Source organism: Puccinia triticina, chromosome 7A, assembly GCF_026914185.1.
Source record: "Puccinia triticina chromosome 7A, complete sequence".
NCBI lineage: Eukaryota > Fungi > Basidiomycota > Pucciniomycetes > Pucciniales > Pucciniaceae > Puccinia > Puccinia triticina.
In genome coordinates this window covers 3960932-4085509 of record NC_070564.1, presented here as the reverse complement: position 1 = coordinate 4085509, position 124578 = coordinate 3960932, and the positions used below count along the sequence as shown (strand labels likewise).

Here is a 124578-nt window from a genome sequence, read left to right as displayed (position 1 = left end):
AATCTGTCGCACGAGCTGGATTGGGCAAGACATCTAAAACAGAGCTTGGTTCCCGGGGATTGAATTAAATACTGTACTGTTTTTCAATACATTCACATGATACAGCTCAGAATAGAGATGGACATTGGGTACCCGTGGCGGGTACCTGGTACCCTCCATACCCGCCAGGCACCCGCCAGGCGGTGTCAAGTACGGGTCCGGGTGCCTGATTTTCCAGACAAAGGTGGTCAGACCCGGGTACCCGCCTTGCACACCCGCCTCAAGCCCCCTGGGGGCCCTGGGGCCTTGGGTGCCCCCCCGGAGTACATACATATATCCGTCCGAGCCGGGCGTCACATCTCATATCCAACATTCCACTCACCTCACAATGGCCCCAACCCGCAAGCGAAAAAAACATAACAGCTCAGTTTTATCATCCGTCCCATCCTCTCCAACTCGATCCCATCCACAAACATCCACTCAGGAAAAGACCTCCCCCGCTGACAACTGTGAAACTCCCACACCAACCCCGCGGCCTACCAGTGACATTGAGGAGCTAAGTCAGTAATTTGCTGTTATTGATCGATTGACTGGTTCCTTCCCATCTCTGACTTTTACTTCTTTTTTTTATATATTCAGGAAAGGCAATCACCGTTGCTGAAAAAGCAATTAGCTCGAGCTATAAAACGTATATGAAACCGGAGCTATCCCAGCAACTGGACAAGCATGGCCGCCGGATGATTGCTTATCCATGCAAAGCGTAAGCCTTTCTCTATGTTTGTTTGTGACTGACTAGCTGATATCCGGCCGATTGATCAGATGTGGAATCAGAATCAATCGCCCAACGTCCGACTTGTCTTGTAGTAACTTGATCAAACATGCTGCCAATTGTCTTCGCAAACAAAACAAAAATCATACACTCTCAAGTCTCGGATTCAAGGGAACTGGCCATATTGAACCCAAAGAGGTAAGTAGTTTATGTTTTAGTAACTATAAAATGAAGATAACTGACTATATTTTCTTTTTATAGGTTCCACAGCTCTGTGCTGTGTGGTGTGCCGAGGCTGCCAGACCCTTTTCAGCTCTAGTCGATGGCAGCCATCGGGCTATCCTCCATCCAGTCGTTGTCAAGAATTTACTGTCAAGCCGCACGGTTTTGAGGGATATTCATGTGCTATACACTGCTGTTCAACAGAATTACAAGTCTGTTCTTACTGTCAGTATTTCTTTTTCTTAAATACATAATTTTCTTATAGTTGACACAAGAATAACCTTGCATTTTTATATCTTAGTCGCACACAGGGGCATTATACTTGGGAGTGGACGCGTGGCAGTCACCAAATGGTTTTGACATCCTTGGTGTTGTCTTGTACCGATTGGACGATCTCAGCTCGGTTGATATAAAGCTAGAGGCTATGCCTCTTGGCTTTGTTCGGCTCTCCCATCAGCACACTGGTGAGTACTTAGCAGAGACTGTCCGCCTGGTAGTGGAAAAGTTTGGTATTCAGGATAAGGTAATTGCTTTTCTGTTATTTTTTCTTCTTTTTTGTTCAATCGCAAGCTGATCAACAACCAATTTTGACCTCAGATATGCGGCATAGTCAGCGACAATGCGGCAAACAATTGAGTGATGGTGAAGGAGCTTAAAAAGCAAAAGTGGCCTCGCTTTAACGGGGAACCGCAGTGGGTACGTTGTTTTGCCCATGTGCTGAACTTAATTGCCGGAGGGATACTCCGACCGCTTGGAACTCAGAAGGGAGCAAAGAAATCAAATAGCCAAGGACCATCGGCTCCGACTCGGGATGATTCAACCGACTCGGAATCAGGTACTGATGACGCAGTGGAGCAAATAAGACCGTAAGTCCAACCTGCAGTCTTATGGATATTGTTTCAAGGCACTTATATGAGCTTTTATCTCATATATCTCATACTAGTTTCACCATTGAGAGAGATGCAGTCTCAGACAATGAAGAATCAAACTCAAGCGAGGACAAGCATCAGAGTGATTCTGACAGTGAATCACTCAATCTGGCAAATATCAAACAGGCTAGCAACGAAGAAACCTCCGACCGCTACACAACTGATTGTTGCAAAGAAAGCTTGGCAAAAGTGAGAGGCATAGCTTTCAATTGCATCATTGGAGTCTAACTGATTGTTTTGGCTTTCAATTTTTCTAGTTTTGTGCGATTGCAAAAAAGCTTAGGTATTCCCCCAACTCAAAGGCGCTTTTCATTGAGATATGTGGCGAAAGGGACTGCGCCACCCCTCATACCATTGAAAGGGATGTTTGTACCCGATGGAATTCAACCTACACCCAACTCGCCAGCATCATCAGATGCAAAGATGCAATGTAAGTCTTTCACAATCTCCTGTTCACAATATTGATGGTCAGACTGAATTTCTCTCCGCTCCCCTCAAGTATTGAGTGGCAGAGTCATAAGTGACATGGAGTCAAGCGTAGGTACTACTTGGATCAGTGTGATTTCAAATTGGCACAAGACATGGCCGATGTTCTGAAAATATTCTATGAGATAGCACTTCAATTATTGGTTGCCGGCTCAGCTCGATTAGCAAATATTGTGGTCTTTATTGATCAAATCACCAAGCACTTGTCATCGGCAATTACTAGTTCGACTTATCCGCCTGCCTTACGCAATGCCTGTAGACTTAGACTTAAAATTACAAACAAGTATTACAGCTTAACGGATGCCTCACCGCTTTATAGGATTGCTATTAGTAGGTTTTATTCTTCCTTCAGTATGTGTCCATCAAATTTCCCTTGAACTAACCCATTCAATTCAGTCCTTCACCCATTGTTCAGGGATGAATATTTCAAGCTAGCTAACTGGGAACCGGCGTGGATAGACGAAGCAATTTGACTGACCAGGGAGATGTGGGTATCATTTTACAAGCCTTTACCGATTTCTACAACACCGTCATTGTCATTTTCAAACAACAAGGTTTGTAATTTCTTTAATCAAGCCGACAGTTTCCCATTTTTCTTCTTACTAACATCCATGATTGATCTGAAATATCATCAGCCCAAGACAACTATGCTAGCTGGCCTTGGAACTGCTGCCGCTGTCCGAGGCAGCCGCAGCTCATCGGACGCATTGGATGTCTGGCTTGCGGAGGGGCTAGTCTTGTCAGGCGACGGACCAGTAAATCCACTTAAATGGTGGATCGACCAAAAGCGATCTGGAAATACTCACGGGGGCCTGGTGCAAATGGCACTGGATGTGCTAAGCTGTCCAGGTACGTTCAACATTTCAAGGTATCTATTGCTACCAGCACTGACCAATCCGAGTTTACAGCCACATCAGTTGACGTCGAGAGGGCCTTCTCCCTTGGACGCAATTATGTGTCGGCAAAGAGACACCGACTGTCAGCTCGATCATTAAGCAGGGGGATGGCCGTTGCGTTCTATTCCAAGAACGGATTGATCAAGGAAGGGCTCTTGGCTGATTGGAAGAGCGGGATTCAGATGGAGAAAAAGTTAAGTTCAAAGGAGAAGGGAAAATCAAAGCCTAAAGGCCAGAAACAGGTGATTCATCTAGATGATGAATAGGTAATTTTTATTATATATATATATATTTATGCTAGCAATCAACTCTAAAGCAGCTATGAGTAAATATGGAGGGCAAGTACCCGCGGGTACACCGCCTGGAGACCGCCGGTACCCGCCAAGGCGGGTACAGGTACGGGTCCGGGTGTCTGATTTAAGCAAAGCTGTCACCCGGTACCCGTACCCTTCACGGGTACCCGGGTCCCAATGTCAATCTTTAGCTCAGAATGACCTTCAAAACCAAAATTTTGAAGGAGCATGGAAAGAGAAGGGTTGGATTCTCAGGGATGAGTGGAGAAGGAAGGATTTGTTGAGTTGAGACAACAGGGAAGGATGCCCATTGGTGGGGTTTGGTGGATTGAGCATTAGGGAATCAGGGGAAGTAAGTCCATCAAAGAAGGACAGAGGATGTGATCTAGCACAGTGTTGGAGCGGGCTAAGAGTGTTGGAGCACTTGGAGACTTGCTTAGAGTATTGGGAACAAGAGGATTAGGATTAGGATTAGGATCAAAAAGTGATGGAAGATCTGAAAGAAAAGATATGGTTCAGACAAGGTCAATGCCACCCCATCATCTGAGTTTGGGCTGAAATAAGACTTCAGGTTATGACATCTTGCAGAGATGGATCACACACCCATGCGCACTGCAGTTTCTGTTGCAGGAGTGCTGATTTCCTTAATTGGGGGTTCCTGAAATGTGACCTGCACCATGTTTGAAACCCCCTAATAAAGTTGGGCTTGGTATCTGGAAGTCTAACGGAGGAAATGAAGCTGGGAGCTTTCTTGAGGGGGAGAGCTATATGCCCCAGCTGTGACGTACACTTCCAGGACACGGGCTTCTGCAAAATAACCAAGACTTTCTCAAGTTATAAACGGAAGCTTACATATTTTGCTCTGGGAGGGACAATTTGCTTTGGAGTTGAGGGGGGTTTCACTCCTGTATCAGACCCTTGTGTAATTTGTCTGAGGAGTCAGGTTGACAGGGCCAGATGAGGATGTTGGATTTCCATTTCTTCCTTCTGCCTCTTCTCCTCTCAACAGTCCTTGTGTGCCATTCCATCTTGTCTTATGCTTGTCTCCACCTGTGTTGTCCCATAAGTTGTGGTCATACTAGCTTGTCTTAACAGCCTTGTGACATCAATCCCTGACTGTACTTGCCTGATTAGTTTTCCATTTATGTTTGACGCTATCGTGCGCGCGCTCTGCCTTTGATTGCCCGAATGTCACCAATCTCTCCCCAAGTTCCATCTGTTTCCATTCCCTTCTATGAATATTCATTTTCACTCACACCCACAAACTGATGCATTGTACTTAGTCTATATATACATAGCTTAGCACATAGCAATCAACTCATTGGTTCTTCTTCTTCATTATCTGCGCCTCCTATCAGAGCCGATCCAGTGAGCTCTTATCCCCTCACTGTCCCTTCTCAAGCCTAAAGGCTCATCTCAGTGATTTCTTTGTGCGGCGGTCTTCACTTGAAATCCCTTCACAATTAACAGTCAAACTCCGCTCCAACTTTCTTCTTCAACCTCTTCCCATCATGTCATCAGAATTGGTCATCCGCGAAACAAAGATCCTCCTCACCAACAAGAACTATGCGCTTTGGCTTCTTCCGATCAAGGCAAAGCTTCACAAACTCAAATATCTGAACGTTGTCAAAAATACCGTTGCCATTCCTGACCTCGAAAAAGACAAGGACAACTTCAAGCTGTACGTCATATACAACGAGGACGCCTACGCCAAGATCATCCAGCTACTCAGTCAGGAAGTTCTCGCCTATGTCAGCTCATCTTTACCCAACACCAACAAGTTCAACGGCCAAAATTTGTGGTCGCTTCTCAAGTCCAAGTATGCCGGCGACGACCTCACTGCTAAGACCACTGCTCTCAAACAGTTCCTTGCAGTTGATTACGACAATTTTCTCTTGTTTATGCCATTGATCCAATCGGCCAATCAAAAGATTAATCTGTCTTGACTTGTACTTGATGATCAAGTTCAAACCATCCTCATGCTCAACAAGTTGCCTCAAGAATTCCACTCCTTCAAGACCAATATTTCAATGAATTTTGAAACGATCCCCTTCAATCAGGTCCTGAAGAAGCTTGAAGACTACGCCACTCAAAATCAATTGAATTTGAAAACGTCAATTGGATCTGCTCCTCAAACCTCTCTTCACACTCAAGCATCCGGTCTGATCTGTCCGCACTGCAAGAAACCCGGCCATTGCCCAACCAACTGCTGGGTCAAATTCCCCAAAACGGCTCCCGGCCCAAAGACTGAGTCAGCCCATTTGACTATTGACCAACCTCAAGAGGCCAAACCAAAAGGCAACTTCACTTGGTTCTGCACCCCCGATGGCGGCCGCTACAACATTACCAATGTTAAGTTTGAGAACGTCAGCTACTTCTGATTGCATTCCCTCAATCTCGACTTGCCCTATCCCTTTTTTCTCTCTTGACCACCTCTTCAACTCCGACCTCAATCAACTTGGCCATCTTGGTTCCCTCGATGCTCCTAGATCAATCTTGCCTTCATTCCTTTCCCCTCCTTTTCTCTACATCTTCTCCTCAAAATATCAACTATTGACTTGACGACTCCTTGATCGGCTACCCTTCCTCTTCCATCCTCTCATCACCTCAGTCCTCAGTTTGATAACTCTGCAACTTAGACTTTTTTGGTCCCAGGTTCATTTGGCATCAGGAACGGGGGGTGTTGGATTTACATTTCTTCCTTCTGCCTCTTCTCCTCTCAACAGTCCTTGTGTGCCATTCCATCTTGTCTTATGCTTGTCTCCACCTGTGTTGTCCCATAGGTTGTGGTCATACTAGCTTCTCTTAACAGCCTTGTGACATTGATCCCTGACTGTACTTGCCTGATGAGTTTTCCATTTATGTTTGAAGCTCTTGTGCGCGCGCTCTGCCTTTGATTGCCCAAATGTCACCGATCTCTCCCCAAGTTCCATCTGTTTCTATTCCCTTCTATGAATATTCATTTTCACTCACACCCACAAACTGATGCATTGTACTTAGTCTATATATACATACCTGCTTTTTCCCTGGAGCAAATAGCAGTAGCGCTGCTGAAAAAGCGCTGGTTCCGCTGCGAAAAAGCGCAGCGCAGCGGTTGAGAAGCTCTTCCCCGCTGTGAAAAGTGTAGCAGCGGGGTCACGCTGCGCTACGCAGCTGGTGAGAAAGTAGTACCAGGACGCGCCCACTCCCACGCACTCCTTGAACCCCTCGGCCCAGCAATCCTCTCCAGAATTTTTTGATGTTTTACTCGCGTTAATAGTTTGTCATACATTAACCGCAGGATAACAAGATGGAGAGGGGCAAATGGCCCCCTTTGGCTAATATATTGTCCAATATCTGCCCCTCTGCGCGGGCAGATATTGTAACGGACGTCAAAAAAAGAACTTACTAGGTGTGCAATATCGTAGCACACTTCCGTGACGGTTGAAGGTAACGGTAAAAAGTGAAAAATTGTTAAGATATTGGTACATTACCAATAACTGTACCATACGTACCCATTTTTGTTGAGGACAACTCTTGAGAAGCCTCCCAAAAATATTTGAAATTCATTCAGAGGGCGGGTTGCGACCCCAAAGGTTTTTCAAAGTATATCTGGCTGCAAAGTTTTAAGATTTGATCCGGCCATATCCGCTTTCTGAACCAATCTCTTCCGGATAAAAACCTTATAATTCAAACATTCAAAAAAAAATTGATGTTTTTCACGAAAACTTGGAAAAAGCTTGAACAATTCTCAAAAGTTAAGCGAGGGGCGCGACCTCAAGGATTTTTCAAAAGAAAACCCTCACTTCAAAGGTGATTTGGCGAAAAAGCTTAAAAGTGCATCTGCCTTGTAGAACATCTCCGACGGAGCCGCTGTTGCGCAAACTGAGTCCAACCTTGGCGGCCTGGAAGGCATTTTTGTCCTCCAGCGGAGCCGCCAAAATTGGTGGGGGTGGATCCAAGCCTGATCGGCTGCTCCCTTTGGCTGGCAATGTGAGATACACCCTTGCCCGCATCAAACGTCCGTAATATTGACAACTGTGACACATCAGTGACAGCTTGGGACATCCGCTTACAGGCTGCTAAGGGCCAGCCCCTATGCCGGCCTGCGTACACCACAGGAGCAATCGAGAGAAGTCAGGAAGCTGCCCAAACAGTTGCAGGAATCACGCGTCCTGGCAACCACTAGGACTGCAGGGGAAAGTTGTGGTTGTCTTGATGGCCGCAAGACAGATTTCAGACGGAATGTATTCACTGACGTCCTCATCAACCGCAATGTTTGCGGGATCTGGGGTTTCTGGGACGTCAAAGTCCCTTTGACGGAAGATTTTGTGTTGAGAGGACAATTAGGGTGTTCAAAATTGATTTTTGAATCTCATTTTACATAAAATCATAAGATTTATCAAAGTTTTGAGAGGTGCTTGAAATGAAGAGAACCCTCAACATTCACCCCATCAAAAGTTTGAACATGTAGATCTTATGATTTTATGTAAAAATTGGTTTGAAAATCAATTTTGAAAACCACAAATGGCCTCAACCCAGCCGTTCTTGGGATACCTGGGTTATCCTGACGCTTTCACCAGCATCCGGAGGACATGCACTGAAGCCATGCGGTCAATAGGACGCTTGGGTTGCAAGGACAGCCTGCCCAAGCGTCCAAACAACGTTTTGAGGATCCACTCGTTGATAGGATGCCAGGGTCCCTGGGACGGCTTGACAAAACGTCAAAAAGACGTTTTCATTAACCAAAACTTTTTCATGACAGCAAGGTCCCCCAACTTGAGCGTTGCTGGAACGGGATGGTCTGACCAACCAGTCCCGGACGCTCAGGTTGCAGAAGCTTTTTTTTTTTGCTTTCCTGCGCCCCTGCAAAGATGCTTTGCCAAGTGAGCGTTCAAGAAGACAATTTGATTCTTTTTTCTTTTTACCTTTGATGTTTTTTTTTTGTGGAACTGTGGAAATAAACTGGGTTCCTTTGGTATTAATAGGACGGTTCACGTAGGGATTTTTTAACCCTGCTGATGTTATAAATCAGCAAGCTTTCCCAGCCAAATTGGCTGGGACCGTGGGATAAACTTTATTCTGGTCTTGCTGATTTCGGCCCTACGTGAGCCGTCCTAATATTGTGATTCCGTGTTGAAGGTATAGCCAATTTTGCATAGTGCAACTGGCAAGAAGATCTACTGAATACGCTGCTTGGGAAGGTTGGCCTGTGGGTTTGAGCCCGCGGCAGTCCCTTTTGCCAAGCGGCACCTGCAAGATTGACCATTGCCAATGTTGTGGGCTCAATCCCTCGACGCGCTTCTGGAGCGCAGAGGGAAAGGTGTCAACTCAACGTTGCTTGTGTGATTGGCCAACAAATGTGGAGAACCCTTGCTGGTCAAACAACGTCAGTGCATCCGCCCCTCTCTGCCAGGATTCCGTTGTGGCAACCAAAACCACACCAACCATTTCTTTTGTGGTAATTTCTGACAGCGTCAAAACTTTGTCCCCTGCGGAGGAAATCAACTTTTGGGGGACGAGGAGGCAGGTTGTCAACAGAACGTTGACCTGCGCCGGTGGTGTAGGCCTGCGTGGTCAACAAAGGTCCGCCGACTGCAGGGAGGGACTCAGGTCCCAGGATGCTCCCCACTCAACCATAGCTAGCTAGCCGCCGGGGCGGAGGCACTTTGATAAGTCAGTGCCTCACTGGCGCCAATGGTAAAAGCGCTGCGCTACAGATAGCGCAGCGCAGCGCAAAGCGTAGCGTAGCGCTTTTAGGCCCGGATGCGCTGCGCCAATTTATAGCGTTTTTGGGTTACGCTTGCGCTTTTTGGTGCAAGCTTGTAGCTTTTCTCTTTTTTTAGCCGCTATTTATAGCCAAAAAATAGCGCAAAAGCACTACGCTTCCGCTATAAATAGCGCGCTACGCTATTTTATAGCGCTTTTGAGGCGCTTTTTTTGGAGGGGGGGGAAAGTAGTGTTTTTTGTTTCAACTAGAGTTTAAAGCGGCTACGCCGCTGCGGGGGTACAAGTTCAACCCACCATTTGAATTCTAAGCCAAGCAGAAGAAGGCCAACTCCACCCAACAACACACTCCAAGTTTTTAGTACTTTTATTTGAATCAAAAACCTTGGTCTCCAGCAGCCTAATAAAAAAGGCCCACAAAAACAAGAAATGAGTGATGTTATACAATTTACGGCTGAAGGACTTTGTTACTTGATGAGATTTTCAACTGTTGTTCAGAAATCTCAGCAAATAGAAAACTTTCTCAACACTACAATGATTGCTTTTTTACTTCTGCTACAATCAGCACCATGCACAAAATCATGACCAAATTGTTCAAGAACAAATCTTTGTGGCTGATGGTTGCAATAGTTAGTATTAGCTCACTGTAGACTCTGTTGGAGGGATGCTGGCTAGAACCAAGCGCAACCCCTCTGTGCCAAATTTGGACTGCTGATAAGGTGGAATAGAACTGGAGTGTTGTTGATAAACTGCAGAGAGATGATCAGTGCTAATGTGAAAAAGGATAAAATAGATTGGAATATTTTGGTTACCTAAGATCTACTTGCAATCCTCCAAGTTTGAGAGGTGAAAAAGTTCTTGTGGCAGAAGACTCAGAAGAGAAAGGGGATGTTGCTCTTGACTACTCTAATTCTAAATTCAACCAATGCACTCAACATCTTCCGCCTTGCGCTCTCACATGTGACCTTTGTGCGCAAAATTTTGTAAGGAGGTGTGATCTGACCACGGGAATCCGGAGAAGGTGTCCAGTCAAACAGCGTTACCACCTGCAGAACAATAGACTTTGATCCTCCCGATGTCTGGCTCAAATCCCATGGCCAGGTCTTCTGTGGTTACTCGACATTGAATCACATGTCCCCTTTTCGAGACGGCCTCCTCATCAAGACCAGTGGGGTCAATCCAGCGCCAGAGGCAATTTGGATCTGAGCAGCAATGATATCAATCACATTGATTGTATGTTCTACCTGAAGTCGTTGGTTGATTTTGATAAAGTGGTGTTGGCCTTGTTGTTCAACAAGGGATTCACCCAGGTGTGAGCGTTTTGGATGAGCGCGAGTCACTGGAGGAGCCAGGCGCGGACGTCAAGGACGGCGGCATCTGAGTGGTCGTTGTCGAGGAGACGCAGGGGATCGGGAAGGGCAAGGGGCCAAACGGCTGGGTTGGCCTGGAGTAGACTCTCCGCAGAGCTCTTGGCAAGTTGCTTGAGCGCATAGTGCCCCTCCACCACGCCCCGTAACAGCTCCTCCAGCTGTGGCACCAGCGCCGGTGGTCGTCCCGCGCAAGGACAGCAGGTCTGGCAGGAGGACATGTCAAACGGTGGCCCCCAAAAAAGAGATTGACACATTTTGGAAGATCTTTGACTCCCCCCCGTCCCCTCCATCCGACCACATGCAGGACGCTGTTGCTCCTCCGTCTAGCTTGGCAATCAGGGCCTGCAGACACATGGGCACATGGTTCAAGCTCCATTTACTGTCACCCCAGGACTCCTCCTCCACGGACCCACATTCTTGACCCAGCCGGTGTAGAACATGGGCAGGTGGAAGAGGGCCAGCCAATGTGACTCGACAGTGATGGAGGGCAGGGCAAGGAAGTAGTTGTTGGCCCGTGAGCAGTGGGCTTTGGCTGAGGAGGAGGATGGGCTCATGGGGGCGTCAAAGAGCAGCCTGGAGATTGTGTTGAGCTGGCGGAGGGCGGGCATGCAATGGATTGAGCTGGGCACACAGGCCGCAACGAGGGAGATGATTTATTTGATAATTGATGAGCTCTGTGGGTCTACTTCACCACGGCCTCTTTTTCCATCCCGGCCTGTTAGTTGTCCAAGGGATCAAGCCCGGGCAAACATTCTTCGCGTGCGCAGACGCGCATGGACCAGCGACTTGCGCTGGGAGAGCCTGTTCTTGATTTCCCAGGCACCCACTTTGTCCAAAGTCAGGTTGATGATCCCAACAATCTCAAGAAGGGTTCGGCCTTCCTGTACGACCATGAGCGCATTGAGAAAGCGGCCCACAAGCTCAAACTTGTGCTGGTAGTTCAAGTTGTTGTAGATGTCAAACCAGCTCCGGCAGGGTAAGCTGAACAGAGCGCGAAGGATGAGGAGCGCCTGTTTTTGGATGGCCGGGCTGGAGAAGTACGAATAGAGGCCTGGATTGCATGGAGTCAAAGGTGCATTGAAAATTGTGTGAGACATGTCGGACTCCTCGAGTCAAAAGGACAATGTTTCCATCGCAATATTGGGAGGCGTCAGTACCATGACAAAGGGGCGGAGAAGTTTCGACATCAGTAGATCATACAGCTTACATGTAGTGGGAAATCGCCAGAACAAGTCGTCCTCATCCTCCGAAAACAATTGTGGCAGGGTTTCAGTGGAGTATTCTGGAAAGCAACAGGTTTTCCTGGAGCCTTGAGTTTGACATAAATAGGGGGGAGCAAACTCGTGCTTCCCCCACAGATTGTCGTCCCCAGTTGCAGTTGCGCTTGTTGATGCTTTCTTGTCCTTGATCATCTCCCCTATCTGCAGTTGCAGGTAGCCGGCGGTGTCAAGCCAAAACAAATTTAACCCCCTGTTGCAGTTGCGCATGTTGGAAAATATTTTACCAGCACTTTGCACTTGCAAGTGTCAATTAAACTGTATTTTATCCTTCCCCTGCTGCACCTGCACAGGCCGAAGTACCAAATTTCCAGTACTGCTTCTTGGCGGGTTCATTACTTTATTTATCTCAAATTTTTGTTTCCAAGTTTCTTCCCCCTGTCTGCCCCTTGCACTTGCAACAGGCCACAGAGGTTGACGCCGGCCCCTTTTTGTCTGCGGTTCGCGGACTGGGGGGTCAGTCCAAGGCATATTTTATGTTGGGGGACTTAAAATTAAATTTTTCACAGCAATGAATCGCCAATGTTCTTGCCTGAAAAATAAGGGATTTGTGGGATTTTCAGAAAGAGGGAGGGGGAACCCATGATCCCAATTTCCACAAAAGTGTGGATTTAATACACTTAGATGTTAGATTTTTTATTAGAGAGAAAAAGAATTTTGAGGGGAAAAACCTATGGAAGATAAATTCTAGTGGCCAATCATATAAAGGAACTATTTTGATGTTCCAGGATTCTTCTTACTTGCGGCTGATTCAAATTTGGGGTTCTTAACCGCCCCATCAATCAGTTCATGACAGTCCTTGAAGTTGCCTCCCATCCTGAAATTTTTGCGCAGACACATCTGGCTGCTGATGCAGCACTCAATTGTTCAGACTGAAAGACTAGACAGACCTGATGAGCACCCTGTTGCTGCGCCCAATAGGGTCATCATCTTTGGCGGCTGTAGAAAAATGATCAGAGGAGAAACAGATCACGCTGAAGTGAAGAACAGATTAAGGGTGACAGAATGAGGAAAGGGTGAGGGATAGTGACACTGCAAAAAAAACTGTGTCAACTGTGAGGAGTTGACATGCGGCAACTCTGAGGAAGCTTGTGGTGTTACACCAGCCTTACTCAAGGTTTGACTCAACCCAAGCTTCAATGCACAGTCACTGTGCACCTTGCACAGTGACTGTGCCAACAAAGGCACTTCTGCATTCATGTGGAGTTACAATGGCAGCTTGGCTTGAATATCCTGCATGTCAACTGCAAGCAGTTGACCAAGTTATTTTTGCAGTGTGAGTGATCACACCACTGTGGGATGGATGCATTGGATGGGAGGAGCCAAGGGGTATATGTATACCCGCTTGGTAGCCTGTAGCACCTCAAAGCGCATCACAGCTTTGGCACGCTTGTGCTATTGTAGCAAAATAGTGCATGTAGCGCACTCATAGCGGCAAAAAGCGTTTTCAAGCTGCGCTGCGCTATTTTAGCGCAAAAGCGCACACTGCAAAAAAAACTTGGTCAACTGCTTTCAGTTGACATGCAGAGAACTCAAGCCAAGCTGCCATTGTAACTCCACCTGAATGTTAAGGTTGTGTGGTGTTATGTTCTCTTTTCCTTTGTTTCTCTGCTTCAAAACTGTCATGTACATTTCACTGCTTGTGACATTTCCTCTTTGTAGTCACCTGGGGCAGCAGACGTGGAAGGCTCTTTCCTCATCCTTCCACGACCATCATCATCTCTCTGCTGTTCCAGGTGAGTGTCTTTTTGTTTCTCTTTTCTCTTTTCTTTTTCATTGTTTTCTGTTTCCTTTTCTGATGCAATGATCATCCTTCCACGACCATCATCATCTCTCTGCTGTTCCAGTTTATCATTGCAACAGGTTATGAGCGCCATTTGCCGCTAAAGCCGCAGCATCTAAACCAACGTGGAGGATCCGTACGCTTCTCGATAAAGCTTCCGTCTCATGACCTCACCGTCACTTTCGTCAAAATCAGAACCCAAACCACAAGCAACCTTGTCTTCCAAACAACCCGCCCCAACGATGTCTTCTAAAGCCGACCCAGAGACCTGGACGCATCCAGCTCTCAAAACCACCACCATCGAACGCCTAAAACCCCCCGGCCCAGGATCCAACAACAACAAGTGGACCTGGTTCATGCGGGCTCACCTTAACACAACCAACGTCATGTACGTTATTGACGACAAGGTCGCAAAGGCCAGGGCGAACCCGAACTGGTCTCGTGACAACAAAGCAGCCTTTGGGGCTATCTCCAGTACGATCCATGCCGCGCATGTTCGAAAGGTCCGCCACATCACCTCAGACGCCCGAGCCCTCTGGCAAGCTCTCAAAGAGGCCCATCAAGACTCGTCTGCTGGGGGTATTACATACTTTCTTCAAAAACTCACGACTGCCCGGATGACGGGTGACGACCTGCTCGCTCACCTGGAGGATATGGCGAAGACCTTTGAGAGCCTCTCCTCTCTGATCACCGCCGATGCTCCGCTCACTTTGGACGATATTTACTCATTGTCAATCCTCACGTCTCTTCCGTCAGACTGGCTAGCCTGCGTTTCGGCAATGATGAACGATCCATGAGTCCCCCCCGTCAAGATCCTGGATGCTCTCAAAGCGGAGCATCTCCGCCGGAAGACCAGGAACGAGGAGCAAACCATGGTCGAGTCGGTTGCATGCGCTTCGCTCTCCAACCAATCTCAACCCAGGGGCTCTCGACCTCCGCTCGACCACTCGCTCTACTGTTCTTTCTGCAAGAGGTCTGGGCACAACCTCGAGGTCTGCGAGAACGCCGCCAGGATCCTGGCGGACCACGACCGCAGGAACTCCAACTCTTCTCGGCGCCCTGACAACCCCAGCCGATCCAGCAGACCGTCTGGGAATTGATATCGGTCAAAACCGCAAGCCAAAGCCGGCCATACGACCGTGGTGGATCTCGGAGGTGGCGAGGACCAAGAAGACTCAGACTACTCCGGATCAAACGACGATACACCGGACACCCATCACGCCCGAGCTGGCAACGCCGTTGCAGTGACCAAACACTCGGCGAACGCAGTCTCAGCAACAACCCGGGACGCCAACCTTGACTCAGGTTGTTCCAATTGCATGACTCCCTACTCGTCGGGAGTCTTTAACGTCAAACCAGACAGCACTCTCGTCAGGCTCGCCAATCATTCCACTGTAGAAGCGTCTCATCGCGGCACAGCCTCGCTTCCTCTCAGCACTCCTGTCACGGTCCCCACTCTTGTGGTTCCCGACCTCCACAAACCGCTGCTTTCCATCGCGGCTATGTGCGACTCGGGTCTCACTTGCGTCTTTGAAAAAGACCACTGCAACATCTTCAAAACAAACTCTCTTGTCGTGAACGGCAACCCAGTTGGACAGGGCTATCGCAAAGGTGGTCTTTACTACCTGCCCTCCAACGAGGTAAAGTCGCTCTCCACATCTATCCAAAGTCTGTCTTCTGTTGACAGATCCCTTCTGGGCTTCCACCGTCGTCTCTCTCACATAGGCCTGCGGCCACTCAAACGACTCCTGAAGATTCTTGACATCAAACCGACAATCATGAATGAGACAGATGTCCAGCGCTGCACAGTCTGTGTGCAGTCGAAAATGCACCGATCACCTTTCAAGTCTTGATCCAACTATCGCTCCGACAGCCCCGGTAAGCTCATACACTCGGATGTGGGCTCTTTTGAGGTAGTATCCAGAGAGGGCTACAAATACTTTGTTACTTTTGTCAATGATTTCTCTAAACATGTCTCTCTCTTCCCGATGAAATCTAAATCAAACGTTTTCAATTGCTTTAAAATTTTCCGTGCCCATTTTGAGCGAGATGGCTCCCACGAAATCCTGAGTTTGCGATCTGATAACGGGGGAGAGTACATGTCGACAGAATTCTCTTCCTACCTCAGTCTAGCGGGCATCAATCACGATCCGGGGCCGCCGCATTCCCCAGAGCTCAACAGTGTGGCTGAAAGGACGAATCGCACTCTTGGTAACCTGATTCGCTGTTCTCTCCAAGACGCCGGCCTTCCGAAATTCTTCTGGGCAGATGCATTGCGGCATATCTCCTTCACACTCAACTCCTTTCCTTGCTATACCCCAGCAGGTTTCAAGGCACCAAACGAGATTCTCGGCAAACCGTTAGTCAACCTCTCCACGCTCCATCCTTTTGGGTGCCTAGTGTGGTACAAAGTCCCCGAGGCCAACAGACAGAAGCTTGATGCAAAGGGCCGCCCCTCAATGCTCCTTTCATACCTAGGTGATGGCAACGGGTACTGGCTCTGGGAACTGGAAAAGAAGTCCGTCATCAAATCTCGTGACGTCCTGTTTGTTGATGGAACCTTCACATACGGTTCTGAGCTAACGCGCCAGCCTTCCCCAGTAGAAGTGGAGCTGCCATGGCCGCCCCATCTCTTAGTCTCACCTCCCGCCATTGAGAAACTTCCTCAGCCGGATCCAAAACCTGTGCCATCCATTCTTGATCTCCCACCTCTCAACATTCCACTTCAGCCGCAATTCGACCGCCGCCTAACAGCGTCTATCCACGCCAACGGAAATCAACCGGTCTCTCCGACTCCGCCGTCTCCACCGCCTTCTCCCTCTTCTCCCAAATCTCCTACTCCCACCCCTCCTCCCTCTCCCGCCTCCCCCAAGTCCCCTACTCCTGCCCCACCTCCCTCTCCCTCTTCTCCCAAGTCTCCTACTCCCGCTCCCCCTCCGTCTCCCAACTCTCCCGCATCTCCTCCCCCCGTCCCATCTTCCGCCTCCCCACTCCCCTCGAAATCTCTCCCACCTCGTCCTCAGTCGCCACCAACTCGACGCTCTGGTCGTCAACGTCGGGCCCCCGACCGCTACGGTTCCTGGGCCAAATCAGCCTCCGCAATCGACGAGGTAGACACCCCTACGACTTGGAAGCAACTCCTACGATCTCCGCACAAATCCCGCTGGTTAAAGTCTGCTAAAAAAGAATTCCTATCTCTTCTGGGGATGAAAACATGGCGCCTCGTTCCTCGTCCCCTCAAAAGAAAAATTATCAAGTCGAAATGGGTATTCAAAATCAAACGTCGACCCGACAATTCCATTCAAAAGCTCAAGGCCAGACTCGTCGCTATGGGGTACACTCAAGTCCAAGGCGTCGATTACGAACAGGTTTTCGCGCCTACTCTTCGTCTCGAGACCCTTTGTCTTATCCTCAGTCTCCTGGCCATAAAGAACTGGAAAGGGCGTCAAGTTGACTTCAAGACCGCATTCCTCAACGGCCGGCTAGAAGAACCAGTCTATATGGAACAGCCCCCCGGTTTCAAGGACCCCCTCCATCCGGATTGGGTCTGTGAGGTCCATAGGTCAATCTATGGACTCAAACAGTCGCCGCGCAAGTGGAACATAGAGCTACACAACAGGCTTGTGCAGGCAGGTCTCACGCAATCACGATACAACCCCACGCTGTACTTCAAGATCATCGACACTACTCTTGTTGGCGCGGTAACGGTTCATGTAGATGACTTGGCAATTGTGGGGGAACCTTCCTTTGTCGACCCCCTAATCGAAAACCTTGGCAGTCGCTTCAAAATCGGAGCCGATGAAGACCTTCATCATTTCCTTTCCATGAAGATTGACAGGGACGTCGACCGCAGTCTAATCTATCTCTCTCAGGCCCACTACATATCCGATTTGCAGCAACGCTTCCTTGCGGGTCCGAATATTTCCGTGAAAACACCAACCGACTCATCCTTCAAGGACCTTGTGCCTTGAAAACCAGGAGAACAGGCCTCATCAGGACCTTAACCGCAGCTTATCGGCGCGCTACTCTGGGCTTCCCAGTGTACTCGTCCCGACATTGCTTTCGCGGTAAACCGCCTATCCCAATTTCTCTGAGATCCATCTGAAGCGCACTGGCGAGCGGCTATTCGAATCCTCAATTACCTTATCTCCACCCAAAATCTCCACCTTCGTCTGGGCGGATCTTTAACGTGCGCCGGCTATTCCGACTCAGACTGGGCAGAGGATTGTCACGACAGGAGGTCCACGTCTGCGTACACCTACAGGCTTGGCGACGGGGCTATATCTTGGAAATCTCGGAAGCAAGCTACGGTCTCGCTCTCTAGCACGGAGGCCGAATACAAAGCCCTCTCGGATTCGTGCAAGGAGGGCTTGTGGCTTCGCTACATCCTGACGGAGCTCAAGCTTCGACCCCAAACCGCGATTCCTTTACACGTGGACAACGCTGGTGCCAAAGCCCTGGCAAAGAATCCAGAGCATCATGCGCGGACGAAACACATTGACGCACGATATCATTTCTCCCGCGAATGTGTCAAACAAGGGAAAATCTCAGTCCTTCATGTCTCGACAAAGGACATGCTTGCCAACATGCTCACCAAACCGCTTGGCCGTACTCTCCTGGAGGAACACCGTACACGTTTTGGAGTAGTCTAGTTCTTTCTTTCTTTCTTTCCATTTGTGTTCTTCCTCTCATTTCCTTCTCTCTCTTCTTTCTGTGTTCTTTCTTTTCTTTCTTCCAGGGTTCTCAGCAAGGGGGGGTGTTAAGGTTGTGTGGTGTTATGTTCTCTTTTCCTTTGTTTCTCTGCTTCAAACCTGTCATGTACATTTCACTGCTTGTGACATTTCCTCTTTGTAGTCACCTGGGGCAGCAGACGTGGAAGGCTCTTTCCTCATCCTTCCACGACCATCATCATCTCTCTGCTGTTCCAGGTGAGTGTCTTTTTGTTTCTCTTTTCTCTTTTCTTTTTCATTGTTTTCTGTTTCCTTTTCTGATGCAATGATCATCCTTCCACGACCATCATCATCTCTCTGCTGTTCCAGTTTATCATTGCAACACTGAATGCACAAGTGTCTTTGTTGGCACAGTCACTGTGCAAGGTGCACAGTGACTGTGCATTAAAGCTTGGGTTGAGTCAAACCTTGAGTAAGGCTGGTGTAACACCACAAGCTTCCTCAGAGTTACCGCATGTCAACTGCTCACAGTTGACACAGTTTTCTTTGCAGTGGCAGCGTTTTCCGATGCGCTTGCGCTATTCCCCCTTGGAGAAAAGCGCATGTGCGCTATATTTAGCTTTAGCGCAGCGGGTTACCCGCTGCGCTAAAGCTTTTTGGGTCAGTCACGTAGCGGGTGCCCGCTGCGCTACGCTATAATGGGCGCTTTTTGTAGCGCAGCGTAGCCTTTCACCGTTCAGTGGCGCAACGGCTACACCGCTCGCATCCGCTGCCGCCTGTGCGCTCTTAAGCTCCATACATGCATAATCTATATGGGGAGGGGCCGATTTCCAGGGACCTGTCTTAACTCCTTGGGAGGCGAGAGGCGCTGCACCCCGGTAGCCAACTTAAGCTTGAAGTTCGCGAGGGGCGCTTCACGTCAAGCAGGCTGGAGCCTCGAGACCGCCCTCCAAAGGTGTACGTGGTACAGTAAAAGTTCGGAAGAGATCTGCACAGAATGGCGACGCCAACTTTCGCCTCTCAAAATTCGACTTCTTTTTCCGACATACAGGTACACTATTGTACTTTCATACATGTGCAAGGAAAGGTCCAGCCTATTGTCAATAAATGTGCACATGTAAATACTCATGATCTGAAGTTCTTACATATGCATGTGTCCATGTGTCTTTTGAGTGGCAATGGCGGTTTCTGTGTCAAAGTCCACCAAAGTCGGCCACCAGGTTTGAAGATCGGAATCGGGTTTCCGGTGCGTAATCGTTCTTTTTTTCATAACGTTGTGAAGTAAAGTTCTGAGCTTTGTTCGTCAAGAACAACCATAGAACATCCAGCCAGCGCATATCACCGTTCCCCATTTCCGATTACCCCGCAATAGACTATCATCAGCTTTTGATAAGTCAGGAAAGATCGTCAAAAGGAATCCGTATTCCACCCACTCATTAAAAGTGATATTTTTGTGATAATAATTTCTTCGTGGATCGGTTAACCCTTTCTACTTGGATATTACTGAAATTCACGATGGCCAGCCAGAAAGAGGGAAATAGTAACATGGTTTCGGGCTCAGAAGGACTGGTAGATTGCCTCGACACAGGAACTTCACCGTTGACGGAGGCCGCCAGCAATTTAACTGCGCTAGAAAAGCGGGCCATCCTTAAGTTGGATCTCTTGTCAGTTGAAAGAAAGACTTCCACTGTGCATGTTTGATCCACCATGTCCCACACATTTGCACGGGTCTCCAGAGATTCATCAGGCCTTTTTTTTGACGGTTGCTTTCTTGTTCCCTGGTCCAGGGTCATTCCTATCTTGGGCCTATTTGTGTTATTAAGCGCTTTGGATCAGTCAAATATTGGTATGCATCGTCCCGATTTCTTTTCTTGATCTCCAACCTTTTGGACCCGAATGCAGGCAATTTGCAATAAAATTATATCAACTGAAATCCATTATGTCCTAATCAAATTGGAAACATTGAATATTTAGGCAATGTCCGGATCCTTGGTGTGCAACAAACTTTTTTTTGATTATCAGGCCGGTGGTAGATTTGATTAGCGTAATGATATTTTCGTTAATTGTAAAAACTTTTCAGGACTGCAAAAGGATCTACGTATGACCGATTATGATTTCTCGATGGCATTGACCGTGACACTCATGTAAGATTTTTCTTGTACACGTTCTTTGGTAAAAAATCTTAATGGAGTCTGATATCTTTCTCTCCGTTGCCTTAAAAGACCTTACATAGTTCAGTTTTTATTTCAACGTATTAAAGGGGTTCTGTCTTACTTGTTTCTACATTAAATTGCAGCTTGTCGAGCTTCCATCTACTCTATTGGTTTGTGTCTCATCAAGTCTGGGCCTACTATCGCGTATTTCTCTTTTCCTTGAGTTTTAGCCCAATCTTGACGTCTGGATTTTTTCATTGCCGTATAGGTGCGTAAGATTGGCGCTGGAATACAAATCCCACTAGTTGTTACAGTTTGGGGACTGGTAACTTGTTTGCAAGGTTTGGTGACTAGGTGAGCAGGAGACTGTGAAATGACCCCTGCAATCTTCCACTGCTGGATGTTTATTTACCCACAGCAATTATGTTTACGGTAATCAGTTATCAGGGACTTCTGGCTACTAGGTCGGTCACCATCGTGATTCAGCTTCGGAAATTTACTTCGTGATATGAGGCAACTACTCATGAACAAAATACAACGTCGAAAGATGGCCCAAATAACTGATTTCCTTTTCCTTCTCATGATCGTCTTGCAATCAATGCTAGGTTCTTTCTGGGTCTGGCTGAGGGTGAGCTCGATTCTTAATAATGAAAGTTTCAGACTTGATATCCTAATCAGTTTTCTTACGCTTTGAAAGGAGCAATGGGACCAGCCACCATACTTTACATGTCAAGCTTTTACACCAGGTGGGTAAACAAGCCCCGGTGGTTTCTCTGGCTGAGTAGTGAAATCGAGTAATATTTTTTGACCAATAAATTATTTTTGGAGCCACAGAGCCGAGCTACAATTTCGGATTGCCCTGTTCCTTAGCACACTCTGTGTAGCTTCAGCAATCTCTGGATTGCTAACTTATGAGATCATCAAGTTGGATGGACATTGGGGGCATCCAGGATGGGCTTGGGTCTTTCTGGTATGACTCTTCAAGCTGGTCTCACTCAAATTCCTGAATATCGTACGGAGCAGAAATACTGATTAAACCTCCACAAATCGGCCTATAAAAATCTTCTTGTACTAACTTGCGCACATAGATCGAGGGCTTTATCACCGCAATTTTTGGCCTGACCGGATTTTATTTTCTTCCATCAAGCATTGAGAAAGCAAGACTTTTAACAAACGAAGAAAAAGTGTGAGTATTTCATTTGTCTCTTCCGATCGATTCGTACACAGTTCTCTTGCAGATGAGCTAAATGACCTAATCTTTTGGTATCAATTAACTTTTGAGCTTTCTTGTCTCGAGACTCAAGGGGGTCGGGAAGCCCAGTATCGCTTCAGTCACGTCTATCCAAAAATTTTCGCCCAAGTCTACCAAATTCCAGATCAGGGCAGCCTTCAAAAGCCCACACGTGATCCTCATGAGCTTGGCACAATTTGCATCTACATCCAACATCTTTAGCCTGGGTTATTTTACACCTACCGGTCAGTGTACTTTCTTCTTCATGTTTTTCTTCAACCAAAAAATACACTCAAACTTGCTTATTACCCTTGGTCTACCAAAATGCGTTTGAATCCGCGCAGTTGTAATGAGAGTCAGCTTCTTCTTACTCCATTATCTTGATCTGATGCTTAACTAACTTAAGGCGTGTCCTTGACAGTTTGGCTACTCTCCCAGAGCCACTCAGCTATTGACAGGTATTCGAACTCGTCGAAATATCCTCACTTATTCCTCAAGTTCAAGCTGGCCTGATTTTTTTTCTGCATCATCATCAAAATTCCAGTCCCACCCTTTGTTGTGGCTTTCATTTACATCCTAGGACTATCTTACTTGTCAGACCGCTATCAATCTCGGGGACTTGCAGGGGGGACCAGCGCAGGTCTTGCATTGATTGGTTTCTCGATGTTTTACGGGTCAAGCTACGATAGAGTGAGGTATGCTTCCTTGTTCCTATCGATCCCTGGCGCCTTTGGTGTCATGCCGAGCTTGGCAGCTTGGACGGCAGATAATAGCGAGCCACACGTTAGAAAAGCGAGTGCACTCGCCTGGGGTGGCATGGTGGCAAACGTAGGTGGATTGTTCAGCGTTTGGGTGAGTCGGTTATGTCTGTCCTCTTCCAGACGACGAAATCGTTCAACCGCGAAATCTTCCAATTTACTTCAACTTTCTGGTGCCATTTAGATCTTCACCCTGGGGCAACCGCCACGATATCCCCTTCCGACTGAAATCAATATATTTCTGTAAGCCAGCTGTACCATTATTCACACGCTCCGTCTCTTGAGATCCAACTAATTCATCAGGGTCGTGTTCGACACACAGTGCGGTGGTTATCATAACTTGCTGCGTATTGAACGTAATGTGGCTCCGGCACGCCCAGAAGAATAAATCTGAAAAAAGAAACGAAATCCTACAAAAGTTCAGTCGTTCTGATTCAGATGAAATTGTCAAGGAAGAGCTACAGAACTACCCGACCGAGCGAGACCTAACATCTGCACAAGCTTGGGACCATCTGGGGGACAAACATCCAGATTTCAAATACATTTATTGATCCCTGTTGATTTGAATCAATGTGCAGAAAAATCCATGTTTCCTTTTTCTTGAACACTTCTCTCTGCTAGAAAACACCGTGGAACTTCTGACCTCACCAATAATTTCAATTTCCTTCTGCCCTTTTCTAGCTATTTCTAATCACTCTTGTGAACCACCTCTACCCAAAACCAATTCAGGTATCAAACTAGATGTTTTCATTCTCAATGTTCCTAGTTTCTCCTTTTTCCTTTTTTTACCACTGTGCAGTATAATTCTATCATTTCTTATCCCCTCTTTGTCAATCTTTCCATCTGTTATTATATGGACTGCTTCACTACAAAATAATTGACCAACTGCTACTAGTTGAAAGGGGGAAACTTTACAGAATCTTGTGCTGTTCCTTGCCCATTTCTCAAAGGATTTTTAGGCCAAACATCAATGCACAATAACAAAAAGATGGATATGTGACCAAATTTATTTACAATAGCAGTTATGCTGCAGTATCCCATATGTCAACTAGTGGTGGTTGAGCAGGATCTTCTACAAGTAAAAGAAGCTTCTGTTTTATGTGCTATAGTAAGATCAATCCACTTTTCCTTTCAACATAGTAAAATTTTTGTTTAATTTTATACTCACAGTGGAGGACTTCCCGTTGGCTAAAATGCTTAATCTAGAGGGACAGGCTAAACTTTACTGGCTGGTGAAAGTTGATTGAGATCAAGTTTTCACCAGCAATCAGAGTTTATTGGACCCCTCTAAATGAAGCCTTTTAGGCAATGGGAAGTCCCCCAGTTGTTCAACAGAGTCATCATGAAAAAATTGAAACATACTTGGTTTCCCTCAGGGATGGAAAAAGTTAAAACTGCTTTGTGTTTCTTGTGCTAACCAGGGCAAGACAAATATGGGCACTGAGGTTGTTCCCATTTAGTAATGGCAGGATGTACAATGAGAAAGTGGTCTTAAGCTACCATAAAGAAAGTTGATAGGGGAGTTCAATTTGGTAGAAAATCACTGCTGATTTTGTTTGCTAATGCACCTTTCATTAAGGTTTATTTGTGTTAAATTGCTTCCAAAGGGGATGTGCCTATCAAAATCTTGTTGTGTTCTCAGGATAAGCAAAAGCTGCGGGTAATCAGTTTTGACAACTTATTTTGTAGTCCGCTGTGGTGACGTAATCTGGCCCAGGGGTCCATAGTCTCTGGGAGAGGGTCTTGGGAGTCCATTGCAGTGGAGTGCAAGGGCTTGCGCATGGAATTGGGGGCCTGGGGATTGGAGAATTTGGAAGCAGAGCGCATGGCTTATGCCAGAAATGTTGAGGCGCGTGGAGCTCAAAGTCAGGGCTAGACTTGAACCAGGCAGTCTGATGTTAACTTAAAACAAGTCCCCCACTTCGGAGGGCCCTGGTACAGCCTGGGCTGGGGCAAAGAGCGACCTCCAAAGGAGATAATTGGGACTAATGTCTGTTGATATTACTCAGGTGAAAAGAATTGTGTGTTGTGGGATTTGAACCCACAACCTTCTACATTCATGAGAGCTGCTCCTATACCACTGAGCTAAACACAGAGTTGGTCTTACTGGTGATTCTTGGAAATTTTATCATATAGCTTGGCCACTCAAATGGAGCTTGAAGCATATATTCCAACAATCCAACAATGTCCACATTTTGGCCTGAGAGATTCCCATCTTCCAATGAGGTTTGGCTTGTGAGTTTTTGCCTTTCCAATTTTGAACCGGTTCCTAAACGGCCCCGCGCACGCCCTTTGGACCCTGATAATTGTCTCATCCTTCCCTATCTTTTTGCACAACACATTACTCATTGATTATTCACTCACACCAACTCAATCATTGACTACCAAAAACTACTCAAAGACAATCAACGGTGGGTAGTTACGGTACGGTTATTGGTAACGTACCAATATTGTAACAGTTTTTCTCTTGTTACCGTTACCATTAAATGTAACGGAAGTGCGTTACAATATTGCACACCCAGGATGTTTGACATTTGACATCTGTTACAATATCTGCCTGCACAGAGGGGCAGATATTGGACTACATATGATCCAGAGGGGGGCATTTTGCCCTCTTTATCTTCTTGTTAACTGGTGGTTAAGATGTTACGCTACTAGTAACGCAAGTAACACCAAAAAAATCAGGCCTGTTACAATACCGGCCCAGGGTTACAACTGGTTGTTGCTAGTAGCGCTAATGCCTGAGCGCAGTAACGACAAGTGTTACGCTACGCAGATAATGGCGGTTATCATAGCATATTGTAACTACCCACCACTGAGACAATCTTTTTTAGACCTCTTGGATCAAATTGAAGATCAATCTCAACCGCCGTCGACTCTAAGCACTCAGGAGGAGCTAGATCTAGTATCCGGGCAGGTAGTTACTTTATGCTCTTATCAACCTTATCAAAGATTGTATATATTAACTTTCCTTTTGATTATTACTTCAGGCTAGCTTGTTGTGATAATTCTGTGTGTTTGTTGCTGTTGTCTGTTGTCCTTGTTCAAGATTTTTATTTTCTCAGGTTCTTTCTTTGAGGTATTTCTTTTACAATTCTTTAACTAAGGATGGCTATCGGGCGGGCTCGGGCTGTCCGCTGGCCGGCCCCCTTCAGCCCGTGAAGTGAGTGGACAGGCCGGGCCGGGTTAATTCAGCTAAATATGCAGCCCGGCCCAAACACGTTTACTAAATGGGCGCCCGCGGGCTTTCAGCTTGCGGGCCGCCCACGGACAGCCTGCGGGCCACCCACTTGGCAACCTACTATTTTGCCAGTCTGCATGTTTATTACTTCACTTTTAACAACAAAAGAAATATATTTAGGGGGTTACTAAACGTACCCGGTTTTTCCGCGTTTGTACCCGGTTTTTGTGTACCCCCTTTTCCGCGTGCGTACCCGGTTTTTTTCTACTCATTTCTACGCAACGCAAATAGGCTTAAAATTCATCTAAAATCCTGAAAAGAATTATGATATATTCAAAATTCCAAAAAAGCAACTTTAAATGATTTAATTAATTTTTTGCATACCCCCTTTTGCCAAGTGTGTACTAAGGGAATATCTTTTTTGTTACATGTACCAGGGTTCCAAGAAATTGAGCGAACATTTAAACATGCATTAGAAGCTTCCTTTGAAATTTTTGAGAGAAAAAAATAGGTACGTGGCGGGTACGTGGTGTGCTTAGTAGAAAAATGACTGCTACATGTATAACTTTTTTGTTACACATTTAAAGAGTCTAAAAATTTCAAAAATGTTTCTATGGTGTATATTCTGTGCGCCATTAAATTTATAGCAATGGGGTAAATACCAAAAATGAGATATAGGGGGGCCGGGCAGCCTTGATAGGAACAATCTGGCTAATTATTGAATATCTTTTTTGATAAATTTCCCAGAAGTCTAAGAACTGCAGGGGTTATAGAATGATGCATATTTTCTGCGCTCTGAAACTTTTGGCAATATTGGTACCTCAGAACATCAGATATAAGGGGTGCACAGTAAGGCAATATGACTACCACATACCCCTTATATTTCATGTTCTGAGGTACCAATATCGCCAAAAGTTTCAGAGCGCAGAGAATATGCATCATGATGTAACCCCTTAAGTCCTTAGACTTCTGGGAAATTTATCAAAAAAAAAAATTCAATAATTAGGCAGATTGTTCCTATCAAGGCTGCCCGGCCCGCCTATATCTCATGTTTGGTGTTTACCCCATTGCTATAAATTTAATGGCGCACAGAATATACACCATAGAAACATTTTTGAAATTTTTAGACTCTTTAAATGTGTAACAAAAAAGTTATACATGTAGCAGTCATTTTTCTACAAAGCACACCATGTACCCGCCACGTACCTATTTTTTTCTCTCAAAAATTTCAAAGGAAGCTTCTAATGCATGTTTAAATGTTCCCTCAATTTTTTGGAACCCTGGTACATGTAACAAAAAAGATATTCCCTTAGTACACACTGGGGACAAGGGGGTATGCAAAAAATTAATTAAATCTTTTAAAGTTGCTATTTTGGAATTTTGAATGGGTCATAATTATTTTCAGGATTTTAGATGAATTTTGAGCCTATTTGCGTCGCGTAGAAATGAATAGAAAAAAACCGGGTACGTACGCGGAAAAGGGGGTACACAAAAACCGGGTACAAACGCGGAAATACCCGGGTACTTTTAGTAACCCCCTATATTTATAGGGGAAATTAGGATGAAGATCTAGCCGTGGCCCTGGCTCCTTTGATCCATTCTTGAGTGCACAGCAATGTGTCAACTGTCTCGTCATTATGGCGCATTTGATATCCCTTTAGCAATTTCTTGTGATTCGCTCAAACTGTCGGCGGGGGCTGGTGTCTGTGGGGCTGAAGCCTCAGTTCTAGGTGGCTGCCGATGAGTTTCCCGCTGCGTAGTTGAAGGAGTTTTGGGTTCCAATCTCTCGACGACGCGGATATTGTCAGTATCACCTTCTTCCTCGGATGAATCAGCGTGGGCCCGTGTTGTCCGCTTCGCCATTGGGAGTTAGTGAGAGGGGGACTGGTTGATGGCTGGTTGGCGGTACTGGTAGGCAGTCACTGCAGCCAATTCCAATACCAAGAACACGGAGGACCCGGAGACGGTCTGAACTGCATCCCCTGTTCCCCGACCGGGGGCATCCCACTGGCGCCCGTTTACTAAACGGGTCGGACGGGCCGGGCCGATTTAAATAATTCTCTGAATTGTGTGTCTGAGCCCGGCCCAGGCCTGCGCGGGTTTGGGCGGCCCGTTGGACGGCCCGCCCGATAGCCATCTTTATCTTTAACTAATAGTCAGCAGATGAAGAGGTTTAACTATTAATTTTATTTCTCAAGTTTATTTACTTTTATTGAGTTCTTAATAAAATAATGTTTCAATAAAGTACTTGTCTATCATTTTCACACTGTGCATATTGAACTGACCACGGAAAACAGTATGGCTTTTAAATTCAATCACACAGGAACCAGGGTCTCCAAGCTCTGGGTAAGATGCCTTGGCCACTCCAACTCCTGAAGCCAATCCGCATCATGAGGACAGAGAAATGGAGCCAAGATGTTCAGCTATCTTGACCCTTTGGGGCTCCAGCAGAGGTTACCTATTTTTTTCTGTGTGAAGGGTGAAAGGAAAAAAAGGCATAAAAAGCCAAGAAAGCCCCAATATCTCAGGCAAGAAGTATGAAATAAGTCATAAGTCCCTCCTTTGGGATTGCATTGCTCCCCCAAGTAGGGACTTAGCTAAGTTAGAGGCTGAGGCGGGACTGGGGGAAGCTGTGGCAGCCAATGTGGTTTGGTATTCCAAATCTGTTTCAAACATCAAATTACATAAATTCATTGTTCAATGCATGAGAAGGAGGCATATTCTTGGATGTATTGTTGCAAATTAGATTCTCCAGGTCATTAATTAACCAACAATGCAACTATTAAATTATGTTTAGCGTAATTGGCGTTAACTTAGCAGTTTTTGAGGCCGCTAAGCCACACTAGATTGTAGCTTAAAATATATTACACTGAGAGCTAACAGGTATTTGAGAAAAAAGTGTAATTTTAGCTGCAAATTACAGCTAATTTAGCTGTAATAGGTAGCTAATTAGCTGTAATTTAGTGTTAGCGTGATTTAGCAGCTTTGTATTACAGCTAAAACTAACAGCCAAAATCATTAGCAGCCAACTACTACGCTACAGAATTAGTGCCACTAATGTAATTAGCATAGTAGTTGTCTCACAATTGAAACATGGAAGGTATTTGAATGTCTAATCAGCCACAATTTTTTAGACTTCTCTTTGGATAGTCAAGATTCTTTAAAGGGAAACCTGTGTGGGTTTTTACTGACAAAAACCACAGAAAAAGAAGGATATGCAATCAGAGGGATCCTTGGGATAAGAGGTCTGGATATATGATGACCTGTGATCAAAAGAGAAGAGCAAAAGCAAACAGGGAGAGAAAACAGTCAAGAGACAGAGATGTGTAGCTCAAAGATATTCAAGGGTCAGTGAAAAAGGGTACTAACTTTCAATATCCTTGGCGCCTGTGACGTAAGTTTTACTGGGAGTATACTGGCCTTTGGTAGGTGATCCTGGGTTATCTGGGGGTGTGGTTCTGGGTGTCTGAAGTCTGTGGATCCTCCTGCTGTGTGGGGGATCCTGACTTGAAAATTTTAAACATTGGCTGACATAATCACATATGTACATGTGGTTGGGGAGCTGGGTTTCACTGTGCAGCAGAATTCCATGTCACACCAGAAACAACAGAAAACCATGAAGGAATGGAGCTATTGAAATGTAGTCAGTGAAGAATAGGGTTGGAATTGCATGAGAAAACAGAATCTGATGTAAATAAAGCCTAAATATTGATCTTAACAAGTTATGAGACAATTCATGTAGAAATAACTAGGATACCCTGCATACTGTTCATCAAGGGGATTGATTCCTTTTGATTACAAGTATGCACCTGTAATTGAGAGGGTTTTTTCCTCCCAATGACCGGTGTGGTAGATGGAAAAGTGAAAAATCAAAAGTTTTTTCTCATACATATATTTACTCACCTTAGGCCTCAAGATACCACCAAAAGGACCTCAGAAATGGATTCTACGGCCAAATTTACCCCTAGTCACCACTGGAAGCGTCCCTGGAACCCCGCTGGACTGGAAGTTACACCCTCTTGGACCCTCATGGACACCGCCAGCCCCAGTCATCAACCTTTCACAACCCCCAAGTCACCTTTCCCAGGTATACACATACTCATCCCCAGCCAAACACATACTATTTTCTATCCCTCTTATCTGCACTGCATATGCAGGGGACCAACCCCATTTCTTCTGTATTTGACATGTCCCTGCTTCATTTATGCACCCCTTGCAGCTGCATGCAGTCTTCTGACCCAATTTCTGCACTCCTTACATTATTCTGACACCACTCATGCACCCCTTGCATGAAAGAACCCTGTATTTGACAGTTCTCCACCTTTTTTATGCACTCCTTGCATTAGTATGACCTAGGGATGGCGTTTGGGAACCCGGCACCGCCTGGCGGGTGTGGCGGGTGCCTGTCAGGTACCTTCCAAGCGGTGCCGGGTGTGGTACCGGGTCCCTGGTTTTTGGGGTAAGGGCAGCAGGTACCCGGGTACCGCCTGCCCGCACCCGCCCCAAGCCCCCTATTTTTCCCGGGGTTCAGGGGAATCCATTGGGTGTAAGGCAAATCTTAGGCGGCCACCATCCACCGCTTTCATCAAACCCCGCCAAAACCATTGATCATGGCCTCCAACCGCAAGCAAAGAAGACCCAACACATCAGCATCATACCCCTCATCTTCCCAGAATAACAATGACAACAATAGCGTTCAAACGACTAGCAGAGACAACCTTGTCACTCTGGGTAGTACCCAGCCTCCATCAGGAAGAACCAGGGATGAAAGCGACAAGGAGGAGCTATGTGACTCTATTCCGTTAACCATATATTTTTCCGGCATAATGATTCCGAATTTTCTATTCAGTAAGGGCACAGAGGATCCCCGCAAACGGCCAGATTTTAAGCTATAAATCATACTTGGTCCCCGAGCTCTCCAAGCAGCTTGATAAGAATAACCAAAGAGTGATCGCTTATCCTTGCAAAATGTGAGTTCAATTGATCTTTTTTTAATTCCATGATCAATAAATTAAATCCCTGACCCTTGCCGACCCCCAAACTCAGATGTGGAACCAAGATAAACCGTCCAACCTTGGACTTGTCTTGCAGCAATTTAATCAAGCATGCGGCAACCTGCCTCCAAAAACAGAGCAAACAGAAATCAAATGTGAATCTTGCCCATGTTGGAATCAAGGGAACTGGGGACATTGATCCCAAGGAGGTGAGTAAAAGGCTTCAATATATGATTGATCAAGCTAACTAACTAGGCTTACCAAAAAAAAAACACATAGGTTCCTCAACTTTGTGTGGTATGGTGTGCCGAGGCCGCCAGACCCTTTTCAGCACTAGTCAACGCAAGCCACAAGGCCATTCTTCCTCCAACTGTTGTCAAGAATCTACCAGCGAGACGAGTGGTTTCAGAAGATATCCACAGGCTCTACTCAGCTATACAACAGAACTATAAGTTGGTTTTGGAGGTTCGTACACCTTTATTTTTGTTGCTTTTTTTCCGCTCAATTCATCCGCTGATTGCATTTTTATTGTTTTATCAGGCACACAAAGGTGCACTGTACTTAGGAGTAGATGCCTGGCAGTCTCCCAATGGGTTTGACATCCTTGGGATCATCATCTACCGATTAGCAGGCAATCTATTGGGTGAACCAAAGCTAGAGGCCATGCCTCTAGACTTTGTTCGCCTCTCTCGAAGCCACACAGGTCATTATCTTGCTGAGACCGTCCACATCGTTGTGGAGAAATTTGGTATTCAACAGAAGGTTAGCCAGGGTTTTTTGTTTGCTTGTTAGTCTGTCGCTGATTGAGGAACAAGAACCTTTAGCTATGTGGGATTGTCAGCAACAACGCAACAAACAACAATGTCATGGTAAAAGAGCTGAAGAAACAGCAGTGGCCCCGCTTCAAAGGGGAGCCACAGTGGGCACGCTGTTTCATACACATACTCAAATTGATTGTACAAGGAATTCTACGACCCTTTGGCACTCAGAAGCAAACAGGGACCAAAAAAAACAGAAAAAACAACTCGGGATGACTCAGATTATTCTGAATCCAGCAACAATGACATGGAGGGAAACATTAATTTGTAAGTCCAACTCTCAGTTCACCCCTATTTTATTTCCAGACACTGATTTATCTCATCTTTACTAGCTTCCAAGCCAAAGAAGATGCCACCTACTGTAGTGACAATGATGATGAAAGCGAAGCTGGGTTGTATGACCCAAAAGAACCAGATGAGTTTGAGCTGCTTGGTATGGATGATATTGATCACCCTAGCAACAAAGAGGAAGATGATCAATATACAACTAAAGGTTGCAGAAACAGTTTGGCAAAGGTTTGCAATTACATACAATTTCTCTGACATATACTGTAGTTGATCATCCTTTCTTTTGGTAGTTTTGTGCGATTGCTAAAAAATTGAAATACTTGCCAAACTCAAAAGCTGAATTTGTTGATATATGCCGTGAAAATGGATGTGATACTCCTCACAATGTTGAGCGGGACGTACAAACCCGATGGAATTCAACTCTTGTCCAAATTAACAGTATTATCTGATGTGAGGCCGCTATGTAAGTTTTTATTACAGCTAGCCCAGAAGAGCTTGCGACTTTGGCCGCAAACTCTGAGAGTTTGTGCCGCAGCAGCAAGAGTTTTCCGCAGCTGTTGACAGCCGTGCGCACGGACCGTGCTTGGGGGATCCCGGGGGAGCCCGCAGGAAGGCTGCTTACCACCGATCCACATCCAGCCTGCCACCACCAACCCACTGCCGTCAAATCACCACCACCATCAAATCCATACATCTCCCCTCCACCGCAAATCTACCCCAGCAGCCAAGGATCATTGAAACAATCTCATCCGGCCATTGGAACAATCCAAAACAGGTGAGTTGGTTACCATCAGTGTTATAGAGAGCACGCAAGACTAACTCTTATGCCGATATTGATTACTTCCGTTCCTCTTGGCAGGAATCAATTGAGATGGGACTGGTGCGGTTTATTGGTTCAATCCGGTGGGAAGTTATGAGCAAGAAAGATGCAGGGCCGCCGGGGCGGCACAAAGTCTAGTCCAGCCGTTTTTGGACAACCAGGTGAGAAGTGTTTCACAAGGGGGAGGCTATAGACTCCTATATATATGCAATCATGTGATATCTCTTGAGAAATTGACTGCTTGTCTTGTACTCTGCAAATTCTTTTTAAAAACCTGGGTCAGGTTGGAGGCAAAAATATGACTCGTGATCCGTCCGGCCCAGCTCCTCCACCCGAGCCGGTCTACGCCCAAGGCAAATCTCACCCTCCCCCTCAATCACAATTGCCGTTGGAAAAGGTCGAAGCCTTGGTCACAGACGCGTTCACTTGCGCGGCTGAGAGACATATTGAAGTCGGTGACGGCTTGGAGATCTTTGTTGTTGAGCCCGGAAAAGGCGTCCGTGTGATCCGTAAGGAACTCAAGAGAGATTATTTTCTTTGGGCTCTAACTTGTATTTCTCATCTTTTCTAGCCCCGATATCTTTTGACTCAAAATGAGAATCAATTATCCTTGTGATTGAGTCTTCTTGGCTCACAAATCCTTTGATAGCTGTGATAGCTGTTGGCCGAGGCTCTAATTCAAGCCACCATATGTCATTCACTGTTTAACTAGCGGCTGGAGTGCACATAATTTGAAATTATAGCTTGTAAATCCGATTGTGATGTAGATGGGTTCTTCAATTTATACACACATAAAACATGCCTACACCTTGTAAACTACTCCAATCAACCAGCTGGAAGAATGACCGTGTACATCATTTTTTGTGCATGCAGGATGGTTACGCACCCAGACCATTACTCTTGTGCATTGATACTCACCAGTATGATCCCCATATTCCCCATGGATGTTTAAGGACATCGAGGTTCAGCTTTCCAACTATCTACAGTTTTAAACTGGTTTGCCGAGCTGGGAGATATACATTGATTTCGGCGAGGGGTTTTCCATCGAGGGCCGCCCAAATAACGGCGAATTTGAATCCGGCGCTATACTTCACATACATTGTGCCTGAAGGAGCAAAAAAGGAAACCAGAAAAAAAGAGAACTCATATCAGCTTGGGGTTGCAGAAAATGACAAGCAAACAAACCATTTAGAAAAAATCTACTCGTGATTCGACGACGGTCGGCGTTGGTGATTCGACGACGGTTGGCGGTGGTGATTCAACAACGGTCGGCGGTGGTGATTTGACGACGATTGGCGGTGGTGATTTGACAACGGTTGGCGGTGGGTTGGTGGTGGCAGGCTGATGTGGATCGGTGGCAGGCAGCCTTCCTGCGGGATCCCCCAAGCACGGTCCGCGCGCACGGCTGTCAACAGCTGCGGAAAACTCTTGCCGCTGCGGCACAAACTCTCAGAGTTTGCGGCCAAAGTCGCAAGCTCTTCTGGGCTAGCTGTACTATTTCTGACACTACAATGTGCATGAACTGACTGCCTTGCTTTTTTAACCCCCAGTCGCAAGTGGCAGCGTCACAAACAAATTGGTATTGATTGCAAGTTCCACCTTGATAAGTTTGACCTTGACTTGGCGCGGGATCTATTGGAAATCCTCTCAATCTTCTATGAGATAACTCTTCAAATCTTGATCTCAGGCTCCGCTTGCTTGTCCAACATTGTCGTTTTCATTGATCAAATTACCAAACATTTATCAACTGCAATCTCTGGTTCCAAGTATCCACCAGCATTGAAGAACGCTTGCCAAATTGGTTTGAAAATCATGAATAAGTACTATAGCTTGACAGACAACTCCCCTCTCTACAGGATAGCTATCAGTAAGTACCGTTGTGGTGCTCCATTGGCGTGACAATGCCAAAAGCACATTGCAGAGGTATTGAGACAGCATAGATACAGCTATCATTCATTATAAGAGGAGGAAGTTATATATAATACAAGCAGTGTATGTGTTGATGGGAGGAATGGATTCATTACAGATACAGACAGATGGATGAGGGATAGTGTTAGCACGGACGGAACGGCAGACTAGGATCATGTAGGATGGACGGCGTGATCAGGGATGGAATGGAGGACCATGACTAGGTAGGATGGCAGGGAGGTGGAAGGATGTTATCAATAGAAGAGGTGGAAGGTATTGGGAGCACATGTCTCAACCAGGAATGGAAGGGAGGATGGTGTGGTGTATCAAGTAAGGCAGTGTTATAAGGGTATATTACTTGTGTAAGGGTATATTATCTTTATAAGGGTGGTATATTACTTTATAAGGGTGGTATATTACTTTATAAGGGTCTAGGATTCAGTATGATGGGATATGGATGTAAGTATTAATTAGGGAGGAGGAAGAAGGAAGGATGGAGCAAGGTGGGAGGAGAGGCTTTGACCCCCAATATTCTGGATGGAAGAAGGCAACAGCTGGACATGCAGGCATATGGTAGGTTACGGAAGGTTGTTTGGGTCACCTAGCAACACATGATATCATGCAGTGCAGCATATGCAGGCAGATAAGGTGTTCAAGGAGCCTGCCTGCAGAATCAATTACATCATTCTTTGGCAGGCAGTGCAACACATGCATATATTGCTGTGCAACTGATATCCCCTCCTGCAGAATCCATTACCTAATTGTTTGGCAGGCAGTGCAACACATGCATATCTTGCTGTGCAACTGATATCCCCTGCAGAAAATAGCCCTCACAAGGAGTTCCCCTGGAGCTAAATTCCCTCACCCTTCAATATATAAGGAGGCCTCTTTCCCCCCCTCATCAGATCTTTTCCCCATCAGCCTACAGAGGTTTGGTCACAGTGGTTAGTTTAGTTACAGTGTTAGTTTAGTGGTATTTTAGTGGTAGTGGTAGTGGTAGTGGTAGTGTTAAGTTTGAGTCAGTAGTAGTAGTAGTAGTCAGGAGCTCTAGTAGTAATTAAAGTGCCTTATCAAGAGATTGTTAAGGAAGAGATTATTACCAACTTCATCAACAACAATTATAACAAGTAGTAGTAGTGTAGTAGCAACCAGGAGCTCTAGTATTGATTAAAGTGCCTTATCAAGAGATTGCTTAAGGAAGAGATCATTACCAACCTTCTCATCAACAACCCAACATCAACAACAATTGTATTTTACATAATTGATCCCACTGGATTACATTATCCCTCCAGCATCAGAAGTTGTAACAGATCTGCAAGAATAGTGATTTGAGGAATCTAGGTCTGATAGAGATTACTATACAAAAGTAAGATCTATCTTGGAATCAGCCACATCTTTATAAATATTGATTACAAGACTCTTAGTTATTTGCATAGTACCATTAGAGGGGCAGGTCTTTCAAACCACCCGTAAGTTGTAATAGCCTTTCAACCTATTAGCAATTTATTTCCCCCTCAGAGGATATTTTCACCAAATAAACATTTAGTGTCCCACAAGAGTCCCTACACCGTTTGTCATTGAGATCTGCTTGATTTTGCATTAAATATTTATTATTCTTTTTCAAGTCCTTCACCCGTTGTTTAGGGACAAGTACTTCAAGTTACTCCGCTGGGAACCAGAGTGGATTGCTGAAGCTATACGGCTTGCGCGGAAAATGTGGGTAAAATTCTACAAACCAGACCCAACACCTCCAAACCCCTCAACATCATTGACTAAAACATCCAAGGTGAGTTTTCAACTTTTGTTGATCAACTCCTTCCCACATATTGAAACCTGTATCAATCTTTGACAGGCAAAGAGTAGCATGTTAGCTGGCCTTGGTGAAGCTGCTGCCACTCGAGGCGGCCACTGCTCAAGCAATCCTTTGGATATTTGGCTTGCGAGGGCACTCATCTTGGATGGCGATGAACTGTTCAATCCACTGAAGTGGTGGATCCAACAGAAAAACTCAGGAAACATGCATGGGGGCCTTGTATATATGGTACTTGATGTCTTGAGCTTTCCAGGTCAGTAGAAGTTTTCCAGGATCTCCTTCTTCTTCTTGCATGAGCTGACTGATTTTCTACATTTTTAAAGCAACATTGGTTGATGTCAAAAGAGCTTTTAGCTTTGGGCGCAATTACTTTTTGCCAAGGAGACACCGGCTATCAGCTTGCTCACTAAGCAGGGGTATGACAGTGGCCTTCCATTCAAAAAATGGAATGATCAAAGACGGGGTCTTGGCCAAGTGGAAGCATGGGCTTCAGACAGAAAAGAAGGTCAAGGCAAAGGAGAAGGGTAAAAAGAAGGTTATAGTTGTAGATGAAGACTGAAAAATGAAGTAATATAGAACATATACATGTTTTTGAGAGCGGGTATCACGGGTATACCACCTCAGGTACCACTGGTTCCCGCCCAGGTGGTGCCGGGTCCATCTTTTGGTCAAAAATTCACCCGGTAACCGGACCCGCAACAGGTACCCGGGTCCCAAACTGTAAGAATTTGAGATCTTATACTTTATTGCAGCAGATACCAAAAGCTAATAGTAGTATATAACTGAACAAAGAAGAAATAGATGAAAAGAATAGAGAATAAGCAAGATATCATAAGAGAAAAAGAAATGAATTCTTATGTACCTTCTGATGATCTAGCCCGTACTACGACTCAACACTTAGACACTATTTAGAGACAATATAGGAGAGAAAGATAATAAAAAGCCTAAAAGAGAGAAAAAGGATCAACAAGATATTCAGGAGCGAGACAGGGACAGGAAAAAGGACCAAAATGGGGCGGGGATTTGCTGTACCTCCACTTGGTTATCTTCGTGCTCCTCCTGAGTCTCGACGGTCTAAGATGAGCGGTGAAGTCGGTACTAGAAAGTTGCAGGTAGGAATGGGTCAACAGAGAATTAAGGGATTTGGGTTTGATGGCGGATGTACTGGCGTGGTTCTTCTCGAGTCTGGGGAATCCACGTCAGTGCCTTGGGGCTTGAGAACAATTCCGCGCAGTTGACATTGCATAGTACATGCATGTTGCTCCGCAGCTACAGGATCAGGAAGTATTCCTAACACAAACGCCATCCGTAGTATGACCTCATTCTTCATTTCTCACCCCACTTTCTACCTGTATTTAGCATCTTCTGACACCACTTGTGCACAGCCCCACTAGCTAAATTCCCTCATCCAGGTTACCCCTTGTAGCTAAAATCCCTCAAATTTGTCTATATGAGGAGCTCTCTCCCCCAGTTGTTTTTCCCTCAGCTCAGTACCCACCAGTCATACAGACATCACCCATTAGCCCTTATCATCATCCTTATACTTTATAACATATAACATACCATATCATCCCTCTTATCTGCAATAACCACTGAACTCACTCTCATATTCTCATACTCTCATATCTCTTGGTTGACATATCACGTGCCTGTCACAAGCTACCTGGTTCCTGGTTCAACTCCCAACTGAGACATATACCCTTCTCAGTCCAGACACTCTTCTCAACTTTTTATATCACCCTCTTGAGGACCTGTGTTCAACCCCCACTGGAAAAATCAAGTCACCCCGATGGACTTGTTCACAGCTACCCGGCCGGCCATGCAAATTTTGCCGCCACCACCCCCGGCGCCAAAAGGGCCCTTGTTGCTTTGGGTTTTTTGCCCACCGGCCCCGGAGGCCACCTTGCCATTGCACCTGCCACCTCGAGCTACCCCGGCCTTGGTTTTGGCGTTGGCAGCCCGGCGCAATTGGGATCTGAGTCCCATTACAAACCCAAGGATGGATTCTACGATCCAGCCGATGAAGAGGAAAAACGGGTGATCACTCCCATTCACATAGCGTACTTAGTCTATATGGAGAAGAAGTTTTCCAACACGCAGGTGCCTTTGAAATTCATCAGGACAACCACTCACGCCACCCTGACTCCCTGGAAAACTGACATCACCGGATGGGACTTGTACAACTTCAAACGGGGCCTTTCGGCCTACCTGAACTCCCAAAACAACATGCTCGAGTTCATGATTGAGGCGGAGGCGGGCAGTTTGCTAAAATGGGTTGGTTATATCATGAACAACAATGTATATCCGAAGTCTCGCCCAATCACCCTTGATACCAAGGACGCCTTTGCCTTATTTGCCGCGCAGGCCGAAAAGGTTCACAAGTCTCCCTGTCATGTCTTTGTCTCCATGGCCAATCCAGAGAAGGGCAAGAAGGACGAGGCCACTGTAAGCTGCTTGATTGATTTATATTTGCATAACTCTTGCGAACAGTTGCTGATTGGGTTGCTTGCACTTAGAATACCGAATGCGACAATATTCTACAAATGCAGTATGGTACTGCTGAAGAGCGGAAACAAGCGGAGCATTTAATGCGGCGCCAAGAAGTCAATGTAAGTCTTATTTGATCATTGCTTTGGGGGCCATTTCTGATATGGTTTGACCTGCAGCCCAAGGCGGTCTTGGCGTCCAACAGGCAGATGATCTGCATGAAGATCCGGGAATTGTGCCTGCAGCATCCAAATTTGGCCGCGGAGGGCCTCACTTTTACCTGCCAAGATAATCCAATGTTGTACATGGTCATTGGCAACAATTGGATTCGGAACTGGACCAACGCGCTGGAGCAAGGGGATGCAGGAGTCGACCTGACCCATCCATTGGAGGAGGAGGACGACCCAATATTGGTCTGGCTGGATAAGAAAACCAACCAGCCTCAACCCCCGAGACAAGCTCTGCGGAATGCTGCCACACCAACCGGTCGACGTGGTGGTCGAGGTGGTGGCAGGATTGCTCCGACCCCATCAGGTCAATCTCACAGCTCCTTCCAAACTCCACCGGCGTCCCGCCAATCACCCCTTTTGATATCTTTGTCATTGTCATCTATCCCTCCAACGTAATCCCCACTGTCGTCTGTGTCTTTGGTTCCTCCATCCTCCTTGATGGGAGGATGGGTTTCTCATACTAGTCCCGGTCCCGGCCGTCACAAAAACCCGCGATTGGAATTGGTTGTTGAGGGGAACTTGGGTGACATGAAGACTAAGTGAGAGATGACAAGATGTCAAGGACATAGTCCAGGAGCATTGAGTCAATGTATAATAATCATTCAGTGAAGTGAAAGAGAAAACAACTGAGACAGGGACTGGACTACATAAGATGGTACATGATATGGGCCAGCTTGTGGGTGTATGGAGTAGAAGCATACAACTCTATAAGAATATGATACACTATCTTAACATTGGTATCCCCCTCCCAATGTAGCACCGCTTGCGAGTGGTGTCAAGAGCCCCTCCCCCTCCTCCCAGTCCTTGGTGTCTAAAATTTGGGCACGTGAGACCAGTACCTTGGCATCTGCCAAATCGGCGTACATGACCATCATACCTGGATCCTCCTTGAGCACTACAAGATAACGCACTGGACGTATTTTCGCCGCGTCCATCCGGATACACTACTCATGTTGAAGTTTTCCAAAGGGCCTGCTCGACAGTTGTGTGATGGCATGGCCCTATGGGTGGCCACCCTCCAGAAGAACAGGCAAGAAATCAAAAACGAAGTCAAATACGCCTCCAATAGATAGTCTGTGATCTCTCCATAATCTAACCATATTGTTTGTCATTGTTTTCTTCTTTATTATTTTACCCTCCAAACTCTTGTTGTTTTCTTCTTTATTATTTTACCCTCCAAACTTGTGTTTTTATTGGTATCCTGGGTGGGCGGCGGATCTTGGCACATGCCCAAGTCCTGCTTGGCCAACCCCAAGCTCTGGGCCAATGGGATCATTGCGGTGACATATCTAGACTGATGTGTGTACCGGCCATCAGATGTGTCAATATTGAGGGCCAATACACTGCTAGTCTTGGGGAGGAGAGCCCCCATTGAGGATAGAACTACTCATCCTCAATGGTTGGCCTGCAAACCGGTCATCAAGAGGGAGAGACGACTCCCTTCTTGGTGGTCAATACCTGTATCTGTCATTGAGAAGGGAAAGTCTTTATGACCGGTCTGTAAACCAACCCTTGAGGAGTGGAACTTCTCTCCTCAATGGCCAGCATCTTTGGCAGGTGTGGCACCCTTGCTTGGCCTTGGCCCAGCGGGGATTTGTGCCGAACCCCGCCAACTTGGCCATGTGCCAAGCAGGGGTTTTGGGTATGTCACACATGCTTTGGGCTTGGGCTTTTCACCCCCAAACTTGTGCATGTGCCCAGACGGGCTTGATGCACTATACTATCAGATAACAAGACCCACCAAGCTGAGCTTGGAAAGTTTTAATTAAGTGATAGGTCTGGTCTAGTACCAGATGAAGTTGTTCAATGACAGATATGTAAAAGATGTGAGGGTTTATGATGATGTAAAGGGTGAAAAGTAGCCGGTCGGGTGACCACCGGCATAGCCAAAATCTATGTGGCCGGTGTTGGTGGGCAGGTGACCGGATGGGCTGGCAATACCATAATCAATGTAGCCTGGGCCGTTCCAGACATGGCGCGGGGCTCCATGAGCAGTTGCACTGGCGGTGTGATAATCATGGTGGCCGGCGTCTAACAGAGCGCCTCCAGTAGCGGCACCAGCAGGGCCCAAATTACGGTGGCCGGCGTCCAAGTTGTGGTGGCCGGCGAAGCTTGGATGATGGCCGCGGTCGGCTGGGTTAGTAAATCCTGAAATACCTTTGGCTTCAGATGGGGGAGGGTACCAATGGGGCATGGTGATTGGCGTGGGCGCATCAAAGTACTGGGCAAAACTGTTTGAGTTAGACATGATGAGGTTTGGGTGAATTGGGATTTGATTGGGTGGCGGGAAGTGGTTGAGAATGAATATTTGGATGGTTGGAGGCAGCGGTTGGGGGGAAGGGGGGGGGGGGGGGGTACCTGGCAGGAAGCGAAGCCAGTAGTCAATGGCTCATTTGCGTATGGGAGCCGGCCGGGGCTGGATTTTCAGGATTGCAAATAGCGTCCAATATCTACAGCCCCACAGTTCATATGCAGGCGCATGCACGACCTGCAGGCTCTGCTTTTTGGTTTTTGGTTTTTGGGAGCCAGCGACATCCTTTTCTAAAAGTGCTGTAGGTGTGGATTTTTGTCTGCATGTGCTTAAAAAACCTTGAATGAATTTGAGAAAAATTCAACCATTCTGCAAAACACAGTATCATGAACTGGAAATCTTGAGACAGGATTTGAGTATGTATCTGAAGATGAGGAGGAAAGTTGATATGATGTTGTCTTATCTTGGATTTCTGGGGAACATAGAAATGAACAAGGTACAACTAATAGGTGGTTTCAAGATGAGCATTTTTGCTTCCCACGGCACTGAATTTCTTTACTCGCAGGTGACATATGTTAGAGAGTAAAGCGGGCCAAGGTGGTAAACTTAGACCATCCGCACCGGGCGCTAAGTTATCCCGGATTAGGGCACTTAGTTTGACCCCGCACCTGCATCGGGTTGGATCAAACAGGGATCAACTTGACCCGGAGCTCCGTTTGGAGCTAGTGGGGTATAAATGTAGACCCCACTAATCCTGGGACTAAGATCAAATTGAATATTCATCATGCTTTTCAGCATGAACTTTATGTGTTTAGGTGCCAAACACATAACATATAGGCACCTAAACACATAACCTCTGACGGCCTCGAACCCGCTAATACCTACCCATGCGGATGGCCAATCAGATTAGCCTATTCCAATTGTAATCTGAGCTAGTTAGCCCAGGCTAATCTAGCCACGGATGCGGATGCTCTTAGATCATTAGAGTTTCAGCACACAGTTATGCATAGACAAATCATGTTCCTTTATGCATTACTGCGGCTATGCAAGCTTGTAATTAGTCTAACTCAACCCGCCGGTATTGGTTCCTCTCTTTCCTCACCAAGATTGGACCCAATAACGTGCCGGCCCAAGCTTACCTGCAAAGCATTTCTTTTTGTCAGGTGAGTGTAATCAAACACCGGGATTGGACCTGATACCGTGCTGGCCTGAGCTTACCTACAAAGCATTTCTTTTTGTCAGATTTGCATTCACTCCCCTGAGTGTCTTATAACATACTTGCTTAAAAATTTGGCGTGAAGTCCCGCAAGAAATCACCCCAAGCATCCTCATAACAATACTTGCAAGCGCTCAAACACCTTCCTGGGTTTCTTTATTGTGAAACCCCCTAATATAGAGATGATGAATTGACTAACTCTATACAAGCATATTATGACTATAATGAAGTGAAGGCAGAGTAACTGGGGAGATAACTATTGTAGACTGTGTAGAAAATATAACATTAACTTACTGGAGGTATGTTGTATTTACTTGCAGGCTGACACAAGTATTGCACAGGAGCCACAATTGTACATACATATTATCAATTGATTCCAGAATCTATGAATTTAACACTGCCAACTGGCTGTATTGAGTCAAACACCCGTGAGAGGGTCCATGGACCAATGATCCAAATGGATCCGCACCTGTCAAAATCTACTTCCCAAAAAACCAGGGGATGATGGACTACAAATCACAAGCCACTGGCTATTTTTGGCCAATTGGTTCCAAAAAAAAGAAAATACACCTAAGAAGCAAGGCTACATCTTTGTCTACTCAGAATTATCTTTGAGAGGTTCTGTTTTTTTTAAATAGAGGTTCAGTTTAAAAAATGTGAAAATCAGGCCAATTTCTCAAAGTGCTCAGGCCGCACGGCTGACTTTTGGTGTAAGCCTCTCCTATGGAGAGTCCCTTTGGGACCTCATTTGAAAGGCTTTGTTAAGCTTGGGTAGCAAGTCCGTTGGACCCCGAAAACTTGCCCGACTTGCTAAATTCTGACTTAACTAAGCCTCCTGGGACTGGGGGTGCGGAGCACCCCAATGCACAGCATCTCCCATTTCCAATGGGAGGCTTATGAGTTATCAGCTTTTTTCAACGTGAGAGCTTCAGCAAAATCATGGCTTTGGGCCAGCTTTTTGAATCAAATTGACCTTACACAGCGCACACTCATTGTAAGTCAGCAAGCTGGGCATCTCAGCTTCAATGTAGTGCCACTTTTGTGATATCTACACTTGAAGGAGAGTGTTGCCCTTGCTCAGCAGTCAAGGTGGATGGAGGATGGAGTTCTGTATTTCAATTGAGTCCACATGGATCTTCTGGAAATTTACATACACACTTCTGGTCAAGCACAAAAAAGTCACAAACTTGAAAGGGGGATGGAAGGAGTTTGTGAAGGGAGAAAAGTTGGTGATTGACACCAAAAGAAAGAGAAAAATCAGGCCTTTAATCTGGCACCACAGGCAATAGGAATACACAAGGAGAAGACACCTGAAAGGGAAGCGGGAAAAAACTCCCACCAAAACACTGAAAGCTCTCAAGCCAAAGTTTTGCAAGTCTCTCCTTCGGAGGTCGCGCTTTGCGCCAGCCCAGGCTGTACCAGGGCCCTCCAAAGCGAGGGACTTGTGATAAGTCAGGCCAAATTGCATTTGGAGATGCTCAGCTGCTCTAACCTGCCCACAAACCAGGGCTTATTTAACCCAAAAACAAATGTGAATGCTCAATAGGGGGGTTCACGTTGCAAAAAAAGCAATGCTGATTTCGTCTGCTCATGCACCTGTGAGTAAGGTTTATGCCTTGCAGATTGCTTCCAAAGGGGAGCTGCCCAGCCAAACCTTTTTGCTTTCTCACGATTTTCAAAAGCTGCATCTGCTGGTTTTGGTTGCTGATTTTTGAAATCAGCCTTACGTGAACCCCCCTAATACATACATATCCCCGGGTGTATGTATGTTGTACATATGCGGCCCCGTCGGGTGAAACTCCGGCACTAAATCGGGGTATGTAGATCGGGAGTCGGACGGGTGAAAAACCCCTCGGGGCGAACAACAAATCTTGGGTCCGGAAAATAGAAAAAGCGCCGATAAGCCCAATCCTTCAAACAACAGTGCTCTCCACCGCTTCCACAGTAACGCGCCCCAACTATGTCTGCCAGCCTCATTCGTCCAATCTTCCGCTCTTGTCGGTTCACCGGCCCGACTTCTTCAACCATCCGTCTACCTCAAGTGTCATCCGTGGGATTCAAGAGGTTTGCTTCTAGTAAGCATCTTTACACGATTTAGTCTCTTGCAACCCTCCGTCCAGACGAAAAAAATGAATCCTAACCACAGGTAATTTTCCTTGGTCTTCTTTTCGATCGCTTAGCCAAACGTTATACCAAGGAGCATGAATGGGTCTCCCTGGATCCTAAGACCAACATCGGAACGATCGGCATCACAGATTACGCTCAGAACAGTCTCGGAGACGTGGTTTTTGTCGAGCTCCCTGAAGTCTCGGCTACAGTCTCCACTGGCGGTCAGTCGAACACAAACCTACTCGCAAAAGTACATGGAGTATCCATCAAAATTTACTGATCCTGCAAATCGCTGGGCATAACTTTTTCTCTTCGGCAAAATTTCAACGTAAAACATCGACAGAACTTATCGGAGCTGTAGAGAGTGTCAAGGCTGCGTCAGATATCTTTGCTCCGGTTTCGGGCACTGTAACCGAAGTTAACACCAAGCTAACTGATCAGGCTGGTCTGCTGAATAAAAGTCCAGAAGATGATGGTAAGCTGATCGTACGGTGGACCGCTCATAGATTATCCTTGAGAACGTCGTCCCCTGACGGCTTTATCCCAACCTCGTTTTTCTTTACAGGTTGGTTGGCCAAAATTCAACTCTCCTCTCCTCAAGAACTGGAAAACCTTCTGAGCGAAGAATCTTACAAGGCTCACATCGAAGGAGAGCATTAACGATACACATGTCATCCGTCAGCATAGAGGCAGTGAAAGCAGGAATGTAACTCAAAGCATCCAACCCAGGATAAATACTCACCCATGAAAGCAGTGCCCCCACCTTCACACGAGCCATCATTTTGTTTGGTCCTTCATTTTGTTTTCTATTCGAGTGTTAATCACCAAGAACTATCTGGTCCAAACGAAGCTCCAGGCAACTTGATTGATTCTGATTGGCGTGCATCGATTACTAGACCTATTGTACATAGCTTTTGGAAAACGTTTGTTTACGCATGCGGCGTCTCACTATACCAGCTGAGTGCTGACCCAGTTATGCAAAAATTTCACCAGTCCTTCCACTGCCACTTGAAAAAAGGGAGTCTCATCGCCGGTTCAAAGTTGAAACCTTTGCCAGGTCCTACATATTTAGATAACATTTTCCAAAAAGGTCAGTCAGCTGAGCATTTCTCTCAAGTCTAAGGTTCGCATGATTCCATGAACCTTTCTTGTGGACCGAAGTCATTCCTCTATTGAGACTGAATCAACTTTCAAAAACATTACGTGCCCAGCATAAGTACATACAATTCTATCAACGAGCAACGGTTTAACCCTGTTTAACCACAAGTTCACCTGGTTCGAATCTAGGATAACTCTACGAGAAACCCTGACTTATCACAAGTCCCTCGCTTCGGAGGGCCCTGGTAGCCTGGGCTGGCGCGAAGCGCGACCTCTGAAGGAGGGAAGGAGGGAGTTGTAGGTAATCACAAAATTTTGGCGTGAGGGCTTCTGCTCTTTGGGTGGGAGTTTTTTCTTTCCGGTGTCTTCCCCTGACAAATACTTCACGCCTGTGGTACCATGTTAAAGGCCTAAAATTTCTCTTCCTATTGGTGCCAATCAGAACATTTTCCCTCCTCACACTGTCCTCCCTTTCCCCTTTCAAAGTTTCTCATTTATTACTGTTCAAACCACGGTAGAGAAAGTGCCGGCAGACCCGGGTACCGCACCGCTTTTTTCAAAAACACAAGCACCCGGCACCGCATTTGGTATTGATGCTTAGGGAAGCCGGGCATCCTCTCATGTGCCGTGCTGCGGAGCAGGGATGATTTAGGTTTGAATCTTACTGATGAGACTCACAACCCTAACTTAGATGCTATATTCCAACTCTGTTTCAATATGTTGTTTTCTTCATCTTAGTTATTGTTCTCATCTCACTTTGTTCAATTCAAACTGATCATCACCCTCAATCTTCTTTTTTTTTTTTTTAAGTGCAGATTTGATTTAACATTGCACACTATGCATATACAATTTTGAATGACAAGTTTGGTCGAGCAGAGTCCTAAACATGTAACAATATGGGGATTTATAACAGCACTTCTGGAGTCTAAAACAAACTCAATCTGCTTGATCTCAGGTATGCTTAGTGTTTTCCCATTCCTTCCACTTATTCCTCACTCACCTCTTGTGTTTCTCAACGGTCTCATTCATCATTGTTCTAGGTGTGCTTGCGCTTTCATCAGTCTTTAAGACTGTTCGTTATACTCACAGCTTTTCACTGCTTCAGGTGTGCTCGCGCTTTCATCACTCTGTAAGACTGTTCATTAGGGGGTTTCAAACCACCTACAGGAAGCGGTCCAGGTCGGCATTTCCAGGAAAAAAATCCCCTGCCAAAAAAACACTCGTGGGACCTGGAGTTTGAGCCCCCCCAAATGTTCAAGTACAGGAAATCAGACCCAGAAATCACTCCCAGGAAAGGGAGGAGGTTTTAACGAGTATATTCCATTGTGCCGGGGTCCCAAAGTGCCATTGTGATGATGAGTTAGTACCTCCTAAACTCATCAACACCCACCACACCTGGTACAAACTGGCCATTAAGAAGGTTTGACGACCAGTTTGTACTGGTCATCAAGCAGCTTGAGTCCTCTTGATGACCAGTACAAGCCGGTCATTGATAGGGTTTTAGTCCTCCCAATGACCATCCAGACCGCTCATTGAGGAGCTTGAGTTCTAACTTCTCTCAATGACCGGACAGACAGGTCATTGGGAAGTTGAGTCATCTCAATGACCAGTTTGTACTGGTCATTGAGCAGCTTGAGCACTCTTGATGACCGGGCAGACCAGTCATTGAGAGGGTTTGATTCCTCCCACTGACCGTCCAGACCGGTCATTGAGAAGCTTGAGTCATCTCAATGACCAGTTTTTACTGGTCATTGAGCAGCTTGAGCCTTCTCGATGACCGGGCAGACCAACCATTGAGAGGTTTGAGTTCTCTCAATGACTGGTCAAACCCACCATGGAGAAGCTCCAGTCATCTCGATGACCAGTTTGTACTGGTCATTGAGCAGCAATGGGAAGATGGCAAAGAAAAACCTCCTGGGGGTTCAGTTCAGTTTGGGGCTGGGGTTTGAAAGGGTTTGGTTGCTCTGTTTTGCACCAGTTTTTCCTGATTTCCCGGAGCTCCTGGAGGGTCTTCCCGTTCAGGAATCCAGGTCCGCAGGAGGTGTTCCAGGTTGTGTTTTTTTCCTGGAAAGTCCGACCTGGACAACTTCCTGGAGGTGGTTTGAAACCCCCTATTATACTCACATCTTTTTGCTGCTTCAGGGACTCCCCACCTTTGTCCTCAATTAGGTTATGAGCCCGCGCTCCCTTTAGCTCTTGCAAAACCTCACGCTTGATATGTCTGACAACAAATCATTCCCCATTCTGACCGACACCAACTGGGACGCCTGGAAGATCAAGCACCAGGAAAAATAAATTGTCACTGGACTAAAGGTGAAATCAGCCTAAGTCCACTGAGCTACCCACCAGTTGCACAGTTGGCTGCATGTACAGCCCCCTGTAGGAAAAAAGGGGCCATTGTAGCCTAGTTGTGGTAGTGCCAGAGCTGGAAAAAATTGAAAGCCATTGTTACTTGATGTCACCTGATGTCTGGTGACAGTTGATTTTTCCTGGTGAAGATATGCGGCTACTGCATGCTACACAAGCTGGCCAAACACCTAGATGGCTGTGTAGCTCCTGCAGACAAGGCACTTTTTGCTGATCATCTTGAGAAAGAAGAGCAGGTTGCTGGAATTCTGTATCAATCCATTGACCAGACCAATCATCAATGGTTTGTCACAACGCAGAACCAGAAAAAACAAAACCTCATCTGGGCTCTTCTTGCGGGTTACTATGAATCCCATTTGGCTCAGAATCAGTCAGCCGTATACATAAACTTCTGCACCTTCCCCTACAGGGGCAAATTACAGTCCCTGAGTTCTATTTGAAACTGGTGGATAAACCATCCACCCAAAAAAACATTGACAATGGTTTCCATATTTTACTGGTGCCTCACCAATGGAAAAGGAATGGCATCCCATCATCTGCCAGAGGACAAGCCCCCAAATATCCACCCTCACCTTGCCGAGCTGGGACACATCCCCCCATCACCCTCCCATCGGAAGCCGTTCCACCATCACTACTTGCCTCCCTGGGAACCCATCCCATCTTGACCTGCTTGCCTCCCCAATCACCCGCTTTTCTTGATTGGTAGGTACAAGGCTTCAGGTAACAAGAACAAATGGCTGATAAGGAAGTCCTCTCCCATCGGCTCCACATCCTTCTCTCTCCTAAACTCAGTCTTGAGTGTCAGCAGCGTTGAGTTTGTGAAACAGGAAATGCAGGGAGAACATCATTCTAATGTAGATTTCATATATAGCCATGCACAAGTTATATTAACATGTAAAAATAACTTAGAAAAACGATCAGAGTGACGTGAAACTACCATCATTGAAGTTACAACTACAGAAGTAAAAATGAGAGAAAAGCAAAAGACAGGACACAGCCAGAGTGGACTCAAGTGATCATTGGTAAGCTGGGATGTTTTTGGTTTCATGAAATTCTTAGATGGTTTGGATGAACAATGCAGAAGCCAGCCATGTGGGCCGGGGTTGTTGGTGCCTTTTCCCTTGTAGCTGTGACCCGCATGATTCCTTTTCAGCCAGGTCTCCTCTTCCAAAGTAACAAAAATCTCAGACTTTTTTTGGCTTTGTACTTGTGGGTCTCTTCCTAGCTGCTGGTTGAGGGGTCCAGGTGAGGGTATTTGGTTCTGACTTGCAACTGGTTGATCAAAACACTGAAGAATTCTGATTCAAGGTGGTGGTGGGAGATGTTTGGAGATTGGGTTGATTGAATGCCAGATGGGGAACCCATTAGACTGAAATCCAACTGGGAAAGGATCCTATACAGCAAAATTTCAGTGTTGTGTCAAAAAATGTCAAAAACAGAATGGCAGGCATACATCCCTGACTTAGGGATCTGCTCATTTGGGTTTTCCATGAAACAAAAATTTGGTGATGTGGTTCCAAAAGGCTGGGAAGAAAATTGAGGAGCAGGTGGGTTGAATAGTGGCTATTGATGATGTCCATTCTGGCTTGTGTTCCCTACGCCACAGTCACCCGCAACAAGTGTGGGAAGAGAGGCATGTGTGTTGGTGCAGACCTCTGTCCTGCCCATGACACTGGCCCCAGTCCTGATCACCAGGAGCCTTCCCCACTCTCTGCCTGCATGAACAGGGGGAACTAGCCGGTCCTGCCCAATATGTCAAATTTTGCGGACGGTATCAATGGGGTGGGGTGGTAATTTTTTCAAGGGGGCTGCAATGTGGGATGACTAAATTTTTATGGTGGTCATTTGATGACCAGAAACATTTATGGATGTTGGTTGCTGTTTCTGTCCATGATTTTATCTTAAAATTAAGGCTGAAAAGGTGACCAGCAAGGATTTTTTGTGGTCCAACCAGGAGCCATAAATCAAATTGTGAACCCCCCTAATACATTGCCTGTCATGCAATGTAGCACTGGTGTTGATATGCAATGTAAGGCAGGCCTCAACTGTGCTTTTGTATCCGTTTGATGCAGAGTCCGTTCCCTCTGAAGCAACTCAAACTTAACAAAAGTCCCTCTCTGTGCTCACACCTGCCAGAGGGACTTGTGCCTAATGACCAACATTTGGCTTGAGGCTGCCCAGCCAAACATCTAAAAATTTCTGTTGCCCTCTACCCATTGGATTTCTTTACAGCCTCCGGCACCTTTGGAATCTGCTTGTATTTCTACATATTCCCATGTGTCCAAAACAAAACCTACCACCATCACCTGAAAAATAAAATGATGTAAAAAGTTCACCTGAGAGCCTATCCAGCCTGATGTAAACCAGATAGCCAGTGTGGTCTGATGTCAATGGTGCAACAAATACAATCCATGTATTTGTATATGGCATGTATTGTATTTTTTTGTATAGCATATACATTGTATTTGTATTGTATTTTTTATCCAATACAATACAATGTATTTTTTGCATAATGTATTGCCCTCCCCAAATGTTATATGTTGTGGATTGGCACGTTCAATACATTTTTTTTGAGTGGTATTGTATTGTATTGGGTGTCCAATGCAATGCAAATACACCAAGACATTTTGTATTCAAAAATAAATACAATACAATGTATGTGCCTATACAATACAATTTATATGCCTATACAATACACTAGACTTTCAAGGCGGCTGCGCCGCCGCTCGTCGCTGGTTCCCCGCGCGGGCCTCCGTACGCCTCACCAGGCCCCCCCGGCGCCCACTCCCCCCCTGCCACCCCCCCACCCCCGCAATCAATCCCCCCCTCGCACACCCCAGCTGTCTCCGTACTACCCTCAGCCAAACCTCGACCAGCAGCTCGAAGGCAACAACCCACCCGACCAATACTGATCGCCACCAAACCCTGAGAGCACCACAGGCCCCGGTATACTGGACCCGCACGACCATCACCGCAACTATTCATCCACTCCCTCCGACCACACGATGGGCCAAGGCATAACTACGCGGACGGCCAACTCCTCCCCCCCTCGCCCCCCATCAATTCGACCAATTTCCCTCGCCAATCAGCTGCCAACTATACCCAACACTAACAAATCTAATCCCAATCATCATGATATGGCCAGTCACTTGGCTTGAAAGTCTCCCCACTCGCGACACCTTGACGTTTTGTGGAAAGTTCACCGCGATATCATCTGTAAGGCCCCTTCCCGCAGCACTTAAGCCCGTCGCTAACGAACTATTCCAGGTTTTTGAGTATCAATCCAATCCCTTTGAAGCACAGCTCACCCGATCCTCGTTTCTCACCTCACCTACCGTCCCAGCGAAATTTCCACGGGCATCCATCACATTAGCCCCTCTTGATACCACACGACAACAACTCGAAGACGGCGAGATTTACCGCCTTGAAGGTCAAGTCGCCCTAACCGACCGAAACGGCAACCAACAATTCTACTATCATCCCCAACGAGTCACTTGGAAACGCCACACACAAGCTCAAGCCTCTCCCGCAAAAATTACAATGGAAGGCACCGGGACTATCCAACAAGTTACCCTCCCACCAAATCACTCGGACAACACCACCCAAACCTCATCCCTTCCATATCTAGAGCTCATCATTGAGCACCAAACTAACATTAGTGTCATATCTCAAATTTTAAGACAATTACTGACGCCGTCGACTCATAGGCCTATTCCGGCGCAAATTTCTACGCCAAATACATCATAGAAGGAACGTCTGCCCTTCCTTCCGATATCATACCACTTGAACCTGGGGTAAAAGTTCAACTCAAAGGCACCTTAACCGACCGATGTGCGATTACGGGGCTTCTAATAATCAAAGTGAGCCACAACCAAACCCCAACAGTTCACATAACTGACATCTTCCTCAGGTCACGTCAGGCTACGTTGGGCTACCCCCATTATTCTCTAACGGTCCTATCCGATCCGTCATAGATCTCACAGACTGAATCCCCCGCCTATCTGTAGCCAATCACCCAAAGACCAATCTGAAGCGACCTCTACAATCGAGATACCCACAGACATTTACACCAATCCTATCTACCGCGGTTCAACTCATCAACTTTACCACATTCGCCATATGATAAAGCAGAACCCCCCACTTTGACAAGTCCGAGCTACGGGTCAAAGCACCCAACAACCCTCCCCGAAAGACTTTCACATCAACTACGCCACAAGAAGTACGACACGCAATTTCTTGTGCATTGCCTTCGATTTGCTTATCTCCGAATTGTTGTTCTCACATGACCGCTCCATACCTGAGCTTTCCGTACAAAATCACCATGTTTTCTGATTCCCCTTCCCATTCCAACTTGTGCCTACAGTTTTTGTTTCATTCAATTTGAGTAATGTGCAACACCAGATGATATTGACCCAATCATCACCCAATGATACCTCACGCGCAACTGTGCTCCAGCTCTATTGAGTCTTCCATATCAGTCGCAAGAAAATCAAACAAAGCAATTACACAAGTACAAATTGTAGTGTTCCGAAGATAAGAATTTTAATTAAAAAATAAAACAATTCCGGAGATTAATGGAGGAATATAGGAACAATGCAACAAAGTGAAAGAAAATAGCAATTGCTAACAAGAGTGCGACTCTTTCATCCACAGACGGCCCCAACATGTGAGATTTCAAGTATGCCGCCTCCCATTGTGACCTACAGGTGAGCCTAGCGTACGACCTGACTTAGCTGCATTCATCTCTTCGCAAAGAATGAAGATCGCACTCACCAAAAATAGACTTGTGAACAACATTCACAAGGCCTTCCTTCCTGTCAAGCTTACACACAATCAAATTGTCCTTATGTGTCACTCTGGACAACGCAACATATAATTGACCATGTGCAAAACATGAATGCTTTAACATGACACCCACTCGCGCGAGTGTCTGACCTTGCGACTTATTAATTGACATCGCGTAGGCCGGAGTTATGGGAAATTGATGTCTGAAAAAACTCAATCCCAACTTCTGACTCCCCTCGTGATGGAGTTTGATTTTTGGCAACATCACCTTCTGTCCTTTGAATGGCCCGGACATCAAGACACCCTCTATTGATCCTGTCCCAATCCTAGTCAATATGAGACGAGTGCCATTACATATCCCCGCGGAAATGTCCATGTTTCGCATGACTAATACCGGCATTCCCACCTTCAAGTCGATGATATGTTCGGGGAAGCTAGGTATGCTCATCTTGTTGAGTACTTCCTCCGGCAAACTGTCAACTCCTTCGGGATCTGGCATATCAATCGATGTCGCCCTAACAAACGGCCCGGCGAGTCTCAGTGCCACTTCACGGTTCAACTTGCGAACGTCGGCATTCAAGGGTGCCAAGATACAGCGCTCCGCTAGGTAAGGCAGGTTAGTATCCACGCTGAAGTTATGCCTTGAAGTCATATCACCGTAGACGAAATCCACGATCGTCTTGTTGCCTCGCGCCTCGCTCGCCGCGTGAGTTATATTGATTTCAGAGACTTTGACAACGTGGTAGTCTTCTGTTTGACCGATACCTTCACCTAAGCTGAGCAGCGAAGATGCAAATTGACGATTCTTCTCGGCGTCCTCAGGTACCGTTGAGTTCGCCGCGATTCGCATGTTCTGCACGAGTTTGAACTGCTCCAGTTGGCCCCAAAGGGGAGAAGACCTTATCGTTGCGTCATAGGACGGCGGAAATTCGTCAAATTTGACAACTGGGAGGATTTGCCTGAAATCGCCTGAAAAAATTACTACTTTCCCCCCGAACGGCAAATCAGAGCGGCAACAACGCCTCAATGATCTGTCAACGGCTTCAATTGCGTACTTGTGAATCGTCACGATTTCATCCCATATGATTAAATCCGTAGTGCTTAAATCCTTGCCTAACTTATGGTTAGGCTCAAAACTGCACTCTAATTCTGGCTTGAGATTGATTGGTATCTTGAACGCAGAGTGAGAGGTTTGACCTCCCTTCAGCAAGAGAGCAGCTACTCCAGACAACGCTGCCACGACGGACCGTTTTCCCATGAGGCGACATAGGTCGATGATCGCATTCAACAAAAATGTCTTGCCGGTGCCTCCGGGGCCGTCCAAGTAAAACAAACTCGCCTTCTTAGCCTTGACCGCGGTTCTGATCTTGCGGAAAAATTGGGATTGTTGTTGATTGAAAAGGCCTTCTGAGTGGTCGAGGCGAATTGCTACAGCCGCGAGAGACTCGAGTTCCCCTGGTATCTCGTCAAACTGTTTCATCTTGCGTTGATCCGTCGACGACACTATCATCCCGGCATCCACCAGAGTCGAATTCATTTTTCCTAGCATGATTGATAGTTTAAACAAACCAAAGACCCTCCTTCTTGACCGGCTTAAAGGAATTGCGTTACAATCCCCTCGATCCAATCTCAACAGGTCGTCAGTCATCGAATCCCAATGCTTATCGTACAGGCTTGTTGGGTTCGAAGGTGGCGAGTTTACCAGCATGAGTGCGAAGAAGTGTCGTAAGGCATTACCACTCTGATATATAGATGCTTCCTTGAGAGCTTTATCATACAGATAGTCATTGATCAACAACCCAAGCAGGTTGCAGGCATCTTGGTAAGACGCCGCGAGAACCCCATCAACAGTTCTGAGATCTTCGTGGGACAAGGGCCCTCTTTGGTGGGAGAGGAGAGTGCGTAAGTAAAACTTTTCCCCCGCCCGAAACGACACGCTGAAGATCCTCCCAACTGAAATTGTCTTGTTTTTTCTCGGCGTCCAGACCTTATCCACCTTGCTCCACGTGAAATACTCCGGTATTTCTTCATACAACAAGGTTCGCGCTTTTCGCCCTTCGGCCCCAACAGCGTCAGTCTGGTTGAGGTCGAAAAAAGCCAATAAACTCGTCTTTTCAGGTTCTTGAAATTTCAATTTGTCCGCTATCTCTCCTCCGTCCCTGAAATATATCATTTGTTCATCCACATCGTGTATTGAGAGGCGCGTGACTGGGGGCCACCGAAAAGAAAGGGGAAACTTGAGTAAACGCCATGCGGCTAATTTTATGTGTCAGCCAAAGTCCCACTAAACACATTAGACAAACTGCGTACCTTCTGGTGCGCTAATGAATCTCGCGTCAATAAATGCTTTAGTCTCGTCATTATCCCTTATCTCCATAGACGACCGGTCATGTCCCTTTGTGATATACTTGTAGAGATATTTCACCGCAGTAGAGTCCACCGGTATTTCGACGTTAATGTGACAGTCGAACTTCAACAAAAGGTATTTGTTATACGGAACAACATTAGAGCTGTTGAAGATTTGTTTGTTTTTTGCAACAACAAAATCAGTCACCCTACGCCGATATACTGGGTACGCCCCACTGATTGTGATTGTCCTTGGTGTGAGTGGTTTTGGATAACCCGAAGAACAGCCTTTCTTCGACCAACACGGGCGTCCGGGACAAGGGCCGTGGATCATTAGCCTGGAGACAATATTGTAGAGCTTGGGCTCACTCAGTCACTCAGTGGGTCAGGCACCTCGGCGCAGACGAGAAAATCAATCTTCTCGGGGGTGTCCGGCCTATCTTCTTCCCTCAGTGTGACCATTAAGTGGAGATGGGGAAGGCCCCGTTTCTGGAATTCAATGACCCCCACGTATGAAATTACCGCTCCCAACCTTCCGTAATCGATAACTTCTTCAATTAGTGCGTCGACTTTCAATTTGAACACACGGTCAACAAACACAGGATGGTCAGCCGCGGACGCCAGGAGTCCGATTTTGTCGGTTATATCTTTCCACTTTGGATTAGCAGTCATGGTGATGAAAAGTGACGGTGGGCCATATTTCCTTACGATGGCCATTGAGTCTTGGTACAATTGGCCCATCGCCCTCGGGCTGCCGATAAAAGTCGAGGGGAGTATGACTCGCCGGCCCTCAGGGACCTCGAAGTTCTCAATGGATGTCATAAGGGACTGGTATTGATTTGCTTTCAAGGCGAGTTGATGGTTTCGAATGAAATTAAGACGGGAGCCTTCTACGCATACGTACATATCCACGACAAATTCCTGAAAAAGCGTACGGCCATGGAGAATGATCGAGTATCGACCAACTCTTGCAAACAGGAGGAATGCAAACCATTCCAATGACTTGACGTGTCTATTCGTTTCTATTTCGAAAGCACCACTATTAAGACAATGTCATTGTTCTGATCCGAGAAAAGGACTCACTTTGAGAGGTTGTACAAACATATACGTTATCCCACTGTTGGGATCCGTAAGGGAAGAATAGGGGGTATCGAAGAGGGAAATAAGATGAATGTAAATCGGAGATATGCTCTAATCGTCCGTCTTTCCGCCTCAATTGGTAATGGCGGGTCTTGTTAATTTCACCTCCCCCTTCGACAACGATCGCAACTTCTTCCGGACTTGGAAGATTGTAACGCTTCGGGTTTGTCCCCGGTTTATGAATTGTCGTTAGGGCAAGCGTCTTTGACAGTGAGTTTTTCAAGACGGTTCTAGCACTCTTGTAAACTTTCGCGTATGGGTTATATGAATACATAACCTTCATCAAATCTGACACTATGTCTTCCTGCATGACGAATTTGGCACCAATTGGGTTTTGTCTGCCAGAGGCTTTCTCGATTCGCAGCCGGATTTCTTCTTGTCCGCCATTCCCGATGACGTAAATTTGTGCATAGCCTGGGTTGGAACGATTGAGGGGCTCGACACTTGGAATCAGGTGGCTCAGACCGCCCGAGATTCGGAAAACATTGATGCCTAGTTGACCGCGGACGGTTTTGTCGACATTAGCTCCCAGCGACGTGAAGCTAATGCAGTTATTGTAAAGTCTGATAAGAGCCTGAAAGTTGATAGCTCCTAAAGAATAGTCAGCCAAGAAGTTAACATCCCTTTTTGTCAAATGTGTTACATACTCTCGTCTGTTCCTGAGAACAACTGTTTGAGTATCGGAGGCGTTTCAGGGGCAGCTGGATCCATCATGGGCAATATGACCTGCGATTTCTGACAGCACATCGTGAAGTCTTTCTCCGTCTTCCCACGGTCGAGTTTCGTCGATTCTTCATTGAAGTGAAGGGCACCACAACCTATACAGATGATTATGCACCTTCCAAGCGAGTGGGGAATCGTAAATAGGACTTGGTTCAATATGTAATTCTCGTTGTTGTCACATTCACGGGTAATAGCCTTGAACTTGAACGGCATCGTAACTGGGGATAGAGATGTGATAAGATGTTGACGAGATGAGGCCCGATAGTTAATGATTATCTGACAATTCAACAAATATAAGGCAACAACAAAGAGGGCTGTCCAAAAATTTATCGCTAGAAGACTCACACACAATTTACGGAGAATGTTCCTAGTGAGGAGAGTGAGGACTATGAACTGGTCAATCGTGTTACGCACCAACCACTCGAGTAACTTGGCAGAATTAGTCCCAAGAATGTCTCAATGAAGGTTGAATGTTGAAATCGCAATGTCAACTGGCCCCCACAACTGGTATCAAACCAACACCAAGAGGCCCTGAACGTGCATGACGGTAAGGCGAATGTGGCTGGACCAGTCATTTGATGATGAATGGGCCTTCAGGTTGTGACACTCAAGCGAATCCAGTTGGCCCAGTAGATCTAAGAATCCTAGCTCATGAAGGACAACTAATAGCGGGCAAATCGCTAGCAAGGGTATTGGGGCCTATCCAACTCGAATGACCGGACTCGCATTGACATGTTTGGTCCTGGTTGTGAGGCGCGGGCAAAAAGTACGGTTGTTATTATTTGGCTCTCATCTAACTAACAATATCCACAATTTGGCCCGCTTTTTTTTTACAAGACTATTCTAAATTTTTTTCTATTAACTGTGGCTCTTTATGATAAGATTTTTATGTTGATTTTTGAACTATGCGACACAAAAAAAAAATGAGCAATGAAGGGAAAATGGATCCGTACAAAGTAAGAAAATAGCCCCGGAGGGTTCGATCTTTGGCTCACGGGCGCAAGAATTTGGGCAAATGGACTATTGATCTTCAAACTTTTAGTTCTCTCGGTTGGGGTTTGCTGCCGTCGGTGGCCCGGTGAATCATTCATTTTTAGACTTTTTACTTCCCTCGGTTGGGGGTTGCTTGCGTGGGCGGCCTGGCCCTTTCCTCTTGAGGAGCGGATAGTCATCTTCTTCGACCTCGTCTTCGTCATGGTTGTCGTGGTTTTCATCATCGGCAACTTGGACCTCGTCGGGGGATGCTTTTTCTTTTCCTTTGCGAGAGATCGGAGTGTGTAGCAGCCCAGTGGTGCCAGATTGAGATGCGCAGGGGGTTGGAGAAGATTCTGAGTCTTTCTTGAAGGTGATACTGGTGGGATAATCATGGTCAGAACTAATCCGATCTTGAATGATGAATTAAACTAACAACTTCCTTCCACGCGAGGCTGGAGTCGAGGGTCCTACCCCTAATTTGCCATTGCTACCCTTTGACTGATGACCACTCGTAACACTCACGCCACCAACCTAGAATTAATTCCCAAACAATTAGTATTAAGATATGGAACAGACAGTATCAACTCGACGCACAAGAATGATGGGCATCTTTGCCTTGATATCCCAATCGACCAAAGATCCAACGATCGACATTTCCCGTCCCACAGTGTAAAGGACATGGGTTTTCACCATGTTGCGAGTAGCTGGGACTATATACTTCAAAAGAAAAGCTCGGTGGGAGCGTGCCTAGACTGGGTATTAGTACCAAGCGTCGACTTGAAATGAAAATCTGACTTACAACAGGATCCCAATCATTGTGAGAGACAATGACTTCGAGTTGATCTTCCTCTCCAGGGTTCGGGCTGGGAACTTCAGCACGTTCAACAATTACGCCTAGGCCGACGATACCCGTCTTATTCGTGAAATCGAGGTTCAAATCAGTCGCTTTGCCAATTCGCATGATGGAATCCTGTGTGTAAGTCACGGTAGGAGGACTCCCGTCGTTAAGAGCGATCATCCGAGCACCCGTGATCGAATATATTATCCCTTGCTCAAGTGCATTAGCGACGGCCGTATTGGCCATTAATTTGACCTCGAAATCGACCTCTTTATCGCCTCCAACCCCTGCGCATTGGAAAAAGGTCCCGGTTGTCAGGAGCCCGTATTGGTTTCCTCTGACAACGTCTATTTCAGACTTTTGAGGATGGGAACGAGTAAGTCACAATCCGGTCAGGTTGAAGATGGTGGGGTGCTTACGTCGGACAAGGCTTCAAAATGTCTGGATACGATACTCGGATGATTTGAAGGTCGGACGTTCGACATTGGGGTAATGGTACTTGGTGGTGGGAGACGATGTGCGTGGATCTAATCTACGAGGAAGTTTTCAGGTGGCAGGAGATTAAGATGAGTGTGATCAGGTAGTGGGGGGTGGGAATGTGAGAAGGCGAGCAGGTTTTAAGTTCAAGCTAAGCAGTGATATCGCGGTTGGGGAAGTTCAAGACAACGGCACTCGGGCCAAGGAGAATATTGGGCCATGTTGTGAGGAATGGGGTCCACGGAGAAACACGGGTAACACTACAGAAGGGTTCGAGTGAAAACAATAGAATTGGGCGAGGGTCAGTTGTCGCCATGCGCAATGTTCGATGTTTGCTCGCGGAGCTCCTATCGCTCCGTTTTTTCAGGGCCTGGTGTAACGGACGATAAGGACACGGTGGCCATGGTAGCGAATACTTGAGGGAAGGGGTGAACTAAGAAGTAAGGGTGACGATAGGGAAGCGGTTAAGAGAAGTGAATGTGATCAGTAGACGGTGACATGTCGGAGCTGGTCGCGCGCGATGTTGTCAGGGTCTTAAGAACTCACGGGAATGACAATATCAGGCAACGTGGGCGGGTATTCATGCCTAGAGGTCCACAAAAAACAATGGGTGACAATACGGAAGGGTGGAAGAGCAAGTAATGGGATAGGTTGAGGGTCAGTTACCGGAGATGAACGCGTTGTATGCACACGTGCGGACCTCGTACCAAAGAGAGTTTGACAATCGTTTCTGCGAGACGACGCCTCCAGCTTGGGAAGGCGTTGAGGGTCGCGAAGGCGGATACGAATCGGAATGTTTCCTCGCGGTCCAACTGCGCCCCTGAATGACAGGCCCTTGTGGGATCAGTACAGGAAAGATTTAGGTAAAAGTAATTCTGGAAGGTTCCTTGTGGACCCCGGTTGCGAGGGGATGGTAAAAGATAGGAGGTCATGACGAACAGGAGTGGGTGAAGTACCGAATTGGTGAGGCTGTTGGCCCGTAGGCAACAGTATTGGCCGCAAGTAGCGAGAAATCGGAAAGGAGGAGCGACGGATTTGATGGGTAATCGAGACCAAGTTCGGATGAGGGTATCGAGAGGCGAGTTTGGGCGTCTAGGGAGTATCATACAGTGAGTTCGAAGAAAATCGGAGGGGGAGGCGTTTGGGGGGGGTGGCAAGGATTAGGGTGCGACGTGTTTTGAATCCAAGAGATCACGTGGGAAGTGAAAAAAAAGAGGGAATGGAAAATTATAAATAGAGACTTACGGCGCATATGGATTGCTCCTCGCGGTTCCGGGCTTTGGCTTCATTATGCCGCCGGAACCGCCATTGTGGGCAAAGGGGGTTATAGCAAAGGGGGTTGAGGTTGGTTAGCGGGACTCGCGCCAACCTCGTGGATTTTCCACATTGAATTGGAGAAATTCATATTGAATTGTTGGCTCTAGGCTGGTTAGCGGGACCCGCGCCAGCCTAGAAATAAGATGGGGAATGGGGAGGGAGAACCCATGATCTTAGGTTCCATGAATCATTGGTTTCATGAAACTTAGATGTATTGCATTTTTTGCACCATTGCTGATGTAAACCAGATAGCCAGTCCAGCCTAAACACATGAAAATAATTTTAATACCCTGTGGGACTCCTCAGCCTATTTATGCACTTGAGAGACCTGCCAGTATTAATTCAATACTGAAAAAAGAGAAGAAAAAAACCTGTGAGAGTGTGTCCAACCTTGACCTTTGGATGATCCACTGGCTCCTTTGTGAGGAATTTCCCTCACAAGAATGACGACTGAGTGGCCAGTTTTTGATGGTTTTACTTGAAAAAATATGTAAAAAACAGGTCAGATTGAGGGCTATATCCTGGTCTATGGGGCTTCAAATTGAAAGTTGAGAGAGAGAAGCAATAGGGATGTAAGTAGAAAAATTGTGATTTTCTGTGTAAAAGCCTATCAGGCTCAGGGGAAGAATGTGACTTGAGTTGTAAGCCTCCCCTTTGGAGAGGCTTAGTTAAGCTTGGAAGCAACTCTGCTTGAACGGAACTAACAGGGTCTTTTTGGGCCTGTTTAGACAGGTTCAGACTCTTGCCTTTTGCCTTTCAAACCCTGTGATTGTCAACCCCTTTTGACTTTCACACCCCCTGGAACGCCAAAATTGGGGGCTATGCCCTTGTGGTACCTAGACACTCAAAAGGGTTATGATTTTACAATTTTATGATTTGAAAAACTTAGGCCCCGTTTGGACACCCCAATTTTGGTTATAAATTGCGTGACTTATAACCGGGGGTGCTTGGGGTATAACACCTCATTTATATGTTTTTGGGACGGCCAGTCATATCATGAAATTCATTACTTGGTATGACAGGAAATTTATTCCCCCAGCCATTTTGGAAATAGAGTTCCTGACCTCTATTTCTGGGTGATAAATGGCTATAATATGTACTTTCATCAGTACTACACAACCTCTTGATGACCGGTCAACCGGTCATTGAATAGGGCACAAGAACCTCTGGATGGCCAATTGGAGAGGCCATCCAGAGGACACAACGTTCCTCTCAATGACTGGTTGACCGGTCATCAAAGAGACCTCTTGATGACCCAACCAGTCATCCAGAGGGACTCTACACCCTCTCAATGACCGGACCAGTCATTGGGAGGGACTCTACACCCTCTCAATGACCGGACCAGTCATTGAGAGGGACTCTCCGCCCTCTCGATAATGACCAGTTGACAGGTCATCAAAGAGGACTTCACCTCTTGATGACCCAACCAGTCATCAAGAGGGACTCTACACCCTCTGGATATCCGGTCAACCAGTCATCAAGAGGGTATATAATCCCACTCACCGGTCAAGCAGTCATTGAGAGGGTGAGTTCTCGATATCCGGTCAACCACTCTCATCAAGAGGGATTCTACACTCATCAAGAGGGTGTAGAATCCCACTTGATGACTGCTTGACCGGTCATTGAGAGGGACTCTACACCCTCTTGATATCCGGTCAACCAGTCATTGAGAGGGTGTAGAATCCCTCTCAATGACTGCTTGACCAGTCATCAAGAACAACCGGATATTGAGAGGGTGTAGAGTCCCTCTTGATGACCAGTCAAGCAGTCATCGAGAGGGTGAGCCCCTCTCAATGACCAGTCAAGCAGTCATCAAGAGGGATTCTACACCCTCTTGATGAGAGTGGTTGACCGGTCTTTGAGAGGGTGTAGAGTCCCTCTCAATGAATTGACCAGTCATTGAGAGGGACTGTGTAGAGTCCCTCCCAATGACTGGTCCGGTCATTGAGAGGGTGTAGAGTCCCTCTCAATGAATTGACCAGTCATTGAGAGGGACTGTGTAGAGTCCCTCCCAATGACTGGTCCGGTCATTGAGAGGGTGTAGAGTCCCTCTCAATGAATTGACCAGTCATTGAGAGGGACTGTGTAGAGTCCCTCCCAATGACTGGTCCGGTCATTGAGAGGGTGTAGAGTCCCTCTTGATGACTGGTTGGGTCATCAAGAGGTGAAGTCCTCTTCAATGACCTGTCAACCGGTCATTGAGAGGGACTCATCCCTCTCTATTCATCACGAGGTGTGGTGTGCTCTTGAATGAAAGTTTGACTGGTCATTGAGAGGTGAAGTTCTTTGATGACCGGTTGAACGGTCATCGAGAGGGTGTCCTCTGGATGGCCTGTCAAACCGGCCACCCAGAAGCTGTTGATGTGCGCTCTTTGATGACTGGTTGACCAGTCATCAAGAGGCTGTGTCCTTCCTCTTTGAGACCGGTTGACCGGTCATCAAGAGGATGTGTAGTAAGTACTCCTCCAGCCTACATACATATATAGCTCTGCCTGCCTTGGTTTGCCAAACAGTCCTGTTATAAATGGACTCAAATGTATTCTGGAGTGGATGTCCAAACAGACATGTTATAAATCTGATGATTTTTTGATTGGGTTTATTACAGTTGGATTTCACATTGGGTGTTATGTATTTTATTATGCAATTTATCATATCACACCGGGCGTCCAAACAGGGCCCTATGATTTCAACTTTGAACACCCTTAGTGTTTAGTGGTTTATACTATATATTTCACCTTTATTGTCCATGATCACACCATTTATGTATTTTCCCTGCAACATAAACAATTCACTCTATTTCATACTATTTTTGCTATTTCACTCCACATCTATCTGTTTGTACCTTAAAGGCCTGACTCTAGATTTTGTATCTTTCCCTCATCAAATACAACACTCAGATCAATTATCTTGTTACTTTGGGTGTCTCTGTGCTCTATCTAGTAACCTCAGGCTGCAAGAGCCGCGTTGAACTTACACCGTGCCCCGGCGGTCCGGGTGCGGGTCGTGGGCCGTAGCAGGCATCCCACAGGCTCATCCCGATACCGCGGCGCTCCGGGTACAGGTTCCAGCGCTACCGGGGGGCCATCTGATCGGGCGGGAGGAGCCGTTTCACCCACGGGGCAATCGTCGAGGGGCCTGTGAAAGATCACCTTGGTTCTCGGAGACGGTCCCCGAAAGGGGCGCGCCCCGTCGGGCCCAACGGTCTCACCTATTTAAAGTTCAGCGCCCATTTCTCATAGATACATATCCGCACACAATTTACCAGGGGACACTCAAGCCGGCTTCGATACCAGGAATCCAGATGGGCTTATTCGCATTCGTCTCGTTTCTGGTCGTGTAAGTTGCTGATACTCAAGTCGAATCCGCACAGTAGGACATTCATTTAAAACTGATAGGCTCTCTGGTTTGGATCATTTTTATTCTCTCGGGTTGGCCTTTCCTCAAGTACCTCATTGGGCACGCTGTATCCGATCTATCTTTCGTACAAGGCTATCAAAAACAATGACCTCCAATCGCTCGAAATCTTGCTCATGTTTTGGGTCGTCATGGGTACCATTCACGCCATCGAGTCTACCCTTGGATGGTTTCTACACTGGTCTGCTCGCCCTTCTATATTTCCTCTGAAATTTCTAGTATAATTAACCCAGCTTGATGGATTTTAAACCTCGTCTTACTCAGGTGCTAATAATCAAACTAACCGCAGCTTTTTGCATATTTCAAACTTTCTAGGATCCCATTCTTTTACCAATTCAAGAGCTTACTTATCCTATGGCTTACCTTACCACAAATTCAAGTTGCGTTGGACGTTCCCCAAAAGTCTCTGTTGACCTGTAAAATCCTATGCAGACGAGTTGCCCTGCGATGGCTGACTTACAGATTCCCACTTCTGTTTTCGGGTGTTCTGTTTCTAGGGATCTACATACGTTTATGTCACCTATGTTCACCCATTCTTGCTGGAACACGAAGTCGAGATTGATACATGGTTGGTTGATATGAAGCAGAGATGCCGACAGGCGGGTACAACCTACTTTCACCAATTTGTTAACCGGTTGAAAGCGCTCATGCTCGCAGCGATGCTGGTGAATAATTGTATATTTTTTCCCTAACTCACTTATCTATGATACTAATGACTTGACCTGCCATGTATTGCCAGCCTTCAAACGATCCCCATCACCCAAGCAGAACACAACCAGAGAGTCAAGCTAATATTCAAGGCACTCAACTCGATGCTGCTTCAGCCTACGCCTTCAATCTTATTCGACAATTTGGACCTACCGCATCTGCGATCTTCCATCCTATGCAGAATCAAAGCACAGATCCCTCCTATCTGCACCCCAACGTTCCCAAATCTCTGCAAGGCCCGAGCTCTCGCACAGCGTCACAAAGCTCCCAACAAAGTGGGACCCTTCGAACCCGAGGGGGTGGATACCAAATCCCAGAATACGACGAGGTTCCCGGCGGATCTCTCTCTCGAAAGTCGCACGAAACTCTGAATGCGCCCTCAATCCATTCGTCGCTCTCTCGTGAACGCAGCTCAGATTCTCTCCGGACGACCGGCCAAGCCAAGCCCACCAAGGCCAGTCTATTCTCCTTCCGGAACACCAACATGACATCCAGTGGCTACGACGAGATCGGCAGGGACGAGGCTTCAGGTAGCGAGAACGAATGGCTGATAAGGAAGTCATCCCCCGTCGGCTCCACGTCCTCCTCTCTCCTCACTTCTCGCGGTAGATTGAGCGAAGGCAATCAGATCCAGCCGCCTCAATCCCTCGATCAATCCGGCAAAAGGAGTCTTAGTGGTAACTCCAAGTGGTTCAATTGGAGTAGTAAAACTACCACCGATGTTGATGAGCAGAGGAAAGCCAATTAACTCTTTATCCTCTTTCTCTTGCACTCCTACTTGATAGATATCCCCATCTCTCTTTGACAGACAAACAAACCAAACCTTCTTCTGCTGGCTTTTATGTTCTTCAGAACTCGCATTTCTCTTTCCCATTCTTTCAGTCATCGTTCTTTGTTGTTGTTGTTGTAAGGACAAGTTTTTTGGTCTCTTGAGTTCTATGTACATGTCTTGTATTTTCTTCAATTCATCAGATGGTGGTCATGATCTCAGTCGACTTCTTTTTTGGCCTTTTTTTTTCTTTCTTTTCCCCTCTATCCACTTGAGATTGGATGGGGATCACTAAAGATACTTGGTTCATGTTTTTCTTCTGGGGTCAATTGTCCTGTAGCTTTTCCTTTCTGCCTTTCCCGCATTGAAGTCTTGTTGTCCTTATAGCACCCCTAAGAAACAAACCAGTTAACAACAACAAAAAAAGCCTTATCAATAGACACATACATACAACTCAGCAATTTGATTTTTATCTGCATTTGGAGCGGCAGCTGAAAGAGAAGTCTGCACTCCTGATCTCCCTGCGTTCCCTGCTGTATCTTGCCTTCCGGATCATGTTATTATATGATCACCCTGCTTCATAAGAACTTTGTGTGCGCACAGAAAAGAAGGCCTAACCCATCTTCACAAGTATTTCACATTCCTTGCAGCTTGTTAGATAGGGGGGGATGTTTGTCTCGAAATATAGCTCAAGGGGCAGACCTGGTCATCGAACAGGAACGGCCAAATGGCTGCAAAGAAGGCCTGGAAAACTTCTACAAACAAGTGATAATATGTACAAACTATCTTGCAGACTGCGTAACCCGATCAACGATGCTCATGGGGTTCGCAGGGGCACATGTGTTTGATGGATGATGACTGTTTGGGACATTCATAGTTTGGTAGTTCCAAGTTTTGGTCTCGAGTACATGTGAGGACTTCTGAGTGGTTGTGCACACGAAGCATTTCCGCATCCAGCAAACCACCATCATCGTCGAGATGGCAGGCTCAAAGGAAACCCAACGGATCGAAGAGTCTTTGGAACTACAGGAGATCGATAAGGACATCTTCAAATCGATCAAAGTAAGTCGAGCCCACCAGATTCAGCTTTATAATAATAAGCGTCTGCGGCTTATTTACCCAATTTTCAGCTCTGGAAATTTACTCGTGGTGTGGGCGCTTTCGGGGGAAATATCATCGCTCAAGCTGCACATGCGGCAACCAAGACTGTCCAGATCGGTTATCATCTCCACTCTCTTCATGTACGTCTTTGGAACCCTCAGAGTAAAACTCAGACTAGCTGCTCAAGTGCGGCACTTGGCTCTCTTCAATCGGAGCTGTTTCTTTGTTTTTTGTGTGGGGGATGAAATTTTCTAGTGCTACTTTATCAGCTTTGGGGATGTGGACCTACCGACCGGAATCATCTATCTGGTCGACCGGATCCGAGATGGGAAATCATATGCGACCCGAGCAGTCAAAGCCATCCAAAGATCACGCTGCATCTTCACCCTGCTCATCTCGTTCCATAAACCGGAACTCAACCAAAAAGTCCTGGAACCCAAGATCGATCTCGACCCGATCACTCCTCCTGAAGAGTGCCAACCCGTCGAAACTAGACTCCAGAATTACGTGAACGAAAACAAGGCCTCTTTCAAGCCGAAAATGCTCGAGTATCTCGAACGCGAGATCGAAGAGAATAGGCTGAATGCAATCGAACATCGAAATACGAGATTAAAGAAATTCGATCAGTCTTCTAATCCCGATACGTCGTCAGCTTCTTCTTTCTGTAGCCGGGCTTATAGCCCTCCTGTCATTCCTTCTTGAAGGCTGAAAACATTCCATCTGACCACCTACATTAACCCCACTGAAAACCAACTGGGTTATTGCAGGGAGTCATACTGGTTTCGATCACGGGCCAAGATCCGATCCGATCCCGCGTACCAAAAGCTAGTATTGGCATACGCTTCAGAGTAAGTGCATCCCAATTTGGTATCGAGAGATGATCCCCCTTCCGATCCATAGGAGCAATTGGCGACTTACTTCCATTGGTTTGTGGGGCAAATTTCAGTTTTCGGTTCATTGGCACTGTTAGTAAAGCCATGGGCTTGAACCTCCCGGGGGGGCCGAGAGCGTCGATGCTGGCTTCACTAGATCACTCTATGTTTTTCTATGACCAGTTGAGACACACCTCTTTTCTTTTCAAGGCGCGGTATACTTTGCCAGAACTATGTTGATATATGAATCTTTCGTTGACCGCAGTGATTTCGACGTTAGCGACTGGATGCTATACAAGATGGATGCTGAGTCTGGGAAGGATGGACGAGGGCTGGTGATAGGCCGGATCTATGCGCGTGATGGCAGACTACTCGCAGTCTGTGTCAGTCCAGTTTTCTTATTTTCTCGTTGGAAGACACTGGCGCTGATTCCCCAATCCTTTTCTCTTTTTTTTTTTTTGGTTTTGTAATAGACTCAGGAAGGTGTGGTGCGGGTAGAAGCAGAAGGCACCAAAGTCGCACCTAAACTCTAACCAAAACTCATCCTGTTACCAACGTACAGAAGGTAAAAAAATGGCCAACTCAACTCATTTTCAATTTGATTGATCCCCTCTTTTAGAATCCTCGCTTGGTAAATTAGGTCCAGCCTAGTTTTCCTCTTTGAGGTGAATAGAGCATCAAGCATGCAACTGCTTCCAATTGTATTTTGTTTTTGTCAAGCTGAGATGAAGCTACAAAACCCCCTCTGAATCGTGTTCAAGTATGTAGACTCTTGTAATAATCCTGCATGAAATCAACTCACATGTATAGACATTTCACGATAAAGAGGTTGAGATCGGAGCAGCTTCCAAAATGATACCACTGCTGAGACTCGTGACTATGTAGAAGAATCAAATAGATATTTATGTAGTCGCACTTCCCATCTCAAATACGCTTCCAATCTGGGTCTGTTTGACTCAGATGAACTGCCATTGATCTAGAAATGAGGTGACCTGTTTACATATTTATTCGCACCCGCCAACTTCGGACCGTATATGCACCAGCACAACGGGTGCTGCACGTCGTCTCCCTGGCGCGGTACTCTATGGTCGGACAAGATCGGTGCCGGTCTGTACCGACGATCAAGCTTCACGCGATGTCCGGTAAACGCCGGTCATCAAGTGAGATCAGCCCGCTGGCCGCTGGGTCATCGTCACCTTTATCGGAGGGCCGGCAAGATCCCTCGGTTAGAGTCTCATCAATCAGCAAGATGTGGAGGTCACTCAACCGTAAACCTTGAACTATGTCGCATAAATTCTCTACTTCTCGATGAAGATCATAGTTAATGCGCAAAATTGATTCCCACATCATCGGCGAGACTTTACATCAATTTACCTTGATCAGCCTTGATCAACGGCAGAAACACCGATAGGTAGTATATTTAAAAACATACGCTGATTCTAAGTCGGGATTGGAAGTTGGAAGTTAATGCGCACACACTTTCGGCGTATGTGCGTTATGACTCTGCAGTCGCTGGTGGAGCCACGAGAATGTTAATTCAAGATTTGCCCGGATGCGCAACTGGCCACTATTCTTGATCACATCCCGGGTGTAAATTTGCAAACCCCAGAGGCGAGGATACAACCTAAAAGTGACCGGCGCTCCGCTACTTTTTACCTGCTCATGGCCACCGGGGCTTCTCCAGATGTCATCTTGGCTATAACACACCAGGGCTGCGCGTGAAGGAGCACAATTTGTAATTAACTTTAGGTAAACACAAGTTCACTTTCAGTCACCCTCCACACGAGGCGGGGGATCCTCCTTTTTAGCCCAGCGATAATCTGGCCGCCAACGCACACAAGGGCAGTGTGTCTGATGTGGGGTGAACTCCCGCAGTCGGCCTTATTTCGATGCTTCCCACTTCCAGGGGCCAAGGCCATGATGATGATACACCAGACACCGACTCACCGCCACTTTTCCCGGACGATTCGAGCTGCGAGAAGAGCTCAGAAGACCTCAAAGACCTCCTATTGTGGGCTATAACTATATTTATCCGAACCTGACACTTGTCTATGTCCCTCAACCTTATGAGTCTGTCTCAGAATTACCTCCGTTCTTTGTGCTCAGGAGCCATCCCTCCGATGCAAAAATACAAGTCGATCACATCGTGCCCCTGCCCCCTTGAATAATTTTCCAAACTTTCCGGGGTGGATGCTTTTTGGCCATGACTGCCGATCCCTTCCTCTGTTATATTTTTACTAGGGCAAGTCTCTTTGGTGCAGTAGGCCGGTGACTTAGTAAGAAACACAAAATCTAGTAGCTCAACAGATGCTGTTCGTGTATGGATTGATGGATGTAGAACCTTCATAGATGTGAATCTTTGTAGATTTTCGTGAGTTTTAGTAGGTTTTGGTAGTTCTGCGGCTCACTAGCTCGGCCGCTTCATGCTCAATTTCCATCTCTTTTCCTAGCCACGAAACTGTGCCCGGCTTTTATATCAGCACGCCTCTGTATCCTGGGCAGCTTGATCTACAATATCTATCTCGCTTCAAAACCAGGAGGGCAGCCAACGTGAGAAAGCTTAGTGAGGCTTGCTCGCGACACTCGGGTCTCTTGACAGTCTTCGCTCATCAACCTGCATCCGCCGATACATCGCTCAAACAAATACATAGATAACTGGCCCGGGTCGCTGCATCACCGGCGCATACCCCATCCTGCCTGCTGAACCCTTTCATTATTGAACGCGTTCATTAGACTGTGCCATGTATTTATCCTTACATCTTCTTTGCTTCATCCCACTGAATGTCCTTCCTTTCTCAGTCTTGGCTGCTACTCCCAATCGAGGCCCGCCCTTGCCGCTCACTCACATTAGCTTGTCATCATTCAATTGGTCTCTTGCCAATGCCAACCGTTCAATCGTTGTTCCGACCCCCTTTCTGAATCAGCCCCACCTTGCTCTCATTGAGGCTGGCGTGATCGATGATCCAAACATTGGATTGAACGAAGGCACGACCCGATGGGTTGGCGAAGAAGAGGCCTGGACATGGGAGACCAAATTTAAGGTCGATTCTGATGGTGCATGGGCAGATGTGGAACGCGTGAGTCAACCAGCTTGTGAAAATGGCAGTTGCAATGGAAAATGATCTCTTCGACAGACCTTCTAATCTATTCTATTTATGAATTCCACGTAGTTTTATCTTGTCTTCAATGGTCTGGATACGTTTTGTGACATCCGTGTCAATGGGCAGCGGATTGCTTCCGCGGACAACGCTTTTCGGAGCTGGGTATTTGATGGTAAGATTTAGGGTTTTGTGGTTTACAGAAGTAATCAATGGAGATTGTTTGCTGAAAATGATATTCGTTGTGCTATAGCCACCCAAGTCATCAAATCCTCCCTAAACCAACCAATCTCACTGTCTCTAAGGTTTGCATCTGCCTACGCCACGGCGTCGAGACTAGCACATGAACCAGGTAACATGTGGTTCCCAAATAAATCACCAGACAGGAAACAATCAACAACGCTTCAACCCTTCGAGTACAGCTACCGCAATTGGGCTCGTAAGCAGCAGTCAGATTTCGGATGGGATTGGGGTAAGTAGGGCAACTATAAAGAAGCGCTCTTCAGATATTCATATTGATCGGTAACTAACCACTGCGCTCGAATTTATCAGGTCCTGCATACCTACCTTCCGGCCCGTCAGTGCTCTTCTCTTCCTTGCTTCAAGAATGTTCATCAGATCTGCTAACTAGGCATCTTTGGGGTATTGTGATCGCAGGATAAAGCCAGCCTACTTGATAGGCCTTTCTGCTCCGGCACAATCCAGACTAGGGCTTGTCGACCAAGTCAAAGCTCATCAGCCTCAAAGAAGAATCGGTCATACAAAATCATCCACTACTACTCGCGCAAACTCGGAGGGATTGTCACTTCCTGCCGGCAAGACCCCCAAGAAAAACCACAAAAGGGATACCAGTGAGACCGCTAGTGCACCTTCTTTTTGGGTCCACAGGACCATAGTTGATATTTATCGGACGGGTATTTTCCAATCCAATATATCCATTAGATACTGTTTATGTTTGAACGATAATCCCCGCTGATATACTGTTCGTGTTGTTACCCTAGGCCAACGGAATAATCTGATACCTGATCAAGGCGCACCCTGGGTCATCAACATCACCCTTCCCATTACATCTGCAACACCGCTGAATGCAACCTTGTCCGGCGTTCTTTCAGGCACCTCGGTTAAACTACCAACCAAGCAACTTAGTCTAATCAAAACTCCACTCTATAGAAACTTTGGTCCCGATTATTCTCTTACGGTACAATACACTATTGACCCCAAACAGGTCGAACTTTGGTACCCGGCCACTCTGGGCAACCCTACGCTATACGATCTCGAGTTGAATTTGCAAGTGGACGAGCAAGATACGTCTGCAAAAGTACAAGATGGAGGAGGGGTGACCTGGTTGGAGAAAGTTGGATTCCGTACTATTGTCGTGGACCAAAGTCGTTATACAGCTCAAGAAGTGTCGAATGGTATCCGGCCTGGTACCCGTTTCACTTTCATTATCAACGGCAAGCCTTTCTACGTCCAAGGCTCAAGGTATTTTGTCTTTTCTTCGTGTATCTAATCTTTGACAATGCATTAAGTTCATGTGTTTCTAATTTGGTGGATAGCATGATCCCGATCGATAATTTCGCCGCTCGCGCAAATTCCTCCACTATCCGATGGATTCTTGAATCCGCTTTGCTGGCCCATCAGAATGTGGTCAGAATCTGGGGTGGCGGTGCTTATCAGACTGATGAGTTCTACGACGTAAGTTGGCCTCTTTGCGATATTCTTCGTAAAGATTCCATTTTTAATTCGGCTCACCTTTTAACTGCTTTTATGTTGCGGTATTTCTCCCAGATGTGCGATGAACTAGGCATCCTGGCTTGGTCCGAAAGCGTTTTTGCTTGCGGCGCATATCCCTTGTCCCCCGAATCTTTTCTCAACAATATCCGCGCAGAGGTTTCTGAAAATGTTGCAAGGTTGAACCGTCATCCCAGCACCGCTCTATGGGCTGGTAATAATGAGGTCCGTGACTTTTAATCCGTACTGGTGTTCTGAAAAGTTTTATAAACGCTGGCACACTTTTTGACAGGGCGAAGGATATTTGATTGATGTCAATAGGACATGGACGAATGGGTCAATCTACTTTAACCAATATGATCACCTAAACAACCGTGCGTGACGCGGTGTACTTCGTCGGCCAGAATTCCAACTTAAGCTTGTTTTCTTTTAGGGGTTCTGCGAGAGCTTGTGTTGGATAACACACGCTCAATATCGTACATCCCGTCATCAACTACGCAAGGGTAGATTTTCCTTATTAGTCTTGCTTTCGTGGAATTTTGTTAACGTTTTATTCTGGGGAATCAGCTACTTCTCTCTTGACCCTTATGTAGCTCGCTACTACAATTCCACACCCGGCGAGCTCTACGGCGACAAGGAACATTACAACTATGACACTTCCGTCAGCTTCAACATTGCATCATATCCGGTCGGCCGTTTTGTCAACGAGGTCAGCTCAGAAATCATGATTTGTGCTCTTCAGTGATAAGTCCAACTCGACCATTGACGTGTTTCATCTTTGTTTTGGGTGTAGTTCGGATTCCATTCGATGCCCTCCATTTACACATGGGATCGTGTCCTCAAGTCTCCCAAAGACTATGATTTCAATTCCACCGTGATCCGCGCTCATAACAAAGTAAATCCCCTCTATCTCGCTAAATCCGCGATGATATGCTCTATACTCATTTTTGTCTTCTTTTTTTTACAACCGCAGCACAACCCCGCCGAATCCTTGATATATCCTTGGCCGGCGGATGATGGTCAAATGCAGATGACAACCGGGGTGACGGATCATTATCCCACTCCCAACATCACGGGTGACTATCACAGTCTGTTAGCACAATGGTCCTACTCAACCCAAGGTGTGTGCTGCTATCCCACATTTTCTATTCTTCGTGGGGAGCTGATTATCAGACATGCATTTCATCAGTATTCCAAGCAGCCTTCATGGCTTCTCAAATTCATTACTACCGACTTGGTGCCAGCCGCGGTGAAAACAACATGGGTTAGTTGCCTATCAGCAGTGTAAGTTTCTGAATGTGTGCTGATGATGTGGTTTCGTGCTTCTGCATCATATTTTATTTCCAGGGGCGGTTTACTGGCAGCGTCAGTGGTTTTTCTATCGACTTATAGTCATCGGCATGTCTGACATAATGGCAATCTTACAACTGTAGTGAATGACGTCTGGGAAGGTATTAGTTGGTCATCAATGGAATACACAGGTCGATGGAAGATTTTTCACTACATCGCGGCGCGCGTTCAATCGCATGTCATAATCTCCCCAATATTCCACCAGGCAAACAACACATTGGATATTTATGTCACATCCGACTTATGGTCAGTTTCGCGTGGTTTTAGTTAATTAATCTTCATTCAATCTAACTTGGTTTTGTGCTCACAGGCAATCAGTTGAAGGCACTGCTCAATGGACGTGTAAGTGGACTAGATCAATATTTTCACCCCGAACTAGATTTCTTTACAGAGTTCCCATTCCCAAATCTGTAGGGTACGACTTTGCGGGTCAAAGGTTGTCCAACACGACGACGAAGAGCTTCTCAGTTGCGCCAATACATTCAACTCAGCTGTACCATGCGGGAGGTCTATCCGAGATGGTTCCTAATGGACACCCGCCGAACGACGCTTGGATGCACCTCACCTTGACCACCAGCGATGGTAAACACACCAACGAACAATTCTTTCACCCTGTCGCACTCAAGGACTGCAAGCTGCGACAGACCAAGCTTCGGACTCAGCCGATTGGCCATAACCAGGTTTCGGTCGAAGTAGCGACTGGTGGAGTGGCTGCTTGGGTAAACGGTAGGTTTCGTGTTCCCCTCGCATAGTCGAATTCAAACCTATTCAGCTGATGTGCACATCCCCTCAATCCTTTCACGCCATTTCAAAACAGTTGAACACCCTCCTGGTAAGCTCTGAATTATTTTCATAATCTCACGACATCGGTTGCACTGTTTGCTCACTAAACCCACTTTTTGCTTGCTTGTTAGGTGTGCGCGGTTACTTTAAAGACATGAAAACAAAGCTCCCTTCAAATGATTTCTTTCTCAGACCCAACGAGAAGAGGAATTTGGAATTTGTTTTAAGAGACCAAGATGACGATGACTTGACCCTAAATCTAGAGTCCAAAATGGTTGTTCGCACTCTATGGGACAATCAGCAGCCCAAATGATCAATTTGGTCTCCTTAGGAATTGTTTGCATCACAAAACGGCTTACTAGTTTATTTGACTTACCTGGTCTCTTGTTTCTTTCATCGTTTATGGCAAGCAGATCCACACAGCTGCTGTTCAGTGTTAATGATCTATTCAGTTATATGGTTTCAATGCATCTTTTTTTGCACAACATTTTTTAAAGGCGGCTTTGCCGCTGTAAATATTCAACTTCACTAGCTCTGCGCCTCACATAAAGCTGCTGTAGTTGAAGCTGCACGGCTCAGCAACAGCTGTTCATTCTCCCACAAAGTTTGAGACCTATGATTTGTTTATAGGTCCATCAATCCATGCACTTGAGCTACTAAATTTAGCGTTTCTTGCTGCGTTGCAGGCTTTCCGCGTACCCAAGAAACCTGGCCCAGTGAAAGTCTAGCAAAGTAACAGATTGTCAGTCATGACCAAAAAGCACTCCGGTAAAGTTTGAAAATTGATTCAAGGGGCTAGGGGTGTGACTGAATTTTCTTTTAGGATTGGAGAGCTGGCTCTTATCAGGTTTAGATATATACATAGTAATAGGAGGTCTCCTGGGGTTTCTTAGCAACACGGATCTTCTGGGCAAAGTGGCGGTGAGTTGTTCTCTGTTAAAACATCACCGTGGCCTGGTAGTGAAAAGCATCAAAATAAGGCAAACTGTGGCTCGCCACTGTACTGTCCTTGTGTGCGCTGGCCGTCAGATCGCGGTGCTCAAAAGGAAGATCCCGGTGTGGAGGACCGCTGAAATGGCTGAATGGACCTTGTTGAACAAAATTTACTTATTTACAAATTGTGCTTATTCACACGCAGTCCTCATGTGTGCTATAGCTTGGATGGCATCTAGAGAAGCCCCGGTGGCCATTAAACAAGTAAAATGTAGCTCAGCGCCGACCATTCGTGGTTGCTTCATCCCCTGGGGTTTGCAGATTAACAACCTGCATGAGATCAAGAATAGTGGCCTATAGTGGCCAGTTGCAGTGCACATCCGGCAAGATCGTGGATCAATATGCCCGAAAGTATGAACGCATCAACTCGCAACTTCCAACCCCGACTTCCGAGCACATATTGAGAACTCAAATGACCACCATACTCCTCCATACTCAGATAGATGTTTATCAATTATTATCCAGGATTCTGCGGTTGATCCAGGTGATTTCATGATATGAAGTCTCGCCGATGATGTCTTGATACAGCTGTGCCCCTTATGCTCTTCAGCGGGAAAGAATTCATGTGCCATCATTTAAGGTTTGAGTGACCTCCGGGCTAAGTTATCCACCGTTCCGGATGCTTTCAGCAATCCGCTTTCACCACCTTTCAGCGTTTTTTCTCACGTGGCGCACAACTACCCAATCGACAGCCCGCCCGGCTGAACCCGAGAAATCAGACTGTCAGACACGAACTCGATAATCCCTGAACGCCGCGTACATAGTGTTCGCCTTGCGGCGGTTTTGCCGAGCCTGAAGCTGCCACAAGTACATATTTACATTTTACCCCTGGCGGGCCATAGATCAGTGTGTGTGTAACTGCCAACTGAGATTCCCTGTTATGAAATTCAAGCAATCAAGATTATTACCTGTCATTTTCTTTACAGTTAGAGCTATATAGATTGCGAGCTGGGAGTATTGCAGCTTACTGCCAAACACCCGGATACATAAAGGTGATAAAGGGTTATGTGTCTCCTGGCCACGAATCTCATGAATCAGAGGTAGTAGATAGATCAAGACATTTTGCCAAAATCAGCAAAGATCAGAATCCCCCCACAGCTCCTTTGAAGTTCGAGCAGTTTGGCCATTCTTTACGAAAAGGAAGTATGCTCTCTTCCGGTCTCTGTCTGCTTGCTTCACTGTTCTCGACTCACTTGTGCCAGCTTTCCCTCTCTGCATCGATTCCGGCGCGAGGTCCACCTCTTCCAAGCACAACGCTGCGTTTATCCGCGCTGGACTGGAGTCTTACGAATGCAAACCGATCGATCAAAGTACCGACTCCATATCTGAACCAACCACACCTAGCACTGATTAATGCTGGCTTGATTTCTGATCCTAATGTCGGATTGAATGAAGGCACAACACGATGGGTCGGTGAAGAGAAAGCTTGGACTTGGGAAACCAGATTCGAAATTGGTAATGATCAGGGATGGCAGGCTGTCAACAATGTGTGTTTAATTTTGTCACGGGCCGGTATGGACCTCAGTCTGAAGTGGTTCGGTTGGCCTCTGCATCAGCTGCATGCTGACTCGACACTTTTCCTCTCTCTCAATAAAAAGTTTTATCTCGTATTCCAAGGTTTGGATACTTATTGTGACGTTCTACTGGAAGATGACAAAGTCGGATCAACCGATAACGCTTTCAGGAGCTGGGTTTTTGATGGTAAGTTTTTGGCTTCACTCTCCAATAAGAGATTGATAGAGGCAACCTAATTCCGAATTTGTTTTTCATTGTGCAGTGACCGATGTTATCAAAAAACATGGGCACAAATCTATCACCATGAGGCTCACGTTTGCTTCGGCATGGGCTACTGCTACGCGTCTAGCGAATCAGGCAGACCACATTTGGTTTCCACGAGGCTCGACCAGCACCGATGGTAAAAGACGAGCCCCAACTATTCTGCAGTTCGAGTACAGCAACCGCAATTGGGCTCGTAAGCAGCAATCAGATTTTGGATGGGATTGGGGTGCGTTTGGCAACCATCAAACTCTCATCGGTATTCAAGTTGGTCTACTACTAACCACTCGATTTGGATCGATCAGGTCCTGCATACCTTCCTTCCGGCCCGTGAGCCCCTACCTATATTACCAGTCGCCTCAATATTGCTGAGTGATATATTTATATGTTCAATCTTGGAGCAGGACTCAGCCCGCCTACTTGATCGGTCTGGCCAAAGCCGGAGCTCAAAAGACCAAAGAAGTAAGTTTGGATCAGCATGGAAGAAAGTCGGCTAGACCGAAGAACTCCAATATCAATCATCGCAGTGGGATAGTGTTGCCAATTGAAAAGAGGCAAAAGATGCTGGACAACTTCGATGTTCGTGACACGGAATCTGCGCCCCTACTATGGGTCCACAGGTCTCTAATCGACATCTATCGTCAAGGTACGCAAGTCTTTTGATTGATCTCCTTGGGGAACCTCTGACCTGATAGAGCTTCATCTAGGGCAACGGAACAACCTCCCCCCAAACCAAAGCGCACCATGGGTAGTCAACATTACCCTACCAATTACATCGCCAGGAGCTCTGGCAGGTAGCAAGCCGATGTTGTCCGCCAGTTTTCCTGGGACATCGATACACCTTCCCGCGAAACAGCTCACTCTACTCCACCCCGCCAAGTACCACACGTTTGGCCCAGATTTCTTTTGGACGGCCGAGTTCATTATCCCATCCGAAGCTGTGGAGCTCTGGTATCCTAGCACTCTAGGGAGCCCAAAGCTTTATGATCTAAAGTTGACATTGGAATTCCCTAGTCAACGTGCAATTTCCCACAAGGAAAGTGCTCCCATTACCAAGTTGACCTGGTTTGAACGAGTAGGATTTCGAACTATCCTGGTCAACCAAAGTAGATACACGGCCCAAGAAATCTCTCGAGGTATCCAACCTGGCACTCGATTTGCATTCGAAGTCAACGGGAAGCCGTTCTATGTTCAAGGCTCGAGGTTAATTCTCCCGCATCTTGCTTTTGATTCTTTTCCCGCAACAATCGCAGATTCTGACGAATATCCTAGAAATACAGTATGATTCCGATCGACACCTTTGCAGCTCGCATCAACACCACCACTATCCGCTGGCTCGTTGAATCCTCTCTGTTAGCGCACCAAAACGTCATTCGAGTTTGGGGTGGGGGAGCTTATCAGACAGATGAGTTTTATGATGCAAGTGTCTTGTTTTTCTCTCGAGCAGTTTCAAATATAAGCTAATCTCGTTCTTAGTAGATATGCGATGAGCTCGGTATTCTAGTTTGGTCTGAAGCTGTTTTTGCTTGCGGAGCCTATCCTATTTCCCCAGCATCTTTCCTGGATAACATTCGTGCGGAGGTAGCCGAAAACGTTGCTCGCCTGAGCCGTCATCCGAGCACTGCCCTTTGGGCTGGTAACAACGAAGAAAGTTGCAACTCTTCACATGTCCTTTGATCAATTTTTCTGGGAGGGTGGTATTGATAATATCTATCATATCGTTAACAGGGAGAAGGGTACCTAATGGATGTCAGGAAAACTTGGTCAAATGGATCTGTTTATTTTGATCAATATGATTACCTGAACAACCGTAAGCATCACCAGTTTTTCTAACTAATGCCATTTGGTTGATAAAATTTCTATGGGGATGATACCAGACGTGATACGAGATCTTGTTCTCCAAAACACCCGTTCCGCATCTTATATTCCATCTTCTACTACGCAAGGGTAAATTTTATTCTTTCACAAAAAAGTATCACGCTGCAGCTCTAATATGTGCGAGTGTCTGGCTCCCACAATTGCAGCTACCTTTCGCTGGAGCCATATGTCTCCAGGTATGATGCGTCTACCAAGGGGGAATTGTATGGCGACCAAGAGCATTATAACTACGACACCTCAGCTAGCTTTGATGTTTCTTCATACCCTGTGGCTCGGTTTGTCAATGAGGTTAGATTTTTAGCTGAAAATTCCGGTGGAAGCCACTTTGAGCAAGTTCGACTGATGTGCTTGGGCACTTGGATGTAAAAAGTTTGGATTTCACTCGCTACCATCGATTTACACTTTGGACCGTATTCTCAACTCACTCGGAGCCTACAATTTCAATTCCTCCGTGATCCGTGCTCATAACAAAGTAAGGCTTCTCTGCCCAAACTCATTATGCGAAATTATTATTGAGCCACAATTACAGCATCCACCTGCGGGATCCCTCAAATATCCTTGGCCAGTAGATGGTGGTCAGTATGAGCTCACGACAGGGGTGACCAGACACTATCCAACCCCCAATATTACCGGTGATGCTCGCGCTCTTCTAGCACAGTGGGCCTACACCACTCAAGGTTTGTTCGACATTAAGACATAACTAAGAAGTAAATTTTCTGACAACTGAAATGAATTTATTTTTAGTTTTTCAAGCTGCTTTTATGGCTTCTCAAATTAGTTACTATCGGTTGGGCGCCAGCCGGAAAGAGAACAACATGGGTATGGATCTAATCTCTAGGTAGGACCAGGTGAAAGTTGGAAACTGCTCACAGTTCTTGAATCCATGATCCAGGCGCGGTTTATTGGCAGTGTGAGAACCATTGTGTCCTGAGAATACAATTAATCAAGATACACTCAATTTATTGACAAATTTGGAAAAACAAACAAAACAAAAGTAAACGATATCTGGGAGGGAACTAGTTGGTCATCGATCGAATATACCGGCCGATGGAAGATCTTGCATTATCTTGCAGAGCGTGTTCAAAGCCATGTCATAATATCACCGATATATCATGTGACGGATAAGACTCTTGATATTTATGTTACTTCCGATCTTTGGTGAGCTCAAATCCATTTAATCCGTTTGGTTCCAGAAGTTCTGACGCGCTTTTCAACCTTCCAGGGAGGTTGCTCGAGGCACCGTGCAACTGACTTGTGAGTTGTCAATGGCTGTTTCTTGACAACAAGTGCTAATAGTCTGAATCTTTGCAAATACTCAGGGTACGATTTTGCCGGTCATCAGCTTTCTAAGGCCTCAAAAGATTTTTCAGTCGATCCGCTCAACTCAAGACACCTACTGCGATCATCCGGCCTATCCGAAATCGTTCCTAAGGGACATCCACCTAATGACGCATGGCTACACCTTACTCTCAAAACTGATGACGGAAAGTATACAAATGAGCAATTCTTTCATCCTGTCGAGCTGAAAGATTGTCGTCTCAGGCCCACAAAGGTTCTAAATCGCCCTGTTGGACGTAATAAGATCTCTTTAGAAGTTGCTCAAGGTGGAGTCGCTGCTTGGGTGAACGGTAAGCTGATTATTGGCTGGCCTGTTTTGGATTTGAGATCTCTTAAAATTGATCAAAACCTGATCTAAATACAAATTCAAACCTCTCTGCATCACTTTTCCCTTGGAAAAAAGTTGAACATCCGCCGGGTAAATCTCTTTTCTTCAATCCTTTAGACCCAGAAGGCTAAATGCTAACGACCTTGTTGCGATTCTTACGATTGTTTGCAAAGGAGTCCGTGGTTATTTTAAAGACACGAAGACTAACCACGCCTCCAACGGGATTTTCCTGCGGCCGAACGAAACCCGATATTTAGAGTTCATCTTGAAAGGTTACGATCATCATAGTCTAACACAAAGTCTAGAATCTAAGATGGTAGTTCGAACGATATGGGATAACCAGCATATATCTAGGAAACACTGATGTTTTTACTAGTAAGACAATGCCACAAAAAATGAAAAAGCCTATGAAATTAACGCTTCGCCTGTTCACCATGTATGGGGTGGTTTACTTCTATTTTTTCCAAGGTCTATGGTACTTAAATTTGATGCACTGCATACTTGATTTCGCGGGTGTTTTTGACAATTTGGGGCATGCACTTATGATTTAGCCCGCTCAATATTAGACTAGTTGGGTAGCACCACGGATGTTTGCTCAGCACTTGCGTGCAAGTGCCTTCACCCCTCTCTTTAGAAGCCCTTTAAGATCTCTTTAAGGACTTGGCTCCAAGTGATGTGTAATTTTGTGCTGAATTTTTGCTGAAGTTATGCTGAATCCAAGTTTATTAAAGACCCAGTTTTTCCACAATTGAAAAAAAAAAGATCAAGGGTTCCCCCTATAAATACATCAAATCACAAAAAAAAATCATGGGTTTCCCCAAGATACAAAAATGAAAAAGAAAAATACTGCAACTTAGCCTATCAACAAACATACAAAAAAATACACAAAAATTTAACCACACTCAACCTAGCCTTCCAACAGCGGCAAAGCCGTGCCCCCAGGCTCAACACCCAGCCCGCATCAAGCGCACGGGTCAAAAGTGATGGACGTGAAGGCCCCCGGCCCGCAGCAAAGGCTGCAGACCCGTGGGGGGCCCACTCTTTGCCCCTCAGACTGTGCATGTGCAACAGCGGAGGGGTTGAGGACAATGGATAGCTGGAAGTGCAGCATCTCCAATTGCCTGGGGATTAATTGCAACAACAGGCCCCCCTCTTTATAAGCTCTCAACCTCGGCAGGCCAGGACACTCGCTCACGTCTATGCAGACGCCACACCGCGGCCCTCATTAACGTAATCAATTTCAAGGCGACCGTGCCAGCCACTACAATTGGATGCGAGACTGTTGTGTACCCTTGCACCAAAAGCCACGCCGTGGCCATTGTCCCTTTCCTGCACGTTGACTGGTCCAGTTGCTATGTCCAGCGTTGACCAGCAACCCTCACCCAACCATATTTTGAACTTGACCTTCTCACCCTTTACCAATTGCGACCATGAAAGGATCCCAAACTTGCCCCGCACACCGATGATGTGAGAGGCTGAGTTGAAGCTTGGAGAAAGTCAGTCAACCAGTCCTGATCACCATGTACAAAAAGTGGCTGTTCAATCGCCGGGTGGACAGGCTCGTGGCCCATGACCTCAGCTTTGCCATCGACGAGCTTGTTAGCTTCCTGGTCCACACCCTGCTTGCCCTTCAACTTCATCGCGACTTTCTGCAGAGCGCGTTTGAGGATGGGCAGTAGGAAAAGGTGTTGTTGCCCACCTCAATACCATCCCCCACTCCCTTGTCAGCCTCTCCAACAGACAGATCCTTGGCTTCTTTAAACAGAAATGGGCCTGAGCATCCACACATACGTCTCCTTCTCCCTCTTCGCCCCCTCCAAAAAAAACTGGAGACTCAAGAGAAGCAATGGGTGAGCAAGCAGCCTCCGATGCACATATTTCAAACGGACCACAATCTCTTTCCATGGCTCCGTTCAGCTCCCAATACTACCTGAATTATCTGGTTGGATCACTGATCAGCAGGTCCGACGAGTCCTTGGACTGGCCTTTCCAAGGAGCTCTCGCACATGGCCGTCCGACAAGTTGTCAAACAGGCTTGTCCGAGCAGTCAGAAGGCGGGTCTATTTGCTTGGGCAAGCAAGTCCTCATGTCGGATCGACATGTCCAAAAACTGCTTGGAGAAGCCGGTCAGTGGAGTTGTCGGACCTGCCCGTCCAAGCTTTTAATTGTTGCAGTGAAACAGACCTAGCCCACCACTCCTCCACGCTGGAGACGATTTTCCTGGACGCCGAGCCTCCCCACGTCGTCCTCAGGCTCGCGCCCACCCTCCCCGCGTCGTCCTCAGGCTCGCGCCCACCCTCTTTGAATTCTTTGCCCCCAAGGCTTTGCTCGCTTCCTCGCGGTCTTTGTGGCGCCGTGGCGACTAAACTCAGCCCGTTGAGCATTGACGATCTCTCAGCTCTGTCTCCCTCCAAAGAGTATATATTTTTTTGGAAAGCCACCATCTCCCCATGAATTCCTCTACTTGCCCTCATTTCAAAACTCTGAAAGATTATCTCTGTTTTTGTCTATCCACTAATAAACACATATATATTAATCAACAACCTGTCATTTTAACTTAATCCATCTCAACTCCCTTCTTAATTCCAAACATGCTTTCCAATTTCTTCTTGTTAGCTTGTTGATTGTTTCAATCCTGGTGCCTCCCCCCAAATCTGATTAATGGAATGGAAGGTAGTAGCAGTATGTAGAAGAAAGTCAGAGTTGATGATAGATTACATGATAGTTATTCATATTCATATCAAGTGCATCCATTCTCATTGTGATTTGGAGCACATCTCACATCTCATTACACAAACTTATTTTTAGACAACTAAATTCACATCAAGGCACATCAAATAATCATATTAGGATATTACAGGTAAACAAAACAGCTACATGTGACCTCATTTTCCACATATATTGGAGTTACCACTCTCAAATGATAAGATATAAATGGGTAGGCTGGTTTCAAGTGAGACTTAAGTGGAGGTAATATTTTGCAATAATTTAATCACAATATGAAAGTTGATGTTAAAAATACTGGAGCTGGATATTTACAAATTCAGGTCTGCAGAGAGAACCCTCAATCTTCAATAAAAAGCTTTGATATGAGATGCCCTGTTTGGATGAACCCATGTGCACTATAAAGGGGCAAATTTATAACATGTGCCCCAAATTTTGGCCCCCATCCCACCAAATTTTAGAATCCCTGGGTGTCACATATCATCAATATGCCCATTAAACAATTGTTAACACAGGTGTAGCATGTTAACATCAAGTGGTTGATCTTTTTTTGAACCCTGTTAAAGCAATCTCACTGAGAGTGTGAAATTGAAATTTGATGATCTAGGCAGCTTGCACAAGAAAACAAGTCTGGCTAGCCTGCCAATGGGAGATAATACATTTTGGGTTTGCAGCGGCGGAGCCGCTTTGGTCTCTAGTGTTTATGAAGTCATGTTGGAAAGGGTCTGATCTCATATTGATACCAACTGCAACTTGACCGTATAAATTACTTCAACTATTTAAAAACAGATGTACAACTACACTGCAAGGAATTGTCAACTGCTTGGCAAAAACAATAGTTTCTTCTATTACTACTATACAATATATTTTGATTAATCATGGGGTTATACCAGGGGAGCTTGTTCAGCACTTGCATGCAATTCCAATCATTCAATAATTTTTTTGAACTTTTGAACTTTCTGCTGGAACACTATCAGCAATGTACACTCAATTTCCACTCAATTAACTTGGGGTCAATTCATGCTGAATTATTGTTGAATCAATGCTGAATTTAGCTCAAGGCAAGTTGGAAATGTGTTCAAGCTGGCTTGAGATTGAATTCCAAGGCTCTCCTGAAGATAAAAGAAACTTTTCCATGAGAACATCTTGTCAACTTGAATTCCCAAATGTTTGGGAGGTATTCCTCAACTTCTTGCGAAAGAGTGAGATTCACCCTTCTGAGATTCAGAAATTGCTCAAGATAAATCCTTGGAGCTTACAGAGAGTCTTTTCATACAAAATACACCAAGCTGTTGATAAAATTGATATGTGAGCTTGGAAAAGAGGATTCTGATAACAAACTCTTTGGCAGAATTCCTGATTTATCTAGTGTCTATCTAAAATGAATTTCAGTCTGAACACAAAGATTTTGTAGTAAATTTGAAAACAGTTGGATGCATTAAATATTTAACAGTGAATTTTTGGTGTGCTTTCTCTAAAATTAAATTCCTCTCTAACAGTTATTTTAGATTGAATCTTCATTACTCTCTGTGCCAGCTTTCCGGTATGTATGCATTTTACAGGTTGGGTCTGCTTGACAGGATGAGTGGATAATCTTGTATCAATTTCAATCTCAAAATTTTAATCTCACTCCAAGTTATTTTTCTCTCTGGACTGATTTTATATTGAATCATCATATTCTAGATTGGTCCCCTTTGATTGTTTCAGGAATGATGTGGGGAGTAGTTTTTTGAAATATTTGCTATTAATTGAATGTGCATCATTTCTGTCAGGCGCGGTGATGCCAAGAGTACTAGTAATCCTCTAGCTACACCTGTGACTGTGCACAGTGCAATGGAGTGCGAGCAAAAGCGCGGTGAAAGTGTGAAGTAACTGCGGACAATTACTTCTAATGCGCTCATTGGTTAGGTTTTGGATGAGGAGGGTTGGTTTGTTTTGTTTCTGTTTCATTTTGTTTTGTTTTGTTTCTGTTGTTTTGTTTGTTGTAGCACGCGCGTGCGCGCTAGGTTGTGATGAGTTGTCTGCTACATGTCACCAACTCCAAGGTTTGAGTTCAGTTTGAACTCAGGCTTTGGAGCGGCATGGACCCACTCTGAACCAAAATTTTCTAAGTTCTCCATCAATTGAAAAAGTTTATTGTCTTGGCGCCTTTTGCCCGTACTTCCCAGAATCTCACGTCTTCTAAGTTTGTTCACCCTGCAACACCGATCTCTCCCAGCTTCTGGTTTTCGGAGGGGCCAGGGGCGCCTGGGGTGGTTTAGTGCCCTCCGCAGTTCTTACAGGGCCTGCGCACAAAATGCGCAGGGGTTGTTGTGGCCTGTGACTTCTGGGGCCCTTGGAAAGGGGGTCGTTGCGCGATAAATTTCTCCCAGGATATTAATGAATACTAACTTTTATCATGAGCATATACTAAAAAATAAAGATGTAGGGGGTGCCTAAAACACTAAGTAAGACAAAACTTAAATTAACGATAGGGATGATGATCCCGATAGAAAGGAAAAAAACACAGACTTACTTTTAAAGGGAAGTCTGAGGCAAAAAAAGCAATCAATCCAAAGGAAACCAAAATCAAGGCGAGGTCAGGCTGGCGCACTGGTTGGTAAGACAATGGCGAGACTGGCAAGGCGTCAAGTTGGTTAAAAAGCTATCTGGGGGACCTTTAATTGCCCAAAGGCCCCCATTTATATAGACAAGCTACAAATGGTAGGGTTGTAGCTCTATGTGGTTACGCTTCCTTCAGCTTGTCGGCCAGAGGAATAGAGCATTGACAGGAGCTTCCAAGGATTCTATGATCCAAGTTGCTCCTGTCATTCATCTATTGGAGATGACGGGTTCTCTCCCTCAAACAGAGGGAGGTTTTACTGTTCATCTGCGGCCGGAGATGTTCAGTAGTTCACTTTACTACTACACTTCTCCGGCCGTTTCACATCACTTCTTCTGTTGACGTTTCTCCTAGTTTGATTGAACTGGAGAATGTCTTGCAACCTGTTCTCTTGGCCTGAGAACGGGTTTTTAACTTGTTCTATGCTTTATTCTCTGGCCAATTCCTTTGGCGGGAGTTCTGTCACCTGCTCCTTAGGCCGTAGTCGCTAAGGCCGGCTGAATTTAGTGACTGCTTGGTGCTCTGCGCTGCAGTTAGCATGTAGAGTTAATGACACAGCTAGATTAGTTAGCCAGGCTCTAAATTATTATACTAGCCCGGCTGACAATTTCCCATGCCAGTTGTCCCACCTGCAGATGCTATATTGGTTCTGCTTGACATTTTGCGTAAATGGCCTGCAAGAAATCACCTCTGCAAGAATTCCAAGAACATCAGCTGGAGTTTTCTTTGGCCAAAATTCAACATTTGAAGGAGCCTACCCAAAACAAGAGCAAACATGACAAGGTTTCTCAGGAGCTTGGTAGCAAGAACAAATGAAAAAGATGCAAGCAGAAAACTTACCATCAGGTTGCAACTAGCAGACATGCTTTATTACACAAGGGAATTGAATAAGAATAGAAGATCACCTTGGTTAACAGGGTAAACCCACAATATTTTTTGCTGGCAAGATGGATGTCTGATTCTTCAAGGTTAGCTGTTACATGAACAGATCATAGAAAAATATGGGGAAGGCTAAATCCACACCAAAAAATTACTTCATCCACTCCAAAAATGGAGTGAACAGTAGTCCACTCCAACCTTCATTGGAGGGAACCATAGTCTACTCCAAATTTTGTTGGAGTGAACAAAATTGCAATCCAAAAAAGCCTGTTTTTTGGAGTGTACCCATGATGCACTCCAAAAATTTTGGAGTGAACCCAATTCCACTCCAAAAATATTTTTTCCAAAGTAAAATGATTCATTTTTTTGGAGTGCACAGACGTTCACTCCAAATTTATTGGAGTGGTTTTACACAATATTCTAGTGAAAGAATTCAGGGTTCTCAAAGAGGAACAAAACCTTTTGTCAGCATCATATGTGTATTTAAAATACATCAAAAATGATGTGTGTACAATTCTTTCAGTTTCTACAATGACTAAAAACCTTCACCAGAAATAAATTTGGGGGGATTCAATTAGGTTGATTCATGTAACCTGCATACTACTGCTATAAATTTTTCCTGGTACTCCATCCCAAGAACTTGGAATATACATTTTTCAAAGTTACAAGTTTTGATTATACAGATTCAAAATTGCATTTTTTTTTTAATTTGAGAAGCCTTAATCCACTCCAATAAATTTGGAGTAAGCATCTGTGCACTCCAAAAAAAAAAAAAAAAAAAAAAAAAAAAATCTCCCTTGAAAAAATATTTTTGGAGTGGAATTGGGTTCACTCCAAAATTTTTGGAGTGGATCATGGGTACACTCCAAAAAACAGGCTTTTTTGGAGTGTAATTTTGTTCACTCCAACAAAATTTGGAGTAGACTATGGTTCACTCCAATGAAAGTTGGAGTGGACTACAGTTGCGCAAGGCATCCTACCGTACAAGAAATACCCCCGGGGGACCCCCGTCCGGAATTCCAGGGTCTGAGTTTTTAATTTTTCCCGGTATTAATGACCGGTCATCAAGAGGTTTTATCCTCTTCGGTGGCTGGCTAACCGGTCATCAAGAGGTTTTACAGTCAAACCCTTGAAACCGCATACCCCTTGGTGGACAGAATCTGCTATGTGGTTTGGCAGGTTATGTGGTTACAAGGGTTAGCTACAGGCCAAAATTAAATTTTGGTGGACCCAAATCAGTATGTGGTTTGGGAGGTTATGCCCTTATACAAGTATACGGTTTCACAGGTTTGACTGTACCCTCTTCAATGACTGGCTGACCGGTCGGCTGACCAGTCATCGAGAGGTTGTATCCTCTTTGATGGCCGGTCAGCCGGCCACCAAAGAGGATAAAACCTCTTGGTGACCGGTCAGCTGGCCATTGAGAGGGGTTGTATCTCTGTCAATGACTGGTCAGCCAGCCATCGAGAGGGGTTATATCCCTGTCGATGACCGGTCACAGACGAGCATTGGGAGGGGTTGTATCCCTGTCAATGATTGCTCAGCTGGCCATCAAAGAGGATAAACCCTCTTGATGACCGGTCAGCCGGTCATCAAGAGGTTGTATCCTTGCCTCTGCAATGACCGGCTGACCGGTCATCACCGGGATCAGAGGTCCTCCTATGGTCTAATCTATGGTATTACAGGTGTAACACATACATACATATGGCTTTAGCATATGTAAGCCCATAAATATGGCTTTACAGTATGTATTTGGGCCAGTGTCCGTAATGTGAGCCCCCCCCCCCCCCCCAAAAAAAAAAAAAAAAATTGGCTGGTCAGGAACCTTAGCCCTCATAGAACTGGAATCTACAACCTCCAAAGAGCTCAAAAATGTCATTTACATGACATAATGCTCATATGCGGAGTTTTAGATCCGGCCCGTGTTTGAAATGTCTTGTTGCGGGCAAGGCTGTATGGTAGGATGCCTTGCGCAACTGTACTGTTCACTTCATTTTTGGAGTGGATGAAGTAATTTTTTGGTGTGGATTTAGCCTGCCCCAAAAACATCACAAGGCTTAGATCCAATTGGGTAACACTTATGAAGGATGAAAATAAGGTGACTGAAATCTTTACAAGAAAATTTATGGAAGCAAACAAGCTGTGAGTCATTGTCAAAATCAACCTCCCAGAAGTGATCTAGCTCACCATTTTTGAGATTTTCAAGGGTTGAATAAACATATAGCATGATATCTCTCTGGAAATTTATGAGAAGAAGAATCATATTTACGCCTCAGGCTCAAATCATTATGTTCACTTGTATTTACGGAAAGAATTTGCCCAAGACTCAAAATTCTGGTTGTGATTGATTTAAAAAGAAGAGGGAGTTGACATGGGAGTTGATTTCAAATTCAAATTTTTACTTCAAGTGTGTCTGGCGGAATGGGGTCTTTGAATGGTGCTGATGTTTAAAGAGAGTATCCTTTTTTATCTGGCTGGTAGTGGCTGAACCTGTGTTCAAATTGAAGCAGACTGTATTTAAATTTCATAGTTAAGTTCCATTTGAGAATGATGTAGAATTTGTGAATGCATGTATTGCCAATCCCCAATTCAGTCCATTTAAAATTATCAGGGATGTGAGATTTCTCTTCTAATTTTTTGGCAGAAATGGGCTTTGGATATGAGGTGGAGTGGCTCCGCCATTGGCTGGTTGATTCTTGAAATGGCAACATATAAAATTTACACCCTTGGAAGTGAGTGGTGTAGCCACCTTGGAATATAGTTGCAAATTCTTTTTGTGTGCCGTAACTGGCTCCCTGAAGCAAATTTTCCAAATTTTGTTTTTTTGGTGGGGATTTAAGGGCAAGCCATGGACAAGTGAATTGGGGCATGTTTAATCACCCCAAATTCCAACTTCCACTGCACATATGGATCTTTCAGAAAAAAAAATATGGATTGATTCAATTCAGAATGATTATTCACAATCTACAAGATACTCAAGGTGTGAATTCTGGTTTGGTGAGTTGTTTTGTAGTGAATTAGATACCAAGTTTATAAAAAAATGTCTTTCCAGAAGGATCACATTTTTTTCTTTTGTTTCCCTGATTCAAGAAATATTTTTAAATAAAAAAAATTACATTTCTGACTTACAATCAACATTGCTCCAAATGTTTGATTCTGAAGTACTGTTGATTGGTCTGGAATTTGGGAATTGCTGTCTTCCCAAGTTGTGTTACTATTTTTTTCCTCTTCAGACTTCTTTCTATTGTAAAAATAGAGTGATTTTTTGAATTGATTTTTTGACTTATTTTGGTTTTGAAGCTGTTGAATTGAATAGACGCGTGTCACACTAACGTACGCCTGTACGTTTGTATGACAATAGGGATCAAAGGGCCGGAGAGGCTTATATAAGCTGCTCACCTGGCCCTACTGCTTGATGAACGGCCATTGAGTGGAGTATACATCCCACCCAATGACGGGCCATCAACTGGGGTGTGTACTTCACTAGTGATGACTGGCCATCAAGTCCTGTGCACGCCACTTGATGACCGGCCATCAAGCGGCGTACTGGGCTTTAATGCTGCTCAATGGCCATTGAGTGGAGTACATACCCCACTCAATGCCGAGTGCTGCCTCCTCAATGACCTGTCTGTACTGGTCATCGAGAGGCCTGGTGTCAACCCTCTGTTAGTTCGGACAGCACAGAAGGTTGCCATGGACCGCCCCTTACGCGGCCAGAACAACCTCTGCCGCCGTAATGAGGTGCAGCAATTGACTCGGCAAAGCACTGACCTAGTGGTGCTGCCAAGTCGCGGTGTTGAGTAGCACAATGTGCAGTGTAGATTACTATGCCCGCTTAACAGTGGGCTGGAAGTTAGGAGAAGAAAGGATTCCGCGCGCAGAGATCCTTTCTCCCTTTATATAGTAGGGGAGGCTCTCATTGAGAGAACTTCCCCCAGAGTTTTTGGTACCAAGCCTGCTTACATTGTTGAGATATCAACGATTGGGGCCTTTACCTCTTGAACTCCAACCTTTTCGCTTCTTTATCTTCCTCCATCCAGAACCTCCAACCTTCCTACCCTCTCCGCCAACCTCTACACTCCCCTCTCCTTGGCACTCAACCTTACCTCCCAGACACTAGTAAGTCTCTGACTTGGTAAGCTCGAGAGGCTCACCTTGTTTCCCCTTCTTCCTTTGTCCGGTGCACAGATCTTCTAGATCCCAGCAATACCTTTGCTCCGCTAGGCCCCTCTTACCCAAGAGGCGTGGCTCCTCCTCCAGTGTTGACGGTTGAGTAGAGATAGACGTTTGTCTACAGTTTGTTATTTCGCGCCCCGCCAGCGCTTGTCTAGACAATACTTCGTATCTGTTCATTCAGGGTGCGGCCACTTCAGAGACCCACCCTGACACCTGGCACAAGGCTCCCCTTGATGACCTGCACAGACCGGTCATTGAGAGGAGATGTTACTCCCCTCAATGTCCGGTACAGACCGGTCATTGAGAGGAGATGTTACTCCCCTCAATGTCTGGTACAGACCGGTCATTGAGAGGAATTATTCCCCTTGATGACCTGTATTGAAAGGTCATTGAGAGGTGTAAGTCCCCTTGATGACTGGCACAGACTGATGATCATCAAGGGGAGGTGTTACCCCTCTTGATGACCCGTTTAGACCGGTCATCAAGAGGTGGAAGTCCCCTTGATGACCGGCACAGACTGGTCATCAAGGGGAGGTGTTACTCCTTGCAATGACCTGGACAAAAATCAAGGGGAATGAGGAGTAACACCTCCTCTTGATGAACGGTCTGTACTGTTCATCAAGAGGTGTGAGTCCCCTCAATGACCGGCACAATCCGGACATCAAGAGGTGGGAGTTCCCTTGATGACTGGCACGGACCAGTCATTGAGAGAAGATATGAATCTCCTTGATGCTGGTCTGTACCGGTCGGTCAGTGGAGGAATTCACTCCTCTTGATGACCTGTACACACCGGTCATCAAGAGACTCCCCTTGATGACCGGCCCGGACCAGTCATTGAGAGGAGTTGCGAATCTCCTTGATGGTGGTCTGTACCAGTCATGGAGGAGAGTCACACCTCTTGATGACCGGCATGTACATGTCATCAAGAGGAGTGAGCCCCTTCAATGACCAGCTCAGACCGGTCATCGAGAGGATGTGAATCCTCTCAAAATTTGAATCCAGAAGTATTTTTTCCCCCATACCCCCGTGGTGTTCCGGTGATCAAGAGGTGTCAGGATGTTTATGTACATAGCCCACGAGATGGCCAGACAGGGTGTTTATATGTACCCTGCTTGACTGGGGTTCAAGTGTATGTACTCCAGCTCTGGCTGGTGTTCCCAGCTCTGCACTCCGCTTTTGGGGAGGAGAAATATCATGCATGAATGGAGTGCTGGGGATATGCACTCCAATCTTATGGAGTGAGACTCACGGGCACTCATTACATTTGCTGGCCACTGAAGTTCTTTTTGGTGCACTCCAAAGACTCTTGAGTCCCCGGTTCTGCACTCCAGCCGACTTGGAGTATTCTACTCTGTACTCCAACAATCATTGGAGTGCACACTCCATACACGCACGTTTAGAGTGCTTTTGGGATTTTTTTGGGGTGCATTTAGGCTGACCCAAAAAACTACAAAAACATGCATCAGAGCAATCTACAGGGTATGGGTATACACAGTGTCAGAGGTAAAAAATCAGGTCAAAACATTAATATATTTGGTCAATATTGTGGATCAAGTCCACCTGATCACAGTTGCAACAATGGGAAGTTATGTTATCCAGTTTGCCTAGATGTCATTCAGTTATCCAGTCCTATGTGGTGTAAAATCCAACATATATTGAATCTGTGGGTGTCAAGAGAAAGGTATAATGTTTTTTAACAATATGGACCCCAATTTATTCCAAGGAAATCCTCTTTTTGATGTTAAAATAATGCTTTTGTGACCAAATATCAGTTATCTGGTCTAAGTTACCCAGATAACTGATTTTTGGTCACAAAAGTGATATTTCAACATCAAAAATAGGAGTATATTAAAAAAAAAGTGGTACCATACTGTTCATCAACTTTCAGCCTTTCTTTTGACACCCACAGATTCAATTTATGTTGGATTTCACACCCCAGAGGACTGGATAACTAAATCACACCTAGGCAAACTGGATAATGTAACTTCCCATTGTTGACAGTTGGGCTTAGTTTCAGCATAGGTATGGTGTATGTTCTACATGTACCATCCACAATAAATCTCATACAATTCCAGTTAGGATCCGGTTAGATTGCGCCTGAAATCAACCATTCTTTGAACAAAGATCAGACCAACATCAAACCAACTTCGAACCAGTACCTTACAAGGATTGGACCAAACCTTGGCATGGATTGTGCGAAGGCACTCGTAAACAGGTGCTGAGCAAACGTCCGTGGTGTAGTATTTTACAGTGCAAGATAAAACCAAGTGAAACCTTGTCCAATCTGTCAGCCTTGGTGATGCCAAGAGCGAAGCTCTTCTAGCTAAACCGGGTGATAATATATAATTTTTAGGGTTTTTTAGATAGTTTTGTTTGTTTATTTCAAAGAAATAAATATAAAGAAAAAAAGGAGGGGCCCGACGTATTGGGGGTGGTTTTGATCCCTCAGAGATAGGTGGCTGGGGCCTGATAACAGGTTTGGTTTTGTTCCAGACTTACAAAAAGAAGAAACAAGGCAATAATGGGAAGGGTTTATTACTTACTAATAATAACCTATCAATTATCGCGACAATCTTCAAAGATGCGGACGGAGAAGGCAGCGTTTAGACAAACGAGTTACTGAAAACTGTATTGATTGGTTTCAGATACAAATTTGAGTCAATAGAGTGGTCAGTTGATTGTTTGGTGTGTCTAAGCTGAGGAGAACAAAAAAGAGGATGGACTAACACCAGGAAAAAAAAGTAGTCACTTGATGGCAAGTGACATGATTCAGCTTTGCTTTCAGCTCCAACACTGCTCCAATGCTGCTGCTCTCCACCAGCACATCTGGGGCTCACATGATAGGTGTCAGGATCAAAGCACTCAATGTGAAAAAACCAGATGATGCTCAGCTTTGGCCCTGGCCCAGCTGATGCTCAGCTTTTACCCTGGCTCAGCTGATGCTCAGTTTTTCCCCTGGCCCAGCTGATGCTCAGCTTTGGAACTGGCCACATGATGATTATCTTTGGCCCTGGCACAGCTGATGCTCAGCCTTGTCCATGGCTCAGCTGATGCTCAGCTTTGGCCCTAGCCTAGCTAATTTTCAGCTCTGGTCCTGTCCAAGCTGATTCCCATCTTTTTCCCCGGCCAGGCTCAGCTGATACTCAGCAAGCTGAGCATCAGCTGGCCAGCTGGCCCAGGACTGGGCCAAAGCCAAGCATCAGCTGGGACAGGACTAGGAGAAGGCTGAGCAAGGACTGGTATAAAGCTGAGCATCAGCTGCGCCAGGACTAGTACAAAGCTGAGCATCACCTGCGCAAGGAATGGTCAAACGGCTTTATTCCAATTCTGAGAGTGAGCTGCGTGAAAAAGCTGAGTATGAGCTGGGCAGAAAATCTGAGTATGAGCTGGGTACCAAAGCTGAGTATCAGCTGGACAGAACTTAGGATCAGTTGGGCTCATCAAAAACTGAACAGGACCTCCTTGGTAAATTTTGGAAGTTGAGGAGATGGTTGGGAGATTGGGGTAAATAGTGGATAGATATTGGATAGATGGTGGGTAGCTGGCTGGAGCTGGTGTAATGTCACTTGTCATCAACTGACTATTTTATTTTCCTGGTGTAACCTCTTTAAATAATGTTTTCGTCCTCCTTGGTACCTACCTTGTTGTGGTATCTCTAGATATTTTGATGGGGAGGTTGATCACTGTTGGTTTATTATTTACGAGCTCAAATGGGGCGGTTGGTTATTGATGTCAATTGGTTTATCACACTCGAACTTGGTTTATCGCACTCGAACTTGGTTTATCGCGCTCTGACTCGGATGGGGCAGTTGGTTGTCTGGAGAATCCTAGTTGGGGAGGATATCTCAGCCACCATTGGATAAGTGACACCTGTCATTTAAATGTCATTGACATGTTTGTATGTAGCGCACATGCCCGGGTGTAGTTTATTATTCACACGGACTATATTTCAAATACTCACTACTTTTCAGGTTAAACTATATGTACATATATAGTTTATGTATCTATTATATATTTATATTATAAGTGACAGATAACATAGATATCTGTCACAAGAAAACGTGAAATATTAATTTAGTATTATTTATAATTATTCTTATAAGTGTTACGCTGGCTTGAGCTGCGTAGCCAGCTGACACAATCACTTTGAGTCTGTGCCCAAAGATCAATGCTTCAGAAGAGTGAGATTGTTGTGGGGGAGACAGAACAGAGGAGAACTACTATGTAAGCTGTTCAATACAAAAAGGTGACCCAATGCCCCTCGTTCCGGGAGACCTGATATGTTTACGGACTACCGGTCTAACTTAACTAAGTCCCTCTATTGGAGGGGGGACGCCGTCCCGCAGGGACCCACCGAGGGGAGCGAAGCGTCCGAAGGAGGTCGCTTCGCTCCCCCGAGGAGGGAATTCGCTAGTCAGACATGGGTTGTTCAAAGAGTGTTTGGATTTCGGCATGCATTCCGTCTTCAAAGCAGGCTTTATGATTGGGAGGAGCTCCTCTAGGCTCTACTTGTCTGTTGCGGTAACAGAAGAGTCCCTCAAGCAAGGGCACCACGGGCTCACTGAAATTTGGGACGTTGGCTTTTCCCCCGTCACCGCCGCTCTCATTAGAAGGATTTCAACTCGTATTCTCCTACACATTTTCATCGTGTTTTTCCTTGTTCGGAATAGGCCTCGAGGTAGACTGGCGCGTCATCAATTTGTTGGTTGGGTAAGCCCATCACACGTCTGCGCAAAATCAATTTGATGCGGAAATAGGTTTGATGTTCACACAATAAGTGAGGACGGTATGTAGATGGATGTTTGAAATAATGCAACTTTGCGCGTATGTTGATGCAAACACATGTCAAAACAAGGGACGAAGCAGTACCTAGTAAGCAGTACTGGGTCACATATGTAGATGCAGCAGGGATGGAGACTTTGGCGCGAGGACAGTGTCGCTTTTGATTTGGGCCTATGGGTTAGTAGTCAAAGTCGCATCTTGACAGTCGCTGTTGTAGGACTGGATGGTTCAAAGGGAAGTCGAAGGGTAATGAAAGATAGATAGTTAGCAAGAATTGTATCAAGTGAAAAACAAATCAACAGTTTCTACAAGAAGTTTTACCTTGCAACACGTCGCCTTTTCCTTTTCGCCACAGATGAAAAGCGGGACGTCCTTGTCATGAAAGTGATACCTTATATTTACGGCGGGGTGGTTGTCTGAAAGGATGGAGGAGAAAATTAGTATCTGCGGTCTGTACGCAAAATCCATAGAGAGGGTCTTGACAAAGATGTTTGTCTCACTTCGACAATAAAGCTTGGGATGTAAGGCATCTGGACACTCGAAATAACGCTCGTCTGGTCCCGGCTGCAAGTTAGCCTCTCGTCGCGAAAGGCTGGGTGATGGACTACCGGCAGCACTCCCAATTGGGGTACTGATGAATAGCAGCAGCATGGCGCTCAGAAGCATGGAAATACCGGATTTCATGTTTGGGTCTTGATAAGATATAGCCTATGGGAGTTGGATGGAATTGTTGGGTTTGGGCAACTTGAGGGCAAGGATGTTGTTGATGAGCGAGTCGAACGTGATGTTGTGAGCGGTATTTATAGTGTGCCGAAAGGGACGACGAATCACAAAGGCCCTCGTTGGCTCAGCCATGTTCTCTGCAGATGAGGTACCACCCTAATATGTCCGTACACGCCTACACCTAGCCGGGTAAACGTAAATCGAGAGAAAAGGTGGCGGGTCCCGACGCCGGACAGGCGCCACCATGACGGTCCAGCCATGGCAGAGTGCCATTATGACGGTGCAGCAGGGTGCAGCCATGGTTCCCTGCCATGTATGGCCTTCCAAACCTTTGAACACTTATTACACGGTTCTTTTACCTGGAGTAGGTACGGCGTGAGGTGGAATTGGTCCGCGGGGCCGATGTCACCTACGAGCCGCCATGGCAGGGACCCGTCCCTGTGCTAAAGGTACGGCTGAGCCTTACAGAGTGCTCGTGCTATACAGGGGCCTCGCCTCATTGATCAAGCATGAGGACATGCCTTGGCGAGGACAGGGAGCGACCGCCTGTGAGGTACTCGAATTCGTGGTCAATGGTTGGTTAACTTAATAAGTCCCTCTATTGGGAGGGACCTTGTCACTTTTTGACATGAGAGCTTTGGGCTCTTTAATGTCGAGAAAATTGCCCTCACTTTTCTTCCATGTTTCCCTCGAAATTGTTGGCTCTCTGAGCTTTTTGCTCTACGGGGATTTGATACGCCTCATCGCCAGGGGCTTGTTGTTAGTAGCTTCTGAGGTGGCAGGCAGAGCCTCCAAAGTAGTGACTTGTGAGCGCTGAATTATGCACATCTATTGACACAGTTGTGATATTTAGGGCCATCAATATGTACCGCGGTGGTCTGAATGGTCGGTCGGTAAATTTCCGACGCGAGCCCACTTTAAGGCCCACAGTTAAGTTGCTTGAAGAGATCTAAGGCTACCCTTCTTCTTTTCGCTCTTTACTTGCCGAGGAGGCTCCAATCTTCTTGGATAAGGCTTGTGTTGCGTTTGAGTCAAAGATTGCGTTCAAAATTCGGGTTTACTTCGCGCACGGAGGGAAACTCGTTGCGCACGGGAATTTCCGTTGACTCGACGTCACGTGACGTCGGGCCCCCCTCCGTGCGCGCCACCAGCTCCCCTCAAAAAACTATCCGCACACGGGGGTGCCGTGCGGTGACAGGTGGCCGGGGTGAAGCACTCCGGCCATCCGGAGGAAACAATCCCCTCGATGACCGGCACAGACCGGTCATCGAGAGGGTATATCACATCTCTCTCGATGACCGGCATTCCGGTCATCGAGAGGACAAATCCCCCTCGATGACCGGTACAGACCGGTCATCGGGAGGCTACATCCCTCTCGATGACCGGCATAGACCGGTCATCGGGAGGCTACATCCCTCTCGATGACCGGCATAGACCGCTCATCGGGAGGCTACATCCCTCTCGATGACCGGTACAGACCGGTCATCGGGAGGCTGCATCCCTCTCGATGACCGGTACAGACCGGTCATCGGGAGGCTACATCCCTCTCGATGACCGGTACAGACCGGTCATCGGGAGGCTACATCCCTCTCAGTGACCGGCATAGACCGGTCATCGGGAGGCTACATCCCTCTCGATGACCGGCATAGACCGGTCATCGAGAGGCTACATCCCTCTCGATGACCGGAGTAGACCGGTCACCGAGAGGATACACCTCTCTCAATGACCGGCATTCCGGTCATCGAGGGGGATTTGTCCTCTCGATGACCGGAATGCCGGTCATCGAGAGAGATGTGATATACCCTCTCGATGACCGGTCTGTGCCGGTCATCGAGGGGATTGTTTCCTCCGGATGGCCGGAGTGCTTCACCCCGGCCACCTGTCACCGCACGGCACCCCCGTGTGCGGATAGTTTTTTGAGGGGAGCTGGTGGCGCGCACGGAGGGGGGCCCGACGTCACGTGACGTCGAGTCAACGGAAATTCCCGTGCGCAACGAGTTTCCCTCCGTGCGCGAAGTAAACCCGTCAAAATTTGAGACATTTAGCAAGTGAAAGAATTTGAAAGACGAGGCAAAAGGATTGGACAAATGCAAATGGTATGTGAAGTTAGAACGAGGGTTATACTATGTCAACGAAAGGAAACTTGCTGAATAATGAACAATATACATCGGTCTTTTATATTTATTGAGAAAGGTGCTGATTATCCCATAGTGTCCTAACAATCATTCGGGACGCTAGGTTTTTAGCCAAGCCATCGTGATCGCTGTCTTTACCTTTCAAGACAAATTCCAAGCGCCTTGTTTCCTTGGGCCTAAGGAAGAATGCATTAGATGGGAGGCCTGTCTCCATGTCTTTGAAGTAACCCCGCACTCCTGCCGTAAGGAAGATTGAACAGATAGAAAAATCCGGTGGCTTGGTTAGTGACAGTTTTGTCCGGCGAGTTTTGGAAACAATTTATGATTTACCTGGAGGGTGTTCGACTTTTTAAGAAAGCGGCCAGGAATTCAAAGGATGAGACCCTCAATCGTTTCATGCACGCACGGACTAGATGAAAGAAGACATACCATTGACCCAAAGAGCAACTCCGCCACTCGCCACTTCAACTGAAACCTGGTTATGGCCAATTGGCCGAGTCTCGACTTTGGTTGGTTGCAGCTGACAATCCTTTAATTCGACGGGGTGGAAGAATTGCTCATTAGTATATTTACCATCACTGGTGGTCAAGGTGAGGTGCATCCAAGCGTTGTTTGGCGCGTGTCCACTAGGGACCATCTCGGATAGACCGCCCGCATGGTATAATTGCGTTGAATGTATTGGTTCCACTGAGAAGCTCTTTGTCGTTGTATCAGACAATTGTTGACCCGTGAAGTCGTACCCTGCAGATTTAGGGATCAAAGTCAAATTGAGAAATGTAGTTTGAGGCAAAGCAACTGATAACGTTTACTTACATGTCCATTGAGCAGTGCCTTCAACTGGTTGCCTGTGAGCACAAAACTGGTTTAGATTAAATGAATGTTAATTTCATATCCCATGCGGCACTGACCATAGGTCTGATGTGACATAGATATCCAAGGTGTTATTTGTCTGGTGGAATATTGGCGATATTACGACATGGGATTGAACGCGCGCCGCAATGTAGTGAAAAACCTTCCATCGACCCGTGTATTCTATTGATGACCAACTAATGCCTTCCCATACATCATTCACTATGTTTACAATGTCACCATCATGTTAGATGTGCCCATGACCAGGTGTCAAAGAGTTACGGGAAAAAACGACTTACGCTGCCAGTAAACGGCCCCTGGAAAAAGTAAGTATTGCAGGAACATAATATTAAAACCACACCATCAGCAGATGTTCAGTGCCTTACTGTGGATCGGAAACTGACCCATGTTGTTTTCACCGCGGCTGGCACCAAGGCGGTAATAATGGATTTGCGAGGCCATGAAGGCTGCTTGAAACACTGGTGAAACGTAGAGCTGCTAGTCAGCTCCACTGTTGAGACGAAAAAACGGAGGTTAGGAGCACCCACCTTGAGTTGAATAGGCCCATTGCGCTAACTGAGTGTGATGCTCACCGGTGATGTTTGGGGTGGGATAATGATCAGTCACCCCGGTGGTCATCTGCTTTTGGCCGTCATCCGCCGGCCATGGATATGTCAAAGATTCGGCGGGGTTGTGCTGCGGTCACAAAATATAAAGTAAAAAGAATTGAATATGGAATACACCATTGTGGATTTGACAGTCGATACAATCTGATTTACTTTGTTATGGGCACGGATAACGGTGGAATTAAATTCGTAATCCTCGGGAGATTTAAGGACGCGATCCCATGTATAAATGGAGGGCATTGAATGGAATCCAAACTGCGCCCAAAACAAATATCAAGCGCATCAATGGGCGAGTTGGACTCATTAATCGAGAGGACAACCCAATTTTGTGAACTGACCTCGTTGACAAAACGGCCGACCGGATACGACGAAATGTTGAAACTGACCGAAGTATCGTAGTTGTAATGTTCCTTGTCACCGTAGAGCTCGCCGGGCGTAGAATTGTAGTAACGAGCTACGTAAGGGTCGAGGGAGAGGTAACTGTTTTTAAAGAATAAAAACAGTCAATAAAATCACATGAAAATCAGACTAAGAAGGGAAATTTACCCCTGGGTTGTTGATGATGGGATGTACGATATTGAGCGTGTGTTGTCCAACACAAGCTCTCGCAGAACACCTGAAAGAAAAACGAGATTAAGCCGCAGTTCAAGTCCATGATTACGCCATGTCACACACGGTTATTGAGGTGATCATATTGGTTGAAGTAAATTGAACCATTTGTCCATGTCCTATTGACATCGATCAAATATCCTTCACCCTATGGTACAATTTGATATTGTTTAGAAATTATTTGACGACGTCCGCGGGGGCTAACTGTCACTGACCTCGTTATTACCAGCCCATAGAGCGGTGCTAGGATGGCGGTTCAACCTTGCAACATTCTCAGAAACCTCTGCGCGGATGTTGTCGAGAAACGATTCGGGGGACAGAGGATAAGCCCCGCAAGCAAATACGCTTTCCGACCAAGCCAAGATGCCAAGTTCATCGCACAACTAACGAAGACAGCGCAATATAAAAACAGGTAAATGGCGAGCAGAATTGAAACATGAAAGTGTACATAGAACACTTCAAAGAGACGAACTTACATCGTAGAACTCATCAGTCTGATAAGCCCCGCCACCCCAAATTCTGACGACATTCTGATGGGCCAGCACAGCGGATTCAAGAATCCATCGGATAGTGGATGAATTGGCACGAGCGGCGAAATTATCGATCGGAATCATGCTGTCCGTCAAATAAAAACAGGTTAATGTATCTCGACATTATGAAACACACAAGGAGAGGAGCACATACCTTGAGCCTTGCACATAGAAGGGCTTGCCGTTGATGATGAAGCTGAAACGAGTACCAGGCCGGATGCCATTTGCCACCTCTTGATCTGTATAGCGACTTTGATCTACGACAATGGTGCGGAATCCGACCTTTTCCCACCAGGACAGCTCTGCATCTTCTCCTCCCAACGAGGCATCATGCGCATCGACTTGTAACTTCAACTCAAGATCGTATAGCGTAGGACTGCCGAGAGTAGCAGGGTACCAAAGTTCGACTTGTTTGGGATCGATGATGTATTCGACTGTGAGTGAATAATCGGGGCCAAAGGTTCTGTAAAGAGGAGTCTTGAGTATACTGAGCTGCTTTGCTGGTAGTTGAACCGAGGTGCCTGAAATGACGCCAGACAATGTTGCGTTAACAAGTGTTGGAGAGGTGATCGGGAGGGTGATGTTGATGACCCAAGGTGCGCCTTGATCAGGCATCAGATTATTACGTTGGCCTGCGGGGAAAAGATAGGCAATCAGCGGGATGGTTATATTTTTTTTACAAAGGCAACATGTGCTGTATCCATCAAATTTGTAAATACCTGATCGATAAATATCAATTATTGTCCGGTGGACCCAGAGAGAAGGGGTACCAGTGGTCTCAGGTGTTGCCCTTCTGCGTTTTTTGTCGGTGGGTTTGCCGGCAAGAAGCGATAATCCTTTCGGGGTCGTGCCTGGGGTAACGGATTGTTTTCCATGAACGGTTCTCGTCTGAGGCTGATGAGCTTTGCCTTGGTCAATAAGCCCAAGGCTGGACTGTACCGGAGCAGAAAGTCCTATCAAGTAAGCTGGCTTGATCCTGTTGTCAATATACCCAAAGATCACGAGTTAGCAGATCTGGTGAGCGTGTCTTATAACAAGAGACAAAAAGGCGCTCACGGCCCGGAAGGGAGGTAGGCGGGACCTGATGAGCCCAAACGCAGTGGTCAGTTGCAGAACAATTTAAACAACTGAAGAAATTTTTGTGGCTGCTCTACTCACCCCAATCCCATCCAAAGTCTGATTGTTGTTTACGAGCCCAGTTACGATAATTATATTCGAAGGGTTGAAGGGTGGTTGAATTCTTCTTGTCTGCCGATTTATTTGGGAACCACATGTTACCAGGTTCATGTGCTATTCTGGAGGCAGTGGCGTACGCAGATGCAAACCTAAGAGACAGTGGGATTGTTTGGTTCTGGGAAGATTTGATGACTTGAGTGGCTATAGTCAAGCAGAACATCATCTTGAGTTAACAATCACCATAGACCAAACCCTTTAAACCACAAAACGCTCAAACTTGCCATCAAAAACCCAGCTTCGAAAAGCGTTGTCTGTGGAGCCGATCCGCTGCCCATTGACTTGGATGTCACAGAACGTATCAAGCCCATTGAAGACAAGATAAAACTGCGTGATGTCATTCAAAGGGTTGGTGAAGCGAGTGATTTAGTTTTGTTGTTAGGTTCCGTGTTCACCATTTGGTTGACTCACGCGTTCCGCCTTAGCCCATTGATCATCGGTCTTGACTTTGAATTTTGTCTCCCAGGTCCAAGCTTCTTCTTCCCCAACCCATCTGGTAGTTCCCTCATTCAGCCCAATATTGGGATCATCGATCACGCCAGCCTTGATGAGGGCAAGATGAGGCTGATTTAAGAAAGGGGTCGGCACTACAATCGAGCGGTTGGCGTTCACAAGAGACCACTCGAAGGATGACAAGCTGAGGTGGGTGGACGGCAAGGGTGGGCCTCGCTCGGAAGCAGCCGCTGAAACCGAGAAAGGCAAGGCGCTCAGCCCGATAAAACACAATAGTGATGAGAATAGATGGTACATGGCCGATGATTTGAGGGGGGGATCAGCGGCTGAGACAAATGGGGGCGGGCATTTAAATGTACGATGGGTCAAGGAGCGTAAGGCCGAAGAGTTCTGTATCCGTCAAACACCTCAAGTGGTATGAGCGAAGTACATAGCGTACTCTCACCGTCCTCGTTGTACATATTGACATACAGTTCGAACGGCCAGAGAAAACCATTCCGTGTTCCACAGAGAACAGCCCGTGTAAACTGTAGTCACTAGTCCGGTTAACATTTGCCACCATCAGGTGTTATCATCTTGCCGCTTCCAAGTCCCCTCCAGCATGCCCAGTCGGCACGAAGTTGTAACTTGTAAAGAGAAATGGCGCCATGAGTAACGTTTTGAGTACATGCGCAAATACATAATGAATGTCAAATGCCGTCTGTGCAGTGGCGCAGTCCCACAGAACCGATTGCAACTCTTCGACCGGGCAGAGAACATGTTGACGAAGACCATGATCTTTTTCCTTGTCAATTATCTTTTGGATTTACGATCACAGTAGCCAGCTGTTTCTAATCCACCCCCTAAAACCGACAAAAACAAGCAACTATCAGGGGTGCCGGCTCAATACGGCAGAAAGGCGCAGTTGAGATCGAAACTTGTTGGATTGTGTAAAAGTCAGGATTTACGTTCATCTAACCCAAATGTACATACATCTTGGGGGTTGCTTTGATGAGACTTACAATTTTGTATTATTATTTTTTCGGTGCAAGAAAATGAAAGTTTAATGAGTAATCATGAGGAGCAAACAGGAGGAAGTCTAAATACAATTTTTTCTTTTCTTTTTGTACTTCACCGGGATTGAAAGGATAGCGAAAGCGAAGAGAGCCTGGACGGTGAGAAGGAGAGATCTTCATGCCACTATGGAGATCTAGCAGAAGTCGGAGAAGGGGAATACGCAGTTTTTTAAGACGGGAGCCAACGACTGAGGTATATGGGAGATTCCACAGCACTGCCGTGTATCAGCAGGGTGGCGATATTCGAGATCTACCATCTATCTGGCTTACTGGTGTCCGATATTTGAGAGCAAGTTTCCAGGGCCACGATGGCGGTGAGTGCGCGCGACTGGCATGTTGGTGAAAGTGCGAGGGACACGGGACAGGAGGTTTTGGGCAGTTAGATAACGCAGGTTACTGGAGTCGTTTTCTAGCTTTGTCTGGCCAAGTCAACTGTTTGGCGTGTTTCCCGATTGACTATAAAAAACCCACGCCGTGTGCTGAAAATGAATACTTGAAAACTCAACGGTTTAGAAAAAAAAGCTCGCAGGTCGACCAACATACCATTGCTTCAGTGTGCAGTGATGATTTGTGACAGTCGTCGGTGTGAGCTGTTTCGGCGCGGAGGGAGTCGGCTCACGAAGGAACGCTTGATGTTATAACGATGGGAATTCTTGGCGCCAGGCTCCCTGATTCGGCTTTGAACTGAACCACGCCGCACGAAGATCACTGAAGATGACTGTTGGGAGTGTTGTTTGAGTTGAGGGGAACGCTGAAAGGAAAGGGAAGTGCCAGTTCATTGTTGGTGATCAAGCTTGTCGATCAAATCAATGCGTGCAAGTGGATGTGCAATAATTACACAACCCGGTCAATTTTGCTGCGCAACATTCATTCGAAAGAACATCTGGTCCTATCTGGTCTGAGCTTGTGTGGGCGACTGAGGTAAGTGAATTATGGAGTTGGTGGTGGTGGCCGACAGGGTTTTTGTGTGCCGAGTTGATCAGGAGGTTCGATCAAGGAGCTTGAAAAAGAACCACAAATATTCATTCAGTACCGGGTCATCAACATGGAACAGAGATTGCAATGGAGAGCCTGCTCACTAGTGACCATCCATGGAAGTTTCTGATGAGATTGGGAGATGGAGAGACAGACGGGCTTAGATCGAGAGACAATGACGAATTTGGGATATCCGGGGGATTGTCTTCCATGTTGTTGAGCGTGCATTCCCTGTCCCCTTCGAGCTGCGAGCTTCAAGAAATCGGGAGCGAAACGGATTCGGGGCTTGTCCTTCTTCCGTGGTGAACTGGGTCCTCAGCGCCCCTAACTTATGTACAAGTCCCCCACTTCGGAGGGCCCTGGTACAGCCTGGGCTGGCGCGAAGCGCGACCTCCGAAAGAGGTGAGTCCCTTCGGGACGTGGGGGTCCCCCCCTCCGTTCGAGAGGCTCGGTCCCGGGGAAAACTCGCGGGTATCACACCATTTCGTGTGATATTTCACAAGATTGGAAAACTTGGATTGCGCAGCATCCGGAATCGTCGGAGTCTGAACTGCTACAAATTCAACCGACAATGGTCATTTCTTTTCTGCAGCTTCCTGGATCGGGATCATTGAGTTTGTGACGCTGAACAATGGGTGAACACTCCCTTCCTGAATAGTCTTCGTTGCCAGAGGAAAACAAAGGCGAGTGCGGAGTGAGCAGTTGGCCAAAGGACCTTTCGCGGTTGAACTTCAATGCAGCATTTCTCCCCTGGCAAAACGTTCAAATCCAACCGATGTGCGTTGCGCAGTGTTCAAAAGTAAGAGCTACTGAGCGATGAACTCTTTCGTATGGGAGCTGTGCCTTTGTTTTGCGCGAGCAACCAGTGTACCAACATCGACACAGCCAATCATGAAGGCTTGGAGAATTTTGTATAAAATACACTTGTGTTGGACCTCATCTTGCCATCTGCATCATAATTCAAAGTCGCAGTTCTCGTTCGAAAGGTTCTCTTGCATAGTCTATTCACCCACCCCTATAATCAACCCTTAATTAGTTCCAGCTCAGGCAGCTGTTTTATTTCCTCTTCTCCATTTTTTCTCCCGACTTTGAACTCTGCGAGTCACTTGGTTCGATCACTCTTTTGAAAGGATTATTTTCAAGCGTATTTCCCGTTGGTCAAACCTGTATAGCTGCGGCTCTGGTTTACATAGTAAGTACTTTTCTCTTATTGCAAAGTTGAATTCGGATACTCAATATAAGATTATACGAATTTTACAGCTTGTCAGGATCACCTTCTGGAATCGGAAAAAGTGATGATGATTAAAAGCCGCCACACCATTCAACTCAACAACTGCGTTACGATAGTCGTATGGCTACAGACATTCGATGCGGCACGATATTATCCCCTTCGAGAGTTTTCGATGGTGATTATTACTGTCCCTTCGCGTTTCGGGTTGGTGGCTTACAGGGTGAGAAGCCAAAGGTCCCAACAACGCTCCGTTCATCCTGGCACGTTACGCATTTCGTGGGGGAATCCAGAGTTGCCCGAAAATTGTCGAGTCATCTCCGATATTTTTTTGCAAAGAGTCGAGGCTTTTGTCCAAAGGATGTGGGCAAATCAAGAGGGGTATGAGCGATTCGAATCAAGTGGCGCTCGATGGCTATTGGATGTTCTGAGACGAGAGTTGGGACACGATTTCTTCGACCACCAAAGGCTTCGTTTGGTAATGGAGAAAGTCGTTGCCCTGTTGCATTCTGATTGATCAATTTCCATGTATCATTTAAATCTTGACTTGGTCATCGCACTCGCAGAAATTCTTGTCTAGAAAATTTCCTCACTGCTTAATGGTTCTCATGTGACATCTATACCATAAATTACAACAAACCAACTGCAACAAAATCAAGGATAAAATGCCTAACTTTCTACTCATCGAACCAAACCAAGGGGTCTTCCTTTCTCATAATTGCTCTGTAGGATATGATGCGCCCGGTATTCCCATCTTTGACCTCGTCTGTTAAGATTGAGTGAAAAATTGCGTCTTGCTTACCCTCACCGGGTGGATCATGTAGCCTGAAGAATCGACAAATAGATACAATATAAAACACTTAGATGCGGGGAAAAAATCTGACGTCAATTGGACGTTACTGACCGGACATGTATGAATCCCTCCCCTTCATCATCCATGAGGGCAGAAAGTCTGATTTTCCCGAAGACGACAGCCCCGTACGATGTTTTACCCGACCTGATCAAAACGAGGTCATCCTTGACATTGAAACGGGAAATTTCTTGGTCTGAGATGGACTTTGCTCTTGAAAACATTTTTGGCTGGACTTGCCATGATAAGGTCGAATTTGATGGTGCAAGTTAGCTTCTCGGGGGAGAGGAGTATTGATTGATTCAAAGAAGGAAAAATAAACAGAAATCTTGCCTCGTGCTTGTCCCAATGACGTCTAAGCTTAACCAACTCGTGGCGAATGGTCGCTGCACATTTCTCAAAAAGCTGCAAGCCATGTTCCTAGACCACATGGAGCAATCGTAATAAGGGTATATATTCAAGACAGTCATCTGCTTGTGAAAATTTGTGAATGCTTACATTTGGGGGATGAGCTTCGTTCAAAGGTCTATCCAAGGTCGCTTCAGTCGCCATTGTGATGTGTGATTGTTCGAAAATGCCGACCTGCTCGGCTGCAGGTGTTTCTGAAGTGAATGCGGGGGGGCGCACGGGACGCCACTCCGAAAGGGGGACATGACATCATCACGAGCCAAGGGTGGATTATGATATCTCTGATATCTCCAAGGCACCAGCCTCCAAGCATCGCATAAACAGCTCTAACAGTCGTGATCCTATTCAATTTGATCTGATTCCAGGTAACCCAGAAACACACCTGAAGATTAAGATGCAGATGTGCCGCTTGATCTTCAGCCCTGTGAGTGTGGAAGCGGCTTAAGAAGGTATGACTTCACTGTATTTATGAAGTCCGTTCCATAGCAAAAAAAAACATATCCAAAGAAACTTTAGAGGAGAACATTGAGGGTGGTAAGATGGCAATTACAATTTACGAGGAACCTCAATCAACCAGCTAAGAGAACCGAAGTGTAAGACTCTAAAGAGAAGGCACTCTGACGAAAAGAGATGCGTCAGCGTGATAAGCTCAAGTGCGCTCCCGGTATCGATCCAACGCGGTGAGGAAAGAGTAGAACCGGTACCGGGTGCCTTGGACTAGTTCAATCTCAACCAATAAATTGTAAATAATTAAGCATCTCCATTCGGAGGTTCCCTACAGCAGTGTAGGTCATACACTGTGGGGGGGGGGGCTGTTTTTCTGACACCTACAGTAGGTGTTAACATCTTTCATTCGAAGTACTAATAAAAATACATCCTCTACTTTTGCAAAGCTTAATCCATGTTTCTCTTGCGGTAGTTACTACATAGATCGTATCAGCCACAAGCGTCTATGAAATTTTTGACATACACGACTTCTGAAAGAATCAACGATAAGTCTGGACTCACGATTAATCGCTGCGAGAGCATACATACATAGTTTCGATGAAAACCAAACATAAAAATATGCCTCTTTGGAATAAGCACTTATCTTGTCCAGTAAGCGCGATCTCACTGGGTTTTTTATATATAGAATCTACCTAGCTGCCAAATCTTTCATTGAGAGGATTGAACTTTTAAGGCTCTCAGCTTCTTGCCTGGTTGGCAAGATGAAATCGTATTTCAACCCCCACCATTTGGTAGGATGTGTGGCGTCTGGAGAGTTCTCTGAAACATCGACTATTAGCGAATTCTTAACACCGAACACGGCATCAGAGCCGATGAACGGGTCTCCCTTGATGTACAGCGAGGTGGTGAGTGACTCGTAGCCCTGCCGCAAAAAAACAAAGCAGACAAGGCTCTGTCAAATCAACCACTCCCACATCTCTTCCAGAAGATTGCGCTTACATCGGCTTTGATCATGAAGTGAATATGAGCCGGGCGAAAGCAATGTCTATGAAGCGTCTTCAACAGCCCAGCAACGGGACCATCTGTCGGAATTGGGTATGCCATCTATGTGGATAGACGACGAGCCATAAATATATACCGTGGCAGAGGAGCGTATTGATTGAAGGAAGTCCTCACGGGTACGATCGCCTCAAACTGGTATTTACCAGAGCCATCTGTTGTGATGATACCGCGGTTATCAGGGCCCTTACGGTCAGCGTTTTGTACGTCGTAAAATCCGTTCTCGTCGGTTTCCTGCATCCATACCTCAGAAATCAGAAACCGCTTTGTTGATAAAGGAGTTGAGTATGCTCGCACCCAAACGTCAAGTCGAGCACCTGCAATGGAAGACGGAGTGACTTCTCGTTAGCAACACAAAACTTTATCAGACTTCTAACGGTAAAGCCTGACCTGCAATCCCTTCGCCATTTTGGTTCTTGACCATGCCCTCGACGACCATCTTCTTCCCGCCGGATGAGGAGACTATACTTCCACCCTGCTCGGTTGGCGGGGCGTCCTCGGTGTGGAACGGGCCCAAGACGGTCGATTCGCTGCATCCTGGAGGCTTGGAATTCGATAAACCATCAACCAGGGTAGATAAACCAAGGATGTCTGAAAGGAGGATGAATTCTGGACGTGCCCTCCTAAAAAATCTAGTCAATTTTCTAAACTCGATTTTTTTTCGGGAGCTGAGTTTTGTACTACAACTTGCCTTGTCGAACATCCGAACACTTTTGCCCAGTTTCAGTCAAAAAGCGGATCCCAGCTAGCTGCGAGAGGGAAACATTTCAGGATGCCAGGATGTGGACTAGATGTGGACTAAATATGCTATTTTTAAGCTTACCCACTCGTCTGTTTGTAAGTTGACTTCTTTGGCAAACGCATGGAGGTGCTGGATCAATTTCTCCATTACAAACTTCATCCTAGGATCGGGACATTGGTTGTTGATCTGGGTACGCGGGAAAAACTTTGCATCATCAGAATGTTTAACATGCGAGTTCATGTGCTGGGGATAGGAGACCGACCAAGATAGTATTCTCGGTGATGCTCTCGACAGTCTGTTCTCCTCTATGGAATAATTATGCTCTCGTTAGAATTCTTCGGATGTACGATTTAGTCTGGTGAGCCTTGACGCAGTTAGGTATTTACATGGATGGCAAGCTGGCCAGAACGCTGTTCACATCGACGAAGCCATTCTTCTCGGCCTAAGTACCAACGGAACGCATGAATTTCTGCAACCTGCAAGCTCAACAATGGCGACCGAAATATTCTTTTCCTACCTCTAGCACTGCAGCCGACATCCATTGTTTGGCGGACATGATTTCCGGGTTAAAATTGATACCTTTCTAAGTCGAGGTCAACAAGGCTAGCGCAATCACAGAGGGGAACTGGCGGAGAAGAAACGAGTTGATCGTACCCGATGACGTCATGGAAAATCGAACTTCACTTTCGACGGCGTCGGTCCAAACAAAGGAGCTTCACCCGGGGTCTCACAAGCGACTCACCGTCCAAGAACGGGTGCACGCTGTACACCTTGAAGTGTAACTTAACAAAATCTTAGGGCGTGGTCTTGATCCTATAAACCAGGGCAAACGGAGCAAAAATTTGAGGAGGATCGCCTGGACCAGTCGCCCTCGCTTAGGCAGTTACAACTATCCCTCCCAAGCAAAAGAGCTTGCCGTGGGGCAGAAGCAGTGGGTTGCTTATCGCACCTCGGGAGCGTTGAGCCTGAACCTTGAGCTGTGGGCGGCCGGAATCGAACCGACATTTTCACGGATCCGGGGGATCCACAACGAGATTTCCTAACCATTAGAAGACGCCCACGATGCCGAGGACCACTTTTTGGCGTATATACCCAAACCCCACACTTTCGACAGCATCACAACTACATCCCAACGTGATATAGCGAAATGTCGCCATCTCCTTGTCCCGATGGAAACTATACGACCGGTGTTATCCGCCCCTCAACTACCTCCAAGACGATGTGTACACCCAAGTTCTCGTGATTGTCGAACACTAGGGTAGCTCTTGTAAGTCTTTACAATTGTAATATTGGAGCTGATGGATGACCACCTATGACCACCGGACCTGTCGGTTCCTTTGACCATTTGTACCCGCATTAAAGCTGATGGGATTCACACAGTACTTCGAAATACTTGTACTTCGAAATACTTGGACCTCAAGCTGGATGAAGTTTATATTCATGACTCTGAATCTAATGCAAGCTCGAAATACTCGTCAACCTGGCAAGAAATGAAGGACTACCCGTGGTACCCCTCCAATTTATTACTAGACAGAGCCGAGGGCCATAATGGCTGACCTCGTCGATTGGTTGACAGGTTGTCATCTGTCTCAGCGGTAGCAAGAGGCTTTGTTGTGAATGGAGTCAACTCCAGCGGGAGGGCTCAGCAGATTTCTGGATTGAAATCAGTTCCTACTCTAGAAACAGGGCATTCAAATCTGAAATCATAAAACATGAATAACAACAATATTTAAATGCATGGAACATTGTAGAATTATTGCTTTGTTTTGCGTGTTTGGGAGGAACAATTTTTTTTCAGCTTACAAACTTTTGGGGTTATGTCAGTCATTTTTGAACACCGCAAAGCATTTGACCTTGGTGACCACATTCTATTCTTCCCTGGGTACACAAGATTGAAGATTTTGCAAGCCACCGCAGTCACCGGCTCTTGGGGCCTTCTTTTTGAGTCAGCGCAATATGGCACACAATGCTGGAGGGGACCAGGAAAAAATCAAGAAACGACTGCTGGATTGTGGTGGATGAGTCCGAATCAGACAAGCAAGCAGTCCACGCTGGAAGTCTGGGAACTGGGCAAAGGATTCATGTCTGATCACTTCGCGCATGACTCTCCGCTCGTCAGTGGGAGGTGCCCGCAGGGCTTGGTGGAGCTCACTCCGACAAACCCTCAGGCAAGGAGGACTTTGTTAAACTTGCGCACACACGGCTCCCAATTCACTCAAGTTTTCCAGACCCTCCTCGCCTGAGTTCAAGGATGACCACTGTGCTCAGTTATACGGGTGGCCCAAGCACACACATATATATCGGTCCGACAGGTCCTTCCATTTGCCATCCTTGGACTCCCCAATCCTCCTTTCGAACATCTCCAGCGGTATGCCTGAGAGTCCTAGAGCAAGCCGGTGTGAGCTTTCCATCGACCACACTCAGACTAGGGTCTCTGGGGTCGTCTCACGTCCGCACACCACCGTGCTCGGTGCCGGGACAGGCCAGGCTGCTCTGGTCTGAAACAGCCTGGGCTGTCTGAGCATTGCCACAGATATCTGCCCACTCAGGAGGCCGTCCTTCAGTTGGCCCAGCCCGAGCGACATCTCACAGTTAAAGATGGTTGTTCGGTAGCAACGGTTTCTTTCTGACTTATTTTACTATCTGGTTTATTGCCAACAATACGCTCTCTCTCTCTCTCTCTCTCTCTTTCATCACCTCCCCACCTCCCGTCTAATCCCTCCCAAACATAGAAAAAAGGCGCATCACCGTCTGTTCGAATCTTACTTCCATTCCCTCAAAGCAAATAAATCAAGCATCGCATCGGTCGCCCGAGCTTCGCCATCAGCTCATATCCCTCTGTAAAGGCCATACCATCCGCACTTATCTAGAAGCTGAGCAAATTCTTCAAGCATGTTGGTAACATTATGGGTGTTCCTGGTTGTCCACATGTATCTGCCAAATGATATCTTTGGCTCTGGAAACCCAGAGATTAGCATCGCGCCGGCACGGGACGCCGTTCTTGCGACTTGGACAGACGCCGAGGCTCGGTCGGGTCCCGAGCCCCGCCGGAGAGTGGTACCCGCCAAGCGATCCATCGCCCGCTCCGAGCCCGTCTCCTTGCTTCGAAAGGTCCAGGGATCTACCCGCATCGCGCTCGACATCGAGCCCCAGAGCGAAACGTATTTGAATGCGAAGATCTTGTATTCATACACTCCTGACGCCAACCAGCCCGACGATTCCTTCAACAATACCGCGCCACTGGTGCTCAATGTCTTGCATAAAACGGCGAACCACAGGCGAGTGATTCCTTCAACAATCCTTTTAACCTTCTCAGCAGCGCTAATTTTTATTTTATTTGTTGCCAGTTGGGAATGGGGCACCGAGGCCCAAGTGCTACTAGAGATGAAGTACCCAGATTTGAGCGTGTATTCGACGCGACGAAAGCTGCCATTGACGGCGGATGAGGGGCCGATAGAGCCGCCGCAGTTGATGCTAGATCTGATAGACCCGATTCTCGCTCGGCGGGATCCTTCGAAGCTTCCGCTTGTTGACGGCGACGGCGCGGCCGGCGACCCGGCCAGTCTCGGGGTGGCCGTCCTCGTCGCCACGGTAGCCACGTCCAACGGTAATCCCCCTTCCTCTTTGCACTGTGGAATATTCAGCGGCTGAGATCATCTCAAATCTTTAGATACTGTGCGCTCAGAACGGTATCGGAAACTGGCCGAGGGGCAGTTGGAGTGGGTGCTGAATCAGGTGCCCCGGTCCCCTGAAGGGGCCATTTCGATGCGAGAGAACGAAGTCCAATTCTGGTGCGCATTCCACGCTACATTATATCTTCCAAACACACGCCAGGCTTCCTCTGCCTTGTCTGACTAATTTTGCCTTTCTCTCTTAGGGCCGATTTCATCTACATGCTCCCGCCGTTCTTGGCCTACTATGGCGCCGCAACCTCTAATATCACCCTGCTCCAGTGTGCATACGATCAAGTAAGGTTGTATAGACAAAAACTGCAAACTTCTTCCGAAACCAAACTCTGGAGTCATATCATTGAAGGTCTGTGTATTTTTCCTCAATTTCAACAATTTTGAAATGAAATCTGATTGTCAAATTTGGATTGTACATTTTCAGGCAAAAAAGAAGATCGTCTTATTTGGTCCACAGGTATGTGGGTTCAGCGCCAGAGAGTCCAAGGATAATGAGCTAATGATCGGGGGATTGAATTTACATAGGCAATGGATGGGCGGCTGCAGGGATGATGCGCGTGTATGCGACCTTCGCGAACCTGCGAGACGTTGAGCTGTATGCCCAGACGGAGTCGTGGAGGAAAGACCTTGCCGAATGGGTGCTGGAGATCGCCAATGCAGCGTTTAATCATCAACAAATGGACACGAAGCTGATCCCGAACTACATGCTAACGGACGATCCAAAGCGAGATTGTGAGCACCACTTGTTCCTCCGCTCCGTTCAACCGAGTTCTAACTTCCGCCTCCCCCCCAATTTTGTTTACAGACCCAGAATGCTCGGGGACGGCCTTAATCGCCTCGGCGGCGTACAGACTTGCCTCCCTAGAGCCATCCACCGTCCCCCGCTTACCTTTGTCCACGATCGCCAAGTCGCGTATTGCCATCTTCAGTAAATATACCAATAGTACCACCGGAGCAGTCGGTCCGGTCGTCGACCCCCTCGATTGGAATGCCGAGAAAGCTTTCACTGGAGCCACGCCTGAGGCGGGCGATGTCAGCCCCGAAGGCCAGGCGTTTGTACTCCTCCTTTACGCCGCTTGGAACGCTTACACTAATTCTTCGCAATCTTCTGCTAATTATACCTAAATATCTACCTGGTTTTCATCGGTTCAACTGCTGCCATCTTCGTCTTTCTCACATTGTATTTTTTGTTTATTTATTTTTCCCCCATCATCCATCTGGCAATGGCTATTATATTTTGTTTCCATAGAATAATAATCACTTGTAACAATTTCACCCTGTAATATATGACCTTACAATAACTGAATCAGTATATTGGTCAACGAGAGGAGTGATGAACAGTTCGCTCCGGTCATCGACGGGAGTCTTTACTGCTCTCAATGACCGAGCACGTAATCCCTTCGATGGACGGAACAGACCCGGCCAGTGTTGACTCGCCCCAGGTCATTGAGAGGAGAGTAAACATTCCTCTCAATGATCGATGACCGGGTCTGCTCCGGCCACCGAGAGGTGTGCTTCTCCTCACGATGACCGGGTTCGTTCCGGTTATCGAGAGGTTTGTTTACTCTTCTCGATGACCGATACCGTTCCGGTCATCGAGAGGAGTGCTTAATCCCCTCGATGACCGGTGAGTTGCACTTCACATGCGTGCTGGCCGGTCATCGGGGGATACTCCGCTCCGGGACCAGCCTGTGCCGGCCATCGGCAAGACGAATGGTCATGGGGTATGTACTTCTGCCCCTCGAACTCTGTTTTCGAGGGGCTGTGTACCTGACCATTTGGCAGGTTGGAAATCCCCGGGGAGCGGGAGCCTGCACTCAGTTTTTTCTTTCTATTTCTTTTTCATTATTTTTTTTGCCAAGTTGAGGGGTCCAAATACTGCAAGAAATTGCACAAGGGGCAAGAAAAATCCCCCTCTGCCAGCTGGCAGAAAAAAACAGCAATTTCAAGGGTTTTAACTTGCAGTGCGCAAAGCGTTTTGAGCTACCGCACACTGTGGCCGGGACGTCAGGTGGACACCCCCTGCAGTGCGCAAAGTACATCTATAAATTTAAACTAAAAATAATATTCATTAGTATTTAAATAATTAAGGCAGTCTTTTGGACATGTACTAATGTCTCTAAGGCTGACACAATCTAACACAAGTAAAGCAAATCCGCTTTCCAACTCTATAAGGAATGGTAGTCCAGAATGTAATAATCACATAAAGGTGAAGAATCACAATGTCCGTACAAGTCCTGGGGGGAGAGAAACTCCCTCCACCCTCTGTAGAAAAGGAAAACATAGACAGAGAAAACACTCATCCTCTGCCCGCCTCACACGCACAGAATCCACCAAGCCGCGCTCCCAAATGCACGTACTTTGTGTGTTCAACTTGAGAGAATATGGAAGACTAAGATTGATTTCTTATTAGAACTTCTGTCTACGCTAGATACAACTTTTATTTTTAGATAAATGAAAGTTGTTGTTACCTAAGAGCAAGCAATAGACCACTGTCTACTAGTTGTATGATTTAATGTGAAATAAAAGGATAATAACAGTGTTCTTTCTCCAACTTGGTGAGATCTTCCTGCTTAGACACAGCAATCATCAGCTCAATTAGTTTTATCACTTAATAGACCTCTTTGATCCTTACTAGGGTGGAGCTTTCCGCTCTTACTGTCCGGCTTGTTTGGCTTGAGTTAAAAGACATATGATTAACTCAATGTTGTCTGTTTCAGACACAAAATTTTGCTCTCATTTAGTCTCATGTTTATCTCCTTTTGGTTAGCTTAGGACTGAGCAACTTACCAATTGTCTCTCCTACTCTTTGAGTGGAATTGGTCTCCTCCGCCTGTTCCTTTTTGACTTTGTCTAAAGGAGATAATGATGTTGCCTTTTTAGCTTTTACATCTAGATCAACACAGCAGTTAAAAACCAAGCCGCTTAATTTTGGCGCTTGATTTGGTTATCCTACCTGCAAGTGGCTTGCAGCTGGGATTTTTGCTGGGATTTTCCTCAAACCTAAAAATGTTGTGATATGCTTTATTTTTACCTCTCTAGCCCATTTCAAAACTTCATTTTTTCTCACATGTACACTCTCAAATCAACCAATATGGTGGCACCACTGGATTCTACAGCCAAAACTACACAGGACACCAGGGACAACACACCTTACACCACTCTGGATCAGAAGATACAACCCCTTCAAGACACCATCAGTCAGTTACATACACACAAACACCATACTCAGCTCATGTAATCCGTTAGATGAACCACACTTACCCAGGACCATGTAATCTGTTACATGGACCACTCTGACAACTTGTCTACCCTTTACATATGTATTACCCCATCAGCTGCACTCATTACATTGTGCTATGCAGTGTCATGCAGTTTTATGCACACTTGATGCAGGCTTATTGTGAGCCTGAGTCTCTATAGTGACAGCAGGACACAAGAAATGGGGGGGGCAATAGTTGGATTTCTTAGGATAAAGAAATTACAACTATAAAAGAAGAAAAGAGAAAGAGAGAGAGAAACCAAGCAGGGTAAGAAGGAAGAGAAGTACTAGGTTATTCTAGTGGGAATGCACGTCCACTGGCAATGCTACTCTTCAGAAGAGTGCTGCTAATCTGTGCAAGAAGTGCTACAGCTTCCTCTCAGGAGGGTATCTGGATTAGATAAGTCTTAATCCAGCCACAGTTTTTTAGACTTCTCTCTGGACAGTCAAGGTTCTTAATGGGAAACCTGAGGGACAGCCCTGAACCTAGATTTTGAGGCAAAGGCCTGATGATAAGAAGGGACAGCCCTGTGATCAAGATGGAGGCAAAGGCCTATAGATTTGGAGGGACAGCCCTGTGATCAAGGAGGAAGCAAAGCAAGAAGAAAAGGCAGATCCAGCAAGACACAGAGTTGTACCTCTGAGATAAACAAGGTTCAGTGAAAGAGGTTACTTACTGTCAATATCCTAGGCGCCTGTGACGGTAGGTATACTGGGAGTATAGTAGGCTCTTTGGTGGTGATCCTGGAGTTATCTGGGTGGTGGTTCTGGTGTGCTGAAGTCTGTGGATCCGCCTCAGGCAAGGGGGATCCTGACTACGAAAATTTTCACAGTTTGCTTATTTAATTTACATATGTACATGTGGTTTGGCGCGCCTAGTAGCGCTGACACGTCACAACTGCGCAAGGGCGCTACAACTCAGTAACTCAGGGAAGGAGTATAGTTACAATGAATTGGTAAGTTGTAACTAGGGTTAAAATTGCATGAGGAAACAGAATATGAAGTCAAAACAGGGATATCTCTTAAGATGAAAAAGATATAAAGTAATTTATATGTAACAAAGGTAGAACAGGCAGCTTTTAGGTCAGCTGTGATGACTCTAAGGCTGACACTTATGCAGGTGCATGCAGAATAATGTAATAGAGGCTGCAGTCTGACAGTTGACATATGAAATCATGCAGGTGTCAAGATAGCAAAAACCCCTCATGCAGCTTGTAGATGACATCATTTGACAGGCCAGGCCAGCTAAAACATCTCACCTACTATTTCTCACTAGCTAAATTCCCTCATATGACATCATGACCTCATGTGACCTGTCAACCACCAGCCAAAATACCTCATTGTAGCCTTCAGGGCAGCTAAAACCCCTCATTCTCTTGTTCCCCTGGAGCTAAAATGTCTCACTCTTTTCTATTTAAGGAGGCTTTCCTCCCCCCAGTTGTAATTTCTCTCAGCAGACTACCTGCACTCAGTTTCCTTTATAACAAAGTACACAACTGCTCACTCCACAATATATCAGTCACTCCATATTTTGGTTTTACACACATTACAAAAACTTACACATGAAATAAAAAATCTACGCAACACATACATTTACATAACAAAACTCTCTGAGGGGTCCTCTTTGGCCAAATATCACCTGGTGGAAGTCCAGACTCCTCACTCATAACACATTTTTAGCAACTTCATCACACCCACTTCATAACAACAGTTATCTTTCAATGACACTCCACTATCACTATATTAAACCTGCCAATCTGAGATTGGTGGGCTTGTCTTAGTGTCTAGTGAAGCAGAAAAGGCAGAGGTTTCCTCATACATCCCTTTCCACACTCAGCTAAAGGTTCTCACAAACACTTTTGAGCTTTACAACATTGTAACCACTGTGCTGCACTAAAAAAGCGGTCATTTAGCGCAGTGCAGTGGTCACACCACTAGGTCCCAGAGGCATGTAGCGGAAGCTGTTAAAAAAAATGCTGCGCTACTTGCCAGCGGTTGACCGCTACCCACCCAGAGCAATTAGCAATAGCGCAGCAGAAGCGGCAATCCACTGCGCTATCCACTAATGTAGCAGATAGTAGAAGTTTATTGTATGTCAAACCTCTTTTAACATGATTTAAACCATTTTTTCTTCTTTTTCAAACTGCTGCGCTAACACTGAAGTGCAAAAACCATCCATCTTTAAAATCCTAAAAATTAAAAAGTATCAACCAAAGTATATTCTATCTTATCTATCCAATCATCCTTTTCCGTAAACCACCTTATCTCCATCCCCTCCTCCCTTTCCCTTTCCCTGTCCGATCTCTTTAAAGATTGAGTTTTCAGACCCCCCTAAAAAGAGCACAAGGTTCTGAATCTTACCTTACTTGGCTTGTGGAGCCAGTAACATGCCGCCCAAGAATCATAATGGTTCTAGGGTTGACAAGGACGGCTGGTCGAAGACCATAGAGATGGAGGATGTTGTATCCTTGGGTTCATCTCTTGACCAGGCTGCTCCTGACCGTTTGCAAACCCCGACTCAGTCGGATTTTTCTAGCAACCCTCCTCTCACTGAATCCAGACATAACCCTCAGAACCCCAAACCTGGGTTTTTAAACGCAATCGCTGAGATTTTTGCCCATCCCAACTCAGATGGGAGTATCTTCATTGATGCAGAAAATGTCAAAACCTTATCCCCATTGTTAGCAATCAAGAAGATCACTAGTGTTCAAACTCTCTCTATGGTGGAGAAGATTACCCAGAAATTAGACTCTTTCGAGAAGTTGCTTAACTCTGTTGTTCATTCCGAACCTAAAACAAACCTGTTGTGGGCTCCAACCACAAAGAAATACACTCCGGCCGTTTCCCAGATGCCTGTTGTCCACCCTCCTCCATCAAACTGGGTATTGAATGAATTCAAGCCGGCTTTTTTTATTATACGCAAGACTATCCCGGACTCTAGGCCTTTTTCCCAGATGTCTCCCCCAGAAATCACTAAAAAAGTAAATGATGTGCTTAAAGACATTGAAGCCATCACAGCTGATGGATCTGCCATCAGCGTAAAGGGTGTTGCTCAATTACCTTTGGGTGATTTTAAGTTTTTTACCCAGACTCGTTTTGCTACAAACTGGTTATTGGAGCACAAACACGAGTGGACACATTTATGTGATCCGTCTCTTGTTACTCCTCCTTTGACTTTTCCGGTGATCCTTCATTCAGTTCCGATTTCTTTCAATCCTAATAATAAGGCTACCCTGTGAAGCCCCTGCCATTGTTGGGGTTTCACACAAAGTATCACGGCATCACGCAACACCTCGCACCAACAAGTACTTATGTTTGAGTTTTCACTTCCCTAGTCCGGCAGGGACTCATTCCCTCCCGGCTAGGTAAGCAGCCTCTTTGATTCCTTCTCTTCCTCTCTCAGACAGTTGCACTTACCACGCGAGGGACTCATTCCCTCCCGGCTAGCCCATGAAATCAAGCCCCACAGATTGGAACTAGAAACACTCTCAGGCTTCTAGCCCGCTCCAAGCCTCCTTTCCTCGTCATCTCCAGTGAGGGTCCACCAGACCCTTACATACCCTTGCTGAATTATGTTTAGAGAATAAAATTCATCCAGACCACATTCAAGGTGCTTGATGGCTTGGAAATCCACAAGCCAATAAAAAATCACATGGTTCACTGATTGTATTTTTTTTGATAAAGACCTTGCTTGTAAAGTTGAGAAAGGTTGTCTTTTTTTTAACTATCTACCCTTAACCGGTGTGCATTATAAGAAATCTCCAATTCAGTGTTTCCAGTGTCTAGAAATTGGTCATACTGCTGTTATGAGCCGTAGCGCGGACTCTGCAGCGCAGACTCACATGTACATAGACTACACGTACATGTCACGGACCATACTCAAGGTTCGAGAGGCTGGAGATCCAAGCCTCTTCCTCATCCTGCAATCTACCATATAGGATCCAGAACCCCCAGAACCACAGAACCCAGACCCCGTCTTTCTCTCCACAGAACAGACCATAACATATTGCAAGATCTACTTCACGGAGACAAAGACTAAGAACCCAACAGACCAACAAGAACCAGATCACTCCTCCTCCAAAACCTTGAACATCCCGACTCCAAAACCTTGAATATATTGCACTCCACTCTCAGAAACCCAACTCCGCTCTTAGAACCTTGAATATCCCGCTCTGACATCACACAAGCAATACAATGGATGCCTCCAAAGCCGCCAAACTCCGACAACAACTGGCGGACATTACCAAGAAGGCCGACAACAAGGAGAAAAAACGCCGCCAGGCCAAGGCCCAGTTGGAGGACGCACTCCACACTCAAAACCCACCCCCTCCCCTACCAACCACCGGAGCGGAAATAGTTGCAACCAAGACCCCCAAGGTTGCCCAACCCAACAAGTTCAATGGCAAACGCGGAGCGGTGGCGGAGACGTTTGCCCGCCAGGTTGGCATCTATATGACCGTGAACAAGGCGCTGTTCCCGACCAACACGACGCGAATCCTTTTTGTGTCCTTGTACATGACCGGAACCGCAGGAGTATGGGCAGCCCCGTTCCTCAAAGAGGCAGCAGTGGACCCGCCCACCTTGACCTACGCGGAGTTCACGTCGGCCTTCCAGGGCATGTTTTTTGACCTGGAAAAGAAGGCAAAGGCGGAACAAGCCCTCCAAGCGCTGAAGCAGACTGGTTCCGTGGCGGACTACACCCACTCCTTCGTCCAGCACGCCTCCACAGCGGGATGGGAAATCCCCACCCTTCTCAGCCAGTACCGCCAAGGCCTGAAGCGGGACATCCAGATGGCGCTCATTGTTTCCCGCACCGCATTCACAACCATTAATGAGGTTGCTAGCTTGGCCCTGGAGCTCGACACGGCGATGAGCGGTGCGGAGACCAGAACAGCGCCAACCAAACAGAAGATTGACCCTGACACCATGGACCTCTTGGCGTTAAACGGATGGCTATCCAACTCCGAAAAGGCCCGGATGATGCGGGAAGGACTCTGTTTCCGATGCAGAGCGCAGGGCCACATATCCCGCGAATGTCCGACCAAGAAGGGAAAAGGCTGCGGAAACGCCAGGATTGCGGCAATGGAGGATCAAATACGCCAATTAGTGGAAGGGATGGCGGCAATAGGCGGAGGCGGACCAGCGGATAAAGGCCGAAAAGGCCAGGCCAACTCGTCAAAAAATGGAGGTGCTGTAAGGGTCACGTGGACCCTCACTGGAGATGGCTCGAAAAGGGGGGCACAGGGGGACGAGGCGCTACACCTTTGTGATTCTAGGTCCAAACGGTCTCTAATTTCCTTTCAAGGGGCTAGCCGGGAGAGAGGAAGAACTCTCTTGTTAGTCTAAATACAAGACAAGAGTGGAGGCAGACAAAAGAGAATGAGAATCAAAATTGGGCTTACCTAGCCGGGAGAGAGGAAGAACTCTCTGCCGGACTAGGGAAGCGAGTGGCTCAGGCTAAGTGTTTGGTGCGTGGGGGGTTACGTAATCCCGTGACCCTTCGTGTGGAGCCCTGTTGTCAAGGGGGGCTTCACAGGTGCTCAGGAATGAAGGTTGTGCCTTTCCTGAGCGCGGCGGAGTTGTCTTGTAGTATTGGTGCTAGTCAGACTTTAAGCAGAGATGAAATTGATCCCCGATGTTTTATCTCTTACACCATCACAACTCCCAGAGCCACACCCCAGACCCCCTTGCCCCCTGCCTCCTTTTTGATTGATTCTGGAGCGTCCCATGATGTGTTGAGTGAATCCCACGCCGCCGCGGCGGGATTGCTCTGCAACGCCACCGCCTCAAGGCGGACAGTGTTGGGATTTGATGGATCCACATCCCAAGCGGCATATGAGATTGACCTGACCCTGAATGAAGAACCCCGCCCTTCAAAATTCATCATCACCCGACTGAAAGACACGTACAACGGCATCCTTGGGATGCCATGGATCCGCAAACACGGACACCAAATTGACTGGACCACCCGCACACTCCGCCCCGACCACTCCGAAATTGCAGTTGCCTCTGCAACTTTGTCCACTCCAAAAACATCCTCAACAGAGGGCCAAGGGCCCATGATGGGGAAAGCTAGGATTCGTGACAAGGGGGTGTGTGTTTTACCGCCCCCGCAATGTGAGTCCGATGAAGTTTCTCCGCAATCATTCTCCAAAGCAGCTGGCAAGCCCCTTTCTCTCCTAGAACTTTACACTGCAGAGATTAGCGCCGCCAAGACATCGTGGTCGACCTCCGCCCGGCTAGCAGCGGCGGGAAAGGCCGTTATTGCAACACGGACCATCAAAGAACTTGTCCCGCAGTGCTACCATCAATTCATCGACATGTTCCGGAAATCCAGCGCTAAGAGCCTACCGCCACGAAGAAAGTATGACTTCTGTGTTGACCTAGTCCCAGGAGCCACACCGCAAGCAAGCCGGATCATTCCGCTTTCACCGGCGGAGAACCAGGCACTCGACACACTGATTGCGGAAGGACTGGCCAGCAGAACAATCCGGCAGACCACGTCACCATGGGCGGCCCCAGTTCTATTCACCGGAAAGAAGGACGGAAACCTCCGCCCCTGTTTTGACTGCCAAAAACTCAACGCACTGACAGTGAAGAACCGCTACCCCCTTCCACTGACCATGGACCTGATTGACAGCCTGCTAAACGCCAACACTTTCACAAAGCTGGACCTCCGCAACGCCTATGGAGACCTCCGAGTGGCGGAGGGAGATGAGGATAAGCTAGCGTTCATCTGCAAGGCGGGGCAATTTGCTCCGCTCACCATGCCATTTGGACCCACAGGAGCGCCGGGATACTTTCAATACTTCATGCAGGACATTCTCCTTGGACGAATTGGAAAGAACACCGCCGTGTACCTGGATGACATTATGGTATACACACAGAAAGGCTCCGATCACACAGCGGGGGTCAATGGAATCCTGGAGACCCTGAGCAAGCATCAATTATGGCTGAAACCGGAGAAATGTGAATTTTCAAAACCGGAGGTGGAATATCTTGGACTCTTAATTGCGTGTAACCGGATTAGAACGGACCCTGCAAAAGTGAAGGCGGTGACGGAGTGGCCCGCACTGTGGAACGTTACGGAACTTCAGCGGTTCATCGGATTCTCCAACTTTTACCACTGGTTCATTGACCACTTCTTGGGGAAGACCAGACCTCTACACGACCTGACCAAAGCAAAAACCCCCTTTGTCTGGGATGACAAATGTAACTCCGCTTTCAAATGCCTAAAGACCGCCTTCACCTCCGCTCCAATACTTAAGATTGCGGACCCGTACAAGCCGTTTATCCTGGAATGTGACTGCTCCGACTTTGCGCTTGGAGCAGTCTTGTCTCAAGTCTGCGACAAAGACAAAGAACTCCACCCCGTTGCTTACTTATCCCAATCATTGGTGCAGGCGGAGAAGAACTACGAGATCTTTGACAAGGAACTATTGGCCATTGTTGCCGCTTTCAAAGAGTGGCGGCAGTACCTAGAAGGAAACCCGCACCGCCTGACTGCCATTGTTTACACGGACCACCGGAACCTAGAAATCTTCATGACCACCAAGGAGCTCACTCGGAGACAGGCGCAGTGGGCGGAGACCATGGGTTGCTTTGATTTCGAAATCATCTTCCGCCCGGGCCGCCAAGCCACCAAACCCAATGCCCTATCAAGAAGACTGGACCTAGGGCTGGGCCCCTACCCAAGGCCAATC

At 46.4% G+C, this 124578-nt stretch overlaps 15 protein-coding genes across 15 annotated transcripts; 10 read left to right on the top strand and 5 right to left on the bottom strand.

Moving 5' to 3' along the window:
- Window positions 1-9130: 9130 nt before the first annotated feature.
- Window positions 9131-11258, bottom strand: PtA15_7A460 (uncharacterized protein; the record flags this gene model as incomplete). Its single annotated transcript, XM_053171069.1, has 4 exons — window positions 9131-9199; window positions 10641-10853; window positions 10946-10992; window positions 11060-11258. 4 exons carry the CDS (start codon window positions 11256-11258, stop codon window positions 9131-9133), a joined length of 528 nt encoding a protein of 175 aa, XP_053022287.1.
- Window positions 11259-19895: 8637 nt separating this feature from the next.
- PtA15_7A459 (uncharacterized protein) lies at window positions 19896-23073 on the top strand (the record flags this gene model as incomplete). The annotated part of the gene is made up of 18 exons (XM_053171067.1): window positions 19896-20044; window positions 20168-20226; window positions 20355-20372; window positions 20461-20524; window positions 20603-20612; window positions 20677-20703; window positions 20802-20887; window positions 20974-20997; window positions 21139-21161; window positions 21231-21279; window positions 21368-21503; window positions 21622-21719; window positions 21816-22009; window positions 22109-22119; window positions 22186-22222; window positions 22309-22616; window positions 22707-22765; window positions 22845-23073. 18 exons carry the CDS (start codon window positions 19896-19898, stop codon window positions 23071-23073), a joined length of 1581 nt encoding a protein of 526 aa, XP_053022286.1.
- A 16226-nt stretch (window positions 23074-39299) lies between these two features.
- On the top strand, window positions 39300-39525 carry PtA15_7A458 (uncharacterized protein; the record flags this gene model as incomplete). The annotated part of the gene is made up of 2 exons (XM_053171066.1): window positions 39300-39329; window positions 39379-39525. 2 exons carry the CDS (start codon window positions 39300-39302, stop codon window positions 39523-39525), a joined length of 177 nt encoding a protein of 58 aa, XP_053022285.1.
- Window positions 39526-44488: 4963 nt separating this feature from the next.
- On the top strand, window positions 44489-45297 carry PtA15_7A457 (uncharacterized protein; the record flags this gene model as incomplete). The annotated part of the gene is made up of 4 exons (XM_053171065.1): window positions 44489-44603; window positions 44709-44858; window positions 44981-45112; window positions 45203-45297. 4 exons carry the CDS (start codon window positions 44489-44491, stop codon window positions 45295-45297), a joined length of 492 nt encoding a protein of 163 aa, XP_053022284.1.
- An 18707-nt stretch (window positions 45298-64004) lies between these two features.
- PtA15_7A456 (uncharacterized protein) lies at window positions 64005-65573 on the top strand (the record flags this gene model as incomplete). The annotated part of the gene is made up of 5 exons (XM_053171064.1): window positions 64005-64039; window positions 64149-64298; window positions 64433-64496; window positions 64615-64782; window positions 64857-65573. The coding sequence occupies 5 exons, from the start codon at window positions 64005-64007 to the stop codon at window positions 65571-65573; spliced, it is 1134 nt and encodes a 377-aa protein (XP_053022283.1).
- A 999-nt stretch (window positions 65574-66572) lies between these two features.
- Window positions 66573-68100, top strand: PtA15_7A455 (uncharacterized protein; the record flags this gene model as incomplete). Its single annotated transcript, XM_053171063.1, has 7 exons — window positions 66573-66656; window positions 66725-66835; window positions 66951-67342; window positions 67463-67543; window positions 67642-67749; window positions 67833-67950; window positions 68041-68100. The coding sequence occupies 7 exons, from the start codon at window positions 66573-66575 to the stop codon at window positions 68098-68100; spliced, it is 954 nt and encodes a 317-aa protein (XP_053022282.1).
- Window positions 68101-70308: 2208 nt separating this feature from the next.
- On the top strand, window positions 70309-74842 carry PtA15_7A454 (uncharacterized protein; the record flags this gene model as incomplete). Its single annotated transcript, XM_053171062.1, has 19 exons — window positions 70309-70644; window positions 70738-70840; window positions 70919-71137; window positions 71218-71242; window positions 71323-71579; window positions 71667-72147; window positions 72222-72360; window positions 72454-72621; window positions 72689-72770; window positions 72990-73105; window positions 73190-73291; window positions 73370-73517; window positions 73586-73660; window positions 73744-73761; window positions 73830-73992; window positions 74057-74088; window positions 74161-74472; window positions 74564-74578; window positions 74661-74842. 19 exons carry the CDS (start codon window positions 70309-70311, stop codon window positions 74840-74842), a joined length of 2973 nt encoding a protein of 990 aa, XP_053022281.1.
- Window positions 74843-76667: 1825 nt separating this feature from the next.
- PtA15_7A453 (uncharacterized protein) lies at window positions 76668-80872 on the top strand (the record flags this gene model as incomplete). The annotated part of the gene is made up of 16 exons (XM_053171061.1): window positions 76668-77009; window positions 77121-77223; window positions 77300-77527; window positions 77604-77628; window positions 77703-77944; window positions 78006-78501; window positions 78579-78723; window positions 79027-79108; window positions 79176-79245; window positions 79323-79464; window positions 79547-79853; window positions 79921-79995; window positions 80069-80086; window positions 80172-80334; window positions 80399-80430; window positions 80496-80872. The coding sequence occupies 16 exons, from the start codon at window positions 76668-76670 to the stop codon at window positions 80870-80872; spliced, it is 2847 nt and encodes a 948-aa protein (XP_053022280.1).
- A 15304-nt stretch (window positions 80873-96176) lies between these two features.
- PtA15_7A452 (uncharacterized protein) lies at window positions 96177-96689 on the bottom strand (the record flags this gene model as incomplete). The annotated part of the gene is made up of 3 exons (XM_053171060.1): window positions 96177-96224; window positions 96327-96421; window positions 96506-96689. 3 exons carry the CDS (start codon window positions 96687-96689, stop codon window positions 96177-96179), a joined length of 327 nt encoding a protein of 108 aa, XP_053022279.1.
- A 2220-nt stretch (window positions 96690-98909) lies between these two features.
- On the bottom strand, window positions 98910-103460 carry PtA15_7A451 (uncharacterized protein; the record flags this gene model as incomplete). The annotated part of the gene is made up of 20 exons (XM_053171059.1): window positions 98910-99100; window positions 99194-99208; window positions 99293-99604; window positions 99677-99708; window positions 99772-99934; window positions 100012-100029; window positions 100117-100191; window positions 100261-100408; window positions 100492-100593; window positions 100677-100818; window positions 100885-100954; window positions 101014-101095; window positions 101163-101330; window positions 101424-101562; window positions 101632-102109; window positions 102197-102453; window positions 102534-102558; window positions 102636-102854; window positions 102935-103037; window positions 103122-103460. The coding sequence occupies 20 exons, from the start codon at window positions 103458-103460 to the stop codon at window positions 98910-98912; spliced, it is 3078 nt and encodes a 1025-aa protein (XP_053022278.1).
- Window positions 103461-106488: 3028 nt separating this feature from the next.
- On the top strand, window positions 106489-106938 carry PtA15_7A450 (uncharacterized protein; the record flags this gene model as incomplete). Its single annotated transcript, XM_053171058.1, has 1 exon — window positions 106489-106938. One exon carries the CDS (start codon window positions 106489-106491, stop codon window positions 106936-106938), a length of 450 nt encoding a protein of 149 aa, XP_053022277.1.
- A 160-nt stretch (window positions 106939-107098) lies between these two features.
- Window positions 107099-107823, bottom strand: PtA15_7A449 (uncharacterized protein; the record flags this gene model as incomplete). Its single annotated transcript, XM_053171056.1, has 4 exons — window positions 107099-107246; window positions 107326-107501; window positions 107605-107691; window positions 107770-107823. 4 exons carry the CDS (start codon window positions 107821-107823, stop codon window positions 107099-107101), a joined length of 465 nt encoding a protein of 154 aa, XP_053022276.1.
- Window positions 107824-108814: 991 nt separating this feature from the next.
- On the bottom strand, window positions 108815-110167 carry PtA15_7A448 (uncharacterized protein; the record flags this gene model as incomplete). Its single annotated transcript, XM_053171055.1, has 6 exons — window positions 108815-109048; window positions 109126-109230; window positions 109303-109419; window positions 109556-109805; window positions 109873-109934; window positions 110009-110167. 6 exons carry the CDS (start codon window positions 110165-110167, stop codon window positions 108815-108817), a joined length of 927 nt encoding a protein of 308 aa, XP_053022275.1.
- Window positions 110168-110592: 425 nt separating this feature from the next.
- On the top strand, window positions 110593-110970 carry PtA15_7A447 (uncharacterized protein; the record flags this gene model as incomplete). Its single annotated transcript, XM_053171054.1, has 2 exons — window positions 110593-110691; window positions 110752-110970. The coding sequence occupies 2 exons, from the start codon at window positions 110593-110595 to the stop codon at window positions 110968-110970; spliced, it is 318 nt and encodes a 105-aa protein (XP_053022274.1).
- A 1849-nt stretch (window positions 110971-112819) lies between these two features.
- PtA15_7A446 (uncharacterized protein) lies at window positions 112820-114738 on the top strand (the record flags this gene model as incomplete). Its single annotated transcript, XM_053171053.1, has 7 exons — window positions 112820-113205; window positions 113275-113534; window positions 113598-113718; window positions 113805-113962; window positions 114038-114070; window positions 114139-114345; window positions 114419-114738. The coding sequence occupies 7 exons, from the start codon at window positions 112820-112822 to the stop codon at window positions 114736-114738; spliced, it is 1485 nt and encodes a 494-aa protein (XP_053022273.1).
- Between the last annotated feature and the right edge of the window lie 9840 nt (window positions 114739-124578).